Here is a 144,179-nt window from a genome sequence, read left to right on the forward strand (position 1 = left end):
GTGGTTTCGTTGCTCTCCCTGATGTTTCCAGGGTATAAGAGTATATACAGGCGAAAGAAGTACGTCGGTGGAGCTACGAGGGGCTCATGAGGGTGGGGGGCACGCCCTCCTGCCTCGTGGCTTCCTCGTGGAGTTATAGACTTCGACTCCAAGTCTTCTGGATTGCTTTCGGTCCAAGAAAGATCATCGTGAAGGTTTCATTCCATTTGGACTCCATTTGGTATTCCTTTTCTGCAAAACTCTAAAATAGGGAAAAAACAAAAACTGGCATAGGGCCTCCGGTTAATAGGTTAGTCCCAAAAATAATATAAAAGAGCATATTAAAGCCCATCAAACATCCAAAACAGATAATATAATAGCATGGAACAATAAAAAATTATAGATACATTGGAGACATATCAAGCATCCCCAAGCTTAATTCTTGCTTGTCCTCGAGTAGGTAAATGATAAAAACAGAATTTTTGATGTGGAATGCTACCTAACATAATTATCAATGTAATTTTCTTTATTGTGGCATGAATGTTCAGATCCGAAAGATTCAAGACAAAAGTTTAATATAGACATAAAAATAATAATACTTCAAGCATACTAACAAAGTAATCATGTCTTCTCAAAATAACATGGCCAAAGAAAGTTCATCCCTACAAAATCATATAGTTTGGCTATGCTCCATCTTTGTCACACAAAATATTCAAATCATGCACAACCCCAGTTTTAGCCAAGCAATTGTTTAATACTTTAGTATTCTCAAACCTTTTCAACTTTCACACAATACATGAGCGTGAGCCATGGACATAGCACTATAGGTGGAATAGAATGGTGGTTGTGGAGAAGACAAAAAGGAGGAAGATGGTATCACATCAACTAGGCATATTAATGGGCTATGGAGATGCCCATCAATAGATATCAATGTGAGTGAGTAGGGATTGCCATGCAATAGATGCATTCACTACAAAAAATACAGTTCCGTGATGATACGTGTTTGTCATAGTAGGTCGCTTTTTTTGTCATGCATGTACATCCATGACAAATTTATGACAGAATCAAGATAGTCATACCTGTGCTGTCGTAGAAGTGTTCCATGACAGTACCAAAATTATCATCACGGAAGTGTCCACTTCCATGACGATAAATCGCGCGTCATAGAAGTGCTTTCATAAAGGGTGACCGACACGTGGCATCCTCCGTAACGGAGCGCCGTTAAGCTATCGGATCGGGTTTTGGATTCGATAACCCGTTAATAGCCCCAACCAATGGGGATTTTCCACGTGTAAAATCATCATTGGCTGGAGGAAACACGTGTCGGCTCATCGTTGTGACAGATGTCAACCACTCATTGGATGATGGGCGCCTATGATACGTCGACACGTGGCACGGCCCAATAGAGGCCCATTCCTGTGAAAAGGCCGGCCTGTTTGACTTGGTCAAAAGGTGGCGGGCCGGCCCATGGAAAGCCTGTTAACGGCCTGTTTGCATATAGCCCATTTACAGCCCGCTAACCCAAGGCCCGTTACGCCCTATCCGAATTAGGCCCAGTAGCGTCATCTGGGCCATCCAATATGATTCTAGCTCGTTTTCACTTCTGGCCCATGTATGGCCCATGACGTCTTTCGGCCCATATGAGGCCCTATGTAACTCTTGGCCTATTAACGGCCCGTGGTGAAACTGGCCCGTAATGAACAGTGTATCACTTTACACCCATTAACGGCCCGTGGTGAAACTGGCCCGTAATGAACAGTGTATCACTTTATACCCATTAACGGCCCATTATTCCATTGGGCCGTTTCCAGCCCATGTTATCTTTCGGCCTTCTCAGAGCCCATTTATTCTTGGGCTCATTTCCAGCATTCATTTACTTACGACCCGTTACTGTCATTTTCTACTTGTGGGCCAAATTCAGCCCGTGGTTACAGTCGGCCCGTTAATACGTTGGGCCGTTTTCATAGCATCATCAAATACGGCCTATTAACGATGGCCCATTACGGTCGGCCCATGAACGAACGATTCCAACTCTAGCCCATTTACGGCCATAATGCGGCCTGTTATTGGCCCATGTTTGGCCAATCGATCATACGGCCCGTATAAGGTCCATTGATGATACGGCCCATAGAAGGCCCATTGTTTCTACGGCCCGTAGAAGGCCTACTGTTTCTACGGCCCGTAGAAGGCCCATTGTTTCTACGGCCCGTAGGAGGCCCAGTGTCACTACAGTAAATATTAGCCCATGGTTATTGTGGCCTAGTTTTAAAAAATAGGTTATTGCAGCCACTAGTTAACCGCAGAAAAAGAACTGCAATGACTACAGGCAAACAAATAAACAAGACAACAAGGAAATAAATAAGCAAGCAACTAACGCTAGGCTATCACGGCTATTACACATATTACATCCACTGGGCATCAAAGTTCGCCACCAGTGCAAATATAGGGAACAAAGCAGCATATCATATACACTGGCCGTCAAAATGGGCCACCAGTGCAAATAAACGTGGCAGCAAAACAAGAGCATAACTGAAAAAACTTCAGAAGAGCTCAAGAAACGTTATCCTGGGTATCCACCATGCTGGCAATAAGCTTAGCAAGCTGATTAGCTTTGTCCTGTTTGGCGCTAAAATCCTCCACGCTTGCTGTTGCACCAGAAAGTATGCATCTGAATGCTCCAGGGACTTCCGCAGTCCTTCCGCTTCTTGTCGCAGCACAGCTGATCGATGTCTTTTAGCTTGTAGTTGAGACTCAAGAAACCGAACTGATTCAGACAGTGAGTTTGAATAGCTTGTGCAACCGGTAGTGGCCAGTAACTCCAACACTAAACCAAGACAGGATGTGTCACTATCCTGAACCTTATTTGCATTACTTCCTTTATCGTTGCTTAATAAGGCACTCTTGCCCAATATTCTGTCAGCATTCTAAAAGAAGAAACAAGCAGACACATAACAAGTTTAGCATGTACTAGTATATGAAACTCATTTCGGTGAACCAGTTCATTAGTAAGGTGGACAGGATTAAACTACCAAGTCTTCTATTGCCAAGTAGTACATAATAAAAGCATCAAACAAACATATGTCTATGTCCTATGGTAGCAATGGAATCTTAAATTAGAACAGTTGTTCTTCAGGTTTAGGCACTTGTTCTACATGAACAGAGTACAGTAAGACGCAAGAATATAATACTTAAAAATAGAAAATGAGCTCATAGACCTTACCACATTCTTGGTTCGGGACCAGTACAGAACAAGGCGTTCCCAGTCATCGTCCAGTAAATGTGTCTCAGGAGAACGTAAGGGAATTTGATGAGTTTCTTTGCCGGTGAAGTACGTTTTCTTCAGGTAATTACGATACTGCCACCAAGCATTCTTGAAGATAGCAGAGGTATTAGCACAGGTTACCTCATCCCGAGTTTCCAAATTGGTCCTTCTCTATAGAGAAAAATGGGAAAATTTGTTGTATTATAACCATCATGGAGGTAGGATGTATGGGACGAAGCAAAGTAATTGCCATGAATAACATTACTTACACATAAATCCTGGACAAACACCTACAACTGGCATTTTCCTTCATCTTTAGTATAATATTTCCAAGATGGGAAGATACACACATATGATTTAACAACATCAAATGCGATAGATGCTAAACTACGACTAGCTGGTTGTGCTTCCTCCACAGGAATAGGCGTACTAACTGGTGGAGTTGGGGTTCGCCGTGATAGTACTGGCCCTATGGGCACTGGAGCTGCCTTACTAATTGCTCTTGTTTGGGAGCTCTATGGTGGAGATGGTGCTGTGTCAACAGGAACTGGGTTACTATCGGCTGGGGTTGGGGTTAGATTGGGTGAAGCTGGTTCTCTGTCCATCGTAGTAGGGGTACAATCTGTGAGAGTTTGGGTTATGTGTGGTAGGGTTGGTTCTTGTGCATGTACAACCGGGGTGCTATCTCCACCAAGAGGTAGCACTGTTTTATTTGAAGACCGTGTTTTTAGTCCGCTAGATACTGGCATCACCCGCTCCAATTCAAATGGCTGATAAACAGGAAACATAGTTGAATGTACAGACATTGTATAAGAGACAGATGCAATAGATAGTGTGGAAAAAAGAGGGCATGAAATAGTTGACATGTATATTGTTTAACTAAAACGGATAGCATGACATAATTTCACATATATGATGTCTATCTAAACTGGATAGCATAGCATAACATAATTCAAAGATATGATGAATAACTAAACAGGATCGCATGACATAATTCACCTACATGTTATCTAAGTAATCAGGATCGCATCATTTAATTCACATATGTGATTTATATGCTAAACAGAGGGCATTCGATATGATGTCTGAACTAAGAACATGGTGTTGAATATTGTGTATATGATGTCTAAACTATGCAATGCAAGACACCGTATGCATGATATGAGCAGTATAACCGTGCCAAGTTAGAGCATACACCTCAGTGGGGGAATAGGACTGGTCATCTGTTTCTGAGTCCATCTCTGAGGAGCAATCGGGACCCAACAAGAGATCTGCTTCGACAGGTAGCACTGTCTGCTCTGAAGGCCTTGTTTTCACTCCAGATTTTTCCATCTCCCACCCAAATGGCTGATTCACAGGAAGAGTAGTTTAATGTACAAACATTGTCGACAAATGGAAATGTAATGAAGAAAAGGATGGGAAAGATATCATTCAAATATATGATGCCTGGTTAAACAGGATGGCATTGCACATTTCACATATATTATGGCTGGTTAAAAGACACGAGACTGCATAATTCCCATATATGATATAGAAACTAAACAGGTGGCATTACAGAACATGTCTAAACTAAGCAGATGACATATATGATGTTAAAAGTAGGCACTGCAAGGCAACATATGCATGATATGACTAACATCATCATGCCAAGGTAGAGCAAGAACCTTGGGGGGTAAATAGGAGTGGTCAGCGGCGTCCGAATCCGCCTCAGAACAGATATCTTCCTCTGGATTACAATCTGGAGAGGGGTGGGGAGGGTTTGCCGTTGAACCCACCATGGAGCGATGTCTGCATGACATTGTATTGCCGTGCAAAACTCTTCTCCTTTTCTCTACATGTTCAGCATGACTGTGTACAATATCTGACATGCATACGAAAAAATATATGGTGAGATTATGTAAGGAGAGCATGCAGAAATTTAGAGTGATGGTAACAACCAGTGGATCGATGTTTTTCCGTTGAACCAAAATAGCCCTAATAGATCGACGTGAATGTATAGTAATAAGTGATGCAACAAGTGTACAACCTCTTTGCCGTAGCCGTGTCGACCTCAGCATCATTGGGTTGGTCGCTGAAGCAGTTGAGGCAGAGGTGGCTGTCGGAGGTGTGGAGGAAGATCTGAGTAATGTGTAGACGGCCTCCAGGGCACTACTCTGTTGTGACGGATCGTTCTGTCGTTGGAGCAGCTCCGGTGAGCCGTAAGACGTCAAGGCTGAAGCAGCACAAGACAGACATCGTCAATCTCAAGTGGGATTCTAATAGCATCTCCAATAGATGATGTAAAATGGATGTAAAATTAACATCACCAAAAACCACCTGACTACAACAGATGAGGTAAAAACTGTTGACTCTAAACTTAACTGTCGAAACTGAAATTTATTGTGGAATCTGAATGCTACTGTCGAAACTGAACGCAATGGTAGCGGAGAGGCACTTGACATGTAGTTTATGGAGGGCATGCAGTTCATCTTCAACCTGCACCCCCCTGAGCTGCCAGCCACCACCGGCCGAACCGCCGGCCCCAGCGCCGCCTCGCCGCCCCGAAACAACTCGCCATCGCCGCCCCGAAACAACTCGCCATCGCCGCCCCGGCCAGCCCTCTAGGCCCCCGCCCCCACCCTGAACCCTAAGATAGATAGTGGGGGACCTCTCCGGCGAGCCCCCGTCCCCGCTGCAGGTGGTTCTTCCTTAACTCCGGCGAGCCCCCTCAACCCCTAAAAATCGACTGACCCAAAAGTCGATTCAGTCGACTGAAGTGTGGCTTAATCAGAGCAGAGCAACAGCACGAGCAAGGGGGAGAGCAGTAGCAGCAGCTGGGCGAGCGAGCGATCGAGCGAGAGCCGGAGCAGCAGCAGCAGATCCGGCTGGTATGGACGCCGCCGCCAAAGGGGCCTCGCACTGGGGGAGAGCCGCCGTGGAGATGTCGCCCGCGGCACCGGCTTCAAGGTAGCCGCTCCATGGGGGTGCGGGATGGAGCACCGTCGGCGCCGGGAGGTCGAGTTAAGGAGAAGGTGCGATGCGATGAGTGTACAACCTCTTTGGTGGCACCGAGTAGGCCTCGGCTTCGTCCGAGGAGTCGGTAAGGATGTTGCGGTTCCAGTGGAGCAGCTTAAGGCGACGCTGTGGGGATGGAGCAGCCGCGATAGACGAGGCGATCGTTGGAGCAGCTCCTTGGAGGTGGAGGACGGGGCGGCTGAACCGGCGGGACAGCGAGATGGACGACAGATCCTCATCCAGGGAGGTGGACGAGGGACATCGAGCTGTTGCGCTGGACGACATCGTCGGGGAAGAGGCTCCGGCTGGGCAGCGGTGACGTGGCGGACGGAGGAGGGTGGGGTTTCGTGGCTGGAGCGGAGAGGTTATGGCGGCCTGGGATTTCGAATGGCGAAAAGGGGGCGATGGGAGGGGGTGAAGCATGACTTAGGAACGCGCTTGTCCAAAATGTAGGGTGTGTTACAAAAGTATCCCCCACCGATTTGAACTAGCGGCCCTTTCGGCTCAGAGTTAGAAGGGAGATTTCGCGTGTCGGGATTTGGAAGCTAGAGGGAGTTTTCGCGCGCGTTGTAATTTCGGGATAGCAAGGCGCGGGTTGTGAAGGCGCGAGTTTTGGGAGCACGATATCTGAATTTTCGGGATATAACAAGACGCGGGTTGAATTTTAGGGACAAGCCTAACGTGTAGTAATATTGTACTTGTACGTACCAAATCAATTCGCACTTCCCTCAACCAAAAAAAAATGAAAAAACAATAAAACTATTCACACCACACAAACAGAGAGTCTTGCCCCGTTTTACTATACAACTGCTATTCAAAGCTACTCCCTCCTTCCATCTATATAGGGCCTAATGCGTTTTTCGATGCTAACTTTGACCAAATATTAGAGCAATGATATATGACATGCAACTTACACAAAGCACACCGTTAAATTCGTCTGTGAAAGGTTCTTTCAATGATATAATTTTCACATTGTGCATGTCATGTACTATTAATCTTGTCAATAGTCAAAGGCGGTCTTAAAAATCTCATTACGCCCTATATAGATGGAAGGAGGGAGTATGAATCCATGTTATGTCCGATTAAATTTTTTCGCTTGCTGTATAATGCATGTAACCTACTCATACCAACATTTTAGTGCATTCCAAATGTCTATACTACCGCTGCAATTCGAACTAAATTTGAATTCGTTTCTCTATTTCAATAAGAATCTACAGTCATGATTGTTGCCAACTTCAACCATCATAGTTTCCTTGCTATCCGCCAGATATAAATCAGACGGCCTATAATGCAGGATGGCAGGCACACCATCATCAACAACTCCGTTTTTATAAGAGTAGAGATAAAACATATTAAATGTAGTATACCATGTTCATAACCACACCATGTGTATCACCGTTATATATATTCACACATCCGTTGGTTTGAAACACTATGATAAATTCTTCAAATATCCGAATTCGCTTTTTATAATGAAGTATATATGATCTCTATTCGTCTTTTACACCCACACAACCCTCTTATCTTTGTAGCTAGCGCTAACTTTCTCTTGTGCATGCACACACCCGCATCCCTCTCACCCTCCCTCAGCATTCTCTAGCTCCATCGCGCAAATTCGTATTTTCACTTTAGGTCGTTCACCCATGGTGTGTGTAGGCCCCCTAGCTCCTTCTTTACGACACACATCGATCGATATGCCTCTCTAGCCAGGTGTGCCTAGCACAAACACAAGCTTCCCCTCTTCTCTTGTCACCGTCCATGCCTCACTCCCACCACTCTTTTCATCATTCTCGTACTCGCACACTCCTCCCCCTCGATATAGTATGCCTCTCGTACCACCTCCTACATGCATCCCTCTCTCTCTATCCTTCTCCTCGTGCCTCATTTGCTTCTAACACACACATGCATGTATACCGATCGATCTCCCAACATATACCTAGATCGACTTTAACTACCCCCATCGATCGACGTACCTCACAAGTTATGCCTCTCCTTTCTCTTACAAAGCGCGATTGATGTTCCTATGTAGTTACGTCTGCTTACCACAGCCACATCGTCCCCCCTCATCATTCGTGCATGCCTCCTGACCCATCTCTCACACGCACGTGCACAGACAACAAGCAGCCATCTCCTCTCTTATTGATATTGTGGGTGTGCCCTCCGTTTGTCTAGCAAGCCTATCCCACCATTTGTTAGAAGCAACTCCACTACCACCCCCTCCAACACTCTAGCTCTGTCTCTCTCCCAACCTTATTCATCTCCTCCACATATGCATGGATGCCGATCGATCTCCCTTAATACATGAGGCAGATCGATCTCCTTAATACATAAGGTAGGCCTCTCTCCTCCTCCACACATATACCAACCATTGTACCTCTATAGTTAATTGGGCCTCCCTCTTCCCCCACCACACACCGATAGTCGAGCGCTGCAGGTAGGTATCCATGCCACAGAGACAAACTGCACATGTCCCATCTTACGTTCTAGTAGGCCAGCCACTCTATATCTTTGACGTGGGCACACACAAATTCGATGGCTCTCTTTATCGATCGCGCGCGCGCACACACACACACATCATCCCTCTCTTCGATTCTATGGACACCTCAAGCCGATGATACCTCCACTCTCTCTTCTCGTGGATCGCCCCCTCTCTATATATGTTATATCCAGGACTCTATTTCACACACATTGCATATGTTAAATTTTTTGATTGACCCCCCCACAAGAAAAACTCTCAAGAACCCACACACTATATCTCTCTAGGTTTGTATCTCTCTCACACAACCCCACGTAGGTGGTGTATGTATACAAGAAGAGAATAGGTGCACCGTGCACGTACTCACGCTTCGTGCCTAGCCACACCCACGCGGGTACACGGTGGAGCTCATTTCTCCGCAGAAGCTGAATTTGTTTTTGAAACATCAAGTGGCCAGAGACTCGAAAATTTATTTGCCCATTAGTGACTTGTCAGGGCGGTGGATTTTAGTTTGCACGATAATGCTGCATCCACCTAAAGTAACGAAAGTTCTTACGTAAACTTCCTAGTAATTCCCTCTTCGTAGGTGCAGCATTACTCCTAACATTTGTAATATTAGTTTGAAACTTGTAATATTGTCGTGTCCTATTCCTCACTCTGTGCATTTAAAAACCGAACTGAAAAACCATACCGAAAATAAACCGAATCGAACCAATTTTATGGTTTTTATGGTTTCTGGTTTCGGTATGGTATGAACTTTTCATACCGATTTGAACTTGGTTTTTATGGTATATATCAGAAAACCGAACGGTTAACCAATAAACCGAAGTAAAAAATAAATTTATATTTCTTGAGATGAGCAACCATACAAGTTGTCATTTTTCTTGTACATGAGTCAAATGCACTACTAAGCACGTAATTTTTTCTTGTAACATAGTCATTTTTCTATTTTTAAAATGCTAAGCACATCCATAACCATCAACAGATGAATCAATGCATGCATATATACTTATATATATATAGTCATATACTATTTGTGTAGAATAGTATGTGTTTTGAGTCATAAATTTGCTAATTATTATTACGTCATTTCCAAATTCGCGTCAACTTTGGTTTTTATGGTATATACCGAAACCATACCGAAATAATTTGGTATATACCAAAACCGAACCGTATTTTAATTTCATACCATATTTACCGAAGTATTAATACCGCACAAACTGAAAAACCGTATAAATTGAACCATGTAAACCGGATAAACCGAACGCACAGGGTGACCTATTCCTGTGTTTTCAAAATCCTGCAAATCAAACAGGTCCTGAGTTGGTGATGATGTTGTGCCTCCCATCTTTCACCAATAGCCGTCGGATCTAGATCTGACGCATACAAACCAAGCTTCTCCATTTTTGCAAAAAGATGCACGCACTTGTTCCCTATTTACAAACAACTCATTGTATCTCACAATAAGCCTCATCTCCTCCCCACCACATCTAGGAGTAGAAGGCCATGGAAAAAACTGGCGCGATGGCCGCTGCTGGAGCCATCCACACCCAATCTTGGTGTTCCGTGCAATGCACGGGCATCTACCCACGGGAAATTATGTCGAACAGGGCTAGTTGTAAGCAGGCTAGCTCTACAGCCATGATGATAGTGACTGCAGATGGTGAGGCTGACTATGGTATGCCGAACACGACGCCTATACTCAGATGTCATCTCCGGCGCAGGGTCTTGTCACTTCACTGTGAGGAGCAGCACGTAATAATTTGACCAACGGATAGTATAGTGCCAGTACTCCTACTACTACATTGGTAGTACTACTACTAGTACTAGTAGCACCACCATCTGGATTTAGGAGTACTACCACGTCCATCTGGATTTTAGTATTTGACTAGCAATATCTAGTAATGCATGTCACCAAAAATGCACTACTCCCTCTGTAAATAAATACATGGTGTTTTATTCCTATCGGCGAGAGAACTTAATGTTTTTTTGCTACTCCTAACTAGAGTACTAATAGGATTACATGCAATGAACTAAACACTGCATGTCATGTTTGGTAGTCTCAAGTCATTGAAAGCATGCACGGCCCACATCTCTCATTGGTTGATATGTCACAAAATAAGAAACAAGGAGGGAGTTAATGCACCGTGCCTAAGTATTTTGGGATTATTTGGTTTTCGTAAGGTGACTTACACAGCATTTTTGTTTACATGCATTAACATTCAATAGTTAAATCAAAGGTCAAAACTTGGCGCAAAATGCAAAGGGGACCAATAAACCAGTAAACATCAAACTTCTCTCGTTTGGCCCCAACTAGAGGTCCGGTGAGATGACTATACTGCATCGGCACGGAGGGGGACGCAGCTTCATTGACTTACGGCAACTGCCTTTGGGTGAATGACACGTGGCCCCAGGGGGTGGCTGGCCCACCTATCATACAGCCAAAGGCAGGTGAGTAGAGGGCCGAGGAGTAGTACGAAATCCTACGCACCTACGCACGCTAACCAAGGGCTGAGTGATCACTCGAATCGCAAGATGAGTTGACTAGAAGCTACGCTAGGCCCATGGAGGCGATGAGCGTGAGCATCAGCCAGCTGTGCGAGATGGTCCACGACGCCGGCCTGCGGCCCGGCACCGAGGAACATCTCCAGGTAGTATTGCTTGAGGCCGCCAGGGCGAGGGGCCGCTTGGACGACAGCTTCGTCTCCTTGTTCGATGAGGTCCTCGTCGGTTTCCTCGACAAGTTCACCGTCGTCAAGAAGCTTGCAGACGACTTTGATGTAAGCCTCCAGCCGGCGCGCCCAGGCTCTGCGATGCCCGCCACCCTCAACGGCCACTATGGTAACAATCTCTTCGACGCACTGGTGGCCCTGTGACTGCCCGCCGTCACATCGGAGAATGTCCACCTCGAGGTCGCGCTCGCCGCGCAGCGCCTGGTGCAGCAAGACACCATCGACATAATCATCCACGTCTACGCGCAAATCGTCCACAAGGACTACTACATGCAAGAGGAGGACGATAGGACGCTGGCCTTCTTGGAGCGCAGGGCAACCTTGGACGGCACTGTTTAGAAGCACGTTGAGCTCGCCGCCAACGCCGCTGCTCCTCACACGTCGGTTGGTGACCCGGCGCACTAGGGCGTGAGGATGTCATTGAACGTTGATGGATCCGTATGTATTTTTATCTTTCTGTCAAATCCATTTAGTAGTATATGATATTACAGTAATTATCTTGTCAGATGGCTGAGGAAATAGGAGGGAGAAGAGATGGCTGTAGCACGGACTCCAAGAAAATTGGTGTCGGATGGGACTCGTGTGGGTGGCGTGTGCCGTACTGCTAGACGTGAATGCTACTGAGTTATGGCCCATGCCACCCCACTATATCGAGGTACGTAGAACAAATTTCCTGTAGTCCGTGCTCAACCCTCCTCTATCTCTCTTCTCAGCCAGCCAGCGCACGCGCGGAGCCCATCGTCTGTTTGCTCACATGCGGCCCCACATGTCCGTGAAAACGCAAGAGGACCCACTGAACCTGCACATCTTTCACCTCGACGTGCTGGTGATGAAAAACAAATCCAATAAAGATCTTCAGTGGCCGCTTTTGGAGTTACTCAAGAGTAGTAAGATTCTATTTACAGTTTAACCCAAGATGCACATCTCGTGGCTTCAACTACCACTCTATTTTCTTTCATGACACGACCTGGATGCTGGATGTCCCACGTGTTGGCAAAAGGAGGAAGAACCCGGCCAAATCTTTGGTTCTACTATCGGATGAGATTAGTGCACTTGTTGATACTCCTACTAGAATAGAGGCTAGACATGAGACTAGATGCGAGGAAGCAACGTCTACTTCTTTACACTCGAAGAAGAAAGAAGCACGCAAGATCGAGCCTTTACAGATCAACAATGAATGCATCGAGAAGGCACTAATCCAACTTACAGGAGTAGTAAAATATATTCTTGTGGTTCTTGTTTTCTTTGGTCTTGCTTTTATAGTCAAAATTATCGTTGGAGTTTGTGCAAAACGGAGGTCCGTTTGGGGTCATGCGTTGGAGTTGGCCTTACAAGTGGGACCGCAGTTAAGGAAACCGACTATCGGCAAACCCCCACCTCGCCCACCGCGCGATGGCTGAAGTTAGGCTGGTCATAGTGGGAGTAACTTAGCAAGTAACATAGCGCATTTCAAGACAAGTTTGCTTATGTGGTATATAGTTAATGAGGAGAGAAATGTTTGGAGTAACATAATATGTTACTATAACATAACGCAAACCAAAGCAAAATGAGTCTATAATGTAATAAATGCAATCATCTATGATACTACTTGTATGTTACTTTGCACTATGAAGGTAGTAACAAAGACTAGTGTCATATGCATGACACTAGTCTAAGTTACTCCCCACTATAACCAGCCTCAGAGAAATGACGAGGTTGAAGAGATTGCTCTAGCACGGACTCCAAGAAATAATATGGTGTCAGATGGATGTCGTGGTGGTGGCGTGTGCCGTACTCCTGGACGTGAATGCTTGTTCTGGCCCATGCCACCCTACTACTCCTACTACTTACTCCTCCTAGTATATAGTATACTAGTATCGAGGATTCGAGGTGCTGGTTACGTACAACGAACACATTAACATATGGCTACAGTAAAAACACCCGCCCGACGCGCGAAGCATGTGAAGCTAGTACAAATTTAGAGAAGCGACTCGAAAGCCATTCATAAATTTAGTAAGTTTATCACAGGCATATCATTTTATTACATACAACAGGTCATCGACCCACATCGACAACGAGGATACATTATAAATACTAAAGTTTTCACCACACAACAAATAACAAGCCATGAAATGAACTTCAACTCAACCATTCCGCGGCGTTGGAAACGCTTGCTTTGAACCACAACTGATTCTCTGGGACGGGCCATCTGTTGTCGATCTGGAGACCAACACAGGACCGATCATCCAGGCTGAAGCGGCCTACTATATCAGTACGAGGGTAGGGAACCACCCAAATGTCCGAGGTATAGACACAGTTGGTTCTCATAAATGTGTCAGCAGCAGTTGGATCGCCTTTCACCATCATCGGATAGTTTTGTCCAAGGAAGAGCGAGTTTTCTCCAAGACTATCAATTCTGTGCCAGGGAGAAGGAGTTGGCGCTAGCACACTAGTATCCATCCCGAATACCATGCAACAGGTGTTGGAATAGGTCCGGAGAGTGCGACCATGGGAGACACCTGCTTCCTTACCAGTAACATCATCAGTGGGTTGTATACACACAAGAAGAGGTGATCCATCGGAATTAGTTGCCAGGCGCCACAGAGTATATCGGCGCTGCTCGTCCTCATGCTCATGATCATCACCATCGTCATCTCCCCCTTGGTTATAAAATTTTTCAAGTATAGGTGGTGGGATGTTCACAGGACCTTGGAAACACAAGAAGAAGGTTAATTAGTAAAGGGAAACTTGCTAACCCACATGCATGTGGATGAAACAATTATAATTACGGTGGAAGACAAACGTACCGAAACTACTAGGATGCCATGCAAAAACAGTGCCACGAGTGGTGGCAGCAAACACAAGGCCCTCGTATTGAATTGCATCACAATACTCATCCGTGTACAGAAACTGTTTTTTGAGCAATATCCATCGAGTCGAACCACGAAGGACGGCAACAAGCTTGTCGAAGATAGCAACAACTTGATAGTTGTTGTAATTCCAAGAGCGGTTGGGAACTCGACAAATTGCTATCTTCCGTAGAAGACAGTCACCATGATCATATTTGAACGTGCGTACATTATCGGTGTGCTCAACCTCTGGGCAGTGTGCTGAGATTTTTGGAAGTGGAGCCCGGTGACGAGTGTACACATTCACAAGTTCCCACTCGCAGTTGGACCCAATGTAAACAACCCAATCTCCATTTGCGCCCGCCCAAGCCTTGCCCTCGAGCGATGGCATCTTAACATCATACATATCATTATCAAGCGGCATCAACTGGCACAGGGCGAGGCCTCCGTCGTGCCGGCGCCAGTCATCAGGGTCACAACAAAGAAGATAGGGGAGATCAAACCGCTCCTTGACTCTTGGGTTCTTTGTAATGATGTTATTAGTTGAGTCGAGAATGGGCTTGAACGAACCTGCCATGCTAGCCGAGGTGATGACGTCGCACCGATCAATGAGTTCCTCCACCACGTCATCTTTCAGATCGGGGCAAGAATAACGGGGTCGTTTCCGGCCTGTTCCCTCCATGGAGAAGACGATCGAACAATGGCAGAAGAAAGGGTGAAGGGCTGAAGGAAAATGGAGGAGGGAGAGGAAGAGCGTGCGACAGCAGTTCCAAATCGAGAGGGAAAGGCGAAGAGTCGGTGGACGGTTGCGAGTTTTCCATGGTTCACGAAGAGGCGCCCCGGCCTACACGTCCGTTCGGAAATACTGGGCTGTGCGGGACACTCTGGCCTGTCTAGACAGCCTTTTCTTTTATGTTTACCACAGACCAGCCCAGTAGTTTTTTTTTCTTTTTGAAAATGGCTAGCCTAGTTCTTTTGTGATTTGTCAAGTAAGTCGCTTTATCAGGCCTGCTGGGCTGCAAATCTTTCAAGACGAGGAGAGCTTCATTCGGCTGGCCGGGAAAATGGCCGATCAGTAATGAGAAATGGGCTGTACATTTTTAAAACACATCAAACCGGCAATTATTTTCAAATATCTTTTTTTTTCATTTCGAGATTTTAAATTGCATTGATTTTTATGCATGGACAATTTATTGGATTTTATATTGATATACATTTATTTTTAAAATCAGTCTGAATGTGACTCGAAATTTCAGGATTAAAAACAGTTCAGACCGCACCGACATATGCAAAATTTCGTATAATTTTTTAACCGTGGCCACAATATGGGCTGTAATGCTAACATAAAGAATATGGGCTCCAAAAAAACCCGTAAGAATTAGCAAATGGGCTGTAAATTATTTGAAATAATGGCAGATGGGATGTATGCTCTTTTCCACAGATTTGAGGCTTTCCACAGATGGCCTGTATACTGTTGGATGTCCATCCAACGGCCGCCGTGCTTCTTCAATCTCTGCTCTTCCTGCTCCAGCCGCTCAAACAAGCGCCGGTGGGACTGCCTCCTCCCTCCTCCCCGCGGCCGACTGTGCTGCCGCGCAGGCCTCACTGCCCCACCGTACTCCCATCGCTGGCCTAGCCATCCCTCTACTCACCCACACCTGCTGTTATTCTCCGGCGACAGCAGACGAACCAGTAAACCCTCGTACAGTCGTACTCCCCTCCGCGTGGGAAACTAAAACAACGGCCGAGTCTTCCCTGCCTCCGTGTCATTCCCTTCCTAGGCCTCGCCGTCGTCCACCGCCCTGGTGCTCTCGGCGTGGCATGGTCAGCATGGTCAACGACCGACATGCATCTGAAGTGGACTGTACGTGGAGAGGCTGACAGCTGGGTCCACGGCCGCACGCAAGGAAATGCCTCCTTATTACATGCAAAATAATGATTTCCTCCACCTGACATTTGGGACCCACCGAAACGGCCTCTGTATTTCACGAAAAAAACGTTACCGCCGCTGACAGCTCGGACCCACCAGCTATATCTTCGCACGCAAGGAAGTGCCTCCTTATTACGCACAAAAAATGAATACTCCCCCTGCTAGCTGGGACCCAGTATAGTGGGCCTACTAAGTTGACGGGGACGAAGGGCTTTGTCAACTTAGTCAATATGCACGATTCTAGCTCGACTGACCGTACGATGTCCATCCAACGGCCGTAGTGCTTCTTCAACCTCTGGTCTTCTTGCTCCAGCCGCCCAAAGCAGCGCCGGTCGTGCCGCCTGCTCCTGCCTCCCGTGGCCGGCTGTGCTGCCGCGGAGGCCTCACCGCTCCAATACTACTCCCACCGCTAGCCAGGCCATCCCTCCACTCCACTCACCCACACCCCCTGTTATTCTGCGGCGACGGTAGCGCAGCCGAACCAGTGAACCCTCGTACCCCTCTCCGCGTGGGCATCCACTGCCGCGTCTTCCCTGGCTCCACGTCGTCCCCTTCCTAGGCCTCGCCGTCATCCACCGCCGTGGTGCTGTCAGCGCGGCGTGGTCAATGTGGTCAACGACCGAATTACATCAGAAGAATATTGTATGTGGAGAGGCTGACAGCTGGGTCCACGGCAGCCGCAAGGAAGTGCCTCCTTATTACGCGGAAAATAATTATTCCTCCACCTCACAGTAGGGACCCTTCGGACACCATTCCAGTATATCGCGAAAAAAACGTTTGCCACTGACTGCTAGGACCCACCCGACGGGCCACCATATTTCGCGAAAAAAATGTTCCCCCTGCCGTCAGCTTGGACCCACCGGAAGTGCATCCTTATTACACACAAAAAAATGAATACCCCCTGCTAGCTGGGACCCACCTTAGTGGCAGGCTGACTTGTGGTCCTACTAAGTTGACGGGGACGGAGGGCTTTGTCAACTTAGTCAATATGCACGATTCTAGCTCCAGTGACCGTACGATGTCCATCCAACGGCCGTAGTGCTTCTTCAACCTCTGGTCTTCTTGCTCCAGCCGCCCAAACCAGCGCCGGTCGTGCCTCGTGCTCCTGCCTCCCGTGGCTGGCTGCGATGCGGCGGAGGCCTCACCTCCCCCTACTACTCCCACTACTGGCCAGACCATCCCTCTACTCACCCACACCCCTTGTTATTATGCGGCGAGGACAGCCTCACACCGCAGCGAACCAGTGAACCCTCGTACTCCTCTACGTGTGGGCATCCACTGCCGCATCTTCCCCGGCTCCGCGTCGTCCCCTTCCTGGCCTCGCCGTCGTCCACCGCCCTGGTGCTCTCGACGCGGCGTGGTCAACATGGTCAAGGAACGGCTTCCATCGGACGTGGACTGTACGTGGAGAGGCTGACAGCTGGGTCCACGGCCGCAGCAAGGAAGTGCCTCCTTATTACGTGCAAAATAATTATTCCTCCACCTGACAGCAGGGACCCATCGGACGAGCCACCAGTATTTTGCAAAAAAAATCTTTTCCCCTTGACTGCTGGGACCCACCGGACGGGCCACCGTATTTCGCGAAAAAAACGTCCCCCCCGCTGTCAGCTCGGACCCACCAGAAGTGCCTCCTTATTACGCACAAAAAAATGGATACTCCCCCGGCTAGCTGGGACCCACCTTGCTGGGAGGCTGACTTGTGGGCCTACTAAGTTGACGGGGACGGAGGGCTTTGTCAACTTAGTCAATATGAACGATTCTAGCTCCAGTGACCGTACGATGTCCATCCAACGGCCGTAGTGCTTCTTCAACCTCTGGTCTTCTTGCTCCAGCCGCCCAAAGCAGCGCCGGTCGTGCCGCATGCTCCTACCTCCCGTGGACGGCTGTGCTGCCGCAGAGGCCTCACCGCCCCCTACTATTCCCACCGCTGGCCAGGCCCTGCGGTGACGGCAGCCTCACACCGCAGCCAAACTAGTGAACCCTCGTAGTCCTCTCCGCGCGGGCTTCCACTGCCGCGTCGTCCCCTTCCTAGGCCTCGCCGTCGTCCACCGCCGTGGTGCTCTCCGCGTGGCGTGGTCAACGTGGTCAAGGAACGACTTCCATCGGAAGAGTACTGTACATGGAGAGGCTGACAACTAGGTCCACGGCTACAACCCAGTTTTTTTGTGATTTGCCAAGTAAGTCGCTTTGTCAGGCCTGTTGGGCTGCAAATCTTTCAAGATGAGGAGAGCCTTCATTCGGCTGGCCGAGAAAATGGCCCATCAATAATGAGAAATGGGTTGTACATTTTTAAAACACATCAAACCGGCAATTAGTTTCAAATATCTTTTTTTTTCATTTCAAGATTTTAAATTACATTAATTTTTATGCGTGGAGAATTTATTGGATTTTATATTGATATACATTTATTTTTAAAATCAGTTTGAATGTGAGTCGAAATTTCGGGATTAAAAACAGTTCGAACCGCACCGAAATATGCAAAATTTCGTATAATTTTTTAACCGTTGCCACAATATGGGCTGTAATGCTAACAAAAATAATATGGGCTCCAAAAAAACCTTAAGAATTAGCAAATGGGCTGTAAATTATTAGAAATAATGGCAGATGGGTTGTATGCTGTTTTCCACAGATTTGAGGCTTTCCTAAAAAAAGGTTGACGCACAAGCACTAACTGTTGGGTGTCCATCCAACGGCCGTCGTGCTTCTTCAATCTCTGCTCTTCCTGCTCCAGCCGCTCAAACAAGCGCCGGCGGGACTGCGTGCTCCCTCCTCCTCGCGGCCGGCTGTGCTGCCGCACAGGCCTCACCGCCCGACTGTACTCCCATCGCTGGCCTAGCCATCCCTGTACTCACCCACACCTGCTGTTATTCTCCGGCGACGGCAGACGAACCAGTAAACCCTCGTACAGTCGTACCCCCCTCCGCGTGGGAAACAACTGCCGAGTCTTCCCTGCCTCCGTGTCATCCCCTTCCTAGGCCTCGCCGTCGTCCACCGCCCTGGTGCTCTCGGCGCGGCGTGGTCAACGTGGTCAAGGAACGACTTCCATCAGACGTGGACTGTATGTGGAGAGGCTGACAGCTGGGTCCACGGCCGCAGCAAGGAAGTGCCTCCTTATTACGCGGAAAATAATGATTCCTCCACCTGACAGCTGGGACCCACCGGACGGACCACTGTATTTCGCAAAAAAAACGTTTCCCCCTGACTGCTGGGACCCACCAGCTACATCTTCGCACGCAAGGAAGTGCGTCTAGGCAAAAAAAATGATTCGCCCCCTGACTGCTGGGACCCACCAGCTACATCTTTGTAGGCAAGGAAGTGCCTGACAGTTGGGACCCACCTGGTCGAAGCGTACGTAGCGTTGTCATTCTGGTCGCGAACGTGTATGTACATACTAGTCGATGTAGAGGCGCGCACGTGTCGTAGTAGAGGCGCGCACGTAGCATGTACACGTACGTACAGCGACCAGGGTGCAAGAAAGAAAATACGGCCACGTATGTGTACATACGGGCGGGGTCTCGAACGCCTACTCGCGCATACGTACGGCGAGGGCTCGTGGACATGGCTGGGTCGGAACGGAGAAACAACGTCGTCGTCGTGTTCATGGGGAGGCAACGGAATGCGTCGTGTTCATGGGGAGGCAACGGAATGCGTCGTGTTCATGGGGAGGCAATGGAATGCTCGTGTTCATGGGGAGGCAACGGAATGCGTCGTGTTCATCGGGAGGCAACGGAATGCGTGGGAGCCAACCGGCTGGGTCAGAACGGAATGCGTGGTCATGTTCATCGGTAGGGCTTGGACGGAACAGGCGATGGAAACGAGGCCTGGCGTACCGCACAATAGAGGAAACGGACCTCCTACGTTCGGAACGGGGTCCTGTTGATCGGGAGGGGTCTGGCGTACCACAAAACGGAGGAAACAGACCTCCTACGGTCGAAACGGGGGTCCTGTTGATCGGGAGGGGTAAGGATGGCAATGGGTTGGGTTTGGATCGGGTTGACCAATATCAAATCCATATCCATATCCATGGAGGCAGTCCCAGCCCGTCCATAAAAAATCCATGGGCGAAAAATTGTGACCATGTCCAAATCCGATGGATATCCATACCCATTGGATATCCATCGGGTCCTCTCAAGACATATACATAAGACATAACTCATTGCACAATGTGCACTCCGCATTGGCGTGCTTACTCCCCGCCGTGCAGTCATAACCCTTGCGTTGTCCCACTGCTGCGGCCATGCATCAATGCGTGTGTGGAAAAGCGAAGACGGAGGGGTCAAGGAGATATGGAGCTGGGTTGTCGCAGGCCAGTAGTGGCTGCTGCAGCGATCCACCTTATGTGGGGGTAGCGGTTGGCAGCGGCGGCCACCTCTAGGTCTATGAGAGGAGTAACTCAAGGAGATGGCACCGATTCTCAACGACAAGTCATTTAATTAGTGTAGATAATAGGATGAGAAGGTGCGTTGGAGTATGTTACGGTGGGGATTGTGTAATTTCTTTTGGATGTTTTAGATAAAGGATAAAATTATAGTGGGGCATGCGACTATGGGGTAGGGGTAGCAGAATATTGCCCGTTAAGTCAGACTGTCGGGTCGGGTTTGGATATATCCATGGGTACAAGATTATGTCCATGCCCTATCCACGAGTAACTGGGTCGGGTTTGGGCGCTGCCCATGGGCGCAAAAGCATATCCAAACCCTATCCATTCGGGTTGGATATCCATGGGTATCCATGTCCATGGATAAAATTGCCATCCTTAGGGAGGGGTGTGGCGTACCGCAAAACAGATGAAACGGACTTTTGTTGGAGCGCTAAGGTCGAAACGGGGGTCCTGTTCATCGGGAGGGGTGTGGCGTACCGGAAAACGGGACTCCACGGGATACTGTTCATCTCCATCGTCGACCCCCTCCAGCCTCCACGAGCTACTGTTCATCCACCGTCGACCTCCTCCAGCCTCCACCTGCGACTGTTCATCCACGGGCTTCTGTTCATCCAGCCTCCACCGCGCGCTACTCCACATGCTACTGTTCAACCAGCCCTCTCCATGGGCTCCTGTTCAACCACCCCTCCACGGGCTACTGTTCTTCCTGCCCTCCACCGTCTACTATTAATCCTGCCCTCCACGGGGTGGTCCTGTTCATCCAGCCCTCCACGGGGTCCTGTTCATCCAGCCCTCCACGGGGTCCTGTTCATCCAGCCCCAACCGGCTCGATCAATCGGGGTCCTGTTCATCTAGAGGCAACACCACGGGGTCCTGTTCATCCACCCCCATCGGGAACTATTCATCCAAACCCCCCGCAACGCTCACTGTTCATCCAGAGGCAGCATCGATCGGCTTTAGTTAGCAGCAGTAGCGAAGGAATCGCTCGATCGGGTTCAGTTAACAGCCATCGATCGATCGCTCAGGTTCAGTAACGCGTAGCCTGCAGTGCAATCGCTCGGGTTCAGTTAGAGCCAACGCCTCGCACACACACGCGTACGTGTACGAGAGAAATGCGCATCGCTCGGCCCCCGACCTCCCACCGTAACCGGGAACTTCCTCCCCCTCGCTTCTACCACGGTTTTTTCCGTCATGGACGACCCAAATAATGTCATGCAGCTGCGTCTCCGGCCCGCCCAGGATGAAAAGCCCATTTTCTGTCATGATTTTTTGTCATAGAAGTAGGAGCCCACCACATCTATGATGATACTGGGTTTTGTCACAATTATCGTCATAGAAGTGTCGTATGTATGACAATTTTTTTTTTCGTTCGGCCCAAAATGTCACGGATGTGCCTTTTTTTGTAGTGATTAGAGCTATAAATGTATGAAATCTCAACAAAAGAAACTAAGTGGTGTGCATCCAACTAGCTTGCTCACGAAGACCTAGGGCATTTTGAGGAAGCCCATCATTGGAATATACAAGCCAAGTTCTATAACGAAAATTCCCACTAGTATATGAAAGTGACAAATAAGAGACTCTCTATCATGAAGATCATGGTGCTACTTTGAGGCACAAGTGTGGAAAAAGGATAGTAGCATTGTCCCTTCTCTCTTTTTTGTGTGGCTTCTTTGGCCTCTTTTTTTCCTCACACGGGACAATGCTCTAATAATGATAATCATCACACTTCTATTTATTTACACCTCATGGATTACAACTCGATACTTAGAACAAAATATGACTCTATATGAATGCCTCCGGCGGTGTAGCGGGATGTGCAATGAATCAAGAGTGACTTGTATGAAAAATTATGAATGGTGGCTTTGCCACAAATACGATGTCAACTACATGATCATGCAAGGCAATATGACAATGATGGAGCGTGTCATAATAAATGAAACGGTGGAAAGTTGCATGGCAATATATCTCGGAATGGCTATGGAAATGCCATAATAGGTAGGTATGGTAGCTGTTTTGAGGAAGGTGTATGGTGGGTTTATGGTACCGGCGAAAGCTGCGTGGTACTAGAGAGGCTAGCAACAGTGGAAGGGTGCACTACAAAAAAAAGACACATCTGTGACATTTTGGGCCGAACGAAAAAAAATTCTATCATACATATGACACTTCTATGACGATAATTGTGACAAAACACAGTATCATCATAGATGTGGTGGGCTCCTACTTCTATGACAAAAAATCATGACAGAAAATGGGCTTTTCGTCCTGGGCGGGCCGGAGACGCAGCTGCATGACATTCTTTGGGCCATCCATGACGGGAAAAACCATGGTAGAAGCGAGGGGGAGGAAAATTTCGGGGAGTTCCCAGTTACAGTGGGAGGTCGGGGGCCGAGCGATGCGCGTTTCTCTCGTACACGTACGCGCGTGTGTGCGAGGCATTGGCTCTAACTGAACCTGAGCGAGGCGTTGGGCTCTAACTGAACCCGAGTGATTGCACTGCAGGCTACGCATTACTGAACCCGAGTGATCGATTGATGGCTGTTAACTGAACCCGATCGAGCGATTCCTTCGCTACTGCTGCTAACTTAAGCCGATCGATTGGATGAACAGTGAGCGTTGCGGGGGAGGGGGGGTTGGATGAACAGTGAGCGGTGGCGTTGCCTCTGGATGAACAGGACCCCGTGGTGTAGAGGGCTGGATGAATAGTAGACGGTGGAGGGGTGCCCGTGGAGGGGTGGTTGAACAGGACCCCGTGGTGTGGAGGGCTGGATGAATAGTAGATAGTGGAGAGGTGCCCGTGGAGGGGTGGTTGAACAGTAGCCGGTGGAGTAGCGTGCGGTGGAGGCTGGATGAACAGGAGCCCGTGGAGGCTGGAGGAGGTCGACGGTAGCCCGTGGAGGCTGGAGGAGGTCAACGGTGGAGATGAATAATATCCCGTGGAGTCCCGTTTTGCGGTATGCCACACCCCTCCCGATCAACAGGACCCTCGTTTCGACCGTAGCGCTCCAACACAAGTCTGTTTCCTCCGTTTTGCGGTACGCCACACCCCTCCCGATCAACAGGACCCCTGTTTCGACCGTAGGAGGTCTGTTTCCTCCGTTTTGCGGTACGCCAGACCCCTCCCGATGAGCAGGATCCCGTTTCAAACGTGGCCGGTCGAACACAAGGCCATTTCCTCCGTTTTGCGGTACGCCAGGCCTCGTTTCCATCGCCTGTTCCGTCCAAGCCCTCCCGATGAACACGACCACGCATTCCGTTCCGACCCAGCCGGTTGGCTCCCACGCGTTTCGTTGCCTCCCAATGAACATGACGCATTCCGTTGCCTCCCCATGAACACGACACATTCCGTTGCCTCCCCATGAACACGACGCATTCCGTTGCCTCCCCATGAAGACGACGATGACGACCCTGTTTCTCCGTTCTGACCCAGCCATGTACACGAGCCCTGGCCGTACGTATGCGCGAGTAGGCGTTCGAGACCCTGCCCATATGTACGTACATGGCCGTATTTTATTTCTTGCACCCTGGCCGCTGTACGTACGTGTACATGCTACGTGCGCGCCTCTACTACGACACGTACGTGCCTCTACAACGACACGTGCGCGCCTCTACATCGACCAGTATATATGTACGTACATGTTCTCGACCAGAATGACAACGCTATGTACGCTTCGACCAGGTGGGTCCCGACTGTCAGGCACTTCCTTGCCTGCGAAGATGTAGCTGGTGGGTCCCAGCAGTCAGGGGGGAGAATCGTTTTGTTTTTGTTTTTTTTGCCCGGACGCACTTCCTTGCGTGCGAAGGTGTAGCTGCTGGGTCCCAGCAGTCAGGGGGAATCGTTTTTTTGCCCGGACGCACTTCATTGCATGCGAAGATGTAGCTGGTGGGTCCCAGCAGTCAGGGGGCGAATCGTTTTTTTCGGACGCACTTCCTTGCGTGCGAAGATGTAGCTGGTGGGTCCCAGCAGTCAGGGGGGTGAATCGTTTTTTTCGGACGCACTTCCTTGCATGCGAAGATGTAGCTGGTGGGTCCCAGCAGTCAGGGGAAACGTTTTTTCCGCGAAATACGGTGGCCCGTCTGGTGGGTCCCTGCTGTCAGGTGGAGGAATAATTATTTTGCGCGTAATAAGGAGGCACTTCCTTGCTGTGGCCGTGGACCCAGCTGTCAGCATCTCAATGTATAGTCCACGTCCGATGGAAGCCATTCCTTGACCATGTTGACCATGCCGCGCCGAGAGCACCAGGGCGGTGGACGACGGGGAGGCCTAGGAAGGGGACGACACGGAGCCGGGGAAGACGCGGCAGTGGATGCCCATGCGTAGAGGAGTATGAGGGTTCACTCGTTCGGCTGCGTGTGAGGCTGCCGTCGCTTCACAATAACAGGGGGTGTGGGTGCGTAGAGGGATGGCCTGGCCAGCGATGGGAGTAGTAGGGGGCGGTGAGGCCTCCGCAGCATCACAGCCGGCCACGGGCGGAAGGAGCAGGCGGCACGACCGGCGCTGCTTTGGGCGGCTGGAGCAAGAAGACCAGAGGTTGAAGAAGCACTACGGCCGTTGGATGGACATCGTACAGTTACTTGAGCTAGAATCGTTCATATATTTACTAAAGTTGACAAAGGCCTCCGTCCCAGTCAACTTAGTAGGCCCACAAGTCAGCCTCCCACCCAGGTGGGTCCCAGCTAGCAGGGGGTATTCATTTTCTTGTCCGTCATAAGGAGGCACTTCCGGTGGGTCCGAGCTGACAGCGGGGGGAACGTTTTTTTTTGCGAAATACGGTGGCCCGTCCTGTGGGTCCCAGCAGTCAGGGGGAAACGTTTTTTTTGTGAAATACTGGTGGCCCGTCCGGTGGGTCCCTACTGTCAGGTGGAGGAATAATTATTTTTCGCGTAATAAGGAGGCACTTCCTTGCGGCTGCCGTGGACCCAGCTGTTAGCCTCTCCACGTACAGTACTCTTCCGATGGAAGTCGGTCGTTGACCACATTGACCACGCCGCGCCGAGAGCACCACGACGGTGGATGACGGCGAGGCCTAGGAAGGGGACGACACGAAGCCGGGGAAGACGCGGCAGTGGAAGCCCGCGCGGAGAGGAGTACGAGGGTTCACCGGTTCGGCTGCGGTGTGAGGCTGCTGTCGTCGTAGAATAACAGGGGGTGTGGGTGAGTAGAGGGATTCCCTGGCCAGCGGTGGGAGTAGTAGGGGGCGCCGAGGCCTGCGCGGCAGCACATCCGACCACGGGAGGCGGGAGTAGGCGGTCCCGCCGGCGCTGCTTTGGCGGCTGGAGCAAGAAGATCAGAGATTGAAGAAACACGACGGCCGTTGGATTGACATCCAACGGTTACGTCTGCTAGAATCGTTTGTTGACGTATATAATAACTAAAAAAATCTTGCATACGCGTCAACTAAACGGGCCCACAAGTCAGACCACTCCCTCTTTTTTTAATAATTTATATATAGCTCATGGCAACTTCTTATGCAATTTATTGTAGTCGTTTTTTTGGTTGGCCAGGGCCAATTTCGCATATTTCTGTGGGTTCCAAACTATTTTTAATACTGAAATGTCGAGCCAGATTTAAAGTACTTTGAGGATATATTTAAATTAGGTTAATGCCCAATGAAATAGGAATCTGAAAATGTGATTTTTTCAGAAATTATAAAGTAATTGCCAATTTGTCATCTGTTTTTATATTTACAACCCATTTGATATTACGTTCAATATTTGCAGGCGTCTTGAAAGAGTTGCAGCCCATGAGGGCGTAGAAAAATAAGTAGGCCTGGATTGCGTATTCTTCAGAAAAAATAAACTGGGCTCATTTTCACAAAGAAAAAATAGCTGGGCTGGTCACATGGTGAACATAAAATATAAGCCTGGGCTAGAAGGGCCACAGCCCAGTTCAAACCTTGCTCCGTCTCAACAATACCAAACAAAAAAATACTGCTCGAGTAGCTACGTCCCAGGTGTCAGGCCATCTTGTGCTGTTCTCTTGTCTATTGACTATATACGCTCACAATGTCGTGGGTCCCAGATGTCAGGAAAACACTAGGAGGAAGCATTTTATTTTTCCATACGCTGACGTGGTGGGCCCCTACTGTCATCCTCTCCACGTACTTCAGCCGATTCCTGTTGTTTGTTGACCATGTTGACAACACGAGAGGGCGGCGCCGCGGTGAGCGCACCAAAGCGCGCGGAGGACGTCGGCGTTAACGATTTAGGAGACGGTGGGGCGGCAATGCGTGCACTGAGGTGCAACCAGCCATGGGAGGTGGAAGGAGGCGGCCCCGCCTGTGCTGGTTTGGTTTTGGCGGCTGGAGGAAGACAGGACTGAAGAAACACGACAGACAGTAAAAGCAGCAGGAGTACTTAACAACCTTAACTGAAACTAGCAGGGCCACTTAACAACCAAAGCTGAAAGCAGTATGAGTACTTATACAGGTTCAACCATACAAAGCATGCCTCGAACAGTGCTACTTTGCCTACAGTTAACCAAGGGTGAGGCCGCCAAGCCCCAGGACAAGGCCCAGGCGCCACCCCGCGCATCCACAACCTTCTGAAAGCGGCTTCATCTCGCAACATGGTCAATAAATAGGATATTCTCTTTAGAGCCATGGAAAAGCATGAACATAATCTTATGTCCTATTCTCCAAGATGGACGGGCCTTCATTATTTGAGACCACCCATGAATAAGTATCTTTTCACCTCCAAGGGGAATTGATTAGGTCGACATAAACATCATGTTGTGACCAAGCGCAAGTCTGACCCGACCATGGTCAAGCATCTGTATAGGAACAATAGAACTCGGCAGTTCCTGTTTCAAGAAGATCACAACTGTAAAACTATGTATAAGCAATAGTTTATGAACAACATATATAACAGAAAACAGCTCATACCATAAGTTTCTCGACACAGTTGGACCTGTTCAACGAGTGCAGCAGTGGCACACATATCCCACGTGGCCTTCCACCATTGAAACGCCCCACAAGGACCTCAAGACGATCAATAAAGTGTAGGAACTTGTGGATGTCGATCCAGTCAACTTCAGTGCCATTAGTAACAGCCGAGTTATTATAGAGTAACAAACGAGCAGACTGCTTAACTCTAAAAAAACCTACACGTGCCACCAATTATAAGAAAATATTAGTTAGAAGTAGCATCTTCGTGAGAGATTTGTTGCTACTTCTAAAGTTAAATTGTGATTAGTTAGACAAAATAGGTGGATTAAGAAGTAATCGAGGCAACAAGCAAGAACCAGATACAAAACTAACATGGATGAACAATTGGAACGACGCCGGGGTGGAAGATCGCAGTGAAGATGAGATCAGGTTCTGCTATTTCCATCAACATTCGTGCGCCAACTTTCAGTCCGTAACACTTGAGAAAGTTTATCCAAGTTCAGCCATAAAAAAGCAGCGATCTTCTTGGTTCATGAACCCAACTCGAAACTTATATCCATGGCCTGTCTTCACTGTGACCATTAAACTAGTGTATTCAGTTATGGCAAGGCTGAGCATCTTGAGTACATGTGTTCTGGCAGAGCAAATAGTACGCTGCAGGAAAAATAATATGAGAACACAGCATGTTCAAAAAACCCCCCACCCTCCCGGATAGAAAAGAGGATTCTAGGAACATACTGTGCGCGTCTCAAAATGATGTGTTAGGATGAGAAGGAACAAGTGTGGCGTCTCGCCGAGGGCACAGAAACCTGTAGGGTACTTGCACTTTGGGCACTACAAATGAAACACACTAGATTCAATAGGAAGAAAATGCATCAACGGCAGCGGCTGCCATCCTAGCATTACCTGTGACCAAGGGACTTGGATTTATCGGGGATGGATGAAGAATTCGTACCTTGTTCTCCATGAGAAAACCCTATGCAATCGCCGAGAGGGGGTTTTCTCTGAACAAGCAGACGAGGGAGAAGGGGATTCAGGCCTAGTGAAATATTGCCGCTTCGTCCGTCTAGCTTACTGCTAAAGCTGGAAAGGGGGGGTGTTGTGATTTGACGGCTCATTGGGCATTACTGCGGCGCTACGACCGGGGTGTGTCTACCGTGAAGTTGTGCACTCTAATTTGTGCATATGGCATGTGGACCCCGTTGCCGTTTGCCCCACATATCAGCGGAAGGAAGTAGAAAGACAAGAGTAACTAGTTACACATAAATATATTTTTTGACAGAGAGATATTCCCTCTGTAAAGAAATATACAGATCCTTTATATCACAGGCTCACCTTGCCGAGAAATATACTCCCTCTGCAATGCACGGGCATTATGGGGGTTCAACTGAGAATATAATACTCAGACAGGCTCACAGTTCTGGACTTTGGGCCGCAGGCCGACCCTACATGTTTGGGGGCCCATGTGTTCTACCTCATCGCTTTTCATATTGCAAGCGATCAGTACGGCGCTGGTTTTAGATGCTATCGCAAGGCGAATACACAAAATTGAATAAAGCACGACAGCTGTTGGAATGAAATCGAACGACAGTTCCTAACCAGCAATCAGAGTTGCAATTCTATCAACGATATACCATGTGATAAATAATACTGCCGTACTACTTATACACACATGACACTTGTTTCACCATGCCAGATTATTACATCAAAATCTCTTTGATGAGATCAGTTCGACAGTTGCATGCTGCTACTGAAGAATTTCAAAGTTGATTTGGACCAGCTCTCCTTGCCGAGAAAGTTCGATTTTGACATCATCCCCTACCGCAAGATATGATTTAGATTTGAACTTTGACCATCCTTTAGCATCAATCATCATGCGACCATCCTTTGTACTTACGGTATATTGAGCAGGTTCATTCACACCAAGGCTGCGCATGGTAAGAGAAACTTGGCCGCGGTCGCCCGGATTGTTGAATGACTCCCTCGTTGCTCTAGGAATTCTCTGTTTGCAAACAAGAAGACATACCCAAACAGTTAGATCAACACAGTGAATCATGTGAAACAACATGGAAAGAAAAAAGAACGAAGCACTTGGGCGGCCAATGCTTACCAAGAAGGTGGACATGTCGGTTTTTGTAAGGACTTTGGTATATGAAGTGCAAACTGTAGCCCAGTCTGTTGCCGGTGCAACTGCACGGGCCGGAGCAGATGCAAGTGCAAGTGTTGGTGCAGGTGCCGAAGCCGCTGCTGCTCCCGGAGATGGTGCTCCTTGTAGAGCTGGTGCCGGTGTTGGAGCAGGTGCCGGTGTCGATGCCCGATCCTCCGGTAGATCAGACTGATCCGCTGACGCGGTCGGTGCCCAATCCTCAGCTGGATCAGACTGAGCTGCTGCCGCTGTCAATGCTAGAGCAACTGCCGTTGCTCGATCTGTGTGAGACAACGGCGATCGTGTCTGGTCTGCTATGATCAGCTTTCTAACTTGACTAGGATCCGTGACCGTGATCCAGTTTTTTCTTCATTTCTTTTAAATGCGAGAAGGACTAATTGTGGTGTTTTTGTTAAACCAAACTGTAGTTCATCATAGGGATTTAGCTTGTACTCAGACAACAGACTGATCCAATTTTTTCCAGTAATATAAGTGATGGACAGTGCCTTCGTTACTGACACGACATAAGAAGTGAAACCTGCAAAAATAGCCATCGTAGAGAAAACCAAACGGTTTATTCTGTGATGAATGTCACATGGCAAAACCTGCATCGTAAAATTGCAGGAAAAGAAAGAAAACATGACATTAAATCAGTAAGATTTAGACAGTAAATCAATAAGATTTACTTGATGTGACACGAGTGAATCCTTACCAGGAAATCACTATGTTGAAGTACTAAATAGAAGATTGATCATCCAACTACGCGTGGCATGTAGGGGCCCCACCTACTCCCACAAGCAGAACAGTCCAAAGGTCGTGACAAATCGTATGGACCGAACATCCATGGGACTGGAAATCCTGGTGGGTGCGATAAACCCTGCAATGCATACAGATATTGGAGTGTAACCATAATTGATAAACCATCCTCACAAAAAATATGATATTGATACTTCAAAATATACAGACTGAATTGAGTGGACAGACATTAACATAGACCGTTCTTAGGACTGACCACACACCAAAAGCGGCAGTACTAATAAACAATACAGGGTTCACAAACACAAATCAAGTACTGAACAATAGTACTTACTACAGACAAGCAAAGTTGCACTAACTAAACTCTGCAGACTATTTCTTGCCACCGACCTACGGGATGAACCCCGCATAATTGACTAGGCCATGGACTTCATGTGAGATGTCTACATGCACCATCACCATCTTGTCAACCTTGGAGAACCTAACAGAGTGGTCTTTCCACTCATAAACATGATGATGAAGACAGGCCGCATCCGATTTGTTGGGAAGCTTTACAAGAACCACACCCTTCATAATCGAAGGCACAACCAGGAAATTGTTGTGGTCAAGTACAGCCTCGAGAACACGCCTGACAACAATGCTACAGGAAAAAACTAGTTCAGGACACGTGGCGACAAGGACACACCAGATGGATAGTTCAGCAGTAGAACTCATCATCAGGTCTTCCAGTTCACACCGCATGACTTTGAGAACTTCATCTCCACCGCGGACCTAGTTCTAATTCAAACAGAAACCATATTTTAGTACTACCTCCGTTCAGAAATATAAGATGATTTTCGATATTATACTCCATATATGACTACATATACGCACAGAAATGAGTGAACAAAGACACTAGAACATGTCTTCAAAGGCATGAGAGCAGAGGGATTACATGCAATATCCATAACACAAGTTACTGAGGTAAATATACCCTCTTAAAAGGTAGCATTGATGTTCATAAAGTACTCCCTCCGTCCCAAAATTCTTGTCTTAGATTTGTCTAGATACAGATGTATCAAGTCACATTTTAGTATTAGATACATCCGTATCTAGACAAATCTAAGACAAGAAATTTGGGACAGAGGGAGTAGTTGAAAGTAATCTATAAGAAATTAGTGTCAACCTCTCGCATGAATTGGTCAAAAGAGGAAGTTAGAACCATCATTTGGCACACTAAAATCACATGCAAGATCACCCAGAAAGTTGTACTACCAGTACTAGTACTGCGTGTTAGATGAAAAAACACGATCAAGATCGACAAAAAGATCGCCAACAAGAGACATTACCTGGACTTGCTTAATGAGGGATCCCGGAGAGGGGGGCTTGGACAGGGCGATGGCTTTGAGCTTGTCTGCAGTAGTCTCGGCGGGGTGCTTGCGCTTCTTCGTACCATGAGCCTCGACGGTTTTGGCTAGAGCCATAGACATCACATCGGCCGGTGCTCCGGCGTCCATCCAAGAGAGGAAGCTGAGCGAGAAGAGTGAAAGGAGGAATGAGATGAGGGAGAAGCGAAGCGAGTGGGGGTTTTCTATTGGGTTTCATAGTAATTTCAAAAAATTTCCTACGCACACGCAAGATCATGGTGATGCATAGCAACGAGAGGGGAGAGTGTGATCTACGTACCCTTGTAGATCGACAACGGAAGCGTTAACTTGGTTGATGTAGTCGTACGTCTTCACGGCCCGACCGATCAAGCACCGAAACTACGGCACCTCCGAGTTCTACCACACGTTCAGTTCGATGATGATCCCCGGACTCCGATCCAGCAAAGTGTCGGGGAAGAGTTCCGTCAGCACAACGGCGTGGTGACGATCTTGATGTACTACCGTCGCAGGGCTTCGCCTAAGCACCGCTACAATATTATCGAGGACTATGGTGGAAGGGGGCACCGCACACGGCTAAGAATATGATCACGTGGATCAACTTGTGTGTCTAGGGGTGCCTCTTGCCTCCGTATATAAAGGCTCAAGGGGGGGGGGGCGGCCGGCCAGGATAGGCGCGCCAGGAGGAGTCCTACTCCCTCCGGGAGTAGGACTCCCTCCCTTTCCTAGTTGGAATAGGATTCGTGGGGGGGGGGAGAGAGAGAAGGAAGGGGGGCGCCGGCCCCCTCTCTCCTTGTCCTATTTGAACTAGGGGGGAGGGACGCGCGGCCCATCCCTGGCCACCTCTCCTATCTTCCACTAAGGCCCACTAAGGCCCATACACCTCCCGGGGGGTTCCGGTAACCTCCCGGTACTCCGGTAAAATCCCGATTTCACCCGGAACACTTCCGATATCCAAATACAGGCTTCCAATATATCAATCTTTATGTCTCGACCATTTCGAGACTCCTCGTCATGTCCGTGATCACATCCGAGACTCCGAACAAACTTCGGTACATCAAAACACATAAACTCATAATATAACTGTCATCGAAACCTTAAGCGTGCGGACCCTACGGGTTCGAGAACAATGTAGACATGACCGAGACACGTCTCCGGTCAATAACCAATAGCGGAACCTGGATGCTCATATTGGCTCCTACATATTCTATGAAGATCTTTTATCGGTCAGACCGCATAACAACATACGTTGTTCCCTTTGTCATCGGTATGTTACTTGCCTGAGATTCGATCGTCGGTATCCTATACCTAGTTCAATCTCGTTACCGGCAAGTCTCTTTACTCGTTCTGTAATACATCATCCCGCAACTAACTCATTAGTTGCAATGCTTGCAAGGCTTCAGTGATGTGCATTACTGAGAGGGCCCAGAGATACCTCTCCGACAATCGGAGTGACAAATCCTAATCTCGAAATACGCCAACGCAACATGTACCTTTGGAGACACCTGTAGAGCACCTTTATAATCACCCAGTTACGTTGTGACGTTTGGTAGCACACAAAGTGTTCCTCCGGCAAATGGGAGTTGCATAATCTCATAGTCATAGGAACATGTATAAGTCATGAAGAAAGCAATAGCAACATACTAAATGATCGGGTGCTAAGCTAATGGAATGGGTCATGTCAATCAGATCATTCAACTAATGATGTGATCCCGTTAATCAAATGACAACTCTTTGTCCATGGTTAGGAAACATAACCATATTTGATTAACGAGCTAGTCAAGTAGAGGCATACTAGTGACACTCTGTTTGTCTATGTATTCACACATGTATTATGTTTCCGGTTAATACAATTCTAGCATGAATAATAAACATTTATCATGATATAAGGAAATAAATAATAACTTTATTATTGCCTCTAGGGCATATTTCCTTCAGTCTCCCACTTGCACTAGAGTCAATAATCTAGATTAAACTGTAATGATTCTAACACCCATGGAGCCTTGGTGCCGATCATGTTTTGCTCGTGGAAGAGGCTTAGTCAACGGGTCTGCTACATTCAGATCCGTATGTATCTTGCAAATCTCTATGTCTCCCACCTAGACTAGATCCCGGATGGAATTGAAGCGTCTCTTGATGTGCTTAGTTCTCTTGTGAAATCTGGATTCCTTTGCCAAGGCAATTGCACCAGTATTGTCACAAAAGATTTTCATTGGACCCGATGCACTAGGTATGACACCTAGATCGGATATGAACTCCTTCATCCAGACTCCTTCGTTTGCTGCTTCCGAAGCAGCTATGTACTCCGCTTCACATGTAGATCCCGCCACGACGCTTTGTTTAGAACTGCACCAACTGACAGCTCCACCGTTTAATGTAAACACGTATCTGGTGTGCGATTTAGAATCATCCGGATCAGTGTCAAAGCTTGCATCAACGTAACCGTTTACGATGAGCTCTTTGTCACCTCCATATACGAGAAACATATCCTTAGTCCTTTTTAGGTACTTCAGGATGTTCTTGACCGCTGTCCAGTGATCCACTCGTGGATTACTTTGGTACCTCCCTGCTAGACTTATAGCAAGGCACACATCAGGTCTGGTACACAACATTGCATACATGATAGAGCCTATGGCTGAAGCATAGGGAGCATCTTTCATTTTCTCTCTATCTTCTGCAGTGGTCGGGCATTGAGTCTGACTCAACTTCACACCTTGTAACATAGGCAAGAACCCTTTCTTTGCTTGATCTATTTTGAACTTCTTCAAAATTTTGTGAAGGTATGTGCTTTGTGAAAGTCCAATTAAGCGTCTTGATCTATCTCTATAGATCTTAATGCCTAATATGTAAGCAGCTTCACCGAGGTCTTTCATTGAAAAACTCTTATTCAAGTATCCCTTTATGCTATCCAGAAATTCTATATCATTTCCAATCAGTAATATGTCATCCACATATAATATCAGAAATGCTACAGAGCTCCCACTCACTTTCTTGTAAATACAGGCTTCTCCAAAAGTCTGTATAAAACCAAATGTTTTGATCACACTATCAAAGCGTTCATTCCAACTCCGAGAGGCTTGCACCAGTCCATAAATGGATCGCTGGAGCTTGCACACTTTGTTAGCTCCCTTTGGATCGACAAAACCTTCCGGTTGCATCATATACAACTCTTCTTCCAGAAATCCATTCAGGAATGCAGTTTTGACATCCATCTGCCAAATTTCATAATCATAAAATGCGGCAATTGCTAACATGATACGGACAGACTTAAGCATCGCTACAGGTGAGAAGGTCTCATCATAGTCAATCCCTTGAACTTGCCGAAAACCCTTTGCGACAAGTCGAGCTTTGTAGACAGTAATATTACCGTCAGCGTCAGTCTTCTTCTTGAAGATCCATTTATTCTCAATTGCTTGTCGATCATTGGGCAAGTCAACCAAAGTCCACACTTTGTTCTCATACATGGATCCCATCTCAGATTTCATGGCTTCAAGCCATTTTGCGGAATCTGGGCTCACCATCGCTTCCTCATAGTTCGTAGGTTCATCATGATCTAATAGCATGACTTCCAGAACAGGATTACCGTACCACTCTGGCGCGGATCGTATTCTGGTTGATCTACGAGGTTCAGTAGTATCTTGTTCTGAAGTTTCATGATCATTATCATTAGCTTCCTCACTAATTGGTGTAGGTGTCATAGAAACAGGTTTCTGTGATGTACTACTTTCCAATAAGGGAGTAGGTACAGTTACCTCATCAAGTTCTACTTTCCTCCCACTCACTTCTTTCGAGAGAAACTCCTTCTCCAGAAAGTTTCCGAACTTAGCAACAAAAGTCTTGCCTTCGGATCTATGATAGAAGGTGTATCCAATAGTTTCCTTTGGATATCCTATGAAGACACATTTCTCCGATTTGGGTTCGAGCTTATCAGGTTGAAGCTTTTTCACATAAGCATCGCAGCCCCAAACTTTCAGAAACAACAACTTTGGTTTCTTGCCAAACCATAGTTCATAAGGCGTCGTCTCAACGGATTTTGATGGTGCCCTATTTAACGTGAATGCGGCCGTCTCTAGAGCATATCCCCAAAATGATAGCGGTAAATCAGTAAGAGACATCATAGATTGCACCATATCTAGTAAAGTACGATTACGACGTTCGGACACACCATTACGCTGTGGTGTTCCGGGTGGCGTGAGTTGCGAAACTATTCCACATTGTTTCAAATGTACACCAAACTCGTAACTCAAATATTCTCCTCCACGATCAGATCGTAGGAATTTTATTTTCTTGTTACGATGATTTTCAACTTCACTCTGAAATTCTTTAAACTTTTCAAACGTTTCAGATTTGTGTTTCATTAAGTAGATATACCCATATTTGCTTAAGTCATCTGTGAAGGTGAGAAAATAACGATATCCACCACGAGTCTCAATATTCATTAGACCACATACATTTGTATGTATTATTTCCAACAAATCTGTTGCTCTCTCCATAGTACCGGAGAACGGCGTTTTTGTCATCTTGCCCATGAGGCACGGTTCGCAAGTACCAAGTGATTCATAATCAAGTGGTTCCAAAAGTCCATCAGTATGGAGTTTCTTCATGCGCTTTACACCGATATGACCTAAACGGCAGTGCCACAAATAAGTTGCACTATCATTATCATCTCTGCATCTTTTGGCTTCAACATTATGAATATGTGTGTTACTACTATCGAGATTCAATAAGAATAGACCACTCCTTAAGGGTGCATGACCATAAAAGATATTATTCATGTAAATAGAACAACCATTATTCTCTGATTTAAATGAATAACTGTCTCGCATCAAACAAGATCCAGATATAATGTTCATGCTTAACGCTGGCACCAAATAACAATTATTTAGGTCTAATATTAATCCCGAAGGTATATGTAGAGATAGCGTGCCGACCGCAATCACAGCAACTTTGGAACCATTTCCCACGCGCATCGTCACCTCGTCCTTAGCCAATATTCACTTAATCCGTAGTCCCTGTTTCGAGTTGCAAATATTAGCAACAAAACCAGTATCAAATACCCAGGTGCTACTGCGAGCATTAGTAAGGTACACATCAATAACATGTATATCACATATACCTTTGTTCACCTTGCCATCCTTCTTATCCGCCAAATACTTGGGGCAGTTCCGCTTCCAGTGACCAGTCTGCTTGCAGTAGAAGCACTCAGTTTTAGGCTTAGGTCCAGACTTGGGTTTCTTCTCTCGAGCAGCAACTTGCTTGCTGTTCTTTTTGAAGTTCCCCTTCTTCTTCCCTTTGCCCTTTTTCTTGAAACTAGTGGTCTTGTTGACCATCAACACTTGATGCTCCTTCTTGATTTCTACCTTTGCAGCCTTCAGCATTGCGAAGAGCTCGGGAATTGTCTTATCCATCCCTTGCATATTATAGTTCATCACGAAGCTCTTGTAGCTTGGTGGAAGTGATTGGAGAATTCTGTCAATGATGCTATCATCCGAAAGATTAACTCCGAGTTGAATCAAGTGATTACAATACCCAGACATCTTGAGTATATGCTCACTGACAGAACTGTTCTCCTCCATCTTGCAGCTATAGAACTTATTGGAGACTTCATATCTCTCAATCCGGGCATTTGCTTGAAATATTAACTTCAACTCCTGGAACATCTCATATGCCCCATGACGTTCAAAGCGTCGTTGAAGTCCCGGTTCTAAGCCGTAAAGCATGGCACATTGAACTATTGAGTAGTCATCAGCTTTGCTCTGCCAAACGTTCATAACATCTGGTGTTGCTCCAGCAGCAGGCCTGGCACCCAGCGGTGCTTCCAGGACGTAATTCTTCTGTGCAGCAATGAGGATAATCCTCAAGTTACGGACCCAGTCCGTGTAATTGCTACCATCATCTTTCAACTTTGCTTTCTCAAGGAACGCATTAAAATTCAACGGAACAACAGCACGGGCCATCTATCTACAATCAAACATACATAAGCAAGATATTATCAGGTACTAAGTTCATGATAAATTTAGGTTCAATTAATCATATTACTTAAAGAACTCCCACTTAGATAGACATCCCTCTAATCTTCTAAGTGATCACGTGATCCAAATCAACTAAACCATGTCCGATCATCATGTGAGATGGAGTACTTTCATTGGTGAACATCACTATGTTGATGAAAGTGCAACTATCCCTAGGTGGTTTTGGTAATTCATAACAACATATAGCTCATTGAGCTAATGCTATTCCAAGATGATTATTTCAAGAAAGCTCAATGATTGGCATGGCTTGGATGTGAAAGTGGAACCCTCAAAATGCTAAGGACAAAGGATTGGCTCAAGCTCAAAAGCTCAAGACTCTTCATTTTATATTTTAGTGATCCAAGATCACATTGAGTCTTTAGGAAAAGCCAATACTATCAAGGAGGGATGAGGTGTTGCTTAATGAGCCTCTTGCTTCATGTGCTTAGTGATATGCTCCAAAACCCTCAACTACTTTCCCATATACACATATGACCTAAACCCTAAGCCAAACTCGGTCCTACCGATTCTTTCTATCCGGCGCCACCGAGTTTCACTTGTCATAAGCCATTGCCAAACCCTAGCAATTCGGTTCTACTGATAGGGATCTCGGTCTCACCGAGATGGGATTGCAAACTCTCTGTTTCCCTTTCGTAACTTTTCGGTCTCACCGAAAGAGTGGATCGGTCCCACCGAGATTGCAATGTAAATTCAGTGTTTCCTTTGTGTAACTTTTCGGTCTCACCGAAAGAGCAAATCGGTCCCACCGAGTTTGCCTGACCAACTCTCTGGTTAGCTAATTACCAAATTCGGTCTCACCGAGTTTGTGTAATCGGTCTCACCGAGATTACGTTATGCCCAAACCCTAACCATATCGGTCCTACCGAGTTGCATGTCAGTCCCACCGAAAATCTCTAACGGTCACTAGGTTTACATTTTCGGTCCGACCGAGTTTGTTGATTCGGTCCCACCGAGATTGGAAAACTGTGTGTAACGGTTGGATTTTGTGTGGAGGCTATATATACCCCTCCACTGTCGGGGAACGTAGTAATTTCAAAAAATTTCCTACGCGCACGCAAGATCATGGTGATGCATAGCAACGAGGGGGAGAGTCTGATCTACATACCCTTGTAGATCGCAACGGAAGCGTTGACACAACGTAGAGGAAGTAGTCGTGCGTCTTCTTCCCGATCCGACCGATCTAAGCACCATTACTCCGGCACCTCCGAGTTCTTAGCACACGTACAGCTCGATGACGATCCCCGGGCTCCGATCCAGCAAAGCTTCGGGGAGGAGTTCCGTCAGCACGACGGCGTGGTGACGATCTTGATGTTCTACCGACGCAGGGCTTCGCCTAAGCACTACAACGATATGATCGAGGTGGAATATGGTGGCAAGGGGCACCGCACACGGCTAAGGAACGATCTCAATGATCAACTTGTGTGTCTAGAGGTGCCCCCTGCCTCCGTATATAAAGGATCCAAGGGGGAGGGGTGCGGCCAGCCCTATGGAGGCGCAGGAGGAGTCCTACTCCTACCGGGAGTAGGACTCCCCCCCAATCCTATTCCAAATAGGACTCCCAAGGGGGAAAGAGGGAGAGGGGTGGCCGGCCACCTCTCCTAGTCCTAATAGGACTAGGGGAGGGGGGAGGCGCGCAGCCCTTATGGGCAGCCCTTTCACCTTTCCACTAAGGCCCACTAAGGCCCATATGATTCCCGAGGGGTTCCGGTAACCTCCCGGTACTCCGGTAAAATCCCGATTTCACCCGGAACACTTCCGATGTCCAAACATAGGCTTCCAATATATCAATCTTTATGTCTCGACCATTTCGAGACTCCTCGTCATGTCCGTGATCACATCCGGGACTCCGAACAACCTTCGGTACATCAAAATGCATAAACTCATAATAACTGTCATCGTAACGTTAAGCGTGCGGACCCTACGGTTCGAGAACAATGTAGACATGACCGAGACATGTCTCCGGTCAATAACCAATAGCGGGACCTGGATGCCCATATTGGCTCCTACGTATTCTACGAAGATCATTATCGGTCAGACCGCATAACAACGTACGTTGTTCCCTTTGTCATCGGTATGTTACTTGCCCGAGATTCGATCGTCGGTATCCAATACCTAGTTCAATCTCGTTACCGGCAAGTCTCTTTACTCGTTCCGTAATACATCATCTCACAACTAACATATTAGTTGTAATGCTTGCAAGGCTTATGTGATGTGTATTACCGAGAGGGCCCAGAGATACCTTTCCGACAATCGGAGTGACAAATCCTAATCTTGAAATACGCCAACCCAACATCTACCTTTGGAGACACCTGTAATGCTCCTTTATAATCACCCAGTTACGTTGTGACGTTTGGTAGCACCCAAAGTGTTCCTCCGGCAAACGGGAGTTGCATAATCTCATAGTCATAGGAACATGTATAAGTCATGAAGAAAGCAATAGCAACATACTAAACGATCGGGTGCTAAGCTAATGGAATGGGTCATGTCAATCAGATCATTCAACTAATGATGTGACCTCGTCAATCAAATAACAACTCATTGTTCATGGTCAGGAAACATAACCATCTTTGATTAACGAGCTAGTCAAGTAGAGGCATACTAGTGACACTTTGTTTGTCTATGTATTCACACATGTATTATGTTTCCGGTTAATACAATTCTAGCATGAATAATAACCATTTATCATGATTATAAGGAAATAAATAATAACTTTATTATTGCCTCTAGGGCATATTTCCTTTAGTCTCCCACTTGCACTAGAGTCAATAATCTAGATTACACTGTAATGATTCTAACACCCATGGAGCCTTGGTGCTGATCATGTTTTGCTCGTGGAAGAGGCTTAGTCAACGGGTCTGCAACATTCAGATCCGTATGTATCTTGCAAATCTCTATGTCTCCCACCTGGACTAGATCCCGGATGGAGTTGAAGCGTCTCTTGATGTGTTTGGTCCTTTTGTGAAATCTGGATTCCTTTGCCAAGGTAATTGCACCAGTATTGTCACAAAAGATTTTCATTGGACCCGATGCATTAGGTATGACACCTAGATCGGATATGAACTCCTTCATCTAGACTCCTTCGTTCGCTGCTTCCGAAGCAGCTATGTACTCCGCTTCACATGTAGATCCCGCTACGACGCTTTGCTTAGAACTGCACCAACTGACAGCTCCACCGTTTAATGTAAACACGTATCCGGTTTGCGATTTAGAATCGTCCGGATCAGTGTCGAAGCTTGCATCAACGTAACCTTTTACGGTGAGCTCTTTGTCACCTCCATATACGAGAAACATATCCTTAGTCCTTTTCAGGTATTTCAGGATGTTCTTGACCACTGTCCAGTGATCCACTCCTGGATTACTTTGGTACCTCCCTGCTAAACTTATAGCAAGGCACACATCAGGTCTGGTACACAGCATTGCATACATGATAGATCCTATGGCTGATGCATAGGGAACATCTTTCATATTCTCTCTATCTTCTGCAGTGGTCGGGCATTGAGTCTTACTCAACTTCACACCCTGTAACACATGCAAGAACCCTTTCTTTGCTTGATCCATTTTGAACTTCTTCAAAATTTTGTCAAGGTATGTGCTTTGTGAAAGTCCAATTAAGCGTCTTGATCTATCTCTATAGATCTTAATGCCTAATATGTAAGCAGCTTCACCGAGGTCTTTCATTGAAAAACTTTTATTCAAGTATCCCTTTATGCTATCCGGAAATTCTATATCATTTCCAATCAGCAATATGTCATCCACATATAATATCAGAAATGCTACAGAGCTCCCACTCACTTTCTTGTAAATACAGGCTTCTCCGAAAGTCTGTATAAAACCAAATGCTTTGATCACACTATCAAAACGTTTATTCCAACTCCGAGAGGCTTGCACCAGTCCATAAATGGATCGCTGGAGCTTGCACACTTTGTTAGCTCCCTTTGGATCGACAAAACCTTCCGGTTGCATCATATACAACTCTTCTTCCAGAAATCCATTCAGGAATGCAGTTTTGACATCCATCTGCCAAATTTCATAATCATAAAATGCGGTAATCGCTAACATGATTCGGACGGACTTAAGCATCGCTACGGGTGAGAAGGTCTCATCGTAGTCAATCCCTTGAACTTGCCGAAAACCTTTTGCGACAAGTCGAGCTTTGTAGACAGTAACATTACCATCAACGTCAGTCTTCTTCTTAAAGATCCATTTATTCTCAATTGCTTGCCGATCATCGGGCAAGTCAACCAAAGTCCATACTTTGTTCTCATACATGGATCCCATCTCAGATTTCATGGCTTCAAGCCACTTTACGGAATCTGGGCTCACCATCGCTTCTTCATAGTTCGTAGGTTCATCATGATCTAGTAGCATGACTTCCAGAACAGGATTACCGTACCACTCTGGTGCGGATCTTACTCTGGTTGATCTATGAGGTTCAGTAGTATCTTGATCTGAAGTTTCATGATCATTATCATTGGCTTCCTCACTAACTGGTGTAGGTGTCACTGAAACAGTTTTCTGTGATGAACTACTTTCCAGTAAGGGAGAAGGTACAGTTACCTCGTCAAGTTCTACTTTCCTCCCACTCACTTCTTTCGAGAGAAACTCCTTCTCTAGAAAGGATCCGTTCTTAGCAACGAATGTCTTGCCTTCGGATCTGTGATAGAAGGTGTACCTAACAGTTTCCTTTGGGTATCCTATGAAGACACATTTCTCCGATTTGGGTTCGAGCTTATCAGGTTGAAGCTTTTTCACATAAGCATCGCAGCCCCAAACTTTAAGAAACGACAACTTTGGTTTCTTGCCAAACCACAGTTCATAAGGCGTCGTCTCAACGGATTTTGATGGTGCCCTATTTAACGTGAATGCAGCCGTCTCTAGAGCATAACCCCAAAACGATAGCGATAAATCAGTAAGAGACATCATAGATCGCACCATATCTAGTAAAGTACGATTACGACGTTCGGACACACCATTACGCTGTGGTGTTCCGGGTGGCGTGAGTTGCGAAACTATTCCACAGTTTTTCAAATGTACACCAAACTCGTAACTCAAATATTCTCCTCCACGATCAGATCGTAGAAACTTTATTTTCTTGTTACGATGATTTTCAACTTCACTCTGAAATTCTTTGAACTTTTCAAATGTTTCAGACTTATGTTTCATTAAGTAGATATATCCATATCTGCTTAAATCATCTGTGAAGGTGAGAAAATAACGATATCCGCCACGAGCCTCAATATTCATCGGACCACATACATCGGTATGTATGATTTCCAACAAATCTGTTGCTCTCTCCATAGTACCGGAGAACGGTGTTTTAGTCATCTTGCCCATGAGGCACGGTTTGCAAGTACCAAGTGATTCATAATCAAGTGGTTCCAAAAGTCCATCAGTATGGAGTTTTTTCATGCGCTTTACACCGATATGACCTAAACGACAGTGCCACAAATAAGTTGCACTTTCATTATCAACTCTGCATCTTTTGGCTTCAACATTATGAATATGTGTATTACTACTATCGAGATTCAATAAAAATAGACCACTCTTCAAGGGTGCATGACCATAAAAGATATTACTCATATAAATAGAACAACCATTATTCTCTGATTTAAATGAATAACCGTCTCGCATTAAACAAGATCCAGATATAATGTTCATGCTCAACGCTGGCACCAAATAACAATTATTTAGGTCTAATATTAATCCCGAAGGTAGATGTAGAGGTAGCGTGCCGACCGCGATCACATCGACTTTGGAACCGTTTCCCACGCGCATCGTCACCTCGTCCTTTGCTAGTGCCCGCTTATTCCGTAGTCCCTATTTCGAGTTGCAAATATTAGCAACTGAACCAGTATCAAATACCCAGGTGCTACTGCGAGCTCTAGTAAGGTACACATCAATAACATGTATATCACATATACCTTTGTTCACCTTGCCATCCCTCTTATCCGCCAAATACTTGGGGCAGTTCCGCTTCCAGTGACCAGTCTGCTTGCAGTAGAAGCACTCAGTTTCAGGCTTAGGTCCAGACTTGGGTTTCTTCTCCTGAGCAGCAACTTGCTTGCCGTTCTTCTTGAAGTTCCCCTTCTTCTTCCCTTTGCCCTTTTTCTTGAAACTAGTGGTCTTGTTAACCATCAACACTTGATGCTCCTTCTTGATTTCTACCTTCGCGGCTTTCAGCATTGCGAAGAGCTCGGGAATAGTCTTGTTCATCCCTTGCATATTATAGTTCATCACGAAGCTCTTGTAGCTTGGTGGCAGTGATTGGAGAATTCTGTCAATGACGCAATCATCTGGAAGATTAACTCCCAATTGAATCAAGTGATTATTATACCCAGACATTTTGAGTATATGCTCACTGACAGAACTGTTCTCTTCCATCTTGCAGCTATAGAACTTATTGGAGACTTCATATCTCTCAATCCGGGCATTTGCTTGAAATATTAACTTCAACTCCTGAAACATCTCATATGCTCCATGACGTTCAAAACGTCGTTGAAGTCCCGATTCTAAGCCGTAAAGCATGGCACACTGAACTATCGAGTAGTCATCAGCTTTGCTCTGCCAGACGTTCATAACATCTGGTGTTGCTCCAGCAGCAGGCCTGGCACCCAGCGGTGCTTCCAGGACGTAATTGTTCTGTGCAGCAATGAGGATAATCCTCAAGTTACGGACCCAGTCCGTGTAATTGCTACCATCATCTTTCAACTTTGCTTTCTCAAGGAACGCATTAAAATTCAACGGAACAACAGCACGAGCCATCTATCTACAATCAACATAAACAAGCAAGATACTATCAGGTACTAAGTTCATGATAAATTTAAGTTCAATTAATCATATTACTTAAGAACTCCCACTTAGATAGACATCCCTCTAATCTTCTAAGTGATTACGTGATCCAAATCAACTAAACCATAACCGATCATCACGTGAGATGGAGTAGTTTTCAATGGTGAACATCGTTTATGTTGATCATATCTACTATATGATTCACGCTCGACCTTTCGGTCTCCGTGTTCCGAGGCCATATCTGCATATGCTAGGCTCGTCAAGTTTAACCTGAGTATTCTGCTTGTGCAAAACTGGCTTGCACCCGTTGTAGATGGACGTAGAGCTTATCACACCCGATCATCACGTGGTGTCTGGGCACGACGAACTTTGGCAATGGTGCATACTCAGGGAGAACACTTCTTAATAATTTAGTGATAGATCATCTTATAATGCTACCATCAATCAAAGCAAGATAAGATGCATAAAAAGATAAACATCACATGCAATCAATTTAAGTGATATGATATGGCCATCATCATCTTGTGCTTGTGATCTCCATCTCCGAAGCACCATCATGATCACCATCGTCACCGGCGCGACACCTTGATCTCCATCGTAGCATCGTTGTCGTCTCGCCAATCTTATGCTTCCACGACTATCACTACCATTTAGTAATAAAGTAAAGCATTACATCGCGATTGCATTGCATAAAATAAAGCGACAACCATATGGCTCCTGCCAGTTGCCGATAACTCGGTTACAAAACATGATCATCTCATACAATAAAATTCAGCATCATGCCTTGACCATATCACATCACAACATGCCCTGCAAAAACAAGTTAGACGTCCTCTACTTTGTTGTTGCAATTTTTACGTGGCTGCTACGGGCTTAAGTAAGAACCAATCTCACCTACGCATCAAAACCACAACGATAGTTTGTCAAATAGACTCCGTTTTAACCTTCACAAGGACCGGGCGTAGCCACACTCGGTTCAACTAAAGTTGGAGAGATAGTCGCCCGCAAGCCATCTATGTGCAAAGCACGTCGAGGGAACCGGTCTCGCGTAAGCGTACGTGTAAGGTTGGTCCGGGTCGTCTCGTCCAACAATACCGCCGAGCCAAAGTATGACATGCTGGTAGGCAGTATGACTTGTATCGTCCACAACTCACTTGTGTTCTACTCGTGAAAATAACATCAAACCATAAAACCTAGGCTCGGATGCCACTGTCGGGGAACGTAGTAATTTCAAAAAATTTCCTACGCGCACGCAAGATCATGGTGATGCATAGCAACGAGGGGGAGAGTCTGATCTACATACCCTTGTAGATCGCAACGGAAGCGTTGACACAACGTAGAGGAAGTAGTCGTGCGTCTTCTTCCCGATCCGACCGATCTAAGCACCATTACTCCGGCACCTCCGAGTTCTTAGCACACGTACAGCTCGATGATGATCCCCGGGCTCCGATCCAGCAAAGCTTCGGGGAGGAGTTCCGTCAGCACGACGGCGTGGTGACGATCTTGATGTTCTACCGACGCAGGGCTTCGCCTAAGCACTACAACGATATGATCGAGGTGGAATATGGTGGCAAGGGGCACCGCACACGGCTAAGGAACGATCTCAATGATCAACTTGTGTGTCTAGAGGTGCCCCCTGCCTCCGTATATAAAGGAGCCAAGGGGGAGGGGTGCGGCCAGCCCTATGGAGGCGCAGGAGGAGTCCTACTCCTACCGGGAGTAGGACTCCCCCCCAATCCTATTCCAAATAGGACTCCCAAGGGGGAAAGAGGGAGAGGGGTGGCCGGCCACCTCTCCTAGTCCTAATAGGACTAGGGGAGGGGGGAGGCGCGCAGCCCTTATGGGCAGCCCTTTCACCTTTCCACTAAGGCCCACTAAGGCCCACTAAGGCCCACTAAGGCCCATATGATTCCCGGGGGGTTCCGGTAACCTCCCGGTACTCCGGTAAAATCCCGATTTCACCCGGAACACTTCCGATGTCCAAACATAGGCTTCCAATATGTCAATCTTTATGTCTCGACCATTTCGAGACTCCTCGTCATGTCCGTGATCACATCCGGGACTCCGAACAACCTTCGGTACATCAAAATGCATAAAATCATAATAACTGTCATCGTAACGTTAAGCGTGCGGACCCTACGGTTCGAGAACAATGTAGACATGACCGAGACATGTCTCCGGTCAATAACCAATAGCGGGACCTGGATGCCCATATTGGCTCCTACGTATTCTACGAAGATCATTATCGGTCAGACCGCATAACAACGTACGTTGTTCCCTTTGTCATCGGTATGTTACTTGCCCGAGATTCGATCGTCGGTATCCAATACCTAGTTCAATCTCGTTACCGGCAAGTCTCTTTACTCGTTCCGTAATACATCATCTCACAACTAACATATTAGTTGTAATGCTTGCAAGGCTTATGTGATGTGTATTACCGAGAGGGCCCAGAGATACCTTTCCGACAATCGGAGTGACAAATCCTAATCTTGAAATACGCCAACCCAACATCTACCTTTGGAGACACCTGTAATGCTCCTTTATAATCACCCAGTTACGTTGTGACGTTTGGTAGCACCCAAAGTGTTCCTCCGGAAAACGGGAGTTGCATAATCTCATAGTCATAGGAACATGTATAAGTCATGAAGAAAGCAATAGCAACATACTAAACGATCGGGTGCTAAGCTAATGGAATGGGTCATGTCAATTAGATCATTCAACTAATGATGTGACCTCGTTAATCAAATAACAACTCATTGTTCATGGTCAGGAAACATAACCATCTTTGATTAACGAGCTAGTCAAGTAGAGGCATACTAGTGACACTTTGTTTGTCTATGTATTCACACATGTATTATGTTTCCGGTTAATACAATTCTAGCATGAATAATAACCATTTATCATGATTATAAGGAAATAAATAATAACTTTATTATTGCCTCTAGGGCATATTTCCTTCATCCACCTCCTCTTCATTCGTGGAGAGAGCCATCAGAACACATACACAATTCCAACTCATATGTTCTGAGAGAGAACCACCTACACATGTGTTGAGACCAAGATATTCCATTCCTACCATATGAATCTTGATCTCTAGACTTCCCCAAGTTGCTTTCCACTCAAATCTTCTTTCCACAAAATCCAAATCCTATGAGAGAGAGTTGAGTGTTGGGGAGACTATCATTTGAAGCACAAGAGCAAGGAGTTCATTACCTACACACCATTTGTTACTTCTTGGAGAGTGGTGTCTCCTAGATTGGCTAAGTGTCACTTGGGAGCCTCCGACAAGATTGTGGAGTTGAACCAAGGAGTTTGTAAGGGCAAGGAGATCGCCTACTTCATGAAGATCTACCGCTAGTGAGGCAAGTCCTTCGTGGGCGATGGCCATGGTGGGATAGACAAGGTTGCTTCCTCGTGGACCCTTTGTGGGTGGTTGCTTCTTCGTGGACCCTTTGTGGGTGGTTGCTTCTTCGTGGACCCTTTGTGGGTGGTTGCTTCTTCGTGGACCCTTCGTGGGTGGAGCCCTTCGTGGACTCGCGCAACTGTTACCCTTCGTGGGTGGAGCCCTTCGTGGACTCGCGCAACCGTTACCCTTTGTGGGTGGAGCCCTTTGTGGACTCGCGCAACCGTTACCCTTCGTGGGTTGAAGTCTCCATCAACGTGGATGTAGGATAGCACCACCTATCCAAACCACGGGAAAAACATCCGTGTCTCCAATTGCGTTTGAATTCTCCAAACCCTTCCCTTTACATTCTTGCAAGTTGCATGCTTTACTTTCCGCTGCCAATATACTCTTTGCATGCTTGCTTGAATTGTGTGATGATTGCTTGACTTGTCCTACAATAGCTAAAATCTGCCAAGAACTAAAATTGGGAAAAGGTTAAGTTTTTATTTGGTCAAGTAGTCTAATCACCCCCCCTCTAGACATACTTTCGATCCTACAGTTGATCATATCTACTATATGATTCACGCTCGACCTTTCGGTCTCCGTGTTCCGAGGCCATATCTGTATATGCTTGGCTCGTCAAGTATAACCTGAGTATTCCGCGTGTGCAACTGTTTTGCACCCGTTGTATTTGAACGTAGAGCCTATCACACCCGATCATCACATGGTGTCTCAGCACGAAGAACTTTCGCAACGGTGCATACTCAGGGAGAACACTTCTTTATAATTAGTGAGAGATCATCTTATAATGCTACCGTCAATCAAAGCAAGATAAGATGCATAAAAGATAAACATCACATGCAATCAATATAAGTGATATGATATGGCCATCATCATCTTGTGCTTGTGATCTCCATCTCTGAAGCACCGTCGTGATCACCATCGTCACCGGCGCAACACCTTGATCTCCATCGTAGCATCGTTGTCGTCTCGCCAATCTTATGCTTCCACGACTATCGCTACCGCTTAGTGATAAAATAAAGCATTACAGCGCGATTGCATTGCATACAATAAAGCGACAACCATATGGCTCCTGCCAGTTGCCGATAACTCGGTTACAAAACATGTTCATCTCATACAATAAAATTTAGCATCATGTCTTGACCATATCACATCACAACATGCGCTGCAAAAACAAGTTAGACGTCCTCTACTTTGTTGTTGCAAGTTTTACGTGGCTGCTACGGGCTTAAGCAAGAACCAATCTTACCTACGCATCAAAACCACAACTATAGTTTGTCAAGTTGGTGCTGTTTTAACCTTCGCAAGGACCGGGCGTAGCCACACTCGGTTCAACTAAAGTTGGAGAAACTGTCACCCGCTAGCCACCTTTGTGCAAAGCACGTCAGGAGAACCGGTCTCGCGTAAGCTTACGCGTAATGTCGGTCCGGGCCGCTTCGTCCAACAATACCGCCGAACCAAAGTATGACATGCTGGTAAGCAGTATGACTTATATCTCCCACAACTCACTTGTGTTCTACTCGTGCATATAACATCAACACATAAAACCTAGGCTCGGATGCCACTATTGGGTTTCGTAGTAATTTCAAAAAATTTCCTACGCACACGCAAGATCATGGTGATGCATAGCAACGAGAGGGGAGAGTGTGATCTACGTACCCTTGTAGATCGACAACGGAAGCGTTAACTTGGTTGATGTAGTCGTACGTCTTCACGGCCCGACCGATCAAGCACCGAAACTACGACACCTCCGAGTTCTAGCACACGTTCAGTTCGATGACGATCCCCAGACTCCGATCCAGCAAAGTGTCGGGGAAGAGTTCCGCCAGCACGACGGCGTGGTGACGATCTTGATGTACTACCGTCGCAGGGCTTCGCCTAAGCACCGCTACAATATTACCGAGGACTATGGTGGAAGGGGGCACCGCACACAGCTAAGAATATGATCACGTGGATCAACTTGTGTGTCTAGGGGTGCCTCTTGCCTCCGTATATAAAGGCTCAAGGGTGGGCGCGGCCGGCCAGGATAGGCGCGCCAGGAGGAGTCCTACTCCCTCCCTTTCCTAGTTGGAATAGGATTCGTGAGGGGGGGGGGGAAGAGAGAGAGAGAGAAGGAAGGGGGGCGCCGGCCCCCTCTCTCCTTGTCCTATTCGGACTAGGGGGGGAGGGGTGCGCGGCCCATCTCTGGCCACCTCTCCTATCTTCCACTAAGGCCCATACACCTCCCGGGGGGTTCCGGTAACCTCCCGGTACTCCGGTAAAATCCCGATTTCACCCGGAACACTTCCGATATCCAAATACAGGCTTCCAATATATCAATCTTTATGTATCGACCATTTCGAGACTCCTCGTCATGTCCGTGATCACATCCGGGACTCCGAACAAACTTTGGTACATCAAAACGCATAAACTCATAATATAACTGTCATCGAAACCTTAAGCGTGCGGACCCTATGGGTTCGAGAACAATGTAGACATGACCGAGACACGTCTTCGGTAAATAACCAATAGCGCAACCTGGATGCTCATATTGGCTCCTACATATTCTACGAAGATCTTTTATCGGTCAGACTGCATAACAACATACGTTGTTCCCTTTGTCATCGGTATGTTACTTGCCCGAGATTCGATCGTCGGTATCCTATACCTAGTTCAATCTCGTTACCGGCAAGTCTCTTTACTCGTTCTGTAATACATCATCCCGCAACTAACTCATTAGTTGCAATGCTTGCAAGGCTTCAGTGATGTGCATTACTGAGAGGGCCCAGAGATACCTCTCCGACAATCGGAGTGACAAATCCTAATCTCGAAATACGCCAACCCAAGATGTACCTTTGGAGACACCTGTAGAGCACCTTTATAATCACCCAGTTACGTTGTGACGTTTGGTAGCACACAAAGTGTTCCTCCGGCAAATGGGAGTTGCATAATCTCATAGTCATAGGAACATGTATAAGTCATGAAGAAAGCAATAGCAACATACTAAACGATCGGGTGCTAAGCTAATGGAATGGGTCATGTCAATCAGATCATTCAACTAATGATGTGATCCCGTTAATCAAATGACAACTCTTTGTCCATGGTTAGGAAACATAACCATCTTTGATTAACGAGCTAGTCAAGTAGAGGCATACTAGTGACACTTTGTTTGTCTATGTATTCACACATGTATTATGTTTCCGGTTAATACAATTCTAGCATGAATAATAAAAATTTATCATGATATAAGGAAATAAATAATAACTTTATTATTGCCTCTAGGGCATATTTCCTTCATTTTCTTCAAGAGAGGAAGGTGAGAGAGAAGAGTGAAATGATGGTTGCTTCGTCCGTCCAACTTACTGCTGGAAAGGAGGGGGTTTTGTGATTTGACGGCTCATTGGGCATTACTGCGGCGGTTCGATCGGGGTAGTCTACCGTCACTCTACTACGGAGTAATTTAGTGCATGGCTGGTGGACCCAGGTGCTGGCTGTCCCACACGTCGGCTAAAGTGAGTAATTTAGTGCATGGCTGGAGGGGGATCCACACGGTAGAGCGCGTCCACTGTTTTTCTGAAGAAAAAAAAGATTACAACAAGCGTTTCCACTCTTACGATGGAGGAGTGCGAAACACGGCAGCCACTTGAACATACACTGTTCTCCTACTACTAGGCATGTGCAGTGGTTCATACGTCAGTACTACACAATCTTGTTGCTAGTGTAGTAAGATATGCTGATAACAAATGATGTTGTGCGCATGTCAACTACTCCTATATGTAACATAGTACCGCTTTTTCGACTGTCCGGTCGAAAATGAATGGTGAGATCAATGTTAACAGAACTAGGTCCACAGCGCATGGAGAGTATGGTGCTAAAGTACTCCACGAAACATGAACCATATGAAGCACGAATAGTGTTAGGCAGGGTGTATGAAGGGTGCACGGGATGGGAGAAAAAGTTCCCTTCTCGACCCACTTTTGGGTGTTTGGCAGAGTGCATGAAGGGTGCATGAGTCCACACTAGTAGGTTGACAAAAATACACGAAGAGGAAACAACTATATTGAGATGAGAATGCAACCAAACACACCCACACGCTTTGTGCTACAGTGACTGATCTGCACCATCTGAGTTTGATCCAACGGTCATGTTGCGCCGAGACATGGACATGCCCATGCAGAGGGCGCCTAAACACCACCGAAGTCCCTCTGCTTCTCGAGGCGCACGACATTGGTGATGCAGGGTGCAACCACCCGCAGAGCCCGCTCCCGGTCGATGGGAGCTAGCGTCAGGCGCCTCACCTCGGACTCCGTGATCTGTTGCGCCGCCATGGCACCAGGTAGAAGCAATGGGGAGAGGAAGCAAAGGGGGCGAAACGCTGAAAGGAAATGCAATCTACGGGAAGGCAGAGGGAGTGGGGAATCTTTTGGTTTTCACCATGGTAAAACACTAGTCGACGACTTCTCACATCAGGGAGTAGTGGGTTTTTACAGGCGGAGTCATCGTGACTAATTGCTGCCCCGCCTGCTCCCGTCAATCAAAAAATTAAAAATCCTGTTGCGCCTGCTCCCGTCAATCAAAAAATTAAAAATCCTGCCGCACCCAAACACCAGAGCAACACCGCGATGGATATTTAAATTTACCTGCCGGCAAGTAGATAAAAAAGGGGTGCAAAAACAAATGTGGCGGCGGCCTAGCTAATCGGTCGAACTAGCCCAACTAGCTAGCCACCGTGCTTCACTGATGTACTCGGCGGGAAAGGTGGTCTTTCGTGATTTGACGACTCATTTACTTGCTTCGGCGCTACGACCGAGGAGGACCCAGAAAATGCGCGGTAGGGCGTCCCACGTCAGGAAGAATATATGCGTGCACCACCCGGGAGGACCCCGAAACCGCGCAGTAGGGTGTGCCATGTTTCGGCACGGAGGAAAAATGTGCGTGTAAAAATATATTGTATCAGACATAGTACCTATGGTTCGACCTCGGGACCCAGCCAGTCGGTCGAAAACACCCCACTAGCCACACAGCTTCATCATGCAAACGTGGCACGGAGGATAGATGTGGTTAGCTCTGTCTCGACCAGCCACAACGTCTCTTGTTCTAGGTGATTCTTCTATTTTCCAAGCTTTTTTAGTTGTAATAACACCACGACAAGCTAGCGCCACTCTTTGTGTGTGCCCATGCAAAGGTTAGACGATGGAGAGAAGAGAGATTGAGATCACAGACCTGGGACCCACCAGTAAGTGAGACAACGGTCATGCACGTGTTGACGAGGCACTCCCTCTGCTCTACTCAACGCAAGTACTGTATACAATCAAGTTATGGGACAAAGCCAACAACCATTCGTTTTTTCAAGCTATCGACTTACGCTTTGTAGTCCAGGTTGCCCGTTCGAATCTCGTCTTTCAGACTTGTTAGTTTTAGGTCCAAATTTGATTAATGACAAGTGGGACCCCCATGTGTTGTTCTGATATTTCAGTGTAGGATGGTTTTTTTTGAACAAACACTTTGCGCGGTTAGACAAGTAACAGCACGAGTTACATGTTTTTTGCAAGTTTACGAACAAAAATGATAACGGCATAGAATATCACATCCACCCCGCAGCTTAGATAGTATGGTGATACGAGTTTTTACACCGTTGGAAGTCAGATCCAATGGCTTGGGAGTAGTCTTTGTAATTATGCGCAATTTCCAAACTCTCCAAAGGTTTTTTTGCAAATAAAACATTTAGGCCTCGTGTGTGCCGCTACATTTTCGATTCAACGGCTCCTTGGTGCTCATATTAGGTGCTCCCCGTAGCTTAATTACCCGCTACGGTGATATGAGCATCTAGGTCGTATGATCAGTGATCAGATGGCACATGCGTAGTACTTGTACTTTCTGCGCATTTCCCAAACTCTATCAGCCGTATATTGCAAAAACATTCAAACCTCCTACTGTGGGCCATTAGATCTCAGTGAACTCGTATCACCATAGAATCTATGGTGCGGGAGCACCTCATACTCTCCCGTGCGAGAAAACATAAGGTGCTATCGCAGCTTGGATGCTACGGTGATACGAGCTTGGAGGTTGTTTGATCTGAGATCCAATGGCATCTGAGCAGTCTTTGTGCTTGTAAGCAGTGGCCGAACTCTTTTGGGGCTTTTCTACAAAAAAACCATTCGAACCACCGAGGAGGTGTTGGGTCACAAATCCAACGCCTCCGAAGAGATTGTATCACCAAAGCATCTAAGGTGTGGTAGCACATGATATTCTTACATACAGGAGAATATGATGTCCTCCTTCATCTTAGATGCTATGATGATACGAGCTTCGAGGTCGTTGGATATGGGATCAAAGGGCATCTAAGTAGTTTTTGTACAAATTGTGTGCAATTCTCAAACTCATCAAGGTTTCCTACAAAAATATTAAGACACATCATGTGAGCTGCTATATCTCAGATCTACAAGCTCCAAGCAACTCGTATCGGCATATAGCATCTAAGGTATGGGGGCACATGATATTCTCCCGGGGAGGAGGGGTGGGGGGTGCACAACCAATCGGTGGTTGGGAGGGTGGGGACAAATATAATCTAAAAAACCCTAAACAGAGCTCCACAATTTTATCTAAGGTCGAGGGGTTGACCCCCGACAATCATAGCTCCGCCTAACACAACATTTGCATGTACGGTAGTACTAGACTTAATATTCATGTTTCAGTTTCATGTTCATTTTAAATATTGAACTGAGGACCATGGATGTCTTACATTTTACTCCCTTCGTTCCTAAATATTAGTCTTTTTAGAGGCTTCAAATGGACTGGCACATACGGATGTATATAGACATATTTTAGAGTCTAGATTCACTCATTTTGCTCCGTATGTAGTCACTTGTTGAACTCTCTAAAAGACTAATATTTAGGAATAGAAGGAGTATTTTTGAATTCGTGTCATACATGCATGGTTTGGAAAAATAGATGCACTATACTTATTGGATTGTTGTTGTGTTCATGCGTGTGTGTCTGTGTGTGTATGTGTGTGTGTGGTCATATGCTTGATAATACAAAGTTTTCTCACCTCCATATTGTTCATCTTTTAAATTTGAATTTGCATTGGAAAACTTACTAGGGATACCATGAAATTTGAAATCCACGTTGAGATCACTATATCACAAACTCACTCTAATTCAACAACCCGTCATAAATCAATTACCACGTTGAGATTAGTATTTGCAAGGAAAATACGGGTATTGTAATACACATAGATTCGTTCAGCAATTTAAAAGGTTCCTTTCGTATTCTCGAATGGTAGGACCCAACGGCGTACCAGCCAGACCTTGGCTCGTGTTGATCCTAAAAAAACCGGGCTCGTGTCCTTCGGTGGCGTTCGTGGTACGCACATTAGGAAACCCCAACCAGTCGAGCCTCAGCGTTTCAAGTCGAAATATCTGGCGGCCAGAATTCCAGCCCTAGGAAATTCCCCTCATGTCCCCGGTCCATAATGACTACCGATGAACAACGGAGGGATGCTTTAGTAACTAGACAACGTTACCTACTGTGCCGAGCACAGTTCAATTCCCTCGATCGCCGCTCGTCAAGGTCACCCATCAACTGCATTGCCTAGTACTACTACTACTACACCAGGATGAGCACAGAATTGAGCCCGTTTGTTCGTGCCTAGTACTTGAGTTAATATATCAGGCAATGCATTGGTACGGAGGGATTATCCTTTTACTCTGCATATATAACTTGTCTGAAGTCTAACTAAGCAAAATGTTTGACCAAATCCTTTCTTAAAAAATACAACAGGACAGATGTACGGCTTGAAAATTTATTGCATGATGCAGGTTATGATATTGTTTCGAATCCTAGATCTTGAATTTCAGAAAATCCAAAAGTGAGCATAAATTCTTGAAACTAAGCATGGTCACGTGATATGGCACAAATATTACTTCGTAAGTTTTTTCTTCAATTTGAGACAAGCTGCTTATGACAAGTTGCACAAATGAAGAGCCAAGGTATTTTGCAACAAAGACCTGTCACATTAAGGTGAACGCTTTCACTATTGAAACCGTGGGTGTTTACGTGCCGCCACGAGTCCCGACTTCTCATCGGCAGGTGTCGTCCGAGCAAGCGTGTGAGTCGACGGGAGGTATGCGAGCAGACCGCTGCGCCGGCTATCAGGGAGGCGTGCGAGCAGACTGCTGTGCAGGCTTACCGGGAGGTGAGCCCTTTGACCAGGCTCCGCCGCCCAACGTCGTCCCAACTGCTCCCACTTTTAATGTCGCCGACGCCGCAGTTTAAAATCAACCCCGCACTAACCGGTATCGCTACAATCCTCTCTCTTCCTCTCTGATTCTCTTGTCATCTACCTCCAACTAGCCTGACCTAAACGTACGCCATGCCGCATCACGATGGTCTGCCCTTAGTGTTCCAGTTTCCTGAGGAAGACACCCAGCCGGAGTCTAAAGAACATAAGGCGCTTTGGGACGAGCTTGAACTGGCCTTGCGGGAAGACGTCGCGCCTGTCCCCGCTCCCGTTCCAGCTCCCGTCGCCCCGACTGCGCCAGCGCCCATCCCCGTGGCATTGATGTGCTGGGAGCCGCACATTGTCACTAAGCTTGATCCCACGGGGTTCCATGAGGTCCCCGCTGACTTTCACGCGCCCGTGCACCTACCAGCGCATGCGCCTGTGCGTGCACTGACGCGCACGCCCGTGCCGGTGTCCGTGCACCTGCCAGCGCATGCGCATGCGCATGCACTGACGTGCGCGCCCGTGCCGGTGCCCGTGCACAAGAATGTCTCCGCCTCGCCGTTGACAGCGCCTGTCCCCGCGCGGGTGCTAGTGCCCCCCTCAGCGGCATGGATGACCGCCGTCGACCGCTTCCTTGCACCAACGCCAGTCGCCTCCTCCCGCCAGTTGACTCGCTCCGAAGTCCAGAACATTTTGGCCTTCCTTGAAGCTAGGCCAATGTCCAGGAGTACGCCAACAACGGCGCAAGACGCTGCCGTCACCGCCGGTCAGTGGCCCGAAGACACACAGAGCACGGCAGAGGAGCCGCTTCCCACCGCGAGACGCCCCCGCCGCCGCCGCGTAATCTAAATTTGCCATGAAAAATGTTCGGATTGCCACGCTTAAAATCCGAACGTTTATCATTTCCGTTTATTTTATATCGATCGTCGTATAATTTAAAATCAGAGTCAGACTGAACAAAATGTATGGTTTGATCGATTGAATGTTCTGCTAGAGCCGTATCAAATTAAATATAAAACGTCATCAAGCCACATGTATTCCTTGTCATCCAACGACCTAGACTGCTTCAATGTCGAGCGCTCAACACATTTAACATGCAGTTAATTTCATGCCAAAAATAGTGCTAATCACATGACAACACGCAAATAATATCCTAGTAGTTAATATCCGCATGCACTTAATATACCTCCCAATTAACGTGCATTGCACGTACACACTCACTAATGCTGCTAGTACGTGAAACTGGTGCCGTGACTTGTGAACGCGTCCAGATATGGTCAACGGCAACATCGCCCATGAGTTCTTCCTATTTGCCCGTGCGTCTAAACGTAGAAGGGGAGGAGAGAGGGAGAGCACACATGGAACCCACCAGTAAGTGAAGGCAAATAGTACTAAAAATAATATTACATGTTATCCATTAATTAGACTGTGGTAACATAAAAACATTATGTGAACAAAGGGGGTACAACAAACATTGCTATTCTACGTATGTTGCCTATTGACATGCGGCTTGAAGGCCCGGTCGCATGTTCGATCCTCGTCCTTTATTTTTTAATTTGTATATGGGTCCAAATTTGTTTCATGACATGTGGGCCCCTCGGTGTGTAGTTTGTAGCACTTTAATTTGTGGGTCGAAATTTGTTCCATTCCACGTGGACCATTGGTGTGTACTTTTATAGCTTATTTATAATAATTAAAGAGAACAACATAGTTTTTTCAATAATACCATGGTGCGACGTTGAAGGCGAGAAAGGACGTGCGAGAGAGCGATGACCGAGCCAGAGGGAAATCAACTAGGGGAGTTGCGTGGGTTGCAACGGTGTTTGGAGTAGTCGTGGGCCGAATGCTACGAAAATATAATCTAAACCGACCGGAATAAATGCCTACACAAATTAATCCAAGGTTGGAGTGCCCCTTGCAATGTAAATAGCTCCGGCTTTGCGAGGGATGGAGAGGTAGTAGCTTCAACGCGTGGAAGATACGGTGTGAGAAAGCGAGGTCAATCGAGAGACATATAGATAGAGAGACAAAGTGAGTGTGGTCCGACATTCATTGAACAAATATATATGCTCTGGAGAGATATTGTCCGATTGAGTTTTTTGGCAAGGGTGAGGGCTGTGAGATAGAGCTTGAGAGATGATCCAGTCACAGGCGTGTAGATATATTTTGTGCGTGGGAGGAAGCAAGGTCAACCGATCACATAGGGTCGATGTGCGATCGAAAGAGTGAGACAGGTTGGAGAGAGTGACCTAGATAGACGATGTGCGTGAGAGAGTATACAATGTGAGTAGGTCGAATTGGGCTCAAACATGGTGATATATCGTTTTTGTTCGAGAAAGAGCGAGGTCAATCGAGACATACGGAGAGAGAGAGAGATTGAGTGAGCGTGGCCCACCATGAGGTCGAAAGAGTGGAGGCGGCTTGGATGGACTGACCTAGATAGATAATCTGCGTGAGAGAGTATAGAGTGTGTCGATCGAGGCCCAAACAGGGAATATACCATTTGTGTGTGAAAGAAAACGAGGTTAAACGAGACTCAGATAAAGAGAGCGAGATTGAGCGAGTGTGGCCCGCCGTGCGGAAGAAAGAGTGAGACAGTCTCGAGGGAGTGACCTAGATATACAACGTGCATGCGTGCGCACGAGAGGTTGGGGGGATAGATAGGCAATGCATGTATTTAGCGCGAGAGGGTGAGAGGGAGAGGGGGGGAGAGAGAGAGAGAGCTCGGCATGGGGTGCAATGGCGGGTGTGTGAGGTAAATACATTTGGTAACAGAGTGGAAAAAGGGGTTGTGTAGCTGAGAGACTTAGAGATCGAAACATGGAGAGAAAGAATGAACGTGTGTTGGAAACCGATAGCTTCCTAAGGTGGTTAGGAGACGAAGATTGACCGATACAGGAAGTATGTAGCATTTGTGCGGGGGGGGGGGGGGGGGGCTAAAAACAACATTTGAATGTACATAGTACGAGACTTAATATCGATGTTTCAATTCGGTGTACATTGTAAGATTTGAACCGAGGACCAGGCATACGGGTAATTATTTCGAATTCGTGCCATACTAAGTTTCGAAAAGTTGACATTGACTCAGTTTGTTGTGCTACTTTGTAGGTCATATGTTTGAATCCATCCAAAAGTTTTCTCACTACCATGGTGTTCATCATATACATATGAATTTGTATTAAAAAAGTAGCATGGATACAGTGAAATGCGAAATCCACGTTAGAATTGGAGATCGCTACGTGACACACACTCTAATTCAAATAACTAACTACGTGACACACACTCTAATTCAAATAACTAATTATGTGACACACACTGTAATCCACATTAGCGTGGGTACCGTTTCAATTTTTTTTCAAATAACTCCTCATTAATTAATTTATAGTACTCCCTCTGTTCACTTTTATAAGACCTTGAAGACATTTCAGACAATGTGCAAAACAGTTCATTTTAAGTTGTCTAAAACGACTTACAAAAGTGAACGGATGGAGTATCTCGTTTCGAGTGACTAATTATTGCAAGGAAAACACGGGTATGGTAATACATACAGATTCGTTTGCAAATGAAGGAAGATTCGTTTGCATTCTCAAATGTAGGCGCACCAGGCAGACCAGGGTCGTGTCGGGGTGGACGCTGCTTCGGTGCCTTAAAGGCAACTACCTTTGGGTCACTGACATGTGGGCCAGCCACCTATTGGGCCCACATGTCATGGACACAAAGGCAGGTGCCTTAAGGCACCAAAGCATAGTCCTGTTGGGGTGGTCGCGTGTGTCGGACGGACGCGTAGCACCCAGCCACCCAGCCCCCCTCCCCCCAAAAAAAGGACGACGACAATATAAGTTCGCGCTTCCACGTTTCGGATTGAAATATCTGGCGGCCCCAACTCCAGCCCTGCAAAATCTCTCTTCTCCACCATCCCCTTCCGCGCCCAGATTTTGCTCAAATCCCTAATTCGCCGCCAACCCTCGAATCGCCCCTCGTCTCTTTCCCCACTGTTCCCCACCTATGTGCCGGACGACGACGACGAAGACGATGGTCGCGCTTCACCACTGCACCGGAGCTACCTCATCTACGCCCTCGTCCACCGCACCAGGTGGTCCACCGACAACGTCGCCTGCCGCAACCGATGTGCCTCACAGACACCGAGTTCCACCGCATCAGGTGCGCTTCACCAACGCCGTCTCCCAGCTCACCGGGGCTACTTCATCGAGCACATCGTCGCACCTCCGCCCCCCGAGGCCATTAGGGCTTCACCAACGGTCTCGTCCACTGCATCGTAGCGCTTTGCTGCCACTCAAGATCTACATCCGTGCGCGGCCAGCCAGCGCATCACCCTCAACGGCTCTGAAGTGACCCGCACTCTAGCTAGGCGAGCATGCCCAAACGCCGGCCCAAACTAGGTATCCACACATCACTCCCTTGTGCACTGTTCCGACGATGTTTGGATATCCTTTCACTGCTCTCTTAGCTTACACGCCTATGCAACTCTGACTTTAACTCTTATTTCTTCTGGAGATATCATCTGAAACAAGCAAATCCATTTTTTAGGGAAGCATGACGGCGCTACGGTATCTAGTACACATCCTGCACACCCGTATAATTGTAAGTATCTGTCCTCCGGTACAACATCAAGGTCGATTCCTCTTATTTGATCAACCATTCGTCGTGTCAAAAATGCAAAGGGGGATTCAAGGAGCACAAGGCCTCCACATCCAAGCAAGTGGTAACATGGACTTGTACATGGAACATCCCAAGCGCAAGCAGAGCTGCAGTGAGCCTGTACAACGAGCTAGCGTAAGTCCCTGCATTTCATTTAATTCGTACTGGCATTCATGTATGATTTGTGTGCAGTGGCTGATCCACAAATTCAAGTTACCAGGGGCGAACATTTAACTTAAAAAATACGAAGGCACCTGCACTCCGGAAATCAACATAACTTGAGAAATGTGAAGCTACATGCACTTTGAAAACCAGCTAATGATCCAAAGTAGTTCAGATTATAAACACTAAATGATGCAAGCACCAAAAAACACAAAATGGAACATGGTGTACAAGGACTACAAACATGGTTTGTACCTGCTTGAATTATTCGTTCTCTGGCTGAAAATATTGAAGTGTAATTGCACGTATAACCAGTGCGCAAACTGCATATCAATATATCTATCCTGCATAAGTATGTCAATAGTTTCAAACAACAGATTATAAAAGTATTTATGCTATGTTATCATGATACGGGGACTTTCTGGTAGATGGCCTCGACGTTTCCTCAAGCTATGAAAATGCACTATAATTTGCTTGTCATCAATGCCTGCAAATCTCTTTCTCTCTCAACATAGTAGATCATCATTAGAAACTAAATCCTTCAATGACCTTGCAAAATGCTTGCATTAGATCCCTCATTAGACACTATATGTTCATCACCAGGAGCATGTAAAATGTTTGCATCAAATCCTTCATTAGCAGTCTATTCATTAGACACTTCAGGCTCAAGAACAACATGAGCTTGTATGTTTGCACCGGAAACTTGATTAGATACATCAGATTCAGTCAGTTCAGTATTGATTGGGGAGTTATTAAATAAGTAGAAATTGGTTTCATTTTCTCATAGATTCCCTACATACAAGCAGTTTTACAACACCGTCAGGTTTAACTATTGGCCAGAAATTGAAGAGTTGAATTAGATATAATCAGGGATGTGATGTACCTGCTCGTTGCGCATGCTACTCTTGCAAGCTGCGACTGTCCGTTTACACAAGCTCGATGCCATGCCCGTGCTGCCGCCGCTGCCTCCCACGCAGGCTACACCCAGGGTTGGATCTTCATCTTCTTGTCCTTCCGTTTGCTTGAAGCCCGGCGACCGCCCTCCAACGAGGGCGCGAGGAAGTGCTGTGTCGGTCTGTCCAGCGGCGGCTAGGTTAGGAGTGAACCAGACTGGAGGCTGGAGCGAATGAATTGGGATTTTTCCTGCTGTCGATCTATATGGGAGGCGCTCGTTTGGGCCGTGAGCCTGCTATAGGGCCTGCCTTGCACTTATGTTATTGGCCCATCCAAACTGAAACATTTTTCTTCATTTTTTACATTGTCTGATCGTGCGTTGGGACGAACAAAGCTAGTGTGGGCCAACCTGGACGACTCAAACTAGGTGCACACTTTCCAGCCACCTAAGGCGGCCGCCCATACCAGCCCCTATGGTGGCGACGCCCCTTTTTGCGTGTATGATTGGATAGTGAAAAATATTCCAGTGGCGCTTTTGATTTACCCACAGAATGGTTGAATTGCTTGTTTCTATGAACTGAGTTCGTCGATAATGTGAAGGATGCCAGTGTTTTCATCCTATTGTAGATTGCTTAGATCTCAATATGCCAAAAGTAATCTCATGAAATATAAAGTAAAAGCTAGTGTGATGTGTTTGGCTACAACTAGTCTGACTACACGTCCTCATATAACATATCAAGGACGCACCATCTTACCAGATTAACCATTCGACTTACCCATGCAGTGTGGGAAGAAAGAAGTATTGGGACTGCGTATCCAAGCAATTGATGCCATGGACTCCTTCGTACAACCTTGTAAGCGAAAAAGAAGTTGCATTGTGCCTGTACAAAGAACTAGCATAAGTTCAGTTACCTGCTTTTCGGAATTTTAGTTAGCCACTTATTGCAAAATTGTTCAATTACGTTGCTTGGCTTAATTTAGTTTGCTACTGATTACATAATGGCACAACCTGTTAATCATATTGTAGACTGCGCCTATCTATATGTTTGATACTTATTGTTAAGAATTACCTGTTTGCCTTAACTTAAATATCAACTTGTTTGTTTAACTGCTTTGTGATACGTCTCCGTCGTATCTACTTTTCCAAACACTTTTGCCCTTGTTTTGGACTCTAACTTGTATAATTTGAATGGAACTAACCCAGACTGACGCTGTTTTCAGCAGAATTACCAAGATGTTGTTTTATGTGCAGAAAACAAATATTCTCGGAATGACCTGAAACTCCATGTGAGGTCTTAGAAAAAATAATAAAAAATCCTCGCCAAATATGAAGACCAGGGGGCCCACACCCTTCTCACAAGGGTGGGGGGCGCGCCCCCCTAGGGCGCGCCCCCTACCTCGTGGGCCCCCTGTTGCGTCTCCGACTCCAACTCCACCTCCATATATTGAGTTTCGATGAGAAAAAAATCAGAGAGAAGAAATCATCGCGTTTTACGAAACGGAGCCGCCGCCAAGCCTTAAAACCTCTCGGGAGGGAAGATCTGGCGTCCGTTCAGGGCTCCGGAGAGGGGGATTCGTCGTCGTCGTCATCATCAACCATCCTCCATCACCAATTTCATGATGCTCATCGCCGTGCGTGAGTAATTCCATCGTAGGCTTGCTGGACAGTGATGGGTTGGATGAGATTTATCATGTAATCGAGTTAGTTTTGTTAGGGTTTGATCCCTAGTATCCATTATGTTCTGAGATTGATGTTGCTATGACTTTACTATACTTAATGCTTGTCACTAGGGCCCGAGTGCCATGATTTCAGATCTGAACCTATTATGTTTTCATCAATATATGAGAGTTCTGGATCCTATCTTGCAAGGCTATAGTCACCTACTATGTGTTATGATCCGGCAACCCCGAAGTGACAATAATCGGGACCACTCCCGGTGATGACCGTGGTTTGAGGAGTTCATGTATTCACTATGTGCTAATGCTTTGTTCCGGTTCTCTATTAAAAGGAGGCCTTAATATCCCTAAGTTTCCAATAGGACCCCGCTGCCACGGCAGGGTAGGACAAAAGATGTCATGCAAGTTCTTTTCCATAAGCACGTATGACTATATACGGAATACATGCCTACATTACATTGACGAATTGGAGCTAGTTCTGTGTCACCCTATGTTATGACTGATCCGGTGCCTACGAGTTTTCCATATACTGGTTTACGCTTATTTACTTTTCTGCTGCTACTGTTACAATCACTACAAAATACCAAAAACATTACTTTTGTTGTCTTTACTTTTGTTGCCATTACCACTACTATCATATTACTTTGCTACTAAACACTTTGCTGCAGATACTAAGTTTCCAGGTGTGGTTGAATTGACAACTCAGCTGCTAATACTTGAGAATATTCTTTGGTTCCCCTTGTGTCGAATCAATAAATTTGGGTTGAATACTCTACCCTCGAAAGATGTTGCGATCCCCTATACTTGTGGGTTATCAAGACTAATTTCTAGCGCCGTTGCCGGGGAGCATAGCTCTATTCTTTGAGTCACTTAGGATTTATATCTGCTTATCATTATGAAGAACTTGAGAGATCCAAAAACCAAGATCTATCCCTCAACTACGAGGGGAGGTAAGGAACTGCCATCTAGCTCAGCACTTGATTCACCTGCTGTTATGAGTAAGTTTGCGACACCTACACCCGCTTCTGCTATTTGTTCCGATATTTCGCATGTTATTGATGATGCCACTTCTGTTATGCATGATACTTATGATGAAACTGCTTCTATGTCTGATACTACTGTACCCCTTGGTGAATTTCTTGATGAACAAATTGCTAGGGCTAGAGAAAAAGAAATTATTGAATCTGAATACGATGATGATAGTGATGATGAAAATATGTCTGTTATCCCTGAAGGTTATCTTTTTGATAAGGAATCTTCTGCCGCTATTTTTGCTTGCAGAGATAGATATGAGCTTAAGAGGTTATTAATTAAATGGAACAAAGAATCACTTAGAGATAGAATGAAACCCGACCCTGCTTTTGCTACTTCACCTATATGTGTTCCTGATAAGGATTATGAATTCTCTGTTGATCCTGATATAATTACTTTGGTTGAATCTGATCCGTTTTATGGCTATGAATCTGAAACTGTTGTGGCACATCTCACTAAGTTAGATAATATAGCTGCCCTATTTACTAATGATGAGAGATCGCGTTACTTTTATATACTCAAAATATTTCCGTTCTCATTAAAGGGTGATGCTAAGATATGGTTTAATTCTCTTGATCCTGGTTGTGTGCGTAGTCCCCAGGATATGATTTATTACTTCTCTGCTAAATATTTCCCTGCTCATAAGAAACAAGCTGCTTTGAGGGAAATATACAACTTCGTGCAAATTAAAGAAGAGAGTCTCCCACAAGCTTGGGGGAGGCTTCTCAAGTTACTTAATGCTTTGCCTGATCATCCTCTCAAGAAACCTGAAATACTTGATATCTTTTATAATGGACTAACCGATGCTTCCAGAGATTACCTGGATAGTTGTGCTGGTTCTCTATTCAGGGAAAGAACACCGGATGAAGCTGAAATTCTATTGAATAATATGTTGACAAATGAAAATAATTGGGCACCTCCTGAGCCAGCCCCTAAGCCAGCTCCTGCTCCAATTACTAAGCTTATTCCTAAACCAAGTCCGAAGAAGAGAGGTGTTCTATTTCTCAGTCCCGAAGATATGCAAGAGGCAAAGAAATCTATGAAAGAGAAAGGTATTAAAGCTGAAGACGTTAAGAATTTACCTCCTATTGAAGAAATACATGGTCTTAATTCACCGTCTGTTGAAGAAACTTATGATCTCAATTATTTATTTGTTGAAGAACCTCCTGATCCCGATATCCCGACACAGGTAGTAAAGGTAAATTCTCACTATAGATATGATAAAGCTAAAGTTCCTCCTACTAAAATTGCTAGTCAGTGCTTGGATGAGTTTGATAACTTTATGTATAAGAAAGATGACTTCAATGCTTATTTTGGTAGACAATTAAAAGAAAATGCTTATATGATTAGACGCTTGGGAGATTACATGGCTGATATTAAAGGAGAACTTAAACTTGTTAGAAAACATGCTTCTATGGTTACCACACAAGTAGAACAAGTACTTAAAGCTCAAAAAGAAGTGCTTGATGAAATTAATAGTAAGAGAACTGATTATGCTGTTAGAGTGGCTACTAGAACTGGTAGAATGACTCAGGAACCTTTGTATCCTGAAGGCCACCCTAAGAGAATCGAGCAAGATTCTCAGAGAAATAATATTGATGTTCCTAGTTCTTCTAAAAAGAAGAAAAAGAAAAATGATAGAACTGTGCAAACTTCTAGTGAACCTATTGCTGAACCACCTGATAATCTAAATGATATATCTAGGTCTGATGCTGAAACACAAACTGGTAATGAACATGAACCTAATGAAAATGTTAAGGCTGATGTTCATGATGATGCTCAACCTAGTAATGACAATGATGTAGAAATTGAACCTGCTGTTGATCTTGATAACCCACAATCAAAGAATCAACGTTATGATAAAAGAGACTTTGTTGCTAGGAAACATGGTAAAGAAAGGGAACCTTGGGTTCAGAAACCCATGCCTTTTCCTCCAAAACCATCCAAGAAAAAGGATGATGAGGATTTTGAGCGCTTTGCTGAAATGATTAGGCCTATCTTTTTGCGTATGCGATTAACTGATGTTCTCGAAACAAATCCTTATGCTAAATATATGAAGGATATCATTACTAATAAAAGAAAGATACCAGAAGCTGAGATTTCCACCATGCTTGCTAATTATACTTTTAAGGGTGGAATACCAAAGAAACTTGGAGATCCCGGAGTACCTACTATACCTTGCTCCATTAAAAGAAATTATATTAAAACTGCGTTATGTGATCTTGGAGCCGGTGTGAGTGTTATGCCTCTCTCTTTATATCATAGACTTGACTTGAATAAGTTGACACCTACCGAAATATCTTTGCAAATGGCTGATAAATCAACTGCTATACCTGTCGGTATTTGTGAGGATGTGCCTGTTGTGGTTGCAAACGTTAATATTTTAACAGACTTTGTTATTCTTGATATTCCCGAGGATGGTAGTATGTCTATTATTCTTGGAAGACCTTTTCTTAAAACTGCAGGGGCTGTTATTGATTGCAACAAAGGCAATGTCACTTTTCATGTTAATGGTAATGAGCATACGGTACACTTTCCGAGGAAACCACCTCAAGTTCATAGTATCAATTCTATCGGAAAAATTCCATCGATTATATTTGGAGGTTTTGAATTTCCTCTTCCTACTCTCAAGAAGAAATATGATATACTTATTATGGGGGATGTGCATATCCCCGTTGAGGTAACTTAGTGTTATTCGAAATTTCTCCAGTTTCATTATTATCGGAATGAGTTTGTTAACAAGACTTGATCAACCTTGTTAGTGGATTCTTTTTGATGACCATGAGATGGATGAAACTAGAAACACAAACTTCTGTACCCACTCTATATTTTCTGTTATTTATATTACATAAAGTAAAGATAGTATTTTTTCTGTCTGTTATCTAATTATCCGTGCAATATAAAAATAACCCAAAAATAAAAGTCCTCAGAATGACATGCCAATTTAATATGATTTTTCGGGAATATTTGAGGATTTACTGTGCAAAAATTACAGCGGGAGGAGCTGCCACCTGGCCACGAGGGTGGTGCCCCCCCTATAGGGCGCGCCCCCTGCCTCGTGGGCCCACGGTGGCCCTCCTCCACTTATCCCAGCACCCATCTTCTTCCTCTATCTCTCACAAACCCTAAAAACCAACTCAAGCACGAGTTCCAGCCACTTTTGTTGTGATTTTGATCTCCTTGATCAAAGCACCTCTCGCAAAACTGCTTGGGGAGATTGTTCCTTGGTATGTGACTCCTCCATTGATCCAATTAGTTTTTGTTCTAGTGCTTTATTCTTTGCAAATTTTTGCTGCATAGGTGACCATGTTCTTGAGCTTGCATGTCAAATTCATATGGTTCCAAGTAGTTTTGATGCTTGATATAGGCTCTAGGCACTTGTAGGAGTAGTTGCTATCAGTTTTATTGAAGTTGGTTTACTTTTGTTTGAAGTTACTAAAATTTCAGATTATTTCAGAAAATGATGAGGAGATTATTGAGGGGCTCATCGAGCCAAAGCTCGAAGGAAAAGGCACCGAAGCCTAAGTATAATTTGCCGCGCATCGCGGAGATTCGGGCGTGTGAATGGCCTTCTAATGATTTCTTGAGAGCAGACGGTATCTATGAAGATTTTCATGAATTGGCTCACAATGCAGGCCTCACCGCTTTCCTCCACGACCAATGCGATCAGTATCTCTTACTCACAAATACCTTTGTGCAAAACTTTTATTTTCATCCTAGGAACTCACCACCTACGGTGGAATTTCATTTATATGATGAGCCTAAGGAGATGTCACTTTTTGATTTCTGTCGTATTTGTTTAGTCCCTTTTGAGGGCAAGACAGAAGAACCACACCCTGATGATGTGGAGGGATTTATTAATAATATCACTGTAGGAGAAACCAGGAAGGTTTCCGATGCACGAATCACTAGCATAAATTTTCCTGTTTTACGTTACTTTGCATTATTTGCTAGTCGTTGTTTAATTGGATGTGGAAACAGTGGAAAACTTAGTATCCTTGATTTAATTATTCTACTCCAAGGTTTATACAGTGATAACACTTTTAGTTTGGGCGGTATTATTGCCAGACGGTTAAATATGAACCGTACTAAGGTCCCCATCTTTGGAGGCATTTATGCTACACGCCTAGCCGCACATTTTAACATACCTATTAGGCATGCTGAGAAGGAAGAAAAGGTGCTACCCCGTGTTTATCTAGATCATAAAAGTATGGTGGCACATGATTTTATTGTTAAGAATAGGGCAGGAGAGCTTAAATATCAATTGTTCTTTAATAAACATCATCCTGAGACTATTACCTTGCCTGCTCCTTCTTTGTTTGATTTGACTGCAGGCACGTACCTTGTTCCGTTGACGGCTATTCACGCCTACCGGAACCCTGCACCAGCCGAGGAGCCAGAACCGGAACCACAATTTGATCCTTCACGACAGTCTAACTATCAGTGGGATCCGGAGATGATTGCCAGCCAGTGGCAATCAGAGCCTTCTTCCTCCTCATCATAGTACGACCCCAACAGCTATTATTATGGATATCCGCCAGGCCAGCCGTGGCCATAGACCAACTTAGGCCAAAAGCCTAAGCTTCGGGGAGTACGTATTTCTCACCGACATTACATTTATGTTCACACACACTCATTGCTAGATGTTGGTGCTCATACTTTTTCATTGTATTATCCATGCTAGTTTATTTCCTTTTTCCTGCTTTCTTCTTGTGTGTTTAATAAACCTTAAGAAAACCAAAAAAATTAGTTGTAGCTTTTAATTAATTTACTTTCCATGCATGTAGTAGTAATAATTAAAAAGAAAACCCAAAAATATTTCCCGTTCTTCTTTTGCTTGTTGGGAGCTTTCCCGTGTAAATAGTTTTTATTTCTTTTCTTTTCTTTGGGGGTCAGTAGGAGAAGACCATAATTAAATTGTTGAAGTGGCTCTTATATGCATTATTGTTGAATTAACCCAAGAGTCCATATTGCCTTGTCTTCTCCTGTTTATTGAATGCTCGCAGATTCCAGCTTAGTCCAATGCACGTGCACTCTTATTATTATTCACACCGTTTGGTAGTGCAAGTGAAAGGCAATTATGATGATATATGATGGACTGACTGAGATAAGAAAAGCTGGTATGAACTCGACCTCTTTTGTTTTTGTAAATATGATGAGTCCCGCGTTCTTGATTCAGCTTATTATGAATAAACATGTTTGCAATGACGAGATCATAGTCGCTTGTGTCATGCTTGATTAGCTATGAGTTATAATGATTTACCTTGTGTGCCAGCATGCTATTAATAATATTATGATGTGGTATGATGGGGTGGTATCCTCCTTTGAATGATTTAAGTGACTTGACTTGGCACATGTTCACGCATGTAGTCGAAACAAATCAACATAGCCTTCATGATATTTATGTTCATGGTGGATTATATCCTACTCATGCTTGCATCCAATGTTTATTAATTTTAATGCATGTACATGGCTATTGTCGCTCTCTAGTTGGTCGCTTCCCAGTCTTTTACTAGCCTTCACCTGTACTAAGCGGGAATACTGCTTGTGCATCCAATCCTTTAAACCCCAAAGTTATTCCAGATGAGTCCACTATACCTTCCTATATGCGGTATCTACCTGCTGTTCCAAGTAAATTTGTATGTGCCAAACTCTAAACCTTCAAATAAACATTCTATTTTGTATGCTCGAATAGCTCATGTATCAACAAAGGCTGTCCTTATCTTCCGTTTTAGGCGGGTTATTCTCAAGAGGAGTGGACTCCGCTCCTCACTCACGAGAAAATGGCTGGTCACCGGGATGCCCAATCCCATGCTTTACGCAAACTAAATCAAAATTAATTGCAAACAAAACTCCCCCTAGGACCTGATGTATGTTGGAGGCACTCGTTGTTTCGAGCAAGCCATGGATTGATGTTTGTTGGTGGAGGGGGGTGTATAAACTTTACCATTCTATTTGGGAACCGCCTATAATGTGTGTAGCATGGAATATATCACCATCTCTTAGTTGTTACGTTGACAATGAAAGTATACCGCTCAAAATACAATTTATCTCTATTTCAAAACCGAGCTCTGGCACCTCTACAAATCCCTGCTTCCCTCTGCGAAGGGCCTATCCATTTACTTTTATGTTGAGTCATCACCCTCTTATTAAAAAGCACTAGCTGGAGAGCACAACTGTCATTTGCATTCATCACTATTAATTTACGTTGGGTGTGACTATGATTGGATCTCTTTTACCATGAATTACAATGTCTAGTCAGTCCTTGATCTTTAAAGGTGGTCTGCATTTATGTTTTGCGGTCTTAGAAAGGGCTAGCGAGATACCATCTTGTTATATCATATTATGATTGTTTTGAGAAAGTGTTGTCATCTGAGATTTATTATTATGACTTGCTAGTTGATTATGCTATTGATATGAGTGATTATGAGACCTGAGAATTATTGCAAATGTGGTTAGTTATGATCTATGCTGAAAACTTGAATGCTGGCTTGACATAGTTACAACAACAAGAGCAAACAGAGTTTGTAAAAGTTTTTCTTCCTTTCTTTCTTTCAGTTTGTCAATTGAATTGCTTGAGGACAAGCAAGGGTTTAAGCTTGGGGGAGGTGATATGTCTCCGTCGTATCTACTTTTCCAAACACTTTTGCCCTTGTTTTGGACTCTAACTTGTATGATTTGAATGGAACTAACCCGGACTGACGCTGGTTTCAACAAAATTACCATGGTGATGTTTTATGTGCAGAAAACAAATATTCTCGGAATGACCTCAAACTCCACGGGAGGTCTTAGAAAAAATAATAAAAAATCCTCGCCAAATATGAAGACCAGGGGGCCCACACCCTGGGCGCCCCCTACCTCGTGGGCCCCCTGTTGCGTCTTCGACTCCAACTCCAACTCCACCTCCATATATTGAGTTTCGATGAGAAAAAAATCAGAGAGAAGAAATCATCACATTTTACGATACGGAGCCGCCGCCAAGCCCTAAAACCTCTTGGGAGGGCAGATCTGGAGTCCGTTCAAGGCTCCAGACAGGGGGATTCGTCGCCGTCGTCATCATCAACCATCCTCCATCACCAATTTCATGATGCTCATCGCCGTGCGTGAGTAATTCCATCGTAGGCTTGTTGGACGGTGATGGGTTGGATGAGATTTATCATGTAATCGAGTTAGTTTTGTTAGGGTTTGATCCCTAGTATCCATTATGTTCTGAGATTGATGTTGCTATGACTTTGCTATGCTTAATGCTTGTCACTAGGGCCCGAGTGCCATGATTTCATATCTGAACCTATTATGTTATCATCAATATATGAGAGTTCTAGATCCTATCTTGCAAGTCTATAGTCACCTACTATGTGTTATGATCCGGCAACCCGAAGTGACAATAATCGGGACCACTCCCGGTGATGACCGTGGTTTGAGGAGTTCATGTATTCACTATGTGCTAATGCTTTGTTCGGGTTCTCTATTAAAAGGAGGCCTTAATATCCCTAAGTTTCCAATAGGACCCCGCTGCCACGGGAGGGTAGGACAAAAGATGTCATGCAAGTTCTTTTCCATAAGCACGTATGACTATATACGGAATACATGCCTACATTACATTGACGAATTGGAGCTAGTTCTGTGTCACCCTATGTTATGACTGTTACATGATGAACCACATCCGGCATAATTATCCATCACTGATCTAGTGCCTACGAGTTTTCCATATACTGGTTTACGCTTATTTACTTTTCCGCTGCTACTGTTACAATCACTACAAAATACCAAAAACATTACTTTTGCTGTCTTTACTTTTGTTGCCATTACCACTACTATCATATTACTTTGCTACTAAACACTTTGCTGCAGATACTAAGTTTCTAGGTGTGGTTGAATTGACAACTCAGCTGCTAATACTTGAGAATATTCTTTGACTCCCCTTGTGTCAAATCAATAAATTTGGGTTGAATACTCTATCCTTGAAACCTGTTGCGATCCCCTATACTTGTAGGTTATCACTTTGCTGCTGCAACAGCGGGTTACAATGATGTTAATAACTACTTTTCAGCATCCAATTGAAACTGTTTAATTCCTTGTTTGTTTAACTGGTTTGCTGTTATAACTCCAAGTTGAGATGTTTTGCTAACTTCAACTTTTCTGAATCCAATCGGAACTTTAATGGCAAAATAGGTTAGCCCAAGATCAAAGAGCGAGGTCCCCATGGACGTTGCATCATCCCACAGCAGTGGCACTGGCCCAATCGTGCATTATGAATTGCCAACTGCTGATGCTCTAGAGGCTAAACTAGTGGTAGAAAGAGATTCTGCTTCTGCACTTAGAGATGAAGTTGACATGTTGAGGAAGCAAACAGCACAATCACAAGCAGTACTCAGGACAACCATTAAATATTTGGTGGATTTCAAAACGAAGCAAGCTGAGACTGACCAGATTGTTAAGGTCCTGAAGGAAAAAAGGAAATTAAATTCCTACTTGGTAAATCATAGGTGAAATGTTCTTTCCATAGTTGAATAACCTTTGTGTTTTCTATTCATGTAATCAATCAAACCATTTGTTTTAGAGATCATGTAATAATTGTTTTTTTGTTTTTTGGTTTGTAATTTTATTTGAGCACAAGTATGTATTAATTGATAAGACTCGGAGACATTTCATTTGGATTGCTGTGCCAGACCTACAAATATGCCAATCGGGCTGAATGTGCATTCAACAATAGTAGTAGTATAGATGGACCATAAGTGGCACGCATCGGAAAGGGCCAAGATGCTGGCTAAAAAAAGGATGCTGTTGTAGCCAAAAAAGTACAGCGGCCTGGCTTATGTATGTTAGTTGATATTATTTATCTACATACTCTATAAGTGTTTATATGTCTATTAGTTCTGTACATTCTTGGTTCATTGACTCAGTATTTGAATCTTGATACATCGCTTGTGTACATATCTAAATGGGAGTACACATTATGCTGCGTGTGACATTTGAGTTGGACATGAAGTGTTCCAAATATTCGAATTCACCTTAAAATGGATTCTAGTTTCTGAATTTGAGTATCGGCATTTGTAAACCATATTCATATATGACAGTGGAATACATCTTTGTCGTCCTTTTGTAGATATATAAAAACACATAGAATGATTTATAAAGATTCATATAGGAATATTGTAACGCCCCGGACACACCCGCCGGTGGTCGTTACTCCTGGAGGGATCTAGACTGGCCCCACAGATCAATACTAGTCTTTTCTGTGCACTTTGTCCTCACTCATGCGCACCCGGGAGCAACTTCCCTGTCGATCACCCATCCTGACACTACTCCAAGCTGAGCACGCTTAACTTTGGAGTTCTATCCGAATGGGCTACCGGAAAAGAAGGAATTCCTTATTGATATGAGTAGTCTATCATTCCTAATAAGCCAGGCCATCACATACACCCCCACTCAGAGGAACCAACGTCCTCGTCGGTCCACATGAACATTCCCTCTTGGCACAACCGTCTGTGCATCCAGTCCGGTACATGTGCCATGCTGTGTGCCACGACGGGTCACAAATGTCATGAACAACATGACCGCGCACCTGTCCGCAACCATCCGTGTAACCGCGAGGGTCGGCTCTGATACCAACTTGTAACGCCCCGGACACACCCGCCGGTGGTCGTTACTCCTGGCGGGATCTAGACTGGCCCCATAGATCAATACTAGTCTTTTCTGCGCACTTTGTCCTCACTCATGCGCACCCGGGAGCAACTTCCCGGTCGGTCACCCATCCTGACACTACTCCAAGCTGAGCATGCTTAACTTTGGAGTTCTGTCCAAATGGGCTACCGGAAAAGAAGGAATTCCTTATTTATATGAGTAGTCTATCATCCCTAATAAGCTAGGCCATCACAAATACAAAATGGATTCGAATTTAGTTGCTAGGGTAAACGTGGATGCTTATTGTCCCAAAATTGGAAAGAAGCAGCAAAATGTCCACTCCCACGTCGGCTGCCCGAAGCCAAGTGTTTAGGAGATGGAAATTACTGTCTACCCATTACATGGACAATCCATCGGCCCGATTTCCACTGCTCTAAATAGGGGTAGGTTAGTAACTTCAATTAGACGTGACACGACCGCCTCTGAGCCCATTCTGACACGGTGGGCGTCAAACATTGGCGGCAAAACTCATTTGATTCAAGCTCGTCCGAAAGACCTCTGTTTCTCCCTCCATTCCACATTCATACACGGTGGGCGGCAAAACAAACTCGACTCGGCCGAAATCGATGTAGGCAAATATTTTCAATAGGGGCAGGTTTGTAACTTCACTCAGACGTGACACAACCGCCCTACCTGTCAGCCCCGTTCATACACCGTGGGCGCCAACTGCCCTCTCCTCGCCCGAAATCGCTCTGGGCAAATATTGGCGAGATGCGAGATTACCGTCCTATCCCCAACCGACGAGATGTCCTAATTCTAAACGGGGGCTAAGTTCGTAACTTTCCCATATTTCAGACAGGCCCGTCCCAAAAACATGGTTCCCCGTACCTCTCCCTCCATTTTCCCATTCATACACCGTCTGCGCTAGAACACCCCATCCCCACACCAGCCTCCGTCTGCCACCCCATCCATCGCCGCCGTCCTCCACCACATCCATCGCCACCATCCTCCACCATGTCAGAGCGCCTACCAAGACCGCATCGTCCACTGCTAGAGATGGACGTTTCTCATCCACGGCGACGGACCAATAGCCTTGCATCGCGTCCTCTCGCTTCATCGGCGTCGTCGTCCTCTTTGTCGGGGCCGCTCACATGGCCTTCTCTTCCACCGCAACAGGACTTATCCCCCGATGCACCCGTCTACCGTCACAGATCTGCTTCAACGCCACTGACAGCCATCGCACCCCCGATGCCTACACGGCACCGCAAGAGAGGTGGTACTTCATATCTCCTCAACTTTTTGACCTCAACCAGAAAATAGATCTTAACTTGGTTACTCTACTTTCTTTTCAGCTCTTAGAATTTAGTTCTTAGTTCGAAGCAAACAATGGATGCTAAATATCATTTCTCCGGTTTGCAGCTTCAAATCTGCCATGGCACAGCCATAATACGGTTTAATTGATCATGCTTAGGGTTTAATTGATCATGTTGGTTCCGTGGTGGTTTCTTTAATAGAAATCGGAGGGGAAACCCTCTTTTGCTAAAAAAAATATGCTTAGAGTTTCCCCCTTTTATGATCACTATACGATCAGAATACGTGCTTCGTGTCATAATAACACTGCTCCACCCATCAAGCTAAACAAGCTTAGTTGTTCAAATACGAATATGATATTATTAAAATAGAGTTGTTTAATTAGTTAGCTAAATGTTCCTAAATTAGTTTTGAAAATGCATGTTCGCCGCTCGGGTGTGTATCTCTACAGGGTGCCCACGGTGGGCCGGCCCACCCTAGGATTTTGGGTCATCCCAAGCCCCGATTCCCCTCTGTTCTGCTGCGCACTTCCGATCTCTACTCGCCCCCAGCCGACTGCCTGCGACTTGCCATCCCCGGACGGCATGACTCTAGGAGGAGACGCCGAACTAACAGGAGGCCAGGACTCGCTCGCCCAACAGCGTCACCACTGCCCGGGCGCGCCGCCGTGCCTACCTTCCCAGTCCGTTCAGGGCTCAGGCGTGCAGCACCCACCAAGCCAACCCGATTTATCCTGAGATACGTCCTCAACACTCAGCAGTCACTCCTCATCACCCATTTTCTAATTGATTCATTACTCATTAGGCAGGACTGTCATTAGGGTTTGTTGTGTGCTTAGTGCTACCTACACTTAATGGTTCAGATGTATTTCGGTAATCTTTAGTACCTCTAAAGTTCACAGGGTTTTCAAAATTCTGGCCTCGGAACAGAAACTAGTCATTTTGGATTATTGGTCATAGTGACATTGACCCAGATTACTACTGCAAGCCAGGTTTGTTGATAATTTTAATTGTCTTTCTTACTCATTCGATATAATATCCAATTATTCACGTCGATTAGTTGCAAACAATAAGTGCTAGACAAACTTCTTCATTCAGATTTTGGACGGTCTCTTACTGCAGTTATAATTCTACATACTTGTCCTAGTAAGCTCACAAGTAAATGATTGATTCATTACATCTATGCTTGCCTTGTCATATTTGTTTTCAATATTCTTTTAGGGTGGACCACCCTATTTCTAAATACTGGAACCATAGACATGAGTGAATAGTATTTCTCTATGTGATCTCTTCCATCATGTGTGGGTAACGAACACTGCATTGTATAGAAAGAAAGTGTCATTTCCAGCTTTTACATAGGTTTTGATCTTTTACATGGAGTACAATTTTCCTACTTGCTTTGTGTCGCACTACCAACACTCCACCCTTGAAGCTAAACATTACGCCACTCATAATTGCTTAGTTTATTTGTTCAAACATGAATTTCATATGATTCTAATGTTCCTACTTCAGTTTTGAAATGTGTGCTTGCCTGTTATAGAGACATAAGGGGTTTGTATTTCTGTGTGTGGTCTGGTCAGCACGGTTGGGGAGGTGAACTTTGCATATGCAGGGGTTTATAGGGAGACACTCTCCGAGTTGAATCCGCAATGCATTCCATAGATAATCTGACTACTTTTTATGTTTTCATGAATCTCAGATTCTGAACAACATCATAATGATTATGAGCTTGCGCGCATGAAAAGAATAAAGCAGAACAATGCCATGGCTGTCAAACTTGGCATTAAGGGACTGAAATCAAGTCTGGATGCAATGCAATGCAAACGCTCTCCACCTACACATTCATGCTCAGAATATGATCCTTACAGTGATTCTGAGCTAGAGGGAGACCTAAGTCAATGTAGCTCCCTAATGGAGGAGTCAGAGGAAGATGCCCTTTCTTATTCACCCATCAAGGTACTTGCTCTAAGGTTACATTGCTCGCACATATCCTGCAACTGATGCTTTGCATTGCTTCTACTTTGTTGAACTGCCATTAGCTTAGTTTACACATCGTGTATGTGAATACGCCCTGCCTATCCATTTTCAGTACATATTCCATCTGTCATCATACCATATTTGTCCATTCAAATGTTGTTCTTGTGTATCAGACATTCAAAGCGAAGAGGGCGATTGCTGATCGTGGAGGAGCACAAGCAAAGTAGTTGGAAAAGGTAGTGGCACCTGATAAATCAAATAGCCCATTAGGTGTAGTTGCAATATCACCTGACCCACAAAATACCCCAACTCTAGCAAACTCTAGCCCTACTACACTGGTCATTTCTGATGCCCCAACTCAGCAGACCCCAACTGCAGCAAACAGTATGATTATGCCAGTTGACATAGCACCAGCTGTACGATGCAAAACCCCCATTCCAGCAAAGAGTACACCAAATCTAGTTGCCAAATCCCTTTTCGAACCAGAGAGAGCCCCAATTACAGCAAATAGGACCCCTGTTCCATTTCTTCCCAGTTTAGAAGATGAAGCTTATGTTGTTGTCGGGAACTTTGTGCGCATATTTCCTTCATGTAAAGATTATACCGCAGACACAGAACAATTTCCAGTCTTCCTCCGCAACTTACGCGTAAGTAATGTACTAATGTTATTCATGGTCATTACTGCATATGTTTCTGCTGACAGAAGACACAAGATTTCATTCTTTTAAATAGGCAAGGAGGAAACTGGATTGTGATGACGAGCAAGGGTTGGTTGCGCTTTTCAAGCCCTTGTTGATGAAGTATCATTCCTACCTGAGGCAAGCGCACTTTGATGGCAAGCCTCTGAAAGAAATTTCTGTAAAGTCTCCGGTGCTACATTTATCCGACGGTGACTGGAATAATCTAGTTACACATTGGTCTCGGCTGCAGCGTAAGGTACTGTCTATGATATCACATCACAATTTGAACTACATTTATGCATTTGCCTTAATGTCTCACTTGTACGAAAACTGTTAGCAGAAGAACATTCGTTCTCAAGGGACCACAGAATCTCGCAACTATACTGCACACTGCATTGCTCTTGTGAGTACCTCTTGCCCTGTATGACCATACTTACTTTCATAGCTGTTTGATTATGTAGCATCACTGCACATGTTAGCCTCGTAATCATCCATTTGGTGGACATTATAAGATTCGTATGGACTCTTAGATAAATTTAGAATCAACCGAATGCTTTTGAAGAGGTTTAGCTCTCCAGTCCTCTTGTAAGGACTGAACGTGGTCTATCACTGTACTTACATTAACAGCTACTCCCTCCGTCCCATAATATAAGAACGTTTTGTACAGTACACCAGTGTTCAAAACACTCTTGTATTATGGGAAGAGGGATTGGTTCATTTTGTAGCATTCTGCATCTTATGTCCCTCGCCCACCATTTACAAAAAATACCAGATCTATATTTAATCTTACCAACAAGTAGAATACACAGACAATGCCAGTGCAGAAGTGTAGCCCATTGCTCTTGTCAGTACATTTTGTCCCGTAACGCTTGTACTTCCAGGGATTGGTAGTTGATTATGTAGTGTCAATCTGCATCTTATCTTCATTATCCTCTATCCCTTCCAGTATTATCATATCTATAATTACTCTCTACAAAATGTAGAGTACAGGCAATGCTTATGAAGAAGATTTTGTGCTGAAATTCTTGAGTTATCCATCCCTTGACATGGAGAAGGGCATTGTAAAGCCGGTGTTAACTGTTAATGTAAGTCAGTCCTTCTAAAGCCTTTATCCTCAACTGCTGTTTAATTTGCTCATACTCTCTATCGTTTACTCCTGTTTAGTTTGCTGTTTCTACCAAAATGCATGTTCGTAAGAACCGTAAGTTCTAACTTTTACTTGTAAAACCAAATTCCTTATTCATACCATGCACATTACTTAATACTCCCTATATGTATGCTTGTTTTTGTGGATCTATATTCCAGTGTGTGGTGAAGCAGCCCACGTTTGCACCTTGTCATCTCCTGTTTTATCTTACTGATGTGGCTGATGATATGAACAACATGCCATGCACATTATCCAAAATAGATACAATGATTTTCTTTGCCCTTCATCTATGCTTGTTATGTTGACATGGTAATCCAGTAGTGTGGTGAAGCTCCCCGCATTATGAACAATGCCAAATTATGCTATTGATATCTTGAACTTACTCTTTATTTTCTAATTTGAAATTGGATCGAATTGACAGAACAGTTATCATCTTTGTTTATACACGTGCAAAACCTGTCATCTCTCTGCTTTGTTTCAGGGTGATATGCCTGATGGCATGCACAAGTCTGCTGAAGGCTATGAGACAAACCCAACATATATTGCAGCAAAGAAGGCAAAACATCTTGAAGATAGCAAGACAACCCCAAAGTCTTGTCTTGATGCAATGTTCAAGTTACTTGAGACTAATGGTCAGACAAGCTCACATAATTCGTTGTCTGAATCAGTTCGACTTCTTCAGTCCCAAGTTCTAGCAGAAAGGCATTCTACAACTCAACTTTGACTTGAAGTCCTATCTCTAAGAAAGATTGCGGAGAACACCAATGAGAACCTCATGCTAAACAGCTACACCTGGAAGCTATGACCGACATGCTCGGCCGGTCTCACAGCCTTGCTCAGCAGCTTGCGCAGCAGTTCCCCTGCAAGGCTAACCTTTCTTGAACTATCTTGGAAGTGGTCTCGGTTCAGTATTATTTTCTTATGCTGCAATGGTGCCTAGTTTTTGTAATCTGCTTCTTCGTTGCGCTTTATGATCACTGGTGGCGAACTTCGATGCCCAGTGGATGTAATATACCTTATATCATTTATTGTATAGTGTAGGTTTATTCTTAGTTACTATGCCGTAATTTCTTTATTGTATAGAGCAGGTTTGTTCTTAATTCCTACTAGTTACTCCCATCATTCGCTATCTGAAAAAAATCAGATGTAGTCGATCGGACCGAAACATTCGACTCTAACGGGCCAGGTTTCTAGAGGGCCACAATTGGGCCGGCCTGCGTCTTTCTTGGCCTTCACACATTGCGCCAGGCCCAAGCTTACACCGGCCTATATTTTAGTTGGGCCTTTTGTCGACCTAGCGCTTAGTTTGGCCCAGGTAGCATTGGGCCATTAACAGGCTGAATATTGTACTGGCCTGTTACGGCCGAGATGAAATCTCGGGCCTTTAGCAGGCCAAAATGCATCTTGGGCCTCAATTTTCACTAGTCGTCGACGGGCCTTCAGCAGGCCGAAATGTAGACCGGGCCGTTTTGGGCCCAGTTAGCTCACGGGCCATTACCAGGCCGAAACATATCTCGGGCCTTAGTTGGCCCACTGATATCATGGGCCTTTAAGAGGCCGAAAGCTTAGCACAGGCATCAACGGGCCAAATTACGCGACAGGCCTTTAACAGGCCCAAAGTCACATTGGGCTTAACTGTTGCCACCTTTAGCACGGGCTGTTAGTGGGCCCGATGTCCCGTCGGACCATATATGGCCCATGGGCAGCACGGGCCATTCCCAGGCCAAAAGTCACACCGGGATGAAATGGGCCCATGTCTACATCAGGCCTCTAACAGGCCGAAAGTCACTGGGCTGTAGGTGGGCCCAAATATTCGGCAAACAATTAACGGGCCAGATCTGGCTTCGGGCCACAAATGGGCCCAAATATTGGGCGAACAATTAATGGGCCAGATCTGGCTTCGGGCCGTAAATGGGCCCAAATATTGGGCGAACAATTAACGAGCCAGATCTGGCTTCGGGCCGTAAATGGGCCTTTATTAAGCAGGCCGTTATTGGGCTGGCCCACTAGTACCTGATTAAGTTATACGGGCCTTTGACTGGGCCAACCTTTTTAACCTATATGGGCCTCTGTTGGGCCTAGCCATGTGTCGACGTATCATAGGCATGTCTCCTCCAATGGACGGGCGACATCTGGCCCACTGACGAGCTGACAGGTGTTCCCTTCGGCCAATTAGAATTTTACACGTGGAAATTTCCCATTGGTCAGGGCTGTTAACGGGTTATCGGATCCAAAATCCGACCCGATAGCTTAACGGCGTTCCGTTATGGTGGATGTCACGTGTCGGTCACCCTTGACGAAAGCACTTCTGTGACGCGCGAATTATCGTCATGGAAGTGGACACTTCTGTGATGATAATTTTGGTAATGTCATGGAACACTTCTACGACAGCACAGGTATGACTATCTTGATTCTGTCATAAAATCGTCATGGTTGTACATGCATGACAAAAAACGCGACCTACTGTGACAAACACGTATCATCACGGAAGTTTATTTTTTTGTAGTGGTGAGAGTGCATATAATCTACTCAACATTAGTCATAAAGAACTCACATACTTATTGCAAAAATCTACAAGTCATCAAAACCAAGCACTATGCGCATGCTCCTAGGGGAAGGGTTGGTAGGAGTTAACCATCGTGCGATCCCGACCTCCACACATAAGGAAGACAATCAAAGAAACACCTCATGCTTCAAATTTGTTACACAATGGTTACCATATGTGCATGCTACAAGACTTCCAAACCTCAACACAAGTATTTCTCAAATTGACAATTACTCTACTAGCATGGCTCTAATATCACCAACCTCATATCTCAAAACAATCATCAAGCATCAAACTTCTCATAGTATTCAACGCACTTTATATGAAAGTTTTTATTATACCCATCTTGGATGCCCATCATATTAGGACTAGTTTTATAGCCAAAGCAAATTACCATGCTGTTCTAAAATACTCTCAAAATAATGTAAGTGAAGCATGAGAGATCAATAATCTCTATAAAATAAAACCACCACCGTGCTCTAAAAAGATATAAGTGAAGCACTAGAGCAAAATTTTCTAGCTCAAAAGATATAAGTGAAGCACATAGAGTATTCTAATAAATTCCGATTCATGCGTGTCTCTTCCAAAAGGTGTGTACAACAAGGATGATTGTGGTAAACTAAAAAGCAAAGACTCAAATCAGACAAGACGCTCCAAGAAAAACACATATCATGTGGTGAATAAAAATATAGCCTCAAGCAAAGTTACCGATAGACGAGGACGAAAGAGGGGATGCCTTCCGGGTCATCCCCAAACTTGACCATGATGAACCTACGAACTATGAGGAAGCGATGATGTGCCCAGATTCCGCAAAATGGCTTGAGGCAATGAAATCTAAGATGGGATACATGTATGAGAACAAAGTGTGGACTTTGGATGACTTGGCCGATGATCGGCAAGCAATAGAGAATAAATGGATCTTTAAGAAGAAGACTGATGCTGGCGGTAATGTTACTGCCTACAAAGCTCGACTTGTTAAGAAAGGTTTTCAACAAGTTCGAGGAGTTGACTACGATGAGATCTTCTCACCCGTAGCGATGCTTAAGTTTGTCTGAATCATGTTAGCAATTGCAGCAATTTATGATTATGAAATTTGGCAAATGGATGTCAAAACTGCATTCCTTAATGGATATCTTAAAGAAGAGTTGTATATGATGCAACCAGAAGGTTTTGTCGATCCTAAAGGCGCTAACAAAGTGTGCAAGCTCCAGTGATCCATTTATGGACTGATGCAAGCCTCTCGGAGTTGGAATATATGCTTTGATAGTGTGATCAAAGGATATGGTTTTATACAGACTTTTGGAGAAGCCTGTATTTACAAGAAAGTGAGTGGGAGCTCTGAAGCATTTCTAATATTATATGTGGATGACATATTGTTGATTGGAAATAATACAAAATTTCTGGATGCATAAAAGGATACTTGAATAAGAATTCTTCAATGAAAGACCTCGGTGAAGCTACTTATATATTGGGCATCAAGATCTATAGAGATAGATCAAGACGCTTAATTGGACTTTCACAAAGCACATACCTTGACAAAGTTTTGAAGAAGTTCAAAATAGATCAGTCAAAGAAAGGGTTCTTGCCTGTGTTACAAGGTGTGAAGTTGAGTCCGACTCAATGCCCGACCACTGCAGAAGATAGAGAGAAAATGAAAGGCATTCCCTATGCCTCAGCCATAGGTTCTATCATGTACGCAATGTTGTGTACCAAACCTGATGTGTGCCTTGCTATAAGTTTAGCAGGGAGGTACCAAAGTAATCTAGGAGTGGATCACTGGACAACAGTCAAGAACATCCTAAAATACCTGAAAATGACTAAGGATATGTTTCTCATTTATGGAGGTGACAAAGAGCTCATCGTAAATGGTTACATCGACGCAATCTTTGACACTGATCTGGATGACTCTAAGTCACAAACTGGATACGTATTTATATTGAACGATGGAGATGTCACTTGGTGCAGTTCCAAGAAAAGCGTCGTGGCAGGATCTACGTGTGAAGCGGAGTACATAGCTGCTTCGGAAGCAGCAAATGAAGGAGTCTGGATGAAGGAGTTCATATTCGATCTAGGTGTAATACCTAGTGCATCGGTTCCAATGAAAATCTTTTGTGACAATACGGGAGCAATTGCCTTGGCAAAGGAATTCAGATTTCACAAGAGAACCACACACATCAAAAGACGCTTCAATTCCATCCGCGATCAAGTCAAGGAGGGAGACATAGAGATTTGCAAGATACATACGGATCTGAATGTTGCAGACCCGTTGACTAAGCCTCTCTAACGAGCAAAACATGATCAACACCAAGACTCCATGGGTGTTAGAATCATTACTATGTAATCTAGATTATTGACTCTAGTGCAAGTGGGAGACTGAAGGAAATATGCCCTAGAGTCAATAACAAAGTTGTTATTTATATTTCCTTATATCATGATAAATGTTTATTATTCATGCTAGAATTGTATTAACCGGAAACTTAGTACATGTGTGAATACATAGACAAACAGAGTGTCCCTAGTATGCCTCTACTTAACTAGCTCATTAATCAAAGATGGTTAAGTTTCCTAGCCATAGACATGTGTTGTCATTTGATGAACGGGATCACATCATTAGAGAATGATGTGATGGACAAGACCCATCCATTATCTTAGCATAATGATCGTTTAGTTTTCTTGCTATTGCTTTCTTCATGACTTATATATATTCCTCTGACTATGAGATTATGCAACTCCGGAATATCGGAGGAACACCTTGTGTGCTATCAAACATCACAACGTAACTGGGTGATTATAAAGATGCTCTACTGGTGTCTCCGATGGTGTTTGTTGAGTTTGCATAGATCGGGATTAGGATTCGTCACTCCATGTATCAGAGAGGTATCTCTGGGCCGTCTCGGTAATGCACAACACTATGAGCCTTTCTAGCAATGTGCCTAATGATTTAGTTACAGTATGATGCATTACGGAATGAGTAAAGAGACTTGCCGGTAACAAGATTGAACTAGGAATGATGATACCGATGATCGAATCTCGGGCAAGTAACATACCGATGACAAGGGGAATAATGTATGTTGTTATGCGGTTTGACCAATAAAGATCTTCGTAGAATATGTAGGAGCCAATATGAGCATCCAGGTTCCGCTATTGGTTATTGACCGGAGATGTGTCTCCGTCATGTCTACATAGTACTCGAACCCGTAGGGTCCCCACGCTTAAAGTTCGATGACGATTTGGATTATGAGTTATGTGTTTTGATGACCAAAGATTGTTCGGAGTCCCGGATGAGATCACCGACATGACGAGGAGTCTTGAAATGGTCGAGAGGTAAAGATTTATATATTGGAAGGTTGCATTCAGACACCGGAATGGTTTCGGGAAGTTTCGATAAGTTTCGGAGTACCGGGAGTTATCGAAACCCCCCGGGAAGTTAATGGGCCAACATGGGCCTTAGTGGAGAAGAGAGAGGGCCGGCCAAGAGGTGGTGCGTGCCCCCTTGCCAATCCGAATTGGACAAGGGGTGGGGGCGGAGCCCCCCATTCTTCCTTCTCTCCTCTTCCTCCTTCCCTCCTCCTAGTTGAAATAGGAAAGGGGGGGGGCGAATCCTACTTGGACCGGGAGTCCAAGTAGGACTGCCCCCTATGGCGCGTCCCCCCTTGGGCCGGCCTCCTCTTCCCCCTCCTTTATATACGTGGGAGGGGGCACCCCAAAGACATACCAAGTCTTCTCTTAGCCATGTGCGGTGCCCCCCTGTCGGATTTTGGGTTCCGGCAGACCCTTGAGGTTCGAACACTAGGGTGCGCGCGGAGATTTCGCCTCCTACCTACCTGCACCCCTCCGCCTCGCTAAGATCTAAGGTAAGGAAAGAGCAACACAAGAGACACAGGGTTTATACTGGTTCGGGCCACCGTTGTGGTGTAATACCCTACTCTAGTGTGTGGTGTGGTGGATTGCCTCTTGGGCTGATGATGATGAACAATACAAGGAAGAACAGCCTCGCGAGGGTCTGCTCTTTGCTGGGGGGGATGAACTGCTAGGAGGAGTTCAGTCACCCTTCTCTCTCTCTGGTTTCGATCCGATCCTTGATCCTAGATCTCTGTCTCTAACCTTCCTTTTACCTCGAACCCGAACCTGAACCTCCATCCTTGTGGGTGGCTGGTCCTATTTATAGGCAATGGCCCTGGGCCTCTTCCCAAATATTGAGCGGGAAGGGCGCCGACAATTGGCCATTTTGAAGGGGAACATCTAGTACACTTATCCTGACTAAAGTTGGTCCTCGCCTGCACAAAGCTCTGGTGGTGACGCCATGTTGGGCTCCACGATGACCTCCATCTTGCGGTCCTCCTGGACTTGGTCTTGTTGCACCGAAACGGCAACCTTTGCCTGATGCCTCGGTACTCCGCGGCTGCGCTTGCCCCCTTTGCACCAAAGGGGAAAGGAGGACACTGCGCGGGCTGGCGCCCGCCTGGCGCCCTTGGTCGTCATGGCTTGCGTCACGGGCACCTCGTGAGATACCCCGCCTTGATCTCTCCGCCTCCTCGCGAGCCAGCCTGGTGAAGCCGTGCCTGAGGAAGCTCCGTGTCGTCCGCCCCGCGAGGCTTGGCCCCTCGCGAGGGTCTTGGGTCTGTGTTGATGAAGATGGGCCGTGCTGGGCCCCCCTTTGAGCCACGCCGCAGGCCGCAGGCAGGCAAGTCTGGGGACCCCCGTTCCCAGAACGCCGACAGCAGCCCCCGGGCCCAAGGCGCGCCCGGACTTGGCCGTGCAGGGAGGCGGAAGGGTAAGAGCGAAGCGCCGCGGGCCCTAATAGCCTGCGGTCTTGGGCGCCGCATGGCGGTTGATTGGACGTGAGCGCCTTAGCAACCGCGCGAGTATACAAAGGAGCGGCATCTGCCTAGGCTTTGATTTTTTGCTTTCTCCAGTTGCTGCTCAGATCCCCTTTCTTGCGCCTCTCCTTCCTTCCTCCAAAATTTCCAGATCCACTCTGGCCACGTGACCTAGGAAGTCATGGCACCTCGTCAGTCCTCGGCCGTAGCTTGGTACTCGTCTTCCCTGGACTCGCCGAACGTGTCGGAGGCGAGCCTCGCCCGGTTGCGCCGGATGGCGGCGGCGCGGGGCATTAACGGGGCGAAGGTGTTCAAGGCCGGCTCCGCCACCCTTGAGGGTCAAGGGAGCACCTTCTATCCGTTCTTCATAAGCGCCATTGCTGCTGGCCTGGTGCCTCCCTTCTCCGAGTTCTTCTTCTCTGTCCTCCGCCATTATAAGCTACAGGCTCTGCATCTCCACCCCAACTCCGTCCTTCTCCTGGCGATCTTAGCCTATTACTGCGAGGCTCATGTAGGGGTGCATCCCTCAGTGGCCTTGCTGCGCCACTACTTCTACCTCTGGACCTCCCGCGGTCCTGCTTCCGCGTGCGCGAGCTTCATCGCGTACGGTGGCGCCATTGCCATTTCGAACCCCGGGAAAAGGATTGAGGGCTTCAGGAGCAAGTGGGTCTTGGTGGATGCTGGGCGCATCCACCCTCGGCTGATCTTGCCCACGGAGCAACCCAGGAGCTCCAGCGATTGGGGTCGAGCAGAGCTCGCGGACCCCCACGCGAAGCTGGTGTTGGAGAAGATGGACGCGGATCTGAGGCCGGCCAACATGGCGGCGGCGAAGCTGACCGGCGCGTCACTGCTGAGGGAATTCCTTCAGCACCAGCTGGCTCCGCTTCGGCAGTAATCGCTTCCGATGTGGAGGCCCCATCCGAGCCCCGTGGCCTTGGCCGAGGAAGATCTGGCTGCGGTCCTCCAATCTCTGATCGGGGGCGACGTGGCGAGGTTGGAGGGCGCTCCGACACCCTTGTTCCTCCGCGACGACTGGGAGCAGGTAGTGGAGTCCATGCCCGTCTTCAACGGGGACGGGCCTGTGCCCATGGAAACTCCCGAGGAACCGGTGGAAGTGCCCTCTAACGACTCCAACGAAGAGGAGGAAGGAGGGGAGCGGGAAAAAGGGCCTGACTCCGAGGCGACTGACGGAGAGTCGAGGGCTCCCCTCCCCCGGCGCAGGTCCCGCATTCTCCGCCTCTCTCCGAGCGATGACGACGAGGATGATGACGAGCAGGACGGCGGGGGCTTGCCCCCGATCCCGAAGAAGGACAGGACCGGGCTGATCTCCCGCGGGTCTGCCCCGGCCCCGAGGCGGACCGCAGACGCACCTTCCGCTTCCAAGCTTCCCGAGGTTGACCCTTCTAGCCGGCTTTCGGGCTTAAAATTTGGCCGGAGGCCGCTTGAGCTCACTGGCGACGACCCGTAAGCGCTTGATTCTTGTCTTTATTTCTTGTTCTGCTTTTGAGGCTTGACGTCCGCATCTCTTGGATAGGCTGGCGCCCGCAGCAAAGAAGCCGAAGGGAGCTCCTGAGGTTCCATCCGTGGCAGCGCCTCTGCCCGCGAAGGAGGGTGACCGCGACGCACGGGCTTCTCCTGCCCGGTCGTCCTCGCGAGGCCTGGCTGAGCCGGCGGGGGCAAGCTCAGCCCCCATGGCCCAAGTGGCTCCCGAGGTGCCTTTGCCTGCTGCCGCCACTACAGCCGTTGGGGCACAGCAGACTCCGCCTCAGGATGTTGTGGCCGCGCTGCCACCTTCTCCTTCTACTCCATCGACTGTTGTTTCTCTGACTCCTCATGCCGTTCTGGATCGTGCTGCTACCGAGCTGGACCGGCTGCGGCAGGATCTTCTTGGCGCCGACCCTCGCTTGGTGGCCGGTCGCTTGGAGCTGGCTTCAGGATGGATTCGATCCGACGCTTCGATTCGGGCGGCGCTGGTCCAGGCCTTGACGGCTTGCGATGAGGAGAAGCAGGCCGTCCTTGAGGCGAAGGCTGCTCGTGACGCAACCCTGGGGGAGGTGGTCGACGTCCGTGGTCACTGCAAGGCGCTGGAGGACGAGCAGCAAGGCCTGCGGGACCAGCTCGCGAAAGAGGTCCGCCTTCGCCAAGAGCAGGAAGAAGGCGTGAAGGCTCGCGAGGCGGCCGTCAAGGAGAGGGAGGTCAAGCTCAGGAAGCGCCGCGACCGCCTAGGCACGCTGGAGCAGGAGTTGGGGGCGAGGAAGGCCGAGCTGGACGACAAGGCTCTGGTTCTTGCCGAGGACCGCGTGGCCTTCACGGAGATGGAGGCGAAGGCTCGCTCCTCGCTGAGGACGCTTTACGACAGCGGCCTGGAGAGCCCGCTGGCTGGCGCCGAGGACGGCCCTGCCAAGCTGCTTCCCTTCCTGGTTCGTGCTCTTGAAGATGCCGCCCTTGGCCTTGGCCCCACGGCCGAGGCCGAGGCGCGTGTCCTGTCTTCTGTAGCGCTGACGCGGGTCCTCACCCACATCTACCTTCGCGATCTCGGCGTCGACCTCGACAGCTTGCTGGAGCCAGTAAGCGGCGTGCCTGCCGCTGCCGAGGCCGTGAAGGGTCGTGCGGAGGCTCTGGTGGGGAAGTTCCGGGCCTTCAGCACCAAGCCGAAGCAAGGCGCTGCCGACCCCACTGCTCCATGAGGCGAACCCACTCCGCGCTGCTCCACCACTGACAAGTGACTCCGTTGTGGCTCCTGTCCTGCCTTTAATTCCTGCACATGTATCATGCCTCATGGAGGCGTTTATACTTGCGTTTGGCATTGAGATAACAGTGTGGACTGTAATATTTGCTTTGGAATTCCTTGAGATTTACGCTTTTCCTTCCTACTTGCTTATGTTCTACGCCGGCAGAGCCCGGCCCCGTGCATACCTCAGCCGCCGTTAGCCCCGACCGGAAACCAGGACGGGACCAAGGAGTGAGGGGCTACGTGACAAGTTAGGCTCCTGAGTCGCGATGCTCAGGAGTCCCCCTTGGCGCACGAACAGCAAGTAGGGAGGTATGATGTGGGTGGATCTACCGTTCTACGTCTGCAGAGCCCGGCCGCGCGCATACCTCAACCGCCGTTAGCCTTTCGGAACTAAGGAGTGAGGGGCTACGTGACCTGTTAGGCTCCTGAGTCGCGATGCTCAGGAATCCCCGTTGACGCTCAAACGGCCTTCGTACCTTGGCTCCTCTCGGGGAGAGACGCACGGCGAACCAGGCCCGGGGGGGCCTGGCTGGGCGGCGTGCGTCTGGGCGTGACCCAGGCGCAGCCCCCGTGCCTAGCCCCCTCGCGCGGCACTCTCGAGGGGAGGAGTTACGATGAGGCTAGACACTGAGCTCTGGGCTTCCTGAGGTTGATGCGGCCCGGGGGCCACCCTCAGTTGTTTATCACCAGCGCGGAGCATAGCGCTTCCGTATGTGTACGGGCATAGCCGCTCCTCGGCAGTGTCGTCAGCCAGCGCGGAGCATGGTGCTTCCACTGGTACGTGGGAGGGGGCCCCCTCCGGGAGGAGCCCCCGGGGCATGTACAGCCCCGCCCTGACACGTGGCTGGCATGGTAGGGCCTGGCGAGGTGTATCTGGGCACCTGTGAGCCAGCGGGGGACTCACGGGGCCCTACCTCTAGGCGGGTTGCGCCTGGCACTGGGCCTTATCTTGTGATGTGTCCCTGCAAATTTGGTTAGATGCCGGCACTCTACGTCCTCGGGTCCCGGCCCTCGAGCTGGTCTCAGCCGTCGCTAGTATGCCAGGTCGTGATGCCGTGGACAAGGCCAGAGGGTGAGGGCTGGAGAGCCAGTAAGAGCCCTGAGTCGCGATGCTCAGGTACCCCCCCTTTAACATGCAAGTGGTCGGCATGGAGAAGAAGAGGTGCCGTGGACCGGCATCAAATAATCAAGCATGGCGGGTCGAATGCATAACCGGAAATAAACGCAAAAGGGATACATGCCGCTGGGTCTGGCCCGAGCGACTTGGGGATGATGCAGCCCGAGGGGCGCCCCCAACAAGGTAAGCTAACAACATGAAATAAAAGGGATACATGCCGCAGGGACGGACCCACGCGGCCTGGGAATAATGCAGCCTTGGGGGAGGCGCTCCCAGCTGGAAATGAAACTTGTAAGATGTCACCCGATGATGTTGAGGACGAAGGACTGTTGGTGTAGCAGACTCGGTGGGCTGCGGAAGCCGATCCTCACAAGCCCCCAGTCCTAGGGGCCTCGGGAGGCTCCGGAGGCGCTGGTGGCTCCTCACGGACCATCTCCATCTCCGCCAGGGCTGCGGAACGCCTGGCCTCTTGTGCCTCCATGATGCCCCTCATGAGGCGCTGGTACGTGGCAGCCGCGTTCGGCAAGCCGTAAGGCATGCGAACATAGCTGTGGGGTGGACCTCCGCAGCGCCCCACTCGCGAGGGCCAGAGGCGCTCCAGAGAGGTGACTCGATTGAGCCCTGGTATGTCGATGCAGACGCGCAGCCCACCATCCTCGCCTGGATGGGGAGCCACTGCTGGTAGGCGGCGGCCGCCTTTCATGACTCTTGACTCCTGTAGCTCCTGAATGGCCTTGCTGACGAACTCCTGAGGGTCTGGCTCTCCTTGCCTTACTCCTTCTTGAGGGAAACGTGCTTCGAAACACGCCTCCATGTGGTGCCCAAGCGCCTCCCTCGTGACCCTAGCCAGGTCGGTGGCCCTCCAGGGGAGAGCCCCCGAGCCCTGCCTGAGGAGGGCGCCGGGCGCGCTTTCCTATGCGATGGAAGGAGGTTCCCCCTGGGTAGGCGCGGGCCCAGAGGGGCCTGCCTCCTGAGGGTCCGGGCCGGACGATGTCTTCTTCTTCTTGGGGGCGGTCTCGGGAAGCCTCCTGCTTCCGCGATCCGGGTCTTCCAGTGACGCGGCCTGAAAGGCTCGCTCCAGGGAACACACCGCGTCCTTCTCTTCACAGGGCACTATGATGACTCCGCCACTTCCTGGCATCTTGAGGACGTTGTAGCCGTGGTGAGTTACGGCCATAAACTTGGCCAGTGCTGGGTACCCAAGGATGGCGTTGTATGGCAGGCGAATGTGAGCGACGTGGAAGTCGATGAGCTCGGTGCGGTAGTTGTCGCATGCCCCGAAGGTGACAGGGAGGCGGACCTGCCCAATCGGGACCGTGGAGCCGTCGGTGACTTTGGAGAAAGGCTTGGTTGGCTGAAGCTGGCTGTAGGGCACTTGGAGATTGTTGAATGTTTCCACAGACAGGACGTTGAGCCCTGCCCCGCCATCAATGAGGGTCCCGGTGACCACCATGTTGCTGATGATTGGGGAACAAAGCATCGGGAGGACTCCGACTGTAGCCGCACACTTGAGCTGATCTGCTAAGCTGAACGTGATGGCGCACGCCGACCACCTGAGCGGGCGCGTGGCTTCGAGCTTAGGGAGGACTGCATTCACTTCGCGGGCGAACTGCTTGAAGATGCGTTGAGAGGCTGGGGCTTGAGCCCCGCCCAGGATGCAGGCGATCGCGCGTGGCTCCTGGAAGCCCCCAGCCCCCTCGTTCTGGTGGCAGTCCTCGTTCCTCCTTGGCTGCGGCGGCAGCGGAGGGAGGCCTGCGTTGCCTTGCAGGCGATCCTCGCGAGGCTGATCCCTCCAGTCGGATCTTGCCAGCGATCCTCGCGAGGTTGATCGCGCCACCCTTGGCGCGGACCAAGGTCTTCCCAGCGTCCTGCGTTCCTTCCTCCTCCTTGTCCGTAGCCCCGGTCACCGCGGTCAGGGCGACGGCCGATCCTTCCTTCTCGCACGGCTTGGAGCTCTTGACATTCGTTGGTGTTGTGGGTGTGGAGGTCGTGGTACACACAGTATCGACTGCCCTTGGGAGGCTCGGGCAGATCTCTGCCCCGCTTGGTGTCTGGTTCTGCCGCGAGCACGGCAGCCCCCTTGTGCTTCACATCCTTGGCCTTGGGCTTCTTCTCTTCTGGGTCTGCGGCAGGCAGCTCGAGGAGGGAGAGACGCCCTTCCTCAGCCCTGGCGCACTTGGTTGCCAAGTTGAACAGCTCCAAGGAAGTGCACAGGTCTTCATGCATTGCCAGCTCCTCCTTCATCTTGACATCGCGCATGCTGTCGGAGAAGGCTGAGATGATGGCCTCCTCAGTCACCTTGGGAATCTTGAGGCGTGCGTTGTTGAAGCGCTGGATGTACTTCTGCAGGGTCTCCCCGGGTTGTTGCTTGATGCGGCGCATGTCGCTCACGGCGGGTGGCCGGTCGCGAGTACCTTGGAAGTTGGCGATGAAGCGGGTGCGCATCTCATCCCAGGAGGAGATCGTGCCTGGGGCCAGTTCAGGAGCCAGGTGCGCGCCCCGTCCTTGAGCGCCATGGGAAACCAGTTCGCCATGACCTTCTCGTCTCCGTTGGCAGCTTCGATGCCCAGCTCATAGAGCTAGAGGAACTCCGCAGGGTCGGCCGTGCCGTCGTAACGAGGAGGAAGGTCTGGCTTGAACTTGCCGGGCCACGCGATGCTGCATAGCTCGGTGGTGAAGGCACGACAGCCTGCCGTGGCCACGGGAGCCCTTGGGTGACGGAGAGCTTGGTCTTGCATGTCCCCACGCGCTGCAGCTGGGAGCAGCGCGGGGTCTTGGCGTGCGGGAGCAGGAGCATGGTCGCGACGTGCTGGAGCAGGGAGCGCCCGGGCAGCTTCTTGAGGGCGAGGGACTTCTTGGCAGCTCTGCTCTTGCCGCGCTGGCACCTGACAGAGCAGGTTCCGCCCAGGGGCCACGTGCCTTGGAGCCATGGCGCCTTCTTGAGGAGGAGGCGGCCGGGGCGCCGCCAGAGCCTCGTCGGCCGCGCGGGGCAGGGTGCGGTGCAGCGGGACGGACGGCGCAGGAGATCCCCCTGCAACGCGGACGAGCTCGGCGACGCGGTCAAGCCATTCTTCATAGACGTCGTCGACGGGACAGTAGCGCAGGAGCTCATTTGCCGCGATGAGCGCAGCTCGAGCCTCCATGGGTGCGCGGAGCGCGCGGGACAAAGAACCAGCTGGGGTGAGCGAGGGAGTAGCGGTGCGGCCGTCTTGCCGCACTGACGGATGCTGAGACGATGCTTGCTGCTCGTCCCCCGCTGGGCCGGTGGCGGCGTTGACGGCAGGTGACAGGGAACGGCGAGGACGCCCGCTGACAGGAGCCGTCTGGGCGACGCGGGAAGCGAGAGCTACCCGGCGCTCGGCGCGGGCCCGACGAGCGTCAGACATGGGCGCGATGGTCGGAGGAGAACGGGGTGGTGGAAGACGAATTCCAGCGCACCCCTACCTGGCGCGCCAAATGTCGGATTTCGGGTTCCGGCAGACCCTTGAGGTTCGAACACTAGGGTGCGCGTGGAGATTTCGCCTCCTACCTACCTGCACCCCTCCGCCTCGCTAAGATCTAAGCTAAGGAAAGAGCAACACAAGAGACACAGGGTTTATACTGGTTCGGGCCACCGTTGTGGTGTAATACCCTACTCCAGTGTGTGGTGTGGTGGATTGCCTCTTGGGCTGATGATGATGAACAATACAAGGAAGAACAGCCTCGCGAGGGTCTGCTCTTTGCTGGGGGGGACGAACTGCTAGGAGGAGTTCAGTCACCCTTCTCTCTCTCTGGTTTCGATCCGATCCTTGATCCTAGATCTCTGTCTCTAACCTTCCTTTTACCTCGAACCCGAACCTGAACCTCCATCCTTGTGGGTGGCTGGTCCTATTTATAGGCAATGGCCCTGGGCCTCTTCCGAAATATTGAGCGGGAAGGGCGCCGACAATTGGCCATTTTGAAGGGGAACATCTAGTACACTTATCCTGACTAAAGTTGGTCCTCGCCTGCACAAAGCTCTGGTGGTGATGCCATCTTGGGCTCCACGATGACCTCCATCTTGCGGTCCTCCTGGTTTTGGTCTTGTTGCACCGAAACGGCAACCTTTGCCTGATGCCTCGGTACTCCGCGGCTGCGCTTGCCCCCTTTGCACCAAAGGGGAAAGGAGGACACTGCGCGGGCTGGCGCCCGCCTGGCGCCCTTGGTCGTCATGGCTTGCGTCACGGGCACCTCGTGAGGTACCCCGCCTTGATCTCTCCGCCTTCTCGCGAGCCAGCCTGGTGAAGCCGTGCCTGAGGAAGCTCCGTGTCGTCCGCCCCGCGAGGCTTGGCCCCTCGCGAGGGTCTTGGGTCTGTGTTGATGAAGATGGGCCGTGCTGGGCCCCCCTTTGAGCCACGCCGCAGGCCGCAGGCAGGCAAGTCTGGGGACCCCCGTTCCCAGAACGCCGACACCCCCTCCATAGTTACACACCTTGGTCATATCGTCGTAGTGCTTAGGCGAAGCCCTACGCCGGTAACTTCGTCATCACCATCAACATGCCATTGTGCTGACAAAACTCTCCCTCGTCCTCAACTGGATCAACAGCTTGAGGGACGTCATCGAGCTGAATGTGTGCTGAACATGGAGGTGTCGTACGTTCGGTGCTAGGATCAGTTGAATCGCGAAGACGTTCGACTACATCAACCGCGTTACTAAACGCTTTCGCTTTCAGTCTACGAGGGTACGTGGACACACTCTCCCCGCTCTTTGCTATGCATCTCCTAGATAGATCTTGCATGATCGTAGGAAAAATTTGAAATACTGCATTCCCCAACAATAACTTCAAAGGGAAAACTCAATCCATTACAAGAAGGTAGAGGGGGAGAAACATCATAAGATCCAACTATAATAGCAAATCTCATGGTACATCAAGATCGTGCCAAATCAAGAACACGAGCCAGAGAGAGAGATCAAACAGATAGCTACTGGTACATACCCTCAGCCCCGAGGGTGAACTCCTCGCTCCTCGTCACGGAGAGCACCGGGATGATGAAGATGGCCACTGGTGATGGTTTTCCCCTCCCGTGGGGTGCCAGAACGGGCTCCCGATTGGTTTTTCGTGGCTATAGAGGCTTGCGGTGGTGGAACTCCCGACCTAGGTTCTGTTCTGGAGGTTTGGGGATATAAGAGGTATTGGCGTCGAGAACAAGTCAGGGGAGTCCACGAGGGGCCCACAAGGTCGGAGGGCGTGCCCTCCACCCTTATGGAGGCCTCGTGGCTCTTCTGGACCAACTCCTTTGCTTCAGGGGCTTCTTTTGGTCCAAAAATAATCTCCGTGAATTTTTAGGTCAATTGGACTCCGTTTGATATTCCTTGTCCGCGAAGCTCAAAAACAAGGAAAAAACAGAAACTCGCACTGGGCTCTAGGTTAATAGGTTAGTCCCAAAAAATCATATAAAATAGCATATAAATGCATATAAAGCATCCAAAACAGATAATATAATAGCATGCAACAATCAAAAATTATAGATACGTTGGAGACTATCACTTATACAACCAATAGAATCGATAGTTTCATCAAAACAAGCAAAACAATGCATCAAAAATGTCTTAAACAGGACAGTCTGTAGCAATCTGAACATCCATACTTCTGGTACTCCAAAAATTCTGAAAAGTTAGTAAAATATAAAAAATAATGTGCAAAAAGTTTCAGGAACTTTCGACGTTCGAGTAAAGAATGTAAAATCGCGCACTACAGTCAATTTTTCTGTTTTTGCACCGCACATACCAACAAGCAATCTAATCGTCCTAAAGTCAAATCTTGGCACATTATTTTTATGATACAATGGATTTGTACAAGGGGGTAATTATTTTTGTTGAAAAGTTTTTGTACTTGAGATTCACAAAGTTTCCATGGGCATGAACAAAGTTCAAGGACGTCTCCCACTTCAAGGGTGTTCATCTTTCTCACTTTCACTTTTCTTTTTGTGAAGTTTTAAGTTCCCCTATATATTATTTTTGTTTTTAAACTTTATAAAAGCACTCGACACAAATAAATGACTCTCTAAAACTTCCGGGTTGTCTCCCTCGCAGCACTTTCTTTAAAGCCATTAAGCTAGGCATAAAGTGCTCAAGTAATGGATCCACTCGGATAGGTATATCAAAGCCAATTTTAATTAACAATGATTTATAATTTAGTAGTGAGCACAAAGCAACATAAATCATGTAATGACGAAGTCTCACTCTCTTTCTATGCATCGGCATGTCATGCAAGAACAATTCATGCACATCATGTAATGGCCAATACATAGCATAAACAGTTTCTTGCAACTCTATCATGTTGGAAACATAGATTGGCGGAGATGTATTTCCTCTCTCATAATAATTTCAAGTAGGAGCAGCAAGCACATGCATAATATATTCATCAAAATTATCATGTGCAACGGTAAAAGGCAACCCATCAATGTAATCCTTAATAAGTTCAAACTTCTCCGATATAGTATAGTTGGGAGAATTCAAAAAGATAATAGGACTATCATGTGTGGGTGAAATAACAACAAATTCATTCTTAACATAAGGAACTATAGCAAGTTCATCTCCATAGCATAATTCAAATTGGCATCAGGGCCACAAGCACAGCAAGCATCGATTTCATCAAAAAGGGATATTTCAAATGAATCAATGGGCTCATAGCAATTATCATAGCATTCATCCTTCGGTAAGCATGAAGGGAAATTAAACAATGTATGAGATAAAGAGTTACTCTCATTAGAAGGTGGGCACGGGTGTGCGCTCTTCCTCCTTTTGTTCTTCGCTCTCATCCTCATCTTTTTCATCCAATGAGCTCATAGTTTCATCAATTTCTTCTTCCATAGACTCCTGCAAAATATTAGTCTCTTCTTGGACAGCGAAGACTTTCTCAATAAACACATCAATATAGGCATTGTATGTATAATTTTCATAGCAATATTTAAGGATGACAAAATTTTCAGGTCTATAAAAAGAATCATCATAATCATCATACTTTTCAAACAAAGATTCAGTTTCATAAGCACCCTTAAAAGCAACAAATTCCTCTACTCGTTCCACATCATAATAATCATATCTACCATTAGCATAAGAAGCCAAGGTTTCTTTATCACTAAATTCACATGAAAAGGGAAGGTGTGGAGCCTTCATCCTAGAGCAACAAATATAATCATATCTAGAGCATAAATTCTGAGTATACCAATGCAACATATGAATTTGATCCCATAATAGTTTCCCTTTTTGTATCAAGCGATAATCCCCAAAGTATTCACGTTGATCCAACGTGTTTCCCATTATCAAGTTGAATGGGATTTTCTCAGGATTATCAAAGTAGTGCATACTATTTTTCACATAACAAGCATCGAGGGTTTTAGGAGGTTCCCATCTCCATGAGTAGCAAGTACCACTAATTTTTTTTGTATTTCATGTTCCATATCCATAACTAAAGATAGAGAACAACTTAGAATAGAAAATAAAAACTACTTAGTGATAAAGCAAACAAGCACACATGAGAATATTCACCCCACGATATTGCTCCCAACGGCGCCAGAACAAGGTCTTCATAACCCACAAGTATAGGGGATCGTTTGTAGCCTTTTTCGATAAATAAGAGTGTCGAACCCAACGAGGAGCTAAAGGCAGGACAAATATTCCCTCATGTTCTGTCGACCACCGATACAACTCTACGCACACTTAACATTTGTTTTACCTAGAACAAGAATAAAACTAGAAGTACTTTGCGAGAATAAAACTACGAATAAAGTGCAAGGTAATAAAAGTAGATAGCTTTTGTTAACAAGAAAGTCATTTGTCCATAGGTAATCGATAACTAGACCGGTAATCATTCTTGCAATTTTATATGAGGGAGAGGCATGAGCTAACATACTTTGTCTACTTGGATCATATGCACTTATGATTGGAACTCTACCAAGCATCCGCAACTACTAAAGATCGTTAAGGTCGTGAAGCCCAACCATAGCATCAAGTATCAAGTCCTCTTTAGTCCCATACGCCATAGCCCACTTATCTGTGTTCAGGTTGTTGTCACCCCGGCAACCGACAATAAGCAATCCATGAAAGTATTGCAACACCCTACAGCGGGGACCCCTCATGTTTGCGCGAGACGAAGGGCACCGTAGGATAGCATCGTAAATAAAATATACAATCATACCAACCAAGATCATGATTAACACATAGCACAAAACAGATATACTCAAACATCATAGGCTAACCACATATCATTGGGAAATAATATATAGTGTTGAGAACCATGTTTAAGTAGAGATTACAACGGGGAGAAGGGGTGTTACACCGCTGCATAGAGGGGGGGAAAGTTGGTGTTGATGGTAGAAAGGATGTTGATGTAGACATCCGTCACAATCCTTGCCCCGGCGGCATTCCGGCGCCACCAGGAGAGAGGGGGAGTGCTACCTCCTGAGCACTGCGTTGGTTTTCCCTTGAAGAGGAAAGGGTGATGTAGCAAAGCAGCGTAAGTATTTCCCTCAGTTTTTGAGAACCAAGGTATCAATCCAGTAGGAGACCACGCGCGAGTCACCTCGTACCTACACAAACAAATAAGAACCTCGCAACCAACGCGATAAAGGGGTTGTCAATCCCTTCACGGCCACTTGCCAGAGTGATATCTGATAGAGGTAATAATAATAAGATAAATATTTTTGGTATTTTTATGATGTAGATTGAAAGTAAAGATTGCAAAATAAAATAGATTGGAAACTTGTATGATGGAAAATAGACTTGGGGGCCATAGGTTTAACTAGTGGCTTCTCTCAAGATAGCATAAGTATTACGGTGGGTGAACAAATTTCTGTCGAGCAACTGATAGAAAAGCGAATAATTATGAGAATATCTAGGTATGATCATGTATATAGGCATCATGTCCGAGACAAGTAGACCGACACCTGCCTACATCTACTACTATTACTCCACACATCGACCGCTATCCAGCATGCATCTAGAGTATTAAGTTCATAAGAACAGAGTAACGCCTTAAGCAAGATGACATGATGTAGAGGGATAAACTCATGAAATATGGTATAAATCCCATCTTTTTATCCTCGATGGCAACAATACAATACGTGTCGTTTCCCTTTCTGTCACTGGGATTGAACACCGCAAGATTGAACCCAAAGCTAAGCACTTCTCCATTGCAAGAAAGATCAATCTAGTAGGCCAAACCAAACTGATAATTCGAAGAGACTTTCAAAGATAAACCAATCATACATAAAAGAATTCAGAGAAGATTCAAATATTGTTCATAGATAGACTTGATCATAAACCCACAATTCATCGGATCTCGACAAACACACCGCAAAAGAAGGTTACATCGAATAGATCTCCAAGAGAATCAAGGAGAACTTTGTATTGAGATCCAAAGAGAGAGAAGAAGCCATCTAGCTACTAGCTATGGACCCGAAGGTCTGAGGTAAACTACTCACACATCATCGGAGGGGCCATGGAGTTGACGTAAAGGCCCTCCGTGATCAATGCCCCCTCCGGCGGAGCTCCAGAAAAGGCCCCAAGATGGGATCTCTTGGGTACAGAAGGTTGCGACCGTGGAAATAGGGTTTTGTGGTGCTCCTGGATGTTTTCGGGGTACGTAGGTATATATAGGAGGAAGAAGTAGGTCGGTGGAGCCACAAGGGGCCCACGAGGGGGGAGGGCGCGCCTAGGGGGTAGGCGCATCCCCTGCCTCGTGGCCACCTTGTTCGTTTCTTGACATCCACTCCAAATCCTCTGGATCACGTTTGTTCCAAAAATCACGTTCTCGAAGGTTTCATTCTGTTCGGACTCTGTTTGATATTCCTTTTCTACAAAACACTGAAATAGGCAAAAAAACAGCAATTTGGGTTGGGCCTCCGGTTAATAGGTTAGTCCCAAAAATAATATAAAAGTGTAAAATAAAGCCCATTAACATCCAAAACAGATAAGATAATAGCATGGAACAATCAAAAATTATAGATACGTTGGAGTCGTATCAAGCATCCCCTAGCTTAATTCCTGCTCGTCCTCGAGTTGGTAAATGATAAAAACAGAATTTTTGATGTGGAATGCTTCCTAACATATTTCTCAATGTAATTTTCTATATTGTGGTATGAATGTTCAGATTTGAAAGATTCAAGATAAAAGTTTATTGTTGACATAAAAATAGTAATACTCCAAGTATGTTAATCAAGCAATTATGTCTTATCAAAATACCATAGCCAAAGAAAACTTATCCCTACAAAGTCATATAGTTTGGCCATGCTTCAATGCTCTCATCATGCACAACCCCGATGACACGCGAAGCAATTGTTTCATACTTAGACTTTTCAAACTCTTTCAACTTTTACGCAATATATGAGCGCGAGCCATGGACATAGCACTATGGGTGGAATAGAATATGATGATTGAGGTTGTGTGAGAAGACAAAAAGGGAGAAAGTCTCACATTGATGCGGATAATCAATGGGCTATGGAGATGCCCACCAATTGATGTCAATGCAAGGAGTAGGGATTGCCATGCAACAGATGCACTAGAGCTATAAATATATGAAAGCTCATCAAAGAAACTAAGTGGGTGTGCATTCAACTTGCTTTCTCACGAAGACCTAGGGCATTTGAGGAAGCCCGTCATTGGAATATACAAGCCAAGTTCTATAATGAAAAATTCCCACTAGTATATGAAAGTGAAAAAACAAGAGACTCTCTATCATGAAGATGATGGTGCTACTTTGAAGCACAAGTGTGGAAAAAGGATAGTAACATTGCCCCTTCTCTCTTTTTCTATCATTTGTTTTTTTTCTCTTTTTTTATTTGGGCCTTCTTTCCTTTTTTTCTTTGGCCTCTTTTCTCCTTTTTTTATTTACTTTTTGTCCAGAGTCTCATCCCGACTTGTGGGGGAATCATAGTCTCCATCATCCTTTCCTCACTGGGACAATGCTCTAATAATGATCATCACACTTTTATTTTCTTACAACTCAAGAATTATAACTGGATACTTAAAACCAAATATGACTCTATGTGAATGCCTCCGGCGGTGTACCGGGATTGCGATGAATCAAGAGTGACATGTATGAAAAGTTATGAATGATGGCTTTTCCACAAATACGATATCAACTACATGATCATGCAAAGCAATATGACAATGACGATGCATGTCATAATAAATGGAACGGTGGAAAGTTGCATGGCAATATATCTCGGAATGGCTATGGAAATGCCATGATAGGTAGGTATGGTGGCTGTTTTGAGGAAGATATGAGGAGGCTTATGTGTAATAGAGCGTATCATATCACGGGGTTTGGATGCACCGGCGAAGTTTGCACCAACTCTCAAGGTGAGAAAGGGCAATGCATGGTACCGAAGAAGCTAGCAATGATGGAAGGGTGAGAGTGCGTATAATCCATGGACTCAACATTAGTCATAAATAACTCACATACTTATTGCAAAAATCTACAAATCATAAAAACCAAGCACTACGTGCATGCTCCTAGGGGGATAAATTGGTAGGAAAAGACCATTGCTCGTCCCCGACCGCCACTCATAAGGAAAGCAATCAAAGAGCACCCCATGTTTCAAATTTGTCACATAATGTTTACCATACATGCATGTTATGGGACTTGCCAACTTCAACACAAGCATTCATCAATTTCACAATTACTCAACTAGCACACCTCTAATATTACCACCTTTATATCTCAAAACCATCTATCAAGCATCCAACTTCTCTTAGCATTTAAAATTTATAACCAAAGTGAATTACCATGCTGTTCTAAAGGACTCTCAAATGATATAAGTGAAGCATGAGAGATCAATTATTTCTATAAAATAGAACCACCGCCGTGCTCTAAAAGATATAAGCGAAGCACTAGAGCAAAAACTATATAGCTCAAAAGATATAAGTGAAGCACATAGAGCATTCTAATAAATTCCAATTCATGTTTGTCTCTCCCAAAAGGTGTGTACAGCAAGGATGATTGTGCTAAACTAAAAATTAAAGACTCAAATCATACAAGACGCTCCAAGCAAAACACATATCATGTGGCGAATAAAAATATAGCTCCAATTAAAGTTACCCATGGACGAAGACGAAAGAGGGGATGCCTTCCGGGGCATACCCAAGCTTAGGCTTTTAGTTGTCCTTGGATTTTACCTTGGGATGCCTTGGTCATCCCCAAGCTTAGGCTCTTGCCACTCCTTGTTCCATAATCCATCAAATCTTTACCCAAAACTTGAAAACTTGACAACACAAAACTTAAAAGGAAATCTTCGTGAGCTCCGTTAGTAAAAGAAAACAAACCACCACTTCAAGGTACTGTAATGAACTCATTATTTATTTATATTGGTGTTAAACCTAATGTATTCCAACTTTTCTATGGTTCATAAACTCTATTACTAGCCATACATTCATCAAAATAAGCAAACAACACATGAAAAACAGAATCTGTCAAAAACAGAACAGTCTGTAGTAATCTGTAGGTTTAGACTACTTATGGAACCCTAAAAATTCTAGAATAAATTGCTGGACGTGAGGAATTTATCTATTAATCATCTTCAAAAAGAATTAACTAAATAGCACTCTCCAGTAAAAAAATGGCAGCAATTATCGTGAGCGCTAAAGTTTCTCTTTTTTACAGCAAGATCAAAAAGACTTTCCCCAAGTCTTCCCAACGGTTCTACTTGGCACAAACACTAACTAAACACAAAAAACACAAAAAAACAGAGGCTAGATAAATTATTTATTACTAAACAGAAAGGAAAAATATTGGGTTGCCTCCTAGCAAGCGCTTTTCTTTAAAGCCTTTTAGCTAGGCATTGATAATTTTAATGATGCTCACATGAAAGACAAGAATTGAAGTACAAAGAGAGCCATCATGAAACACGTGACAAACACATCTAAGTCTAACATACTTCCTATGCATAGGCATCTTATAGGCAAACAAATTATCAAGGCAGGAAAAAACTAGCATATGCAAGGAAGCGGAAAGAAACAATAGCAATCTCAACATAACGAGAGGTAATTTAGTAACATGAAAATTTCTACAACCATATTTTCCTCTCTCATAATAATTACATGTGGGATCATAAGCAAATTCAACAAAATAGCTATCACATAAAATATTTTCAACACGATCCACATGCATGCAAAGTTGACACTCTTCCAAAATAGTGGGATTAACATTAACTAAAGTCATGACCTCTCCAAACCCACTTTTATCAAAAAATTCATAAGATTGAACATTATCCAAATATGTGGGATCTAAAGTTGACACTCTTCCAAACCCACTTTCAATAATATTGCAAACATTATTATCAATCATATTCATCATGGAGAGTAAATAAATTTTCAAGATCGTAAGAAGAATCACCCCAATCATGATCATTGCAACAAGTAGTGGACATAGCAAAACTAACATCCCCAAGCTTAGGGTTTTGCATGTCATTAACACAATTGAAGCTAAGAGAATTTATAATAACATCATTGCAATCATGCTTTTCATCGAAGGAACTATCAAGTATGGGTGCAATAGCAACGATCTCATGTTTAACTTGATGAACTATAGCAAACTCATCTTCATAAATATTGGTATCATGACCACAAGAATAGCAAGCATCATGTTCATCAAGGGATATTTCAATCAAATCATTGGAATCATAATTATCTATAGATTCATGCATATCATTATTTTCTTCCGAAGCAACGGTCATTCTTTCAATAAATTCTTTGACATAGACATTATGAGCATAGTTTTCATAGCAATATTTAAGTATGTCAAAAAATTTAGATTCGTAGAGAGTAATATCATACTTTTGAATCAAAGAAGCAACTTCATAAGCACCCTTAAAAGCAACAAATTCTTCAATTTGTTCGATATCGTAGTAACTATAAACACCCTTTGCATAAGAAGATAAGATTTCATTATCATTAAACTCACATAGGTAGGGGAGATGGTTTTTAGGGTTCTTAGAGCAACAAGTAAGATCACAAATTTCACAAAGATTCCGAGCATAACATAGCAGTCTGTTTATTTGATCCCATAAGAGTCTCCCTTTTTCTGACAAACGGTGACACACAAAATGAGCATGCTCATCTAAAGATTTCCCATCAACTAGGCTAGTTGGGGTTTCAGCACGAGCGCATAAGGATCGAAGATGATCCAAGTAGAACACTTTAAGTGGATCCATATCAATAGATTTTTAGTAAGCAAAGATGCAAGCAAATAGAAGGCACATGGAAACACAAAGACATATACATACCGTAAGAAGGCGAACAGAAAAAGGGCGAATAAAACGGCAAGGGTGAAGTGGGGGAGAGGAAAACGAGAGGCAAATGGCAAATAATGTAATGCGAGGGGTAAGAGTTTGTGATGGGTACTTGGTATGTCTTGACTTGTGCGTAGACTCCCCGGCAACGGCGCCAGAAATCCTTCTTGCTACCTCTTGAGCACTGCGTTGGTTTTCCCTTGAAGAGGAAAGGGTGATGCAGCAAAGCAGCGTAAGTATTTCCCTCAGTTTTTGAGAACCAAGGTATCAATCCAGTAGGAGACCACGCGCGAGTCACCTCGTACCTACAAAAACAAATAAGAACCTCGCAACCAACGTGATAAAGGGGTTGTTAATCACTTCACGGCCACTTGCAAGAGTGAGATCTGATAGAGATAATAATAATAATAATAATAAGATAAATATTTTTGGTATTTTTATGACATAGATTGAAAGTAAAGATTGAAAAGAAAATAGATAGGAAACTTGTATGATCGAAAATAGACTCGGGGGCCATAGGTTTAACTAGTGGCTTCTCTCAAGATAGCATAAGTATTACGGTGCGTGAACAAATTACTGTCGAGCAATTGATAGAAAAGCGAATTATTATGAGAATATCTAGGTATGATCATGTATATAGGCATCACGTCGAGACAAGTAGACCGACTCCTGCCTGCATCTACTACTATTGCTCCACACATCGACCGCTATCCAGCATGCATCTAGAGTATTAAGTTCATAAGACCAGAGTAACGCCTTAAGCAAGATGACATGATGTAGAGGGATAAACTCATGAAATATGACATAAAGCCCATCTTTTTATCCTCGATGGCAACAATACAATACGTCTCGTTTCCCTTTCTGTCACTGGGATTGAGCACCGCAAGATTGAACCCAAAGCTAAGCACTTCTCCCATTGCAAGGAAGATCAATCTAGTAGGCCAAACCAAACTGATAATTCGAAGAGACTTGCAAAGATAAACCAATCGTACATAAAAGAATTCAGAGAAGATTCAAATATTGTTCATAGATAGACTTGATCATAAACCCACAATTCATCGGATCTCGACAAACACACCACAAAAGAAGGTTACATCGAATAGATCTCCAAGAGAATCGAGGAGAACTTTGTATTGAGATCCAAAGAGAGAGAAGAAGCCATCTAGCTATTAGCTATGGACCCGAAGGTCTGAGGTAAACTACTCACACATCATCGGAGGGGCCATGGAGTTGATGTAAAGGCCCTCCGTGATCAATGCCCCCTCTGGCGGAGCTCCGAAAAAGGCCCCAGGATGGGATCTCCTGGGTACAGAAGGTTGCGGCGGTGGAAATAGGGTTTCGTGGTGCTCCTGGATATTTTCGGGGTACGTAGGTATATATAGGAGGAAGAAGTAGGCCGGTGGAGCCACGAGGGGGGAGGGCGCGCCCAGGGGGTAGGCGCGCCCCCTGCCTCATGGCCACCTCGTTCGTTTCTTGACGTCCACTCCAAGTCCTCTGGATCACGTTTGTTCCAAAAATCACGTTCCCGAAGGTTTCATTCCGTTTGGACTCGGTTTGTTATTCCTTTTCTACGAAACACTAAAATAGGCAAAAAAACAACAATTTGGGCTGGGACTCCGGTTAATAGGTTAGTCCCAAAAATAATAGAAAAGTGTTAAAGCCCGTTAACATCTAAAACAGATAATATAATAACATGGAACAATCAAAAATTATAGATACATTGGAGACGTATCAGGGAGAGAGCCCCCCTCCTTCTTCTTCTTCTTCTTCTTCCTTGGCCTCCCCCCTAGATGGGAGGAGGGTTCCCCCTCAGGTCCATGGCCTTCTTGGCGGTGGAGGGGCGGGAGCCCCTCCAAGATTGGATATGTCTCTCTGTTCTCCTCTGTTTTGCACTCCCCAGATCTGGCCAAAAACCATTTCTTATATTCTCGGAGATCCGTAACTCCGATTGCGTTGAGATATTAAAATGTTTTTTCCAGATATAAGCTTCCTTGCACCCGAAGTAGAGCTCCAACCGACATACGAGGAGGGCACAACCCACCACCACGCGTCTGGGTTGCCTGACGCACCCAGGTGTCTTGTGGCCACTGTGGGCCTCCGTTTGCGTTGATTCCACCTCCCGAAATTCATAAATATTCCAAAATAATTTTTTGTAAATATTTGTTGCATTTGGACTTCGTTTGATATGGATATTCTACGAAACAAAAAACATGGAAAAAAAGGAACTGGCACTGGGCACTGGATCAATAGGTTAGTCCAATAAATCATATAAAATGTTGCCAAAAATATGTGAAAAATGTATAATATTGGCATGGAACAATAAAAAATTATAAATACGACAGAGACATATCATATGCCACATCAACGTGTTTGTTAGTCCCAAGTGCATGATACCGGCTAAAATACTGTTGAGTATATGATGATTAGAAAGTACTCCCTCCGTCCGGAAATACTTGTCACCAAAATGAATAAAAGAGGATGTATCTAGATGTATTTTAGTTCTAGATACATCCCATTTTGTCCATTTTGATGACAAGTATTTTCAGACGGAGGGAGTATATGATAGACTAGGATTTGGTCCTGCCTTGCCATCTGCTCCAAGTTGGTCATTGTACTCCTATATATATGCCAACGAGGTTCAAGCAATACAATCTTCGATTCCACCAATCTCTATCTCCCTTCTAACATGGTATCAGCCTAACCTATCCAACCCTAACCATCGCCCACCGCTTCCGCTTCGCGCATCGCCTCCGGGACGGTCGGCCTCAATGTCCGTCGCTGGGGGTCGTGCCGCCCGTACCTAGGGTTCGTCTGCCGGTCGTGTTGACCGGCTGCCCTAGAGAGTCTTTTCCCAATCCCTTGGTCGATGTGCACAGCGGGAACTCCCTCTTGAAAGCTAGGAAGAAGGTGGAAGGCTTCTGGCAGCGTAGGATCTTCATGGACGCCCGCGACACAAACCCGCTCTTGATGACCCCGATGGCGCAGCCCATGCAGGCCCCCGGTTGGGGCTCCGCAAAGCTCGCTGACCCTCGAGCAAAGCCCGTCCCGAGGAGGATAGCTTCACATGTGAGGGCGAAGGTGACGGGGGCGACAATCATGAAGGAGTTGCTGTCGCATCACCTCGCGCCGCTCCAAGCGCACTCGCAGCCCTTGTGGGAGTATGACGGCGCGGGGAACGCAATGAGGCTGCAAGTCGCCAGCCTGATGGTTGAGGAGCTGGAGGGGGCCCTGATGAACCTACTTGGCTTCGTCCCCGGAGACCTTCCTGAGGCCGCCGCCCCACTGTACAGCCGCGAAGACAAGGAGGAGCTGGTCACAGCTATGCCCACCTTCGACGAGTGGGGGCTCGAGCCGCGTGACCACGCCAGTTCGCCCGTGGTGTTGTCCTCCGACGATAGTGATGGCGACGAGTAGGCCTGGGCATTCGGTCTAACCGGACCGACCGGTTCGGTTTTCCAAGTCACAAAGTTTTTCGGTTTTTTAAAATTACAGACCGATCGGCTCCTGCAGAATTAGGTAACCGAATTTTCTTGGATCCGAACAATCGGTTCTGTCATCGGTTCCAACCGAATAGATCCGAACTCCAGGCGCAAGGATACATTTTCTTCCTTAGCCTACATCTGTACTTTTTTTTTTGGAAATTACCTCCTCACGTTTTGGTACGAGCAGGCGCATGAAACAAATGTCCAGTTAGCTTCCTTTTATTGTCTTTTGTAGGCTTTCTTTCTCAGTGGCTATCCGATGTGGTACTAAACCACAAGTTGGCGTACTATAATAAATATATTTTTGCATGGGCCGATTGCTACCTTCGTGACGTTCAAATATGTTTATTAGTGGCTAAACTGAGACAAGTGAAAAAGGCATAGAGAGACTTGGAGCTGCCGTGTTGGGTTAGCTGAGTCAGCTGACCTAGGACAGCGGGGAGAATACAGGAGGTGCGTGGCGTATTTCTCGACAGAAAAAAGGAGGTGCAAGGCGTGGTCTGTAGTTTCGGGTTATTAGGTATTTTCGGTTAACCAAGTGTTAAAACCGAAATTACAGTATAAATTTTGGTTTCATAGATTTAATAACCGAAATAGGAACCAAACTTTTTGGTTCCGGTCCAATCGGTTTCGGCCCCGGTTCTTTCGGCTCGGTACAACGGTTCTCGATTAATATGCCCACCCCTAGCGACAAGGACTTGGAAGAAACGGAGGAGGACGACCTTGGGAGGGCGTCCCCACCGTCGTGACTCTAGATCCTTCTTGCATCGAGGATGATGATGACGCTGACGAACCTCCGCTTGCAGCCTCCCCAGACATTGACGGGGCATCCAGGAGGGCGGAGTCCGCTCCCCCGATCACGTGGGTGCTGGGCGGGGCATTCTCAGGTGAAAGGCAGCCGAGCCCCCTCCTGCAGGCTTCGTGCGCCCCACTAGGGTGCTCAAGGAAACAGGTCCCGCCCCGCCGGCCGCGCATCCAACGGCCACGGAGGCTTCTAATGACCCATAAGTATATGTGATCAATTGTAGCCTTTTCGATAAGTAAGAGTGTCGAACCCAACGGGGAGCAGAAAGAAATGACAAATGGTTTTCAGCAAGGTGTTGTTTGCAAGTGTTGAAATTGTAAGTAACAGAGTAGTTTGATAGAAATATAATTTGTAACGAGCAAGTAACAGTAATAGTAAAAAAAGGGTAGCAATGTTGGGGAACATAGTAATTTCAAAAAGTTTCCTACGTACACACAGGATCATGGAGATGCATAGCAACGAGAGGGAAGAGTGTTGTCCACGTACCATCGTAGACTGAAAGCGGAAGCGTTGGCACAACGTGGTTGATGTAGTCGTACGTCTTCACGATCCGACCGATCAAGTACCGAACGTACGACACCTCCGAGTTCAGCACACATTCAGATCGATGACGTCCCTCGAACTCCGATCCAGCCGAGCTTTGAGGGAGAGTTCCATCAGCACGACGGCATGGTGATGATGATGATGTTCTACCGATGCAGGGCTTCGCCTAAGCACCACTACGATATTATCGAGGTGGACTATGGTGGAGGGGGGCACCGCACACGGCTGAGAGATCCAAAAGATCAATTGTTATCTCTAGAGGTACCCCCTGCCGCCGTATATAAAGGAGCAAGGGGGAGAGGCGGCCGGCCAGGAGGAGGAGCCCCAGGGAGGAGTCCTACTCCCACCGGGAGTAGGACTCCCTCCTTTCCTAGTTGGAGTAGGAGAAGGGGGAAGGAGGAGGGAGAGAGGAAGGAAAGGGGGGCGCCGCCCCCCTCCTTGTCCAATTAGGACTAGAGGTGGAGGGGGTGCGCGGCCTGCCCTGGCCGCCCCTCTTCTCCACTAAGGCCCATCTTGGCCCATTATACCCCCGGGGGGGTTCCGTAACCCCCGGTACTCCAGTAAAATCCCGATTTCACCCGGAACACTTCCGATATCCAAATATAGGCTTCCAATATATCAATCTATATGTCTCGACCATTTCGAGACTCCTCGTCATGTCCGTGATCACATTCGGGACTCCGAACTACCTTCGGTACATCAAAACACATAAACTCATAATATAACCATTATCGAACTTTAAGCGTGCGGACCCTACGGGTTCGAGAACTATGTAGACATGACCGAGACACGTCTCCGGTCAATAACCAATAGCGGAACCTGGATGCTCATATTGGCTCCTACATATTCTACGAAGATCTTTATCGGTCAAACCGCATAACAACATACGTTGTTCCCTTTGTCCTCGGTATGTTACTTGCCCGAGATTCGATCGTCGGTATCTTAATACCTAGTTCAATCTCGTTACCGGCAAGCCTCTTTACTCATTCCGTAATACATCATCCCGCAACTAACTCATTAGTTGCAATGCTTGCAAGGCTTATAGTGATGTGCATTACCGAGTGGACCCAGAGATACCTCTTCAACAATCGGAGTGACAAATCCTAATCTCGAAATATGCCAACCCAACAAGTACCTTCGGAGACACCTGTAGAGCACCTTTATAATCACCCAGTTACGTTGTGACATTTGGTAGCACATAAAGTGTTCCTCCGGTAAACGGGAGTTGCATAATCTCATAGTCATAGGAACATGTATAAGTCATGAAGAAAGCAATAGCAGAATACTAAACGACCGAGTGCTAAGCTAACTGAATGGGTCAAGTCAATCACATCATTCTCCTAATGATGTGATCTCGTTAATCAAATGACAACTCATGTCAATGGTTAGGAAACATAACCATCTTTGATCAACGAGCTAGTCAAGTAGAGGCATACTAGTGACACTTTGTTTGTTTATGTATTCACACAAGTATTATGTTTCCAGTCAATACAATTCTAGCATCAATAATAAACATTTATCATGATATAAGGAAATAAATAATAACTTTATTATTGCCGCTAGGGCATATTTCCTTCAAGCAAGGTAGCCCAATCCTTTTGAGGCAAAGTACACACCAAAACAACCTCTTATAATAAGCAAAGCGTTGTTGATGGTACACGGGAATTTCATCTAGTAACTTTCATCATGTTGGTTCGATTCGTGTTTGCTACTTTGATAATTTGATATGTGGGTGGATTGGTGCTTAGGTGATGTTCTTACTTGAACAAACCTCCTACTTATGATTAACCCCTTGCAAGCATCCACAACAACGAGAAAAGTATTAAGAATAAATTCTAACCATAGCATTAAACTTTTGGATCCAATCGGTTCCTTACGGAATAGCGCATAAACTAGGGATTAAGCTTCTGTCACTCTCGCAACCCATCATCTAATTACTACTCCACGATGCATTCCCTTAGGACCAAATATGGTGAAGTGTCATGTAGTCGACGTTCACATGACACCACTAAGGGAATCACAACATACATACTATCAAAATATCGAACACATATCAAGTTCACATGATTACTTGCAACAAGATTTCTCCCGTGACCTCAGGAACAGAAGTAACTACTCACAAATGATAATCATGCTCAAGATCAGAGGGGTATTAAATGGCATATTGGTTTTGAACATATAATCTTCCACCAAATAAACCATATAGTAATCAACTACAAGATGTAATCAACACTACTACTCACCCACCAGCACCAATCTATAGTTCTGGTACAAAGATTGAACACAAGAGATGAACTAGGGTTTGAGATGAGATGGTGCTGTTGAAGATGTTGATGGAGATTTCCCTCCTCAAGATGGGAGAGTTGTTGGTGATGATGATGAGGATGATTTCCCCCTCAGGGAGGGAAGTTCCTCTGACGAAATCGCTCCGCCGGAGGGCAAAAGTGCTCCTGCCCCAGTTCCGCCTCAAGACGGCGGCGCTCCGTCCCAAAAGTCCTCTCCTTATTTTTTTTTCTAGGTCAAAATGACTTATATACCAGAAGATGGGCACCATAGGTGAGCTGGCCTGAGCACAATCCACCAGGGCACGTCTAGGGGCCAGGCGTGCCCTGGTGTCTTGTGCTCATCAGGTGGCCCCCTCTCGTAGTTATTTGCACCAATATTTCTTATTTATTCCATAAAAATTCCCCGTGAAGTTTCAGCTCATTTGGAGTTGTGCAGAATAGGTATCTTTGACATAGTTTTTTCAGGTCCAGATTTCCAGCTACCGAAATTCTCCCTCTTTGTGTGAACCTTGTGAATTATGAGAGAAAAGGCATTAGAATTACTCCAAAAAGCATTATTATGCATTAAAACATTATAAATAACAGTAGGTAAACATGATGCAAAATGTACGTATCAACTCCCCCAAGCTTAGACCTCACTTGTCCTCAAGTGAAAACCGAAATCAAAAAACATGTCCACATGCTTAGAGAGATAGGTATTGATAAAAACAAAATACGGACATAGAAGCATCATGTGAATTATTATAATAGCAACAAACTTAAACATAAAATTTTATCATAGACTTCTCATGAATAAGTAACAATTCATCACGCCATCAAAGTATAAAGCATAAACTCTATTGGAAACCAAAAAACTATGTTCTCAGTCAACTTTGCATCTACAATTCATCATCTTTTCAGGAAGGGTCACGTATTGAAGCCTTTAGGCAAGTCCACATACTCAACCATCTTATAGTCTTCTATGATTGCTAACACTCACCGCATACACATGAGCAAAACGTTTCAACCGGACACATAGAAAGATGGGGGCTTATAGTTTCGCCTCCCAATGTATTCACCTTAAGGGTGATGTCAACAATAATAACTCATGCTACCTACATCCAACTGGATATGTGCCTAGATCTTTCCTCACCACATGATGCTTGCCAAAAGAGAAAATAAAAAGGGAAAGAGAGAGAAAACTTGACTCTTTGCATAAAAGTAAATACAATAAAGTAAAAGATAGGCCCTTCGCAGAGGGAAGCATAGGTTGCCATGCGCTTTTTGTTTGTATGCTCAACCCCTTAGTGCAATAGAACATCACATTATATTGCCCCTTATGATAGCAACCTTTATTATGCAGTCTGTCGCTTTTATTCTTTGCTATCACAAGTTCGTACAACTCTCAATTTTCTCTTACACTAAATGATCTAACACTTTTAGAAGCAATTTTTATTGCCTTATTGCACCGATGACAACTTACTTGAAGGATCTTACTCAATCCTTAGGTAGGTATGCTGGACTCTTGAAAATAAGATTTGGGTTTAAGGGTTTTTGGATGCACAAGTAGTATCTCTACTTGGTGCGGAATTTTTGGCTAGCGAAGATGGGGGGCAAGCACCACATGTTGAAGGATCTATGACAATATAACTTCTATGTGAGTATGAACAAACATAAATCATTATGTTGTCTTCCTTGTCCAATGTCAACAATTTTGGCATATAATATTTTGATGGGGGCTCACAATCACAAAAGATTTCTAAGATAGTGTATTTGTATATGAATCTTCTCTTCGCTAATTAATTCTTTCATGAATTTCATCATTGACCAATGCTATGTTTGTCAATCTCCAATAAAATTTTCTACTTATACTTTTCCTTATGTGGTGTTACTATCTACCATAAGATTAGCATATGATATTTTTCATTTATTCCCTTTCTTTTTATTGCAACATGAAAGTAAAGAAAGCAAAACTCAAACTAAACCTTATTATACATCTCGCACATGATTACAAGGATAGATCACTAAGAAAACTCTCAAAAAGAAAGGATCGAACTAAACTTTTATTCATCTGAAGCAAAATATAACTATGGATCGAACTAACATAAGTAAAGGAAAAAGATAGTGGAGGTGATACGATACTGGGGCACCTCCCCCAAGCTTGGCGTAAGCCAAGGGGAGTGCCCATACCCAATACTCAATTTTCTTTTGGTGATGAAGAAAAAGGTGGTGGTGATGAAGTAGCCATCTTGCCCTTGGGTTTCCATGGTAGAGGTCCACCATCATAAGAGGAGGAGTGAGTTTCACGGGTCCTGCAACTGGCAGCCAAACTCATACCTCTAAACCTCACCTCATATTCAAAGACTTGGTTTTGGAGATCATAGATCTGGCTTGGGAGGAAGTTGATTTGCTCGTTGAAGATGAACACGATGTCCTTCATGGACTTGCCATCCACCTTGAGGTCACGGGTAAGGTCCGTGATCATCAGGTGATTGGCATTGAGTCCACGCTCCACCATCCCCTTGCACCGGAAGACCTCCTGCTCCATAGCTTCAAGCCTGGCCTCCACTGTTCCCGTCCCCTTGGGACCTTGCACATCGCGGATGTGAAGCACCCCATCATGCATCTGGATGACCTGAGGGTGTTGCACCACCTTCTGCAAATATGGGTTGATGACGTTCTTGAAGAACTTGTCCTTGGAGGAGCTTGAAGCGGCCATGGTAGATGGGATCTATCAGAAAACAGCAAGGAAAAGAAAACAGAAGATTTCTCAATGATGCGGTGGTCAATAGGTTCAGGGGGTATATAAAGATTTTTTATCTTGGGAAACAAGCAAACAGAAGAAAAACGGAGTTCAAAAGGTACCAGAGGTGGGCACAACCTGTCGTGGTTCTAAGACTGACAGTAGAATGGGGGGTAGGTATGAAGAGGCAAGATCCCAGCTATGGTGAAGTTGTACACACAAGATTTATGAGTTCAGGCCCTTCACAGTGGAAGTAATAGCCCTACGTCTCGGTGCCCGGAGGCGGTCGACTGGATTATATGTGTGTGGTGTTACTGGGGGTGCCAACCCTTGTCCTTGAGGAGGGGGGGTGGCTTATATAGAGTTCGCTCGACCCCTCCCGCCCTCAGTTACAAAGGGTTTAAGGTACATAAAGATGGGGAGTTTCTGGTAACGCTAGTAATAAACTGGCATAAATGACCATTAAGTCTACAGAGTAAATGCCCGACCATTGCTTTTCAGAGTGGCTTTTGATCTTCTATCTGTCGGGTGATCATTGCTATGGTCGAGTGACATAGGGTTTTCCGAGTGGAACGTTTCTGGGCGAGTGGATGATGGTATCCCTTGAATGCTTCTGACTTTAGGGTGATGTCCTAGGGGAGGTTTTCTAGGTCAGGCCTATGACCCTACCCTAGGTACATAGCTTCATCATTAGCCCCCGAATGGTTCAGGGTTTGAGTGGAGAAGGAGTTGAAAATACTTCCGACTCAATTTTTACGCTTCGGAAGCATCTTGTTAGGATCAATGAACGACATGATGGCTTCAACTTATTTTTCAGTCGCCTTGATCCATTCTTAGTTGGTCGAATGAACTTTTGCTGGTAAGTTCCGAGTGTTGATATGAAAGAAATCTTTAGTCTGACAGGTTGCTCTGCAGTTCCCGGATCTTACGGGATTCAAAATTTTGGGAAGCGCGCGGGACGGAGGAGGCCGCAGTAATCGGGATGGATTAGGTAGGGGCGCCTCGATCACCGCGCCGCCTTTTTCGCCACGTACCAAGCAGGCGACAGTTGCAGGATTTGACACGATTTCCCGGTCCCAGTCGTCAATCACTCGGAAATGACTCCATATAAGGCGTCGGGCTGGGGGATTTTCACAGTGCACCTCTGTTTCTCCTTCTTTCTCCTTTGTTTCTCCATTGCTCCCGTCCCCACTCTCGGCGCCGCCGCCCACCTCTAGCCCATTCCACCGTAATGGGGAAGGACAAGACCGCCGCCCTGGAGCATGCGAAGAAAGCAACGGCGAAAGCGAAAGGGAAGAAGACGAGTCGGGGCGGGTCGTCAGCAAGATCTGCCTTGCCACGCGACTGGGTTCAGGGCGACTGGATCCGATCCACGCTCGTGCTGGATGATCTGCAAGACCTGGCTGAGAGTGGGCTGATCGAGCATGATTCCTGGAGGCTTCTGGGGGATGAATTTGAGCCACAACCTCTGGAGGGTGAGTGCGTCTTGCTCGCCACTCACGTCGACCGCGGTTTTTCTTTGCCTCCACACCCATTTTTCTGAGAATTCTTGAACTTCTTTGGAGCTCAACTCCACTATTTCTCCCCCAACACGATCACGTACCTTGCGTCTTATGTCTCCTTGTGTGAGAATTTCTTGGGCTGCCGGCCGCACTGGGGCCTATTTAAGAACATCTTCACGTGTCGCTCGCAAACTATGAAAAAGGACAATCCGAGTGATGAGAAAACCCAGGTGATACATATGTGTGGCGGCTCAGGTATCCAGATGAGGGGGAAGAGTGCTTTTCCTGCGATGACTCTTCCCGACTCGGTTAGAGGGTGGCAGTCGACTTTGTTTTATTGCAAAGACAAGCCGACCCCAGGTCATTCGACAAGTCTTCCCCCCTTTTCCTTGGCACGAGTCCAGAAACCCACTTCTTTGAGAGTGGCTCTAGCAGAGAAGGTGGAGGTGTCCATGTTGATGGAGTGAGTAGTTCCGCTGATTCACGAGGGAGTGACTGGCATGGATCTGCTCGAGGTATTCCTCAGTTGACATATTCAACCCCTCCAAGCTCGTGATCACTCCATGTGGATGTACTCGGGGATTGAAGATTCCACTCAGATCCATCCGGAAGATGTTGATGAGAAGACGGTGGCACTGTGGGTGCAAAGCATGACAAGGAACAAAGACAACCCCAGGGGGTCCCGAAGAGTTTTACCATTCGACACCAACAACCAACCAGACAAGGTCTGTCTCTTATCTCCGAGTGTTTTTCATTCTGACTTGCAGTTGCTTACTGAGTCGACTATCCTCTGGCCACCTCTTCTGTTTTGCAGGTTTATACTGAGACGTACTCAATGCCAAACGGGGAGCAAGAGTAGCACTAGGATGGAGAGGAATGCGGAGGCAAAAGCATGGATTGGCAATCTGATGGAGGAGAAGAGGAGGAGGAAAGCGAGGACTCGAGCAGTGGTGAAGAAGTTGAGTCACCGCCTCGCACCAAAAAGTGTTCCAAACATAAGCACGACCCAGTGCGTGTCCGTGGAGAGGTAGCTAGGCCGACCGGGCAGACTTCCAAGCTCACTCAGACCTCTTCCCCTGTGCCGACTGAAAAGGCCTCAAAGCAGCAATAACTTGCAGAACCAAAGCCTCGGAAGACCCTGCCCAAGATCAAGATCGACGTCCCCGTCGTTTCTGTGTAAGTGTCTTGTCCTCACTTTTTGATCGAGGATTTGTGCTGTCGACTCTCTTTCTCATTTGTCCGAGTGAATCTTGAAACTTGCAGAGCTGCTACTTCTGGGACATCTGCTTATAGGGAGGATGATGAGGACATAGAAGACACGGTCACTTCTAACCCAGGTATGACCTTTGCAAACTTGCCTTTGCTTTTTCAGCCATTTTTTTGACTGGCTGAATTCTGGCGACTAATTCTTTTTGTAGGTCCTTCCCATGTCATTGATCTTCTGGATGATGACGATGACGTGCCGCTGAGGCCTAGGAGGAGTAAGAAGGCATCAACTGCAAGACGTCCCAATCGGTGCCAGTGGCAGAACCAGTGATTCAACAGCCTGAAGATGTGACTCGGGCTTTTGTTACTTTCACTGTTCTAGTATCAAGTGAACACCCCACATCGTCGACTGCTCCAATGTTTGCTTCAACTATCCAACCTCATGCCCCGGAACTTCAATCCGCCGCGACTGAACCGTCAACCCCGTTCTTCACTACTCATCACGTTCCAGAAGACCAGGCAGGCGCCGCTGCAGAAGCCATACGCCAACCTGGCATAATGATGGAGCGGGTGAAGGTGGCGCATGAAAACAGTCAGGCTGCTTATGACGCCAGCGCGGCCCTTCGAGCCAATGTCTAGGTAAGTTGGCTTCCGACTAAACTCTTATCTTGTTGCTTGTTCTGTTAGGATATGCTACCTGAAAACTTTACTTTGTGCATCCTCCTGTTATTCTGCACTTCGCATGTGCGCACCTAGTAGGTGTTTGAATTTATGTCGAGTAACTTTCCCAGTTGAGTCGACTAGGTTGTGTCGGTTGTAGTTCTGGGTTAGTGGGGGCACGCATAGTGCACCCACTGGGTGTAGTCCCCAAGGCCACCGTCGAATGTGTGATTCCGCGGAGGTCTTGATAAAAAATGTCTTTATTGTTTTACTCTTCCACTCGGTCTGGGCGGACCATGTCGAGTGGAATCTGAACTAGTGGGGGCACACTAAGTGCACCCACTGGGTGTAGTCCACGAGACCACAGTCGACTGCGGGCAGTCAGTTGGGGTCTGAGAATGTCTTTTGTTGACTTCAAAAAATAGCCTCGGTCTTCTTCTCTCTCTTTTTTTACTCTTCCACTCGGTCTGGTCAGACCATGTCGAGTGGAACCCGAACCAGTGGGGGCACGCTAAGTGCACCCACTGGGTGTGGTCCCTGAGACTACTATAGAATGTTTTGATTCTATGGTAGTCTTAGAGCTCTATTCACTCGGAAGCGACTGATCTTTGATCTTGTTTACTGATGTACCTTTTTGCTGACTTCAGAAATTCTGTGGGCTCATCTCCAAATTTTCCAAATTCGAGGAGAAGCAGAGACAACTCAATCTTGACTTGGAGCTGGCTAAGCAGAACTTGCGGAAGGCCAAAGATGAAACAACTGGTATGGAAGGTAATCGACTGGTCGATTGTTTATCTTGGCTGACCCACAAGTCATCTCCTCGTTCTTTTGTATGACCCAAGTACATATCTTTAAAGCAGGTGATAACCCACAAGTATAGGGGATCGCAACAGTTTTCGAGGGTAGAGTATTCAACCCAAATTTATTGATTCGACACAAGGGGAGCCAAAGAATATTCTCAAGTATTAGCAGCTGAGTTGTCAATTCGATCACACCTGGAAACTTAATATTTGCAGCAAAGTGTTTAGTAGCAAAGTAAAATGATAGTAGTGGTAGCAAAAGGTAACGGTAGCAAAAGTAGTGTTTTTGGTATTTTGTAGTGATGATAGCAATAGCAACGGAAAAGTAAATAAGCGAAGAACAATATATGGAAAGCTCGTAGGCAATAGATCAGTGATGGAGAATTATGTCGGATGTGGTTCATCATGTAACAATCATAACATAGGGTGACACAGAACTAGCTCCAGTTCATCAATGTAATGTAGGCATGTATTCCGAATATAGTCATACGTGCTTATGGAACTTGCATGACATCTTTTGTCCTACCCTCCCGTGGCAGCGGGGTCCTAACAGAAACTAAGGGATATTAAGGCCACCTTTTAATAGAGTACCAGACCAAAGCATTAACACATAGTGAATACATGAACTCCTCAAACTACGGTCATCACCGGTAAGTATCCCGATTATTGTCACTTCGGGGTTAACGGATCATAACACATAATAGGCGACTATAGACTTGCAAGATAGGATCAAGAACTGTCATATATTGATGAAAACATAATAGGTTCAGATCTGAAATCATGGCACTCGGGCCCTAGTGACAAGCATTAAGCATAGCAAAGTCATAGCAACATCAATCTCAGAACATAGTGGATACTAGGGATCAAACCCTAACAGAACTAACTCGATTACATGATAAATCTCATCCAACCCATCACCGTCCAGCAAGCCTATGATGGAATTACTCACGCACGGCGGTGAGCATCATGAAATTGGTGATGAAGGATGGTTGATGATGGCGATGGCAATGGATTCCCCTCTTCGGAGCCCCGAACGGACTCCAGATCAACCCTCCCGAGAGGTTTTAGGGCTTGGCGGCGGCTCCGTATGGTAAAACGCGATGAATTCTTCTCTCTGATTTTTTTCTCCCCGAAACCAAATATATAGCGTTGGAGTTTTGGTCGGAGGAGCTCCAGGGGGCCCACGAGGTAGAGGGCGCGCCCCCCACCCTCGTGGACAGGTGGTGGCCCCCTGGTCTTCATCTTTTGCAAGGATTTTTTATTATTTCTGAAAAGTTGTTCCGTGAAGTTTCAGGTCATTCCGAGAACTTTTGTTTCTGCACATAAATAACACCATGGTAATTCTGCTGAAAACAGCGTCAATCCGGGTTAGTTTCATTCAAATTATGCAAGTTAGAGTCCAAAACAAGGGCAAAAGTGTTTGGAAAAGTAGATACGACGAAGACGTATCAACTCCCCCAAGCTTAAACCTTTCCTTGTCCTCAAGCAATTCAGTTGATAAACTGAAAGTGATAAAGAAAAACTTTTACAAACTTTGTTTGCTCTTGTTGTTATAAATATGGAAAGCCATCATTCAAGTTTTCAGCAAAGATTATGACTAACCACATTCACAACAATGCTTAGGTCTCAAGTTTACTCATATCAATGGCATAATCAACTAGCGAGCAATAATAATAAATCTCGGATGACAACACTTTCTCAAAACAATCATAATATCATATAACAAGATGGTATCTCGCTAGCCCTTTCTGAGACCGCAAAACATAAATGAGAGCACCTTTAAAGATCAAGGGCTGACTAGACATTGTAATTCATGGTAAAAGAGATCTAGTCAAGCCATACTCAATGTAAACTAACAGTAATGAATGCAAATGACAGCGGTGCTCTCCAACTGGTGCTTTTTAATAAGAGGATGATGACTCAGCATAAAAGTAAATAGATAGGCCCTTCACAGAGGGAAGCAGGGATTTGTAGAGGTGCCAGAGCTCGGTTTTGAAATAGAGATGAATAATATTTTGAGCGGTATACTTTCATTGTCAACATAACAACCAAGAGATGGCAATATCTTCCATGCTACACACATTATAAGCGGTTCCCAAACAGAATTGTAAAGTTTATACTCCCCCTCCACCAACAAGCATCAATCCATGGCTTGCTCAAAACAACGAGTGCCTCCAACTAACCCTAGTTGCTACATGAGCTATTCGAGCATACAAAACAGGATATTTGTTTGAAGTTTTAGAGTTTGGCACACACAAATTTACTTGGAACGGGAGGTAGATACCGTATATAGGTAGGTATGGTGGACTCATATGGAATAACTTTGGGGTTTATGGAGTTGGATGCACAAGCAGTATTCCCGCTTAGTACAGGTGAAGGCTAGCAAAAGACTGGGAAGCGACCAGCTAGAGAGCGACAACAGTCATGAACATGCATTAAAATTAATCAACACCGAATGCAAGCATGAGTAGGATATAATCCACTATGAACATAAATATCGTGAAGGCTATGTTGATTTTGTTTCAACTACATGCGTGAACATGTGCCAAGTTAAGTCACTTAAATCATTCAGAGGAGGATACCACCCTATCATATCACATCACAACCATTTTAATAGAATGTTAGCACGCAAGGTAAACCATTATAAGCTCCTAGCTAATCAAGCATGGCACAAGAAACTATGATCTCTAGTTTTCATTGCAAACATGTTTATTCATAATAGGCTGAATCAGGAACGATGAACTAATCATATTTACAAAAACAAAAGAGGTCGAGTTCATACCAGCTTCTCCCATCTCAATCAGTTCATCATATATCGTCATAATTGCCTTTCACTTGCACGACCGAACGATGTGGATAATAATAATAGTGCACATGCATTCGACTAAGCTGGAATTTGAAAGCATTCAATAAACAGGAGAAGACAAGGCAATATGGGCTCTTTTGTCAGATAAACAATAATGCATATAAGAGCTACTTCAACAATTTAATCATGGTCTTCTCCTATCGACCCCCAAAGAAAAGAAAATAAATAAAACTATTTACACGGGAAAGATCCCAACAAGCAAAAGAAGAACAATAAATCTTTTTTGAGTTTTCTTTTTAATTACTACTACAAGCATGGAAAGTAAAATAATTAAAAGCTACAACTAATTTTTTTTTGGTTTTTCTTAAGGTTTATTAAACACACAAGAAGAAAGCATAAAACGAAATAAACTAGCATGGATGATACAATGAAAAAGTATGAGCACCGACATCTAGCAATGAGTGTGTGAACATGAATATAATGTCGGTGGGAAATACGTACTCCCCCAAGCTTAGGCTTTTGGCCCAAGTTGGTCTATGACCACGGCTGGCCTGGCAGATATCCATAATAATAGTTGGGGTCGTACTGAGATGCAGCGGCTATCGCCTTGTGAGCTGCAGCGTGGCGACGAGCGGCCTCCGCCCTCCTCTCAGACTCATCTGCCTCCTCTCTAGTGATAAAATATCTTCCTTTTGCCTGATAATCAAAGAAGGCAGGAGCAGGGAGAGTAATATGGACAGCATGACGTCTGTCAAAGATTAAGCGATACTGGAGAGGTGATTCTTTCCTCTCGACAAACTGGTGGTGAACCATAGCATTAAAGTTTAGGTAAGCAGGAGGTAATTCAGTATCATCTTCGCGTATGGCTATACCAAGAAAATTAGCTATGCGGGTTGCATAAATTCCACCAAATAAATCTCCATTAAAACTATTAAGATGCAACCTACGTGCAACAATGGCTCCCAAATTATAAGACTTATCTCCTAACACAACACTACTAAGAATACTGAGGTCAGGAACACAGATGTGACATGCCTCATCTTTACCATTAATGCATCTACCTATAAAGAGAGCAAAATAATGTATAGCAGGAAAATGAATGCTCCCTATAGTAGCTTGCGTTATATCTCTAGATTCCTCCACAGTTATACTAGCAAGAAAATCTCTAAATTCAGATTTGCGAGGTTCCCTGACACTACCCCATTGTGGAAGTTTGCAAGCAGTGGTAAAATCCTCTAAGTCCATGGTGTAAGAATTTTCATAAAGATCAAACAGGACAGTTGGAGAATTACGTGAAGATGAAAATTCAAACCTCCTCACAAAGGAACTAGTGAGATAGTGGTACTGGCTGCACTTCTCTTCCTCGAAGCTCACCAGATCAGCGTTACGCAAATATGCGTTAAATTATTCCTTAATTCCGTCTCGATCCATAAAGTTTTCTGAAGGCCATTCACAAGGACGCACTTGAGCGTTTCTTGGTGGCTCTTCATCAGCATCACGCATTGCAAGCTTGGGTCCTTGCTTCCTTGAAGAACCACCTTGATACATTTTCCTAAGCATATTTCTTCCTCTGAAATATTTCTGAAATTTGTAGTAACTTCAAAATAAAAGTAAACCAAACTCAATAATATTGATAGCAACTACTCCTACAAGTGCCTAGAGCCTATATCATGCATCAAAACTGCTTTTGACCATATAAATTTGACATGCAAGCTCAAGAACAGGGTCACCTAAGCAGCAAAAATTTGCAATGAATAAAGCACTAGAACAAAAACTAATAGGACCAATGGAGGAGTCACATACCAAGGAACAATCTCCCCAAGCAGTTTTGTGAGAGGTGCTTTGAGCAAGGAGATCAAAAATGGCAGCAAAATGAGCTTGGACTTGGGTTTGAGCTGGATATTCATGTTTGTGGGAGGAAGAAGGAGTGTGTGGGTGAAAGGATAAGTGGAGGAGGGCCACCGTGGGCCCACGAGGCAGGGGGCGCGCCCCTCACCCTCGTGGCCAGGTGCCAGCTCCTCCTGCTGTGTTCTCAGTGCCAAATATTCTCAAATATTCTAGAAAAATCATATTTAAATTTTAGGGCATTTGGAGAACTTTATTTTTGGGGTATTTTTATATTGCACGGATAATCAAATAACAGACAGAAAAATACTTATATTTATTTTATTTATTATTAATAACAGAAAGTAAAAGGAGGGTACAGAAGGTTGTGCCTTCTAGTTTCATCCATCTCATGATCATCAAAAGGAATCCACTGACAAGGTTGATCAAGTCTTGTTAACGAACTCATTCCAAATAACATGGAACCGGAGAAATTTTGAATAACACTATGTTACCTCAACGGGGATATGCACATCCCCAATAACAAGAATATCATATTTCTTCTTGACAGTAGGAAGAGGAAATTCAAAACCTCCAAATATAATCGATGGAATTTTTCCAATAGAGCTGATACTATGAACTTGAGGTTGTTTCCTCGGAAAGTGTACCGTATGCTCATTACCATTAACATGAAAAGTGACATTGCCTTTAGTGCAATCAATAACAGCCCCTGCAGTATTCAAAAAGGGTCTTCCAAGAATAATAGACATACTATCGTCCTCGGGAATATCAAGAATAACAAAGTCTGTTAAAATAGTAACGTTTGCAACTACAACAGGCACATCCTCACAAATACCGACAGGTATAGCAGTTGATTTATCAGCCATTTGCAAAGATATTTCAGTAGGTGTAACTTATTCAAATCAAGTCTATGATATAAAGAGAGAGGCATAACACTAACACCGGCTCCAAGAGCACATAAAGAAGTTTTAACATAGTTTCTTTTAATGGAGCATGGTATAGTGGGTACTCCCGGATCTCCAAGTTTCTTTGGTATTCCACCCTTAATAGTATAATTAGCAAGCATGGTGGAAATTTCAGCTTCTGGTATCTTTCTCTTATTTGTAACAATTTCTTTCATATACTTAGCATAAGGATTCATTTTAAGCATATCAGTTAATCGCATACGCAAAAAGATAGGTCTAATCATTTCAGCAAAGCGCTCAAAATCCTCATCATCCTTTTTCTTAGATGGTTTGCGAGGAAAAGGCATGGGTTTCTGAACCCATGGTTCTCTTTCTTTACCATGTTTCCTAGCAACAAAGTCTTTCTTATCATAATGTTGATTCTTTGATTGTGGGTTATCAAGATCAACAGCAGGTTCAATTTCTATATCATTACCATTACTAGGTTGAGCATCATCATGAAGATTATCATTAACATTATGACTAGTTTCAGGTTCATTACCAGATTGTGTTTCAGCATCAGAAATAGAAATATCATTTGGATTCTCAGGTGTTTCAGTAATAGGTTCACTAGAAGCATGCAAAGTCCTATCATTTTTCTTTTTCTTCCTTTTAGAAGGACTAGGTGCATCTATATTATTTCTCTGAGAATCTTGCTCAATCCTTTTAGGATGGCCTTCAGGATACAAAGCTTCCTGAGTCATTTTACCACCTCTAGTCATAACTCTAACAGTATTATCATTAGTCTTACTATTCAATTCATTGAGCAAATCATTTTGAGCTTTAAGTACTTGTTCTATTTGAGTGGTAACCATAGAAGCATGTCTACAAATAAGTTTAAGTTCACCTTTGACATTAGCCATATAATCACCCAAGTGTTCAAGCATATTGGAATTGTATTTCAATTGTCTATCAAAATAAGAATTAAAGTCTTCTTTCCTAGCCATAAATTTATCAAACTCATCTAAGCATGGGCTAGCAAACTTAGTAAATGGGATTTCAGCTTTATCATATCTATAGAGAGAATTTACCTTTACTACCTGTGTCGGGTTATCAAGACCATGAGTTTCTTCAATAGGTACTGGATTAAGATCATATGTTTCTTCAATAGGAAGTAAATTAAGACTGTGTATTTCTTTAATAGGAGGTAAATTCTTAACATCTTCAGCTTTAATACCTTTTTCTTTCATAGATTTCTTTTCCTCTTGCATATCTTCAGGACTGAGAAATAGAACACCTCTCTTCTTCGGAGTTAGTTTAGTAATAGGCTCAGGAGTTGGTTCAGGAAGTGTCCAATTATTTTCATTTGTCAACACATTATTCAATAGAATTTCAACTTCATCCGGTGTTCTTTCCCTGAAAACAGAACCAGCACAACTATCCAGGTAATCTCTAGAAGCATCGGTTAGTCCATTATAAAAGATATCAAGTATTTAATTTTTCTTATGAGGATGATCAGGCAAAGCATTAAGTAATTGGAGAAGCCTCCCCCAAGCTTGTGGGAGACTCTCTTCTTCAATTTGCACAAAATTATATATATCCCTTAAAGCAGCTTGTTTCTTATGTCCAGAGAAATATTTAGCAGAGAAGTAATAAATCATATCCTGGGGACTACGCACACAACCAGGATCAAGAGAATTAAACCATATCTTAGCATCACCCTTTAATGAGAACGTAAATATTTTAAGGATATAAAAGTAGCAAGTTCTCTCATCATTAGTGAACAGGGTGGCTATATCATTTAATTTAGTAAGATGTGCCACAACAGTTTCAGATTCATAGCCATGAAAAGGATCAGATTCAACCAAAGTAATTATATTAGGATCAACAGAGAATTCATAATCCTTATCAGTAACATAGATAGGTGAAGTAGCAAAAGCAGGGTCAGGTTTCATTCTAGCATTAAGAGATTGCTGCTTCCATTTAGCTAATAACCTCTTGAGTTCGTATCTATCTTTGCAAGCTAAAATAGCTAAAGAAGCTTCTTTATCAAAAACATAACCCTTAGGAATAACAGGTGAGTCTTCATCATCACTTTCATCAATATTATTAGATTCAATATTTTCATTCTCTCTAACCCTAGCAAGTTGTTCATCAAGAAATTCACCAAGTGGCACAGTAGTATCAAGCATAGAAGTAGTTTCATCATAAGTATCATGCATAGAAGAAGTGGCATCATCAATAACGTGCGACATATCAGAACGAATAGCAGAAGCAGGTTTAGGTGTCGCAAGCTTACTCAAAACAGAAGGTGAATCAAGTGCAGAGCTAGATGGCAGTTCCTTACCTCCCCTCGTAGTTGACGGATAAATCTTGGTTTTTGGATCTCTCAAGTTGTTCATAATGATAAGCAGATATAAATCCCAAGTGACTCAAAGAATAGAGCTATGCTCCCCGGCAACGGCGCCAGAAAATAGTCTTGATAACCCACAAGTATAGGAGATTGCAACAGTTTGCGAGGGTAGAGTATTCAACCAAATTTATTGATTCGACACAAGGGGAGCCAAAGAATATTCTCAAGTATTAGCAGCTGAGTTGTCAATTCAACCACACCTGGAAACTTAATATCTGCAGCAAAGTGTTTAGTAGCAAAGTAATATGATAGTAGTGGTAGCGGTAGCAAAAGGTAACGGTAGCAAAAGTAGTGTTTTTGGTATTTTGTAGTGATGATAGCAATAGCAACAGAAAAGTAAATAAGCGAAGAACAATATATGGAAAGCTCGTAGGCAATGGATCAGTGATGGAGAATTATGCCAGATGTGGTTCTTCATGTAACTATCATAACATAGGGTGACACAGAACTAGCTCCAGTTCATCAATGTAATGTAGGCATGTATTCCGAATATAGTCATACATGCTTATGGAAAAGAACTTGCATGGCATCTTTTGTCCTACCCTCCCGTGGCAGCGGGGTCCTAACGGAAACTAAGGGATATTAAGGCCTCCTTTTAATAGAGTACCGGACCAAAGCATTAACACGTAGTGAATACATGAACTCCTCAAACTACGGTCATCACCGGTAAGTATCCCGATTATTGTCACTTCGGGGTTAACAGATCATAACACATAATAGGTGACTATAGACTTGCAAGATAGGATCAAGAACTCTCATATATTGATGAAAACATAATAGGTTCAGATCTGAAATCATGGCACTCAGGCCCTAGTGACAAGCATTAAGCATAGCAAAGTCATAGTAACATCAATCTCAGAACATAGTGGATACTAGGGATCAAACCCTAACAAAACTAATTCGATTTCATGATAAATCTCATCCAACCCATCACCGTCCAGCAAGCCTACGATGGAATTACTCACACACGGCGGTGAGGATCATGAAATTGGTGATGGAGGATGGTTGATGATGACGATGGCGACGGATTCCCCTCTCCGGAGCCCCGAACGGACTCCAGATCAGCCCTCCCGAGAGGTTTTAGGGCTTGGCGGCGGCTCCATATCGTAAAACGCGATGAATTCTTCTCTCTGATTTTTTTTCTTCCTGAAACCAAATATATAGAGTTGGAGTTGAGGTCGGAGGAGCTCCAGGGGGGCCACGAGGTAGGGGGCGCGCCCCCCACCCTCGTGGACAGGTGGTGGCCCCCTTGGTCTTCATCTTTTGCAAGGATTTTTTATTATTTCCGAAAAGTTGTTTCGTGAAGTTTCAGGTCATTACGAGAACTTTTGTTTCTACACATAAATAACACCATGGTAATTCTGCTGAAAATAGCTTCAGTCCGGGTTAGTTTCATTCAAATCATGCAAGTTAGAGTCCAAAACAAGGGCAAAAGTGTTTGGAAAAGTAGATATGACGGAGACTCATTATTTCTTTGTGCTTGTAGAATTCTGCCAAAACTATGAAGAAGAGACTGGACGGGTCGAGACAGGTCTGGACCCCGTCCTTTCCCCTGTTGGTGATGATGCTGCTATGAACGTGCTCCGACTGGAATCCCGTGTTGCCAGTGTTACGAGCTATCTTGCTCGCCTGAAGGTGGCGGTGTCATGCATCGATACATCACTCTGGCCAAGGGCGACGCTTCAAAATGACCTCGAGTCCCTGATGACTCAACTCAATGAAGTCCCTAGTCGAGTGCAGGAATGGAAGAAGTCTTCTGCCCGATGTGGTGCTGACGTGGCTCTGTCGTTGGTTTGTGTCCACTGCAAGGAAGCCCGAGAAGAGAAGCTGGCAGCGATCAAGGTTGCCAATACCAAAAGGCATGACTTCCGATCCTTCATGGAAACCTTCATTGCTGCTGCCACTCAAATTGCTGACGGAATTGATCTGGACGAGTTCGTCAAGCCCGCAAGCCCTCCTCCTGCGGAGTGAACAAACTTTATGCCTCGCCTTAAATTTTCTTGGAATGCCAAGTGATTTTGTAATCGTTAAACTCCTTCGGGCCTTATGCCCGAGTACTTTAATCCGTGTTCTGGAACCTTAGGATTTTATCTGAACTTTGGTTGCTTTTGAATCTTTTGACTCTTTGCGTAGGACTTGTTTCTTGCAGTTTGAGTTGCTGTTGACTTTGTGATACAGCTCAGTCAAGTGAATCATGGGAAGATCGTGGTCGACCTGCACCCCGCCACCCTTACGGATAAGGATGGAGCGGAAGTTGTAGTTGTGTCGAAGCTCCAAGGACAGATCGTGGTCGACCTGCACCTCGCCGCCCTTACGGGTAAGGATGGAGCGGGCGTTGTATTTGTGTCAAAGCTCCGAGGACAGATCGTGGTCGACCTGCACCTCGCCGCCCTTACGGGTAAGGATGGAGCGAGTCTTAAAACTTAGGCGAGTGCTGGACTGCAGCTAAGCCCCCGAGTGGGAGGGTAGCTCACCACTCGGTAGGATTTTTCAAACTTAGGCAAGTACTGGACTGCAGCTAAGCCTCCGAGTGGGAGGGTTGCTCTCCAATTGGTAGGATTTTTTAAACTTAGGCAAGTCCTGGACTGCAGCTAAGCCCCTGAGTGGGAGGGTTGCTCACCACTCGGTAGGATTTTTCAAACTTAGGCGAGAACTGGGCTGCAGCCAAGCCTCCGAGTGGGAGGGTTGCTGTAACACCCTCGATGCGACTATAGCTCCCACGTGTCGAGGCACGACTTAGAGACATAATTGCACTGAAGGCATATGTCGCAAGTTAGGCAATCTTCACAACATCCCATGTAATATAGATAATAAAAGGGGAGATAACATAGTTGGCTTACACTCGCCACATCAATCAAATACATAAATAACATTACATCAACCAAACACTCATGGCCCAACTACATCGCCAAAATAAAAGATAACCCAACATGCGACACAGTCCCGATCACCCCCAACTGGGCACCACTACTGATCATCAGGAAAGGAAACATAGTAACATTGAGAGTCTTCGTCGAACTCCCACTTGAGCTCAAGCGCGTCTCCTAGAGCGGAATCATCAGGCCCTGCATCTGGTGTAATAGTAATCTGTGAGCCACAGGGACTCAGCAATCTCGCACCCTCGCGATCAAGACTATTTAAGCTTATAGGTAAGGCAGGGTAAATATAAGTGGAGCTGCAGCAAGCGACTAGCAAAATATGGTGGCTAACTTATTCGCAAAAGAGAGCGAGAAGAGAAGGCAAAGCGTGAGCGAGAAACTAGAGAATAGCCTGCGCAAGCATTACTCCAACACCGTGTCCACTTCCCGGACTCCACCGAGAAGAGGCCATCACGGTAACACACTCAGTTGATTCATTTTAATTAAGTTATAGTTCAAGTTATCTACAACCGGACATTAACAAATTCCCATCTGCCCATAACCGCGGGCACGGCTTTCAAAAGTTCAAATCCCTGCAGGGGAGTCCCAACTTAGCCCATAACAAGCTCTCACGGTCAATGAAGGAATAGACCTTCTCCCGAGACATTCCGATCAGACTCGGTATCCCGGTTCTTCAAGACACTTCGACAGGTTAAAACAAGACTAGCAACACCGCCCGAATGTGCCGACAAATCCCGATAGGAGCTGCACATATCTCGTTCTCAGGGCACACTCAGATGAGCAAGACGTCGGGTAGGCCAGCCCAGAGTTGCCCCTGGTAGCCCCGGACATCGCTCGGTTGGACCAACACTCAGAGGAGCACTGGCCCGGGGGGGTTAAAATAATGATGACCCTTGAGTCTGCAGAACCCAAGGGAAAAAAAGGCTAGGTGGCAAATGGTAAAACCAAGGTTGGGCATTGCTGGAAAAGCTTTAATCAAGGCGAACTATCAAGGGGTTCCCATTATAACCCAACCGCGTAAGGAACGCAAAATCTGGGAACATAACACCGATATGATGGAAACTAGGGCGGCAAGAGTGGAACAAAACACTAGGAGAGAGGCCGAGCCTTCCACCCTTTACCAAGTATATAGATGCATTAAGTTAACATAGCAATATAATGGTATCCCAACAAGTAAATAAATGTTCCAACAAGGAACGGCCTTCAATCTTCACCTGCAACTAGCAACGCTATAAGAGGGGCTGAGCAAAGCGGTAACATAGCCAATCAATGGTTTGCTAGGACATGGTGGGTTAGAGGTTTGACATGGCAATTTGGGAGGCTTGAAAGCAAGTGGTAGGCATCGTAGCATTGGCATAGCAAAAGAGCGAGCAAACTAGCATAGCAAAGATAGTAGTGATTTCGAGGGTATGATCATCTTGCCTGCACAGTTGTCAGAGTTGACTGGATCCTCGAAAGCAAACTCAACGGGCTCCTCGTTAGCGAACTCAACTCCCGGCTCTACCCAAACAAGACAAACAAGCAAACGGAACACAATCAACCACGTGCAAGTATCAAACAATATGATGCAAAGATGGTATGCTATGCGGGATGCGATGCGGGATGCATATGCAAGACATGACAGGCAATGCAAGAACCTGGCCTCAACTTGGAAATCCAAGTGTGCCACTGGAAAGATGAGATGAAATCTCTTGAAAAAGATATAAAGAACGCCGGAATCGGAGTTACGGTTTGAAAATGGCAAGCGATTCAAAAATGACACCGGTCTGCGATTTACAGCAAGTAGCCATCTAAATGCAATGCGATGAACATGCTACAGCACCCAAACATGACAAAAAAATACATGGAAGGGATGCATTCAAGATGCTTAACAAAAGTCTAGCACTGAGCTACGGCCAATTCATCCATTAACAGGTTCAAACAAGCATGGCAAAAATGCATTTGGTAAACAGATTTCAGACTTAGTGAAATTAACACTTGTCTGGAATTTCAGATCAGGTAGCACTCTTCGGAGCAGCAAAACTACATGCTACAGGACCTGAACATGGCAAAGTAAAGCATGGCATGGATCTACTCAAAGATCTTAACAAAAATCCCTTAGTGACCTTGAGCCAAAAGGGATCAGAAAATACAATTGCAAGCATGTGAACATGGAAAAAACATAATCAGTTTTCAGACTTAGTGAAAACTGGCACATGCTGAAACATATCTCAAGTAGGCATGTTTACGAGCTCGATGCACTCACTATGATGCAAGTCATGACAAGCTAAGCATACATCCATCAAGAATACACAAAATGCAAGCTAGACATGGCAAAAACAATAGCATACATGCACGGATCAACTACAACATCATCGGCAAAATTGCAAACAAGTTGACAATCTGCCCAGATTCACAAAGTAGCAAAAGTAGAGCTCGATTGACTCAAGCTAGGGTGCTCCATAATTGCAAACAAAGACATGGATGGATAGAGCACTACAAGATAAACAAAACATCCTTACTGATCATCCTCAAAAGAGGCACGGATAACTAGGAAACAACATGAACATATGGCAACATGAGATAAACAGGTCAAGGACTTGGTGGAATTGCTAAGTCCCTAAAAACAGAATTACCAAGTGCACCACTTGGCAAGCTTGCACTAGTCACCACACACATCACAAAAATACATGGGTTGCACCTCTGGAAAGATGACAAAACCCTTAACAAAACATATGTAGAACTCATGGGCATATTATGCACACAATAATCATGGCAAAAATGACAAAAAGCTAAATGGAGTAGCAGATCTGACAAATATCTCAAGTAGCCCTCTTATAACAGCATTTCGGGTATCAAGATGAACTCAAATGAAAATGATGCAATGGAATGAAATGATGTACTCTCTGAGATGAACATTTTGATATGCTATATGCTTGAACCGGAGCTACGGATGCAAAGTTACGGCATGATGAAGTTTGCAAAAAAATAATGGGAGAGGGGGAAAGTCAACCCTAGGGTTTGTCCCAGATCTGGATCGGCACGCGAACCAAGGAAGTTCCGGCGAGCACTATTCACCGGCGACGGGGTTGACGCCGGAGGAGGTCGCCGGAGTGGCGGCCGGAGCGTGGCGCCCGAGGGCGGCGAGGGGCGCGGCGGCGGAGGCGGCAGGCGAGCGGCGTGGCCGGGCGGGCGAGGCGGCGGCGATGGCGGCGCGGTCCGGCCGGGCGGCGGCACGGCGGAGGCGGCGGAGCTCGGCGCCGGCTCGGGAGGAGAAGGCGGCGGCGGCGGTGGGCTCGCGGGGGCCCCAAGCGGGCTTCGCGGGCCTCGGGCGGCGGCAGGCGCCACGTGGCGGGACGCCACTGGTGCGAGGGCGGCGGCGTCCGGCCCGAATCGGACGTGTCCGTCGGCGAGAGGTGGGAGGAGACTAGGTTAGGGTGGATTTGATCCGGAATTTTCGGGGAGGGGATATAAATAGGCATAGAGGGAGCTAGGAGAGTCCAAATGAGGTGCGGTTTTCGGCCACGCGATCGTGATCGAACGCTCTAGATGTTGGAGAGGGTTTTGGTGGGTTTTGTGCCAAATTGGAGGGGTGTTGGGCTGCAACACACACGAGGCCTTTTCGGTCCCTCGGTTAACCGTTGGAGTATCAAATGAAGTCCAAATGATACGAAACTTGACAGGCGGTCTACCGGTAGTAAACCAAGGCCGCTTGGAAAGTCTCGGTCCAATCCGGAAATGTTTAATCCCCACACACGAAAGAAAGGTAGAAATGACCACCGGAGGAGAACGAAGCGCCGGAATGCAAAACGGACAACGGGGAAAATGCTCGAATGCATGAGACGAACACGTATGCAAATGCAATGCACATGATGACATGATATGAGATGCATGCCAACGACAACAACACACGAAGACAAAAACCCGAACCCGAGAAAATAAAATAACTTAACGCCGAAACGGCAAGAGTTGGAGTACAAATTGGGAAAGTTACATCCGGGGTGTTACAACACTCCACCACTATGAAAGGATCTCGTCCCGAGATCTAGGACTGAAAGAACGCCGGGTACTCAGAACGGAGGTGATCCTCTCGTTCCCAGGTAGCTTCACGGTCGGAATGGTGTGACCACTTGACTTTGAGAAATTTGATTGACTTGTTGCGAGTCTTGCGTTCAGTCTCTTCAAGAATAGCAACTGGGTGCTCACGATAAGAGAGATCTTCTTGGAGCTCAATGTCCTCGAAGTTGACGGTGCGGTCAGGAGTCTTGAAGCACTTTTGAAGCTGAGAGACATGGAACACGTCATGAACATTTGCAAAGTTTGAAGGAAGCTCGAGTTGATAGGCGAGGTCGCCTCTCTTGCTGACAATCTTGAAAGGTCCCACGTATCTAGGGGCAAGCTTCCCTTTGATACCGAAGCGACGAGTACCTTTCATAGGAGAGACGCGGAGGTAAACATGATCTCCGATCTCGAAAGCCAAATCACAGTGCTTACTGTCATAGTAGCTCTTCTGGCGGGATTGGGCTGCTTTGAGGTTATCTCGAATGACTTTGCACATTTCCTCTGCCTCTGTGATTAAGTCATTACCCAAAAGCTGACGTTCACCGGTTTCAGACCAGTTGAGAGGGGTACGGCACTTCCTGCCATACAGAATTTCAAATGGGGCCTTGCCCGAACTTGCTTGAAAACTGTTATTGTAGGAGAATTCAGCATAAGGAAGACAATCCTCCCATTTCATGCCGAAGGAGATCACACAAGCCCTGAGCATATCTTCAAGAATCTGGTTGACACGCTCGACTTGACCGCTAGTTTGAGGATGGAAAGCTGTGCTGAAGCGGATGTTCGTGCCCATGGCCTTCTGAAAAGAATCCCAAAAGTTGAAGATAAAGATGCTGCCACGGTCTGAAGAGATCACTTGAGGAATACCGTGCAGAGAGACAATCCGAGAGGTATAGAGTTCCGCCAATTGAGCTGCAGTGATCGACTCTTTGATAGGCAGAAAGTGAGCCACTTTAGTGAGTTTGTCGATGACAACGAATATAGCATCATTGCCACGCTTGGACTTTGGGAACCCAGTCACGAAGTCCATTTCAATGTGGTCAAACTTCCATTCTGGAATGGCAAGAGGTTGGAGGAGACCTGCTGGCCTTTGGTGTTCTGCCTTCACTCTTCTGCAGACATCACATTCATACACGAATTGAGCAATCTCACGCTTCATTCGAGTCCACCAATAAGCCTGCTTAAGGTCCTGATACATCTTCGTGCTCCCAGGGTGGATGGAGAGGAGAGAATTGTGAGCCTCGTTCATGATCACTTTACGAAGGTCACCTTTGGGTACAACAATACGATCCTCAAAGAAGAGAGTGTCCTTGTCATCAAGGCGGTAGCACTTGTACTTGGGTTGACTCTTGGCAATCCCAATCTTCACCTTTTTCACCATAGCATCAAGAAGCTGGGCTTGGCGAATCTGGTCTTCCAAGGTAGGAGAGACTCGAAGGTTGGCGAGGAAACCTTGAGGAACAACTTGCAGATTAAGTTTGCGGAAAGCTTCACAAAGCTCGGGTTGATAAGGCTTGAGAATCAGACTGTTGCAATAAGCCTTCCTGCTCAATGCGTCAGCAATCACATTGGCCTTGCCTGGAGTATACTCGATACTTGGATTATACTCTTGAATCATTTCGACCCATCAAGTTTGCCTGAGGTTGAGATTAGGCCGAGTGAAGATGTACTTGAGACTCTTGTGATCAGTGAAAATGTCCACTTTTCTTCCCAATAAGAGATTTCTCCAAGTCAAAAGAGCATGCACAACTGCCGCCAACTCGAGATCATGAGTGGGGTAGTTCTTCTCATTGGGCTTCAACTGGCGAGAGGTATAAGCCACAACTTTCTTCTCTTGCATCAACACTGCGCCAATACCTTGGAGAGATGCACATAAATAAAGCAAAGAACCAATCATGGAGCGGTATACCTTTTGATCGAACTCTTTACCATTGTCGTCGAGACCCAGATGGTGTTTAGCTGGCATTGGCGTCGTGTAACCTTTGCAGTCTTGTATTCCAAACTTCTTCAGGCAATCTTTGAGGTATTTCTCTTGAGATATGAAGATGCCGTTGCATTGCTGTCGTATTTGAAGACCAGGGAAGAACTTCAGCTCACCCATCATGGACATCTGATATTGCTCTTGCATCATATATCCAAACTCATCACTGTATTTCTGGTTGGTGCAGCCGAAGATAATGTCATCCACATATATTTGACACACAAACAGTTCACCATCATATGTCTTTGTGAAGAGTGTGGGATCCAAAGAACTAGGTTTGAAGCCTTTGCTCTTTAGGAAATCCTTGAGTGTGTCATACCAAGCACGAGGGGCTTGTTTGAGGCCATACAGTGCCTTGTTGAGCTTATAAACCATGTCAGGATGTTTTGGATCTTCAAAGCCAGGCGGTTGTGCAACATACACTTCTTCTTCAATCTTGCCATTGAGAAAAGCGCACTTCACATCCATTTGATACAGAGAAATGTTATGATGATTTGCATAGGCCAGCAGTATGCGTATAGATTCAAGCCTAGCCATAGGAGCAAATGTTTCATTGAAGTCAATTCCTTCAACTTAAGTGTATCCTTGAGCAACAAGACGAGCTTTGTTTCTGACAACTTGACCATGCTCATCTTGCTTGTTGCGATATATCATTTAGTGCCTATGATATTGTGCTTACGAGGATCAGGACGCTTGACCAGTTCCCATACATTATTCAGCTCAAATTGTTGAAGCTCTTCTTGCATTGCTTGAATCCATTCAGGTTCCATGAAGGCTTCATCAACTTTCTTGGGTTCAGATATTGAGACGAATGCAAAGTGTCCACGGAAATTTGCTAGTTGTGTTGCCCTTGAACGAGTGAGTGGACCAGGTGCATTGATGCTGTCAATTATTCTCTCAATTTGTACTTCATTTTCAACACGAGGATGAATAGGACGAAAAATTTTCTCTAGCTGATCATTGTCATCGTTGGAAGGATTGTCTTCAGGCTGAGCATTGTCTTCAGGTTGATCAGGTGCAGAGATGGTGAGTTCCTCTTCAGGCTGAGATTCAGACGGTATGATTTCTCCAGTTCCCATAAGCTTGATGGATTCACTAGATGGAACTTCATCTAGCACATTAGGCAGGTGCTCTCTTTGCGAGCCGTTAGTCTCATCGAACCGCACATCCATAGTTTCAACCACTTTATAGTGAAAGAGGTTGAAGACTCTGTAGGAGTGCAAGTCCTTTCCGTATCCAAGCATAAAACTTTCATGTGCTTTCAGTGCAAATTTTGAAGTGTGATGTGGATCCTTGATCCAGCACCTGGCACCAAATACTCTGAAGTAACTGACATTTGGCTTCTTACCAGTGAGGAGCTCATAGGATGTTTTGTTTAGAAGCTTGTGAAGATAAACACGGTTGATAATATGGCATGCAGTATCAATGGCTTCAGGCCAGAACTTTCTTGGAGTCTTGTATTCATCGAGCATCCTCCGGGCCATCTCAATAAGTGTTCTGTTCTTGCGTTCCACGACGCCATTCTGCTGCGGCGTGTACGGAGCTGAGAACTCATGAGTGATGCCCAAAGTATCAAGATAAGTGTCGAGGCTTGTGTTCTTGAATTCAGTGCCATTGTCACTTCTGATGTGCTTGATCTTGATGCCATAGTTGTTCATGGCTCGATTGGCGAAGCGTCTGAAGACATCCTGCACTTCAGTCTTGTAGAGGATTATATGCACCCATGTATATCTTGAATAATCATCAACAATGACGAAGCCATAGAGACAAGCAGTAGTAGTAAGAGTTGAGTAATGAGTGGGACCTAAGAGGTCCATGTGTAGCAGTTCGAAGGGTTGAGTCGTAGTCATGATTGTCTTCGAGCGATGCTTGGCCCTCATCATCTTTCCAGCTTCACAGGCACTGCATAGGTGATCCTTCTTGAACTTGACACCCTCGATGCCTATGACATGCTTCTTCTTTGCAAGAGTGTGCAAGTTCCTCATGCCAGCATGCCCTAGCCTTCGATGCCAGAGCCAGCATTCTGAAGCTTTTGCTAGAAGACATACGGCAAGCTGTGGTCCTGCTGAGAAATCTACCACGTACAAATCATCTTTTCGATACCCTTCAAAGACTAGAGACTTGTCAGATTCCATTAGAACAAGGCAATGATATTTTCCAAATATCACAATCATGTTTAAATCGCAAAGCATTGAGACAGACATTAAGTTGAAACCAAGGGATTCAACAAGCATCACTTTATCCATGTGTTGATCCCTTGAGATTGCAACTCTACCTAGACCCAATACTTTGCTTTTGCCAGTATCAGCAAATGTGATGTGACTCTTGTCAGATGGACATAAAGTTGAGTCCATGAGAAGACTTCGCTTACCAGTCATGTGATTAGTACACCCACTATCAATAATCCATTCTGAAGCAGCTGGTGTCATACCCTACAGTGCAGTTAGGGGGGTAGGCTTCACGAAGAGAATTGTGAAGCATAAATATTTGACGAGCAAGTGGATTATGAAAGCTTAGATCGAGGTTAGGACTGATAGGACAAGTAGCAAGCGACACAGGAACAAAATACATAATAAGACCATTTGGGCATTTGATCTTGCACCCTACAAGATGTTTATGGTCCCCAGCAATAGCTTCAGACGAATTTGATTTTCGGCTGGAGACCCTTCCCTACAAAAGAGAGTTAAGCTTTCTAGCCACTCACATCTTCAAGGGTGGCTTCGAAGCAATGAGTCTAAGTGCAGCATCTGAGAACTTTGGATTTGGAGCCCTAGCAAATAGTCTTGCAGGAGGACAATAGTACTCATAAGAATAATCAGAGTAGTTCTTGGTCGTATGAACATGGCGGTTTGATGAAACGCGCTCATATTCATAGGCCTGAGTATGGTTTCCCTGCAAAACATTTGCGTTAGTGCGACTCGGGTGAGTCCTCTATCTGCATGAAGCCTTTGGACCATATGAAGCCTGTGGTCTGGGGTTTGTCTTCTTCACTTATGGTGTCATGACGACATTCACAGGAAGACTCTCTAGACACTTTTTCGGCACCCAGACTTTCTTCATAGGTGGCCCATACCTGCAGTTAGTACCAATATACCTGGCAAACACTTCACCCTTCTAATTCTTAAACAGTTTATAATTTGCATCAAAGGATTCATCAATAACAACGGGATTAGCACAAGTGAAGCCAGATAGGGTGGATGGATCCACTGAAGGTTCCTTTGTAGCAACCCAAGTGGTTTTGGGGTACTGCTTAGGTTTCCAGTAAGAGCCATCAGCATTCATTTTCCTTTCGAACCCAACACCCTCTTTCCTAGGGTTTCAGTTCAGGATCTGCCTTTTGAGGACATCACATAGTGTCTGATGCCCTTTGAGACTTTTGTACATCCATGTTTCAAGCAATGTCTTCAACCTAGTATTTTCATCAGCAATAGTAGTGGTATCCTCAACAGAGGGGTTAGTTACCACATCAACAGTTGAAGATTTTGCAATAGTAGCAGCAGTAGAACATCCAGCAACAGAAGTAGCGTTGTCACGCTCAATGCATTTAAGACATGGTGGTTCAAATCCTTCCTGAGCGGAACTGGTCTGTTTGGCGCAAAGTGACTCGTTTTCTTTTTGAAGATCTTCATGAGCCGCTCTCAATTTCTCAAGATCTTGCTTCCTTTGAAGATAATCATAGGAAAGCTTTTCATGAGTTGTTGAGAGCGTTTCATGACGACTTTCAAGTTCCTCATACTTAACATGAAGATTTTTATGTCTTCAATTAAGGACTGAGATCGAGTCATTTCAGCATCTAACAGGTCATCGCTTTTGTCTAACAGTTTTTGAATATGTTCCATAGCTTTCTGTTGTTCAGTTGCAATTTTAGCAAGTGTTTTGTAGCTGGGTTTGGAACCACAATCAGAGTCATCTTCACTGGATGTTTGATAGTGAGTAGTGCGTGAGTTTACCTTGGCACCGCGTGCCATGAAGCAGTAGGTGGGAGCGGAGTTGTCCTTGTCATTAGCATCGGCGTCGGTGATGAAGTCATTGTCTTCAGTGTTGAAGATGGACTTGGCAACTTATACTGTAGCCAGACTTGCAACGCCAGAATCGGACTCCTCCTCAGACTCCACCTCCGCCTCCTCAGAAGTGGACTCCTCCTCTGAATCCATTTCTTTGCCAACAAACGCACGAGCCTTACCAGATGAGCTCTTCTTGTGCGATGAAGACTTTGAGGAAGACTTGGAAGAAGACTTTGAGTATTTCTTCTTTTTCTTGTCATCAGAATCATATTCCTTGCTCTTCTTCTTCTTGTTGTTCTCATTGTCCCACTGCGGACACTCAGAGATGTAGTGACCAGGTTTCTTGCACTTGTGACATGTTCTCTTCTTGTAGTCATGAGCAGAAACTTCATCATTCCTTGAGCTGGATCGTGAGGACTTTCTGAAGCCTTTCTTCTTGGTGAATTTCTGAAACTTCTTCACAAGCATAGCAAGCTCCTTTCCAATGTCTTCAGGATCATCCGAACCGCACTCAGATTCTTCTTCTGATGAGGAAACGGCTTTTGCCTTCAAAGCACGAGTTCGCCCATAGTTGGGACCATAGATTTCTCTTTTCTCAGAAAGCTGAAACTCATGTGTGTTGAGCCTTTCAAGTATGTCAGACGGATCGAGTGTCTTGAAGTCAGGGCGTTCTTGAATCATCAGGGCTAGGGTGTCAAACGAGCTGTCAAGTGATCTCAGGAGTGTCTTGACGACTTCATGCTTGGTGATCTCAGTAGCGCCGAGGGCTTGAAGCTCATTTGTGATGTCAGTGAGTCGATCAAACGTGAGCTGAACATTCTCATTATCGTTTCTCTTGAAGCGGTTGAAGAGGTTGCGAAGGACACTGATTCTTTGATCTCTCTGGGTTGAGACGCCTTCGTTGACCTTGGAGAGCCAGTCCCAGACTAGCTTAGATGTTTCCAGAGCACTCACACGGCCATATTTTCCTTTGGTCAGATGACCACAGATGATGTTCTTGGCAGTGGAGTCCAGTTGAACGAACTTCTTGACATCAGCAGCGGTGACACCTTCACCAGCCTTGGGACGCCATTCTTGACGACATATCAGAGGTCGACATCAATGGCTTCAAGATGCATGCGCATCTTATTCTTCCAGTAGGGATATTCAGTTCCATCGAAGACTGGACATGCGGCAGAGACTTTGATTATCCCTGCAGTCTACATAGCTAAAACTCCAGGTGGTTAAACCGAATCACACAGAACAAGGAAGTACCTTGTTCTGATACCAATTGAAAGTGCTAGTGATCGACTAGAGGGGGGTGAATAGGCGATTTTTATGAAAGTCTTCAAAACATGGAAGTTTCGAAGAAAAACGATAGAAACAAACCTATTACCATGCAGCGGAAGGTAGACTACACTAAGCAAGCCATAGTCAAGTATTTAATGAGATGAAAGCACAAAGACTAATAGCAGCTAGGCAGTATAGATCAGGATGGAAGATAGTACGAAGCTAATCAGAACAGCAGTCACACAGTGAAGACAAATAGATAATGCAAACAGGCAATGACTTCACAAGGACCAATCTGAAAGTAAAGAGATGGGAGGATGGAACCAGTGGCTCGTTAAAGACAATGATTTATTGGACCAGTTCCAGTTGCTGCGACAACTATACGTCTGGTTAGGGAGGCTGAGATTCAACTCAGAAGACCACGTCTTTACCTTATTCCCCTTGAGCTAAGGACACCCAGCCCTCGCCCAATCACTCTGGTAAGTCTTTAAGGGAGACTTCCAAACCTTCACAGACTTCGTTCACCGGCAATCCACAATGACTCTTGGATACTCAGAACGCGACGCCTAACCGGCTGGAGGATTCACAGTCCTCAAGTGTAATAAGTCTTCAGATCACACAGACAGGAAGACTTAAGTGATGTCTAACACTCTTTGACTATGGGTGTTTAGGGCTTTGTCCTTGCAAGGAATTCTCTCTCAAAGGCTTCGAGGTGGTTGCTCTCAAACGACAAAAGCCGTACACTAACTCTGAGCAGCCAACTGTTTCTGGTTGTAGGGGGTGAGCTATTTATAGCCACTAGGCAACCCGACCCGATTTGTCCGAAATGACCCTGGATCACTAAGAAACTGACACGTGTTTCAATGGTCAAATTTCAAACACACACGGCAACTTTACTTGAGCTATAAGCAAAGCTGACTTATCCAGCTCTGGATAAGATTTTCTCTTATTGTCTTCGCTTGAAGACATAGAATTTTGGTTAAGCATCACTTCAGTCATTCTAACTCGTTCATTTGGACCCCACTTAACAGTATGGTGGTTCCTATGACTCAATAAAGAAGAAAAAGAACGACGAAACAACTAAGTCTTCGCGCTCCATAGTCTTCACGCGATGTCTTCTCTTGTCATAGTTTTTAATGTGAATGTCTTCACATACCACCTTTGACTTCAATGTCTTTATACATTTGTAGGGGTCATCTCTGGTAGGAAAACCGAATCAATGAGAGACTTCTACTTGTGTTATCCTGCAATTCTCACAAACACACTAGTCCCTCAATCAGATTTGTCGTCAATACTCCAAAACCAACTATGGGTGGCACTAGATGCACTTACAGTTAAAATGTATATAAAAAATATTCTTAGTGTATGCGAAAAACACACACCAAATTAGACATCACGGAACATATATTTTAAAATTTTGATTCTATATTTAAATTTTAAACCTGCTTATAATGTTAGTGACGTATACGAAAAAGGTACATTATGTGTGCAAAAAATATATATTTCCATTAGGAAAGCGTTTCCCGTGCATTGAAAAATATTGACCATGCATTCAAAAATGTGTTAAATGTATTAAAATATATATTTGAAAACTATATAACAAAAATGTACAATGTGTATGAAAAAGGTAGAACATAGAAAATATGAGTTTTTCTAAAAATGTTGACCATGTATTTAAAAAAATTAAACATGTATAGAAAATATGTTTCTGATGTATACAAAGAATATCGAATATGTACTAAAAAATGGATATATGTTGAACAAAAAAGAAACTGACGAAAACAACAGAGACAAAGAAAAACGAAAAATACCAAATAAAAAGCAAAAATTAAAAAAAGAAAGTCCAAAAATGAAAAACTGAAGAAACTCAATGCAAAAGAATGGAAACATAGAAACTGAGAAAGATCCGATAAAAACCAAGAAATAGACAAAGAAAAATGAAAAAAGAAATAAAGAAAAACAAAAAAGGATTGTGAAAACCAAGAAAGACACAGAGAAAAACAAATAGAAAAAGTAAATAAAACCCAGTGAAAAACCATGAAAGAAACGAAGAAACCCGATGGAGAAATATAGAAAGAAACAAAAATAAAATAAAAGCATAAAAAAGATAACAAGACAAAATGAGCGAAAACCTGTGCAAAAAGGAAAAGAAACAAAAGAGAAAACAAGAAAACCAGAGAAATAAGAAAGAAACAAAAAAACGAGTATATGAAGAAAAAAATTGAAAAATTAATGAAGAAACAAAGAAACCAGAAAAAAAATAAAGAAATGAAGAAAAAAAACGAAGGGAACTAGCTAATCGGTCGCGAGGAGCGAACTAGAGAAGTGATAGCGAGCGAGCGAACAAAATTGGATGACTGAATATATTAGCGTGAATGAGAATCCTTCAGGCGAGCTCGTTCAATCTCGCTGTAAGCGAGATATTGTTCTCGTGTTAAGCGAGGACTCTCCTCCAACGAACTAGTGAGGTCGACGTGATAAACACAAGTTAAGAGGGCCAGATTAGCATGGCCCGAATATTTCACCAGGATTCTTTTTTTTGACGGGATATCATCTGAATTCTAGTAGGACACTCGAACAAATTTAAGTCAGGTTTCTTTGGTATGCCTTCTTTCCCTTCATATTCTATCTGAGGAAATCATGAAACTGATTTACCTGCTTTTCAAGTCGGCCAAAAAGACAACTTCTCAAGTTTATCTTTCATGTCTTATTTTTGTTGTGAATAATAATTATTCTTAGAAACACGGTACAAAGACTAATGCTCATATATACGCATATACATTCATCCCTATCACCTCGGCATTGGTAGTTAGCCGGGCGATCACCTTCACGTTGACGCACTCCACCATGATTTGCGCCTCCGCCGCCAGGTGTTCCTCCTTCTCAATCAACGCACACATGTACTCTTGCTCTGGTTTCTCCAATGAGAGGAATCATTGTGGTTGTCGGCGACGCCCTGGGATTCACCCGCCATGGCCGCTGCGGGCGGCGTCGCCTCCTGCTTGTTGCTATCCGACAATGACGAATCGATGGGGATGACTTCCGTAGCGGCGACCCCTCACACTCGTCCCATGACATACGATGGGCCATGGCGATTCGAAAGACGGTGATGGTGAAAACAAGGTGGCAACAATGACGATTTGAGGAGAAATGAGGGTAGTGGGGGAAGGAATTAGGGGTTGGGTGGGGCCCCAACGTGAACTTATAGGTGTGGGGGGTCAATTTAGTGTCTCGTTGTCGATTGAGCCATTTTTCGAGTGACA

This window comes from Triticum urartu, chromosome 3A, assembly GCF_056163025.1.
Source record: "Triticum urartu cultivar PI428250 chromosome 3A, HENAU_Tu73, whole genome shotgun sequence".
In the NCBI taxonomy this organism is placed as follows: domain Eukaryota; kingdom Viridiplantae; phylum Streptophyta; class Magnoliopsida; order Poales; family Poaceae; genus Triticum; species Triticum urartu.